Source organism: Corella eumyota, chromosome 7 (assembly GCF_963082875.1).
Source record: "Corella eumyota chromosome 7, kaCorEumy4.1, whole genome shotgun sequence".
Lineage (NCBI taxonomy): Eukaryota > Metazoa > Chordata > Ascidiacea > Phlebobranchia > Corellidae > Corella > Corella eumyota.
Genome location: NC_137496.1, coordinates 9588769 through 9732947, shown reverse-complemented (window position 1 = coordinate 9732947; position 144179 = coordinate 9588769). Strand labels below are relative to the sequence as shown.

General features: G+C 29.0%; 2 protein-coding genes and 1 long non-coding RNA gene across 5 annotated transcripts; all 3 read right to left on the bottom strand.

The window, feature by feature from the left end:
* Nucleotides 1-35007: 35007 nt before the first annotated feature.
* On the bottom strand, nt 35008-110898 carry LOC145759980 (putative E3 ubiquitin-protein ligase HERC1). 3 transcript variants are annotated; one of them, XM_082573838.1, is made up of 92 exons: nt 110558-110898; nt 109854-109988; nt 109121-109223; nt 107664-107848; nt 106830-107004; nt 106287-106360; nt 105663-105799; nt 104726-104849; nt 103604-103775; nt 101941-102080; nt 100927-101088; nt 100295-100410; nt 99809-99899; nt 98540-98684; nt 98256-98427; nt 96890-97015; nt 95721-95886; nt 94684-94809; nt 93928-94071; nt 93268-93393; nt 92257-92383; nt 91435-91570; nt 90603-90676; nt 90322-90495; nt 89751-89845; nt 89102-89174; nt 87873-88012; nt 87028-87142; nt 86572-86637; nt 85788-85922; nt 85402-85464; nt 84841-84922; nt 84552-84687; nt 83687-83826; nt 83090-83223; nt 82362-82593; nt 81114-81281; nt 80512-80669; nt 79576-79663; nt 79042-79156; nt 78546-78704; nt 77794-77912; nt 77164-77392; nt 76514-76712; nt 74971-75143; nt 73650-73799; nt 72675-72795; nt 72331-72418; nt 71371-71470; nt 70727-70849; nt 70464-70560; nt 70018-70081; nt 67276-67374; nt 66871-66975; nt 66644-66753; nt 66129-66230; nt 65711-65791; nt 65302-65360; nt 64723-64801; nt 63752-64001; nt 63360-63530; nt 62905-62995; nt 62226-62327; nt 60412-60529; nt 59380-59620; nt 58652-58845; nt 57707-57907; nt 54486-54644; nt 53817-53985; nt 52195-52343; nt 51460-51611; nt 50891-51007; nt 50529-50684; nt 49923-50048; nt 48905-49060; nt 47954-48145; nt 47180-47318; nt 46048-46229; nt 45340-45495; nt 44756-44981; nt 44070-44239; nt 43266-43553; nt 42613-42730; nt 41835-42064; nt 41099-41175; nt 40274-40413; nt 39850-39962; nt 38504-38656; nt 37704-37837; nt 36791-36962; nt 35760-35851; nt 35008-35378 (listed from the first exon to the last, which is right to left on the bottom strand). In XM_082573838.1, exons 1-92 carry the CDS (start codon nt 110825-110827, stop codon nt 35291-35293), a joined length of 12819 nt encoding a protein of 4272 aa, XP_082429964.1. In that variant the 5' UTR covers nt 110828-110898; the 3' UTR covers nt 35008-35290. The 3 variants fall into 3 exon arrangements, with proteins under 3 accessions (XP_082429964.1, XP_082429966.1, XP_082429967.1); XM_082573840.1 differs by having other exon boundaries at nt 66919-66975; XM_082573841.1 differs by lacking the exon at nt 85402-85464.
* A 2230-nt stretch (nt 110899-113128) lies between these two features.
* Nucleotides 113129-123388, bottom strand: LOC145760313 (uncharacterized). The gene is made up of 16 exons (XM_082574179.1): nt 123282-123388; nt 122295-122383; nt 122084-122243; nt 121089-121289; nt 120436-120549; nt 119934-119996; nt 118911-119057; nt 118252-118504; nt 117759-117890; nt 117276-117428; nt 116550-116700; nt 116021-116160; nt 115505-115688; nt 114606-114786; nt 114312-114526; nt 113129-113649 (listed from the first exon to the last, which is right to left on the bottom strand). The coding sequence occupies exons 1-16, from the start codon at nt 123386-123388 to the stop codon at nt 113360-113362; spliced, it is 2580 nt and encodes an 859-aa protein (XP_082430305.1). The 3' UTR covers nt 113129-113359.
* A 1225-nt stretch (nt 123389-124613) lies between these two features.
* On the bottom strand, nt 124614-126969 carry LOC145759851 (uncharacterized). The gene is made up of 3 exons (XR_014286544.1): nt 126675-126969; nt 126323-126442; nt 124614-125020 (listed from the first exon to the last, which is right to left on the bottom strand). It is a non-coding gene; the product is annotated as an uncharacterized LOC145759851 (long non-coding RNA).
* Nucleotides 126970-144179: the final 17210 nt, after the last annotated feature.

Sequence of the window (144179 nt, the reverse complement as noted above, 5' to 3'; positions counted from 1 at the left end):
ACAGTTCTATTTGTTTTCTCTGCATGGTTGAAAAATTAATTTAAAATTAAAATATTTGAAATTAAAATAGTTTTAAGGTTAGTAATCCTGAACTGTTTTTGCCAAGTTGACATTTAAAAGAAGGAAAATATGTGCCTTCCACTAATAAAACTCTTCCATTTTCTATTGGACCTAGGTTGTGTATTGGTGAAAATTTAGCCAGAATGAAATTTTTAATCTTCTTTGTCAGGTTTTTGCAAACGTTCGAGACTTCTTTCAAAGGAAGACTACCTAGCTTAGATGATGATATGAGTAGTGGACTCAAACACACATGACCCTACTGTGAATGTTTTTTACAATCAAGATAGTTTTATTATAATGTTTGTGAGGAAAAATTTAACATTAACTTTGAGCAAATGTTAATCTTATATATAAGCGACCAAAATTTAAAAACCTTATAACAACCTTTAAATTTGAATAAACAAACACCTATTAATAAGTATTTAGTGACAAAAATTAAAATTTTAATTCATTTTTGAGTTACCAATATCATGATATACAAATGGCCAAGATTTAAAAAATAAATAACAAATTTTAAATTTTAATAAATAAACACCTACTTATTAGTAATTAGTGATAATTAAATGTTGTAAATAGGAGAATGAAAACACAATCTGATAATAAACAACATACTAAAATTTCAAAACTGTAAAAGTTCAAAAACAAAAGTTATGTTAACTCAAAATTTACAGCTTATAAGACACTGGAAAAGATTAATAATAATTACATATATTTGATTTTTAATAAACAAACAAGCATTAAAATATTATATACATGCAAAAATTAATTTTTTAACCGAGTTTTAAGTTGTTAATATCAGGATATACATTAGACTAAATTTTAAATTCCTAAAGTTGATTTTTGATTTTTCATTAAATAAACAAGCATTTACAAATGATAAATAAACAAAAATTATTTTTAACTACCTATATTATAAAATACATTACATTAAATTTTAAATACTTAATGTCAAACTTTAAGTTTAAATAAATGAAGAATAATTTAAATATAATAAACAAACAAAAATAAAATTTTTTATCTATTTTTGAGCTACCTCTATCATGATATACAATAGACTAAAATTTAAAAAAGTAATAACAATCTTTAAATTTTAATAAATAAACACCCATAAATTATTAATCAGTGATAAAAATTAAAATTTTAATTCATTTTTGAGTTACTAATACTATGATATACAAATGGCCAACATTTAAAAAATAAATAATAACTTTAAATTTTATTAAATAAACACCTATTAATTAGTAATTAGTAAAAAAATTAAAATTTTAATTCATTTTTGAGTTACTAATATCATGATATACAAATGGCCAAGATTTAAAAAATAAATAACAATCTTAAGATTTCATTAAATAAACACCTATTATTAGTAATTAGTAAAAAAAATTAAAATTTTAATTCATTTTTGAGTTACTTATATTATGATATACAAATGGCCAACATTTAAAAAATAAATAACAATCTTTAAATTTTATTAAATAAACACCTATTAATTAGTAATTAGTGATAAAAATTAAAATTTTAATTCATTTTTGAGTTACCAATATCATGATATACAAATGGCCAAGATTTAAAAAATAAATAACAAACTTTAAATTTTAATAAATAAACACCTGTTAATTAGTAATTAGTGCAAAAAAATAACATTTTAATTCATTTTTGAATTTCTAATATCATGATATACAAATAGCCAAGATTTTAAAAATTAATAACAATCTTTAAATTTTATTAAATAAACACCTATTAATTAGTAATTAGTGATAAAAATCAAAATTTTAATTCATTTTTGAGTTACCAATATCATGATATACAAATGGCTAAGATTTAAAAAATAAATAACAAACTTTAAATTTTAATAAATAAACACCTATTAATTAGTAATTAGTGATAGTTAAATGTTGTAAATAGGAGAATAAAAACACAATCTGATAATAAACAACATACTAAAATTTCAAAACTGTTAATGTTCACAAACAAAAGTTATGTTAACTCAAAATTTACAGATTATAAGACACTGAAAAAGATTAATAACTAGATTTATTTGATAAATAAAATATGGTTCGAAAATATTTGATTATTTTTAACATAAATTTTTATAAATAAAAAAAGACATGCATAAACATTAACTAAGAATATTACAAACCTTTGATTTTTAATAAACAAACAAGCATTTATATATATAATACAAACAAAAACTAATATTTAACCCAGTTTTAAGTTGGTGATATTAGGATATAAATTATAGTAAATTTTAAATTCTTAAAATTGATTTTTATTAAATAAACAAGCATTTAAATATGATAAATAAACGAAAATTATTTTTCTAATATGTTTTTTAATTACTTATATTATAAAATACACCATACCAAATTTTTAATGCTTAATGTCGAACTTTAATTTTTAATGAACAAACCAGCATTTAAATATAAAAAACAAACAAGAATTATTTTTTAATTTTTTTTCGAATTATAAATATTATAAGATAAAACCGACCAAAATTTAAAAACCTAATAACAATCTTTAAATTTAAATAAACAAACACCTATTAATTAGTAATTAGTGACAAAAATTAAATTCGTTTTTGAGTTACTAATATCATGATATACAATTGACAAAAATTTAAAAATTAATAACAACCTTTAAATTTTAATCACTAAACACCCATAATTTATTAATTGGTGATAAAAATTAAAATTTTAATTCATTTTTGAGTTACTAGTATCATAATATACAAATGGCCAAGATTGAAAAAATAATTAACAATTTTTAAATTTTATTAAATAAACACCTATTAATTAGTAATTAGCAATAAAAATTAAAATTTTAATTCATTTTTGAGTTACCAATATCATGATATACAAATGGCCGAGATTTAAAAAATAAATAACAAACTTTAAATTTTATTAAATAAACACCTATTAATTAGTAATTAGTGATAAAATTCAAAATTTTAATTCATTTTTGAGTTACTGATATCATGATATACAATTGACCAAAATTTAAAAAATTAATAACAATCTTTAAATTTTAATAAATAAACACCTATTAATTAGTAATTAGTGATAAAAATTAAAATTTTAATTTATTTTTGAGTTAGTCATATCATAATATACAATTGACCAAAATTTAAAAAATTAATAACAATCTTTAAATTTTAATAAACAAACACCTATTAATTAGTAATTAGTGATAATTAAATGTCGTAAATAGGAGGTTTGCGATTCGTTAGGATAATAACAAACATACTAAAATTTTAGAACTTTTTGTTTTAAAGAACAAAAGTTATCGTCTTTCAAAATTCTGACTAGAAAGAATAAAAACAATAATAATAATAATAATAATAATAAATACACTGACAATAACAATATGTTTCGAAATCAAAGATTTCGAACCATAATAATAATAATAATAACTAGATTTATTTGATAAATAAAATATGGTTCGAAATTGTTTGATTTTTTTTATAAATATAATTTATTTAGTAGGTTTATTAATTAAATTATAAATTTAAATATGAACTTTTTTATATTTAAACCTAATTTTAACAAGCGAACACGCACTCATTGATATTGTAATATAAAAGTAAACTAAATTTAAAAGCAAAATACAGATCTTAATTTTTTAGTAATCAAACAAGTATTAAAATATAATAATAACAAAACAATTAAAACGAAAATTTTACACATTGTTTACTTATATTTTAACATTTTACTTAAATTTTCAACCAATATTTTTTACTTTAATGGACAGCAAAAAGGACGATTTTTGACGGCGACCAGAACGCTATTAAATTATTCAAGCGTTAAACTCACACTGATTCGTTATTTTATAAAAAAACTAAAATAATGATTAAACGATATTTAGCTAGAGTTAAATCTTCATTTTAAATAGCAACATACAAAATAATAATACCAACAACATATTAAAATTTCAGCAAATTTAATCTTTAAATTTTAATAATAAAATATATTAATTAGTAATTAGTGACATTTAAATGTCGTTAATAGGAGGTTTGCGATTCGTTGGGATAATAACAAACATACTAAAAATTTAGAACTTTTAGTTTTAAAGAACAAAAGTTATCGTCTTTCAAAATTTGTCAAATAAGAATAAAAACAATAATAATAATAATAATAATAATAATAATAATAAATATAATGACAATAACAATATGTTTCGAAATCTAAGATTTCGAACCATAATAAATATAATGACAATAACAATATGTTTCGAAATCTAAGATTTCGAACCATAATAAATACTAGATTTATTTGATAAATAAAATATGGTTCGAAATTATTTGATTATTTTTAACATAAATTTCTATAAATAAAAAAAGATATGCATAAACATTAACTAAGAATATAACATATCTTCGAATAAACAAACAAGCATTTATATATACTATACACACCAAAACTAATATTTAACGCAGTTTTAAGTTGTTTATATCAGGATATAGATTATACCAAATTTTAAATTCCTAAAATTGATTTTTTAATTAAAATAAATAAACAAGCATTTAAATATGATAAACAATTGAAACTTATTTTTCAAATATGTTTTTTAACTACTTATATTTTAAAATACATCATACCAAATTTTTAATGCTTAATATCGGACTTAAACTGTTAATCAACAAACAAGCATTTAAATATAATAAACAAACAAGAATTAATTTTTATTTCATTTTCAAGTTATAAATATTATAACATATAACTGACCAAAATTTAAAAACCTAATAACAATCATTAAATTTAAATAAACAAACACCTATTAATTAGTAATTAGTGTCAAAAATTAAAATTTTAATTTATTTTTGAGTTACTAATATCATATTATACAATTGACAAAAATTAAAAAAATTATCAACAACCTTTAAATTTAAATAAACAAACACTTATTAATTAGTATTTAGTGATTAAAAATTAAAATTTTAATTCAGTTTTGAGTTACTAATATCATGATATACAATTGACCAAGATTTGAAAAATTAATAACAGCCTTTAAATTTTAATAAAGAAACACCCTTTAATTAGTAATTAGTGATAAAAATTAAAATTTTAATTCATTTTTGAGTTACTGATATCATGATATACAATTGACCAAGATTTAAAAAATAAATAACAAACTTTAAATTTTAATAAATAAACGCTTATTAATTAGTAATTAGTCATAATTAAATGTTGTAAATAGGAGAATGAAAACATAATCTGATAATAAATAACATACTAAAATTTTAGATTTTTAAATTCTAAGGAACTAAAGATATCTTCTTTCAAAATTGGGACTAGAAAGAATAAAAATAATAATAAAAATAATAATAATAATAATAAGTATAATGACAATAACAATATGTTTCGAAATCTAAGATTTCGAACCATAATAATGACAATAACAATATGTTTCGAAATCTAAGATTTTGAACCATAATAATAAAAATACGGACAATAACAATGTGTTTCGAAATCTAAGATTTCGAAAGGGTTCAATAGTAAATTAAAATAAAAAAATAATTAAATTAAAAAATTGTTTTACAGTTAAATTAAAAAAAATGATTTAAAACAGATTTAAGTTTTAAAAACTATTTTTTTGTTATCTTAAAGTTAACTGAATTTTTAACATTCAGTTAAATACATAATTTAGCATTTTTTTAAAAACTAAAAAAGTTAAAAATTAAATAGATATTTATTTTTAAATTTAAGAAATTTAAATGATTGTTTGATGTGTTCGATAGTGTATCAAGTTTAAGAGCTTTAAAGTATTTGATTTAGTAAGGGAATCTGAATAAATACATCCCAAAAAATAAATATTTATGTAGTAATAACAATATATCAAAGTTGGTTAACTAATGATAATTTTTGTAAATTTTTAAGAAAACTTGAAATATTTAACTGTATTTAAATTTTTTGATTAAGACAAAAAATAATAACTTATTAAGAACAAAAATTTGTTACATACATTGTGATTCAATTTATATTTAAAAATGTAAAATATTAATTAACATGAAATATTATATAATCGAGGATAAAGCAATTTACATCTAAAACCATCCGAGCGTGATAAATAAAAACAGAAATCGGGGAGTTCCCCGAAGCGTCTTGAAGAAAATTGTAATTTCTTTTTTCTTTTTGATTAGGTTTTTTTCGCTTTGACGTAAATAGTTGGAAGGTTAACAAAAGAAGTTCATCAAGTGCAACCTAAAAATGACGAAGTTAAATTCATAGTTTTAACATGTTATTAATATTAACTGTTTACAAAAGTATTTCTTCGTGCCAAAGTGTCTTGTTATATCTCTAATATTGTTATATCTCTACTGACGATCACAAAACTTCATTTCTGCGTTTATCAAGTTTAAATAAATTTAATTTGTTGATTACTTTTAGGTTTTAGGCTAATTTGCTTTAACTTTTAAAATGTGTTTGGCTTAAACAATCATAGTAAAATTTTATTTTTAAAGTACTTCAAAATAGTTGGATGTCGTTACTTTAACTTGAGATTATATTTATGTTAAAACACTCAAAAGAACACCTAAGATAAAAAAAAATTTTAAAAATATTGAACAGAACAAAAATTTCATCATTTTTATATTACGTATACAGTTTATATTCATATATCGCGTGTAATTTAAGTTTTCAAATTACGTTATATAATATTTTACTAAATATATTTTTTGTTTTACAGGCAGTATTGATCATTACAACACATAACAACATCAGTTGTTCAACTTTATAAAATCATTTTTGTTTAATAAAATTGATCATAATATTTTTTTTATTATCGAAAGTCTCTTGCAAACATATGTATATAAATAAGTAACGCTTATATATCGAGTCCGGTAGCTCAACGCGTAATGCCATACGTTGTAAGTTCGAAACCCAGTTTCTCTATTTAAAATAATTTTTTTTTGATTTTTTTTTCACGCATAGCTATAGTCACGACCTGTAATATGAAAAAAATTTATGTTATGAATACGCAAAGAAAAAAGTGCTCAAATTTTTGTTCTTTTGATTTTTTGAAAAACTTTTTTTATCATGAATCTTAGTAACGTCATTACAATTCTAATTAACCCATAAAATTTTAAGTTTTGCGACAAAAAATTTTTTTTGGTGGAGCCAATGATCATACAACCTTTGTATGATCATTGGTCGAGCTAAGTAAACAGTTTTGATAGGTCAAAAGATCACGCGAACGATTCTATTTACGTGAAATAAAAAAATGCTCTTATTTTTGTTTTTTTAATTGTTTTCGAAAATTTCTTGGGTTAAATTAGGTCACGTGATATTTTTGGCCAATAATATTGCATACAAATTAGAAAAAAAACTTTTGAATCAAAAAATAATTGTTCTGTTAGAACCGTTGGTCTTATTATAATGTTTAAATAATATTTTCGAAAATATTAATATTCATAAAAGTTATGACACTTTTATTAAAAATTGACAAAATCTCAAAACTTAAAATTTTATATTTAATTAGACGCGCATTGACCTAACTAACATTCAAGATAAAACATTTTGCGAATATTTTTAGTAAAACAAAAGTTCGAGGTAATTTTTATTTTGGGTTTAATAAGCTCACGTGATATTTTTGGCCAATGATATTGCATAAAAATGTAAAAAAAAAAAAAAAAATTTAAATCGAAAAATAATTGTTCTGTTAGAACTGCACAGGTCCAATTACCGTGTTTACAAAATATTTTTCGAAAATATTAATAGTCATAAAAGTTATGAAACTTTTATTAAAAATTTATGAAATCTCAAAACCTAAAATGTTGTATTTTATTAGACGCGCATTGGCCTAACTAACATTTAAAATAAAACATTTCGCGAAAATTTTCAGTAAAACAAAATTTTGAGGTAATTTTTATTTTGGTTTTCATTAGGTCACGTGATATTTTTGGCCAATGATATTGCATACAAATTAAAAATAAAAAATTTTAAATCAAAAAATAATTGTTGTGTTATAACCGCACAGGTCCAATTACCGTGTTTCCAAAATATTTTTCAAAAATATTAATATTCATAAAAGTTATGAAACTTTTATTAAAAATTTATAAAATCTCAAAATCTGAAATTTTATATTTAATTAGGCGTGCATTGGCTTAACTAACATTCAAGATAAAACATTTCGCGAAAATTTTCAGTAAAACAAAAGTTTGAGGTAATTTTTATTTTGGGTTTAATTAGGTCACGTGATATTTTGGCCAATGATATTGCATACAAATTTTTTGAAAAAAAATAAAAAATTTTAAATCGAAAAATAATTGTTGTGTTAGAACCGCACAGGTCCAATTACCGTGTTTACAAAAAACTTTACGAAAATATTAATATTCATAAAAGTTATGAAACTTTTATTAAAAATTTATGAAATTTCAAAACCTAAGATTTTGTATTTTATTACACGCGCATTGGCCTATCTAACATTCAAGATAAAACATTTTGCAAACATTCTGAGTAAAACAAAAGTTTAAGATAATTTTTATTTTGGGTTTAATTAGGTCACGTGATATTTTTGGCCAATGAGATTGCATACAAAATTTTTGAAAAAAAATAAAAAATATTAAATCGAAAATAATTGTTGTGTTAGAACCGCACAGGTCCAATTGCCGTGTTTACAAAATATTTTTCAAAAATATTAATATTCATAAAAGTTATGAAACTTTTATTAAAAATTTATAAAATCTCAAAACCTAAAATTTTGTATTTAATTAGACGCGCATTGGCCTAACTAACATTCAAGATAAAACATTTTGCGAAAATTTTCAGTAAAACAAAAGTTTGAGGTAATTTTTATTTTGGGTTTAATTAGGTCACGTGATATTTTTGGCCAATGAGATTGCATACAAAATTTTTGAAAAAAAATAAAAAATATTGAATCGAAAATAATTGTTGTGTTAGAACCGCACAGGTCCAATTGCCGTGTTTACAAAATATTTTACGAAAATATTAATATTCATAAAAGTTATGAAACTTTTATTAAAAATTTATGAAATCTCAAAACCTAAAATTTTGTATTTTATTAGACGCGCATTGGCCTAACTAACATTCAAGATAAAACATTTCGCGAAAATTTTTAGTAAAACAAAAGTTTGAGGTAATTTTTATTTTGGGTTTAATTAGGTCACGTGATATTTTTGGCCAATGATATTGCATACAAATTTAAAAAAAAAAAATTTTAAATCGATAAATAATTGTTGTGTTAGAACCGCACAGGTCCAATTACCGTGTTTACAAAACATTTTTCGAAAATATTAATATTCATAAAAATTATGAAATTCTTATTAAAAATTTATGAAATCTCAAAACCTAAAATTTTGTATTTTATTAGACGCGCATTGGCCTAACTAACATTCAAGATAAAACATTTCGCGAAAATTTTCAGTAAAACAAAAGTTTGAGGTAATTTTTATTTTGGGTTTAATTAGGTCACGTGATATTTTTGGCCAATAATATTGCATACAAATTCAAAAAAATAAATAAAAAATTTTAAATCAAAAAATAATTGTTGTGTTGGACCGCACAGTTCCAATTACCGTGTTTACAAAATATTTTTCGAAAATATTAATATTCATAAAAGTTATGAAACTTTTATTAAAAATTTATGAAATCTCAAAACCTAAAATTTTGTATTTTATTTGACGCACATTGGCCTAACTTACATTCAAGATAAAACATTTCGCGAAAATTTTCAGTAAAACAAAAGTTTGAGGTAATTTTTATTTTGGTTTTAATTAGGTCACGTGATATTTTTGGCCAATGACATTGCACACAAATTTAAAAAAAAAATAAAAAATTTTAAATCGAAAAAAAAATTGATGTGTTAGATTTGCAAAGAACCAATTACCGTGTTTACAAAATATTTTTCGAAAATATTAATATTCATAAAAGTTATGAAACTTTAATTAAAAATTTATGAAATCTCAAAATCTGAAATTTTATATTTAATTGGACGCGCATTGGCCTAACTAACATTCAAGATAAAAAATTTTGCAAAAATTTTGAGTAGAACAAAAGTTTGAGATAATTTTTATTTTGGGTTTAATTAGGTCACGTGTTAGTTTTGGCCAATGATATTGCATACAAATTTTTTGAAAAAAAATAAAAAATTTTAAATCGAAAAATAATTGTTGTGTTAGAACCGCACAGGTCCGATTACCGTGTTTACATAATATTTTCAAAAATATTAATATTTATAAAAGTTATAAAACTTTTATTAAAAATTTATGAAATCTTAATACCTAAAATTTTGTATTTTAGTAGACGCGCATTGGCCTAACTAACATTTAAGATAAAACATTTCGCGAAAATTTTTAGTAATACAAAAGTTTGAGGTAATTTTTATTTTGGTTTTCATTAGGTCACGTGATATTTTTGGCCAATGATATTGCATACAAATTTTTTGAAAAAAAATAAAAAATTTTAAATCGAAAAATAATTGTTGTGTTGGACCGCACAGTTCCAATTACCGTGTTTACAAAATATTTTTCGAAAATATTAATATTCATAAAAGTTATGAAACTTTTATTAAAAATTTATGAAATCTCAAAACCTAAAATTTTGTATTTTATTTGACGCACATTGGCCTAACTTACATTCAAGATAAAACATTTCGCGAAAATTTTCAGTAAAACAAAAGTTTGAGGTAATTTATATTTTGGTTTTAATTAGGTCACGTGATATTTTTGGCTAATGACATTGCACACAAATTAAAAAAAAAAATTAAAAATTTTAAATCGAAAAAAAAATTGATGTGTTAGATTCGCATAGATCCAATTACCGTGTTTACAAAATATTTTTCGAAAATATTAATATTCATAAAAGTTATGAAACTTTTATTAAAAATTTATGAAATCTCAAAATCTGAAATTTTATATTTAATTGGACGCGCATTGGCCTAACTAACATTCAAGATAAAACATTTTGCAAAAATTTTGAGTAGAACAAAAGTTTGAGGTAATTTTTATTTTGGGTTTAATTAGGTCACGTGATATTTTTGGCCAATGATATTGCATACACATTTTTTGAAAAAAAATAAAAAATTTTAAATCGAAAAATAATTGTTGTGTTAGAACTGCATAGGTCAAATTACCGTGTTTACAAAATATTTTTCGAAAATATTAATATTCATAAAAGTTATAAAACTTTTATTAAAAATTTATGAAATCTCAAAACCTAAAATTTTGTATTTTATTAGACGCGCATTGGCCTAACTAACAATAAAGAAAAAATATTTTGCGAAAATTTTCAGTAAAACAAAAGTTTGAGGTAATTTTTATTTTGGGTTTAATTAGGTCACGTGATATTTTTGGCCAATGATATTGCATACACATTTTTTAAAAAAAAATAAAAAATTTTAAATCGATAAATAATTGTTGTGTTAGAACTGCATAGGTCAAATTACCGTGTTTACAAAATATTTTTCGAAAATATTAATATTCATAAAAGTTATGAAACTTTTATTAAAAATTTATGAAATCTCAAAACCTAAAATTTTGTATTTTATTAGACGCGCATTGGCCTAACTAACATTCAAGATAAAACATTTCGCGAAAATTTTCAGTAAAACAAAAGTTTGAGGTAATTTTTATTTTGGGTTTAATTAGGTCACGTGATATTTTTGGCCAATAATATTGCATACAAATTTTTTAAAAAAAAATTAAAAATTTTAAATCGAAAAACAATTGTTGTGTTAGAAATGAACAGGTCCAATTACCGTGTTTACAAAATTTTTTTCGAAAATATTAATATTCATAAAAGTTATGAAACTTTTATTAAAAATTTATGAAATCTCAAAACCTAAAATTTTGTATTTTATTAGACGCGCATTGGCCTATCTAACATTCAAGATAAAACATTTCGCGAAAATTTTCAGTAAAACAAAAGTTTGAGGTAATTTTTATTTTGGGTTTAATTAGGTCACGTGATATTTTTGGCCAATAATATTGCATACAAATTTTTTAAAAAAAAATTAAAAATTTTAAATCGAAAAACAATTGTTGTGTTAGAAATGAACAGGTCCAATTACCGTGTTTACAAAATTTTTTTCGAAAATATTAATATTCATAAAAGTTATGACACTTTTATTAAAAATTTATGAAATCTCAAAACCTAAAATTTTGTATTTTATTAGACGCGCATTGGCTTAACTAACATTCAAGATAAAACATTTTGCAAAAATTTTGAGTAGAACAAAAGTTTGAGATAATTTTTATTTTGGTTTTAATTAGGTCACGTGATATTTTTGGCCAATGATATTGCATACAAATTTATTGAAAAAAAATTAAAAATTTTAAATCGAAATATAATTGTTGTGTTAGAACCGCACAGGTCCAATTACCGTGTTCACATAATATTTTTCGAAAATATTAATATTCATAAAAGTTATGACACTTTTATTAAAAATTTATGAAATCTCAAAACCTAAAATTTTGTATTTTATTAGACGCGCATTGGCCTAACTAACATTCAAGATAAAACATTTCGCGAAAATTTTCAATAAAACAAAAGTTTGAGGTAATTTTTATTTTGGGTTTAATTAGGTCACGTGATATTTTTGGCCAATGATATTGCATACAAATTTTTTGAAAAAAAATTAAAAATTTTAAATCGAAAAATAATTGTTGTGTTAGAACCGCACAGGTCCAATTACCGTGTTTACAAAATATTTTTCAAAAATATTAATATTCATAAAAGTTATGAAACTTTTATTAAAAATTTATGAAATCTCAAAACCTAAAATTTTGTATTTTATTAGACGCGCATTTGTCTAACTAACATTCAAGATAAAACATTTAGCGAAAATTTTCAGTAAAACAAAAGTTTAAGGTAATTTTTATTTTGAGTTCAATTAGGTCACGTGATATTTTTGGCCAATGATATTGCATACAAATTTTTTGAAAAAAAATTAAAAATTTTAAATCGAAAAACAATTGTTGTGTTAGAACCGCACAGGTCCAATTACCGTGTTTACAAACTATTTTTTGAAAATAATAATATTCGTAAAAGTTATGACACTTTTATTAAAAATTTATGAAATTTCAAAACCTAAAATTTTGTATTTTATTAGACGCGCATTGGCCTAACTAACATTCAAGATAAAACATTTCGCGAAAATTTTCAGTAAAACAAAAGTTTGAGGTAATTTTTATTTTGGGTTTAATTAGGTCACGTGATATTTTTGGCCAATGATATTGCATACAAATTTTTTTTTTTAAAATAACAAATTTTAAATCGAAAAGTAATTGTTGTGTTAGAACCGCACAGGTCCAATTACCGTGTTTACAAAATATTTTTCGAAAATATTAATATTCATAAAAGTTATGAAACTTTTATTAAAAATTTATGAAATCTCAAAATCTGAAATTTTATATTTAATTAGGCGCACATTGGCCTAACTAACATTTAAGATAAAACATTTTGCAAAAATTTTGAGTAGAACAAAAGTTTGAGATAATTTTTATTTTGGGTTTAATTAGGTCACGTGATATTTTTGGCCAATGATATTGCATACAAATTTTTGGAAAAAATAAAAAATTTTAAATCGAAAAATAATTGTTGTGTTAGAACCGCACAGGTCCAATTACCGTGTTTACTAAATATTTTTCGAAAATATTAATATTCATAAAAGTTATGAAACTTTTATTAAAAATTTATGAAATCTTAAAACCTAAAATTTTGTATTTTATTAGACGCGCATTGGCCTAACTAACATTCAAGATAAAACATTTCGCGAAAATTTTCAGTAAAACAAAAGTTTGAGGTAATTTTTATTTTGGTTTTCATTAGGTCACGTGATATTTTTGGCCAATGATATTGCATACAATTTTTTTTTAAAAAATAAAAAATTTTAAATCGAAAAATAATTGTTGTGTTAGAACCGCACAGGTCCAATTACCGTGTTTACATAATATTTTTCAAAAATATTAATATTCATAAAAGTTATGACACTTTTATTAAAAATTTATGAAATCTCAAAACCTAAAATTTTGTATTTTATTAGACGCGCATTTGTCTAACTAACATTCAAGATAAAACATTTTGCGAAAATTTTCAGTAAAACAAAAGTTTAAGGTAATTTTTCTTTTGGGTTCAATTAGGTCACGTGATATTTTTGGCCAATGATATTGCATACAAATTTTTTGAAAAAAAATAAAAAATTTTAAATCGAAAAACAATTGTTGTGTTAGAACCGCACAGGTCCAATTACCGTGTTTACAAAATATTTTTCGAAAATATTAATATTCATAAAAGTTATGAAACTTTTATTAAAAATTTATGAAATCTCAAAACCTAAAATTTTGTATTTTATTTGACGCACATTGGCCTAACTTACATTCAAGATAAAACATTTCGCGAAAATTTTCAGTAAAACAAAAGTTTGAGGTAATTTATATTTTGGTTTTAATTAGGTCACGTGATATTTTTGGCTAATGACATTGCACACAAATTAAAAAAAAAAATTAAAAATTTTAAATCGAAAAAAAAATTGATGTGTTAGATTCGCATAGATCCAATTACCGTGTTTACAAAATATTTTTCGAAAATATTAATATTCATAAAAGTTATGAAACTTTTATTAAAAATTTATGAAATCTCAAAATCTGAAATTTTATATTTAATTGGACGCGCATTGGCCTAACTAACATTCAAGATAAAACATTTTGCAAAAATTTTGAGTAGAACAAAAGTTTGAGGTAATTTTTATTTTGGGTTTAATTAGGTCACGTGATATTTTTGGCCAATGATATTGCATACACATTTTTTGAAAAAAAATAAAAAATTTTAAATCGAAAAATAATTGTTGTGTTAGAACTGCATAGGTCAAATTACCGTGTTTACAAAATATTTTTCGAAAATATTAATATTCATAAAAGTTATAAAACTTTTATTAAAAATTTATGAAATCTCAAAACCTAAAATTTTGTATTTTATTAGACGCGCATTGGCCTAACTAACAATAAAGAAAAAATATTTTGCGAAAATTTTCAGTAAAACAAAAGTTTGAGGTAATTTTTATTTTGGGTTTAATTAGGTCACGTGATATTTTTGGCCAATGATATTGCATACACATTTTTTAAAAAAAAATAAAAAATTTTAAATCGATAAATAATTGTTGTGTTAGAACTGCATAGGTCAAATTACCGTGTTTACAAAATATTTTTCGAAAATATTAATATTCATAAAAGTTATGAAACTTTTATTAAAAATTTATGAAATCTCAAAACCTAAAATTTTGTATTTTATTAGACGCGCATTGGCCTAACTAACATTCAAGATAAAACATTTCGCGAAAATTTTCAGTAAAACAAAAGTTTGAGGTAATTTTTATTTTGGGTTTAATTAGGTCACGTGATATTTTTGGCCAATAATATTGCATACAAATTTTTTAAAAAAAAATTAAAAATTTTAAATCGAAAAACAATTGTTGTGTTAGAAATGAACAGGTCCAATTACCGTGTTTACAAAATTTTTTTCGAAAATATTAATATTCATAAAAGTTATGAAACTTTTATTAAAAATTTATGAAATCTCAAAACCTAAAATTTTGTATTTTATTAGACGCGCATTGGCCTATCTAACATTCAAGATAAAACATTTCGCGAAAATTTTCAGTAAAACAAAAGTTTGAGGTAATTTTTATTTTGGGTTTAATTAGGTCACGTGATATTTTTGGCCAATAATATTGCATACAAATTTTTTAAAAAAAAATTAAAAATTTTAAATCGAAAAACAATTGTTGTGTTAGAAATGAACAGGTCCAATTACCGTGTTTACAAAATTTTTTTCGAAAATATTAATATTCATAAAAGTTATGACACTTTTATTAAAAATTTATGAAATCTCAAAACCTAAAATTTTGTATTTTATTAGACGCGCATTGGCTTAACTAACATTCAAGATAAAACATTTTGCAAAAATTTTGAGTAGAACAAAAGTTTGAGATAATTTTTATTTTGGTTTTAATTAGGTCACGTGATATTTTTGGCCAATGATATTGCATACAAATTTATTGAAAAAAAATTAAAAATTTTAAATCGAAATATAATTGTTGTGTTAGAACCGCACAGGTCCAATTACCGTGTTCACATAATATTTTTCGAAAATATTAATATTCATAAAAGTTATGACACTTTTATTAAAAATTTATGAAATCTCAAAACCTAAAATTTTGTATTTTATTAGACGCGCATTGGCCTAACTAACATTCAAGATAAAACATTTCGCGAAAATTTTCAATAAAACAAAAGTTTGAGGTAATTTTTATTTTGGGTTTAATTAGGTCACGTGATATTTTTGGCCAATGATATTGCATACAAATTTTTTGAAAAAAAATTAAAAATTTTAAATCGAAAAATAATTGTTGTGTTAGAACCGCACAGGTCCAATTACCGTGTTTACAAAATATTTTTCAAAAATATTAATATTCATAAAAGTTATGAAACTTTTATTAAAAATTTATGAAATCTCAAAACCTAAAATTTTGTATTTTATTAGACGCGCATTTGTCTAACTAACATTCAAGATAAAACATTTAGCGAAAATTTTCAGTAAAACAAAAGTTTAAGGTAATTTTTATTTTGAGTTCAATTAGGTCACGTGATATTTTTGGCCAATGATATTGCATACAAATTTTTTGAAAAAAAATTAAAAATTTTAAATCGAAAAACAATTGTTGTGTTAGAACCGCACAGGTCCAATTACCGTGTTTACAAACTATTTTTTGAAAATAATAATATTCGTAAAAGTTATGACACTTTTATTAAAAATTTATGAAATTTCAAAACCTAAAATTTTGTATTTTATTAGACGCGCATTGGCCTAACTAACATTCAAGATAAAACATTTCGCGAAAATTTTCAGTAAAACAAAAGTTTGAGGTAATTTTTATTTTGGGTTTAATTAGGTCACGTGATATTTTTGGCCAATGATATTGCATACAAATTTTTTTTTTTAAAATAACAAATTTTAAATCGAAAAGTAATTGTTGTGTTAGAACCGCACAGGTCCAATTACCGTGTTTACAAAATATTTTTCGAAAATATTAATATTCATAAAAGTTATGAAACTTTTATTAAAAATTTATGAAATCTCAAAATCTGAAATTTTATATTTAATTAGGCGCACATTGGCCTAACTAACATTTAAGATAAAACATTTTGCAAAAATTTTGAGTAGAACAAAAGTTTGAGATAATTTTTATTTTGGGTTTAATTAGGTCACGTGATATTTTTGGCCAATGATATTGCATACAAATTTTTGGAAAAAATAAAAAATTTTAAATCGAAAAATAATTGTTGTGTTAGAACCGCACAGGTCCAATTACCGTGTTTACTAAATATTTTTCGAAAATATTAATATTCATAAAAGTTATGAAACTTTTATTAAAAATTTATGAAATCTTAAAACCTAAAATTTTGTATTTTATTAGACGCGCATTGGCCTAACTAACATTCAAGATAAAACATTTCGCGAAAATTTTCAGTAAAACAAAAGTTTGAGGTAATTTTTATTTTGGTTTTCATTAGGTCACGTGATATTTTTGGCCAATGATATTGCATACAATTTTTTTTTAAAAAATAAAAAATTTTAAATCGAAAAATAATTGTTGTGTTAGAACCGCACAGGTCCAATTACCGTGTTTACATAATATTTTTCAAAAATATTAATATTCATAAAAGTTATGACACTTTTATTAAAAATTTATGAAATCTCAAAACCTAAAATTTTGTATTTTATTAGACGCGCATTTGTCTAACTAACATTCAAGATAAAACATTTTGCGAAAATTTTCAGTAAAACAAAAGTTTAAGGTAATTTTTCTTTTGGGTTCAATTAGGTCACGTGATATTTTTGGCCAATGATATTGCATACAAATTTTTTGAAAAAAAATAAAAAATTTTAAATCGAAAAACAATTGTTGTGTTAGAACCGCACAGGTCCAATTACCGTGTTTACAAACTATTTTTCAAAAATATTAATATTCGTAAAAGTTATGACACTTTTATTAAAAATTTATGAAATTTCAAAACCTAAAATTTTGTATTTTATTAGACGCGCATTGGCCTAACTAACATTCAAGATAAAACATTTAGCGAAAATTTTCAGTAAAACAAAAGTTTGAGGTAATTTTTATTTTGGGTTTAATTAGGTCGAAACGTCGCGCGAACAATTCAATGTACGCGAAATAAAAAATGTTTTTTTGTTCTTTTAATTATTTTCAAAAATTTCTTTATCTTAAGCATTAGTTATACCAAAACAGTTCTAAAAAAATTTAAAAAACAATGTCATAAATTTGTCATAACTCTCAGAAATATTATTGTTTGCTAAAAAATTTTTGCAAGCACGGCTGTTAGAACAATGCGGTTTTATTGGTATAGGTATCTTTTAATTTAAAAAAAAAAAAAAATTTTAAAACTTTTTTACTAGTGTGCTAGGTCACGTGATTATATGACCGGCCCTATGTACGCAAAATACAAAAAATTGCTAATTTGATTATTTTGAGGAGTCTAAGTTGGGAACCAAACCTGGGAACTCAGTACTGAGAGTTGTGGGACTTTCGCACTGAGCTAACTGCCACGACCTATCAATGATGCAAATTTGTATACATAGTTTAAGTAAGCACTTGTAATAAAAAAAAAAGTTATTTTATAAAAAAAACAAAAATAATGATTAAACGATATTTAGCTAGAGTTAAATCTTCATTTTAAATAGCAACATACAAAATAATAATAACAACAACATATTAAAATTTCAGAAAATTTAATCTTTAAAGAGTTGTGGGACTTTTGCACTGAGCTAACTGCCACGACCTATCAATGATGCAAATTTGTATACATAGTTTAAGTAAGCACTTGTAATAAAAAAAAAAGTTATTTTATAAAAAAAACAAAAATAATGATTAAACGATATTTAGCTAGAGTTAAATCTTCATTTTAAATAGCAACATACAAAATAATAATACCAACAACATATTAAAATTTCAGAAAATTTAATCTTTAAATTTTAATAATAAAATATATTAATTAGTAATTAGTGATAATTAAATGTCGTTAATAGGAGGTTTGCGATTCGTTGGGATAATAACAAACATACTGAAAATTTAGAATTTTTAATTTTAAAGAACAGAAGTTATCGTCCCTCAAAATTCGGTCAAATAAGAATAAAAACAATAATAACTAGATTTATTTGATAAATAAAATATGGTTCGAAATCGTTTGATTTTTTTTTATAAATATAATTTATTTAGTAGGTTTATTAATTAAATTATAAATTTAAATATGATTTTTTTTATATTTAAACCTAATTTTAACAAACGAACACGCATTCATTGATATTGTAATAGAAAAGTAAACTAAATTTAAAAGCAAAATACCAATCTTAATTTTTTAGTAATCAAACGAGTATTAAAATATAATAATAACAAAACAATTAAAAAAAAAATTTTACAAATTTTTGACTTATACTTTAACATTTTACTTAAATTTTCAACCAATATTTTTTACTTTAATAGACAGCGAAAAGGACGATTTTTGACGGCGACCAGAACGCTATTAAATTATTCAAGCGTTAAACTCACACTGATTTATTATTTTATAAAAAAACTAAAATAATGATTAAACGATATTTAGCTGGAGTTAAATCTTCATTTTAAATAGCAACATACAAAATAATAATACCAACAACATATTAAAATTTCAGCAAATTTAATCTTTAAATTTTAATAATAAAATATATTAATTAGTAATTAGTGATAATTAAATGTCGTTAATAGGAGGTTTGCGATTCGTTGGGATAATAACAAACATACTAAAAATTTAGAACTTTTAGTTTTAAAGAACAAATGTTATCGTCTTTCAAAATTCGTCAAATAAGAATAAAAACAATAATAATAATAACTAGATTTATTTGATAAATAAAATATGGTTCGAAATTGTTTGATTCTTTTTAATGAATATAATTTATTTAGTAGGTTTATTAATTAAATTATAAATTTAAATATGAACTTTTTTATATTTAAACCTAATTTTAACAAGCGAACACGCACTCATTGATATTGTAATATAAAAGTAAATTAAACAGCAACATACAAAATAATAATAATAATAGCAACAACATATTAAAATTTTAGAAAATTTAACATTTAAATTTTAATAATAAAATATATTAATTAGTAATTAGTGATAATTAAATGTCGTAAATAGGAGGTTTGCGATTCGTTGGGATAATAACAAACATACTAAAAATTTAGAACTTTTAGATTTAAAGAACAAAAGTTATCGTCTTTCAAAATTCTGACTAGAAAGAATAAAAACAATAATAATAAATACACTGACAATAACAATATGTTTCGAAATCTAAGATTTCGAACCATAATAAATACTAGATTTATTTGATAAATAAAATATGGTTCGAAATCGTTTGATTCTTTTTATAAATATAATTTATTTAGTAGGTTTATTAAATAAATTATAAATTTAAATACTAGAACAATAGAAATAAAACTAGTCCAGACCCGCGACCTTAAAATTAAGTTAGACCCTAGAACAATAGAAATAAAACTAGTCCAGTCTTGCGACCCTAAAAATAAGAAAAGATAAAACTTATTAAACAAAGAAAAAATAAAGCATAACCAACGCGATAAAAATTCATTAAACCAACACAAAATTCCAATTTATGTATTAAACTTTATAATATAATTATCGAATAAATGTTCTTTGCACAATATTATGGAGATTTTATAAAATTTATCATTTGTATCATGATTTTAAATCAATAAAAATGTAACAACCAAATATTGATTTGATTTTTAATAAAAAACAAGCAATTAATATTTATTATAAACAACCAAAAATTAATTTTTATACCGTTTTTGAGTAGAAACTTTTACACACATTTAACTTAGATTTTCATATTTTACTTATACTTTCAACCAATACTTTTTACTTCAACTCAGACAGCGAAAAAGACGATATTTGACGGCGACCAGAACGCTATTAAATCATTCAAGCGTTAAACTCACTCTGATCCATTATTTTATAAATAAACCCAAATTAATTAAACGATAATTAGCTAAAATTAAATATTTATTTTAAACAGCAACATACAAAATAATAATAATAATAGCAACAACATATTAAAATTTCAGAAAATTTAACATTTAAATTTTAATAATAAAATATATTAATTAGTAATTAGTGATAATTAAATGTCGTAAATAGGAGGTTTGCGATTCGTTGGGATAATAACAAACATACTAAAAATTTAAAACTTTTAGATTTAAAGAACAAAAGTTATCGTCTTTCAAAATTCTGACTAGAAAGAATAAAAACAATAATAATAATAATAAATACACTGACAATAACAATATGTTTCGAAATCTAAGATTTCGAACCATAATAATAATAAACACCTATTAATTAGTAATTAGTGATAAAAATTAAATTTTAATTCATTTTTGAGTTACCAATATCATGATATACAATTGACCAAGATTTAAAAAATTAATAACAACCTTTAAATTTTAATAAATAAACACTTATTAATTAGTAATTAGTGATAAATAAATGTTGTAAATAGAAGAATGAAAACATAATCTGATAATAAACAACATACTAAAATTTCAGACTTTTAAATTCTAAGGAACTAAAGATATCTTCGTTCAAAATTGGGTTAATAACAACCTTTAAATTATAATAAATAAACACCTATTAATTAGTAATTAGTGATAAAAATTAAAATTTTAATTCATTTTTGAGTTACCAATATCATGATATACAATTGACCAAGATTTAAAAAATTAATAACAACCTTTAAATTTTAATAAATAAACACTAATTAATTAGTAATTAGTGATAATTAAATGTTGTAAATAGGAGAATGAAAACATAATCTGATAATAAACAACATACTAAAATTTCAGATTTTTAAATTCTAAGGAACTAAAGATATCTTCTTTCAAAATTGGGACTAGAAAGAATAAAAATAATAATAATAACTAGATTTATTTGATAAATAAAATATGGTTCGAAATTGTTTGATTCTTTTTTTATAAATATATTTTATTTAGTAGGTTTATTAAATAAATTATAAATTTAAATATTAACTTTTTTTAATTTAAACCTAATTTTAACAAACGAACACGCATTCATTGATATTGTAATATAAAAGTAAACTAAATTTAAAAGCAAAATACCGTTTTTAATTTTTGGTAATCAAACGAGTATTAAAATATAATAATAACAAAACAATTAAAAAAAAAATTTTACACATTTTCTACTTATACTTAAACATTTTACTTAAATTTTCAACCAATATATTTTACTTTAATGGACAGCGAAAAGGACGATTTTTGACGGCGACCAGAACGCTATTAAATTATTCAAGCGTTAAACTCACACTGATTCGTTATTTTATAAAAAAACTAAAATAATGATTAAATGATATTTAGCTAGAGTTAAATCTTCATTTTAAATAGCAACATACAAAATAATAATACCAACAATATATTAAAATTTCAGAAAATTTAATCTTTAAATTTTAATAATAAAATATATTAATTAGTAATTAGTGACATTTAAATGTCGTAAATAGGAGGTTTGCGATTCGTTGGGATAATAACAAACATACTAAAAATTTAGAACTTTTACTTTTAAAGAACAAAAGTTATCGTCTTTCAAAATTTGTCAAATAAGAATAAAAACAATAATAACTAGATTTATTTGATAAATAAAATATGGTTCGAAAATATTTGATTATTTTTAACATAAATTTTTATAAATAAAAAAAGACATGCATAAACATTAACTAAGAATATTACAAACCTTTGATTTTTAATAAACAAACAAGCATTTATATATATAATACAAACAAAAACTAATATTTAACCCAGTTTTAAGTTGGTGATATTAGGATATAAATTATAGTAAATTTTAAATTCTTAAAATTGATTTTTATTAAATAAACAAGCATTTAAATATGATAAATAAACGAAAATTATTTTTCTAATATGTTTTTTAATTACTTATATTATAAAATACACCATACCAAATTTTTAATGCTTAATGTCGAACTTTAATTTTTAATGAACAAACCAGCATTTAAATATAAAAAACAAACAAGAATTATTTTTTAATTTTTTTTCGAATTATAAATATTATAAGATAAAACCGACCAAAATTTAAAAACCTAATAACAATCTTTAAATTTAAATAAACAAACACCTATTAATTAGTAATTAGTGACAAAAATTAAATTCGTTTTTGAGTTACTAATATCATGATATACAATTGACAAAAATTTAAAAATTAATAACAACCTTTAAATTTTAATCACTAAACACCCATAATTTATTAATTGGTGATAAAAATTAAAATTTTAATTCATTTTTGAGTTACTAGTATCATGATATACAAATGGCCAAGATTGAAAAAATAATTAACAATTTTTAAATTTTATTAAATAAACACCTATTAATTAGTAATTAGCAATAAAAATTAAAATTTTAATTCATTTTTGAGTTACCAATATCATGATATACAAATGGCCGAGATTTAAAAAATAAATAACAAACTTTAAATTTTATTAAATAAACACCTATTAATTAGTAATTAGTGATAAAATTCAAAATTTTAATTCATTTTTGAGTTACTGATATCATGATATACAATTGACCAAAATTTAAAAAATTAATAACAATCTTTAAATTTTAATAAATAAACACCTATTAATTAGTAATTAGTGATAAAAATTAAAATTTTAATTTATTTTTGAGTTAGTCATATCATAATATACAATTGACCAAAATTTAAAAAATTAATAACAATCTTTAAATTTTAATAAACAAACACCTATTAATTAGTAATTAGTGATAATTAAATGTCGTAAATAGGAGGTTTGCGATTCGTTGGGATAATAACAAACATACTAAAATTTTAGAACTTTTTGTTTTAAAGAACAAAAGTTATCGTCTTTCAAAATTCTGACTAGAAAGAATAAAAACAATAATAATAATAACTAGATTTATTTGATAAATAAAATATGGTTCGAAATTTTTTGATTATTTTTAACATAAATTTTTATAATTAAATAAAGATATGCGTAAACATTAACTAAGAATATTACATATCTTCGAATAAACAAGCAAGCATTTATATATACTATACACACAAAAACTAATATTTAACGCAGTTTCAAGTTGTTTATATCAGGATATAGATTATACCAAATTTTAAATTCCTAAAATTGATTTTTGATTTAAATTAAATAAACAAGCATTTAAATATGATAAACAATTGAAACTTATTTTTCAAATATGTTTTTCAACTACTTATATTTTAAAATACATTATACCAAATTTTTAATGCTTAATATCGGATTTTAACTTTTAATCAACAAACAAGCATTTAAATATAATAAACAAACAAGAATTAATTTTTATTTCATTTTCAAGTTATAAATATTATAACATATAACTCACCAAAAATTAAAAATCTAATAACAATCATTAAATTTAAATAAACAAACACCTATTTATTAGTAATTAGTGTCAAAAATTAAAATTTTAATTTATTTTTGAGTTACTAATATCATAATATACAATTGACAAAAATTTAAAAAATTAACAACAACCTTTAAATTTTAATAAACAAACACCTATTAATTAGTAATTAGTGATTAAAAATTAAAATTTTAATTCAGTTTTGAGTTACTAATATCATGATATACTATTGACCAAGATTTGAAAAATTAATAACAACCTTTAAATTTTAATAAAGAAACACCTATTAATTAGTAATTAGTGATAAAAATTAAAATTTTAATTCATTTTTGAGTTACTGATATCATGATATACAATTGACAAAAATTTAAAAAATTAATAACAAACTTTAAATTTTAATAAATAAACACCTATTATTAAGTAATTAGTGATAAAAATTAAAATTTTAATTTATTTTTGAGTTAGTAATATCATAATATACAATTGACCAAGATTTAAAAAGTTAGTAACAACCTTTAAATTTTAATAAACAAACACCTATTAATTAGTAATTAGTGATAATTAAATGTCGTAAATAGGAGGTTTGCGATTCGTTGGGATAATAACAAACATACTAAAAATTTAGAACTTTTAGTTTTAAAGAACAAAAGTTATCGTCTTTCAAAATTCTGACTAGAAAGAATAAAAACAATAATAATAATAATAACTAGATTTATTTGATAAATAAAATATGGTTCGAAAATATTTGATTATTTTTAACATAAATTTTTATAAATAAAAAAAAAGATGCATAAACATTAACTAAGAATATTACAAACCTTTGATTTTTAATAAACAAACAAGCATTTATATATATAATACAAACAAAAACTAATATTTAACCCAGTTTTAAGTTGGTGATATTAGGATATAAATTATAGTAAATTTTAAATTCTTAAAATTGATTTTTATTAAATAAACAAGCATTTAAATATAATAAATAAACGAAAATTATTTTTCTAATATGTTTTTTAATTACTTATATTATAAAATACATCAAACCAAATTTTTAATGCTTAATGTCGAACTTTAATTTTTAATGAACAAACCAGCATTTAAATATAAAAAATAAACAAGAATTCTTTTTTAATTTATTTTCGAATCATAAATATTATAAGATAAAACCGACCAAAATTTATAAACCTAATAACAATCTTTAAATTTAAATAAACAAACACCTATTAATTAGTAATTAGTGACAAAAATTAAATTCGTTTTTGAGTTACTAATATCATGATATACAATTGACAAAAATTTAAAAAATTAATAACAGCTTTTAAATTTTAATAAACAAACACCTATTATTAAGTAATTAGTGATAAAAATTAAAATTTTAATTTATTTTTGTGTTAGTAATATCATAATATACAATTGACCAAGATTTAAAAAATTAATAACAACCTTTAAATTTTAATAAACAAATACCTATTAATTAGTAATTAGTGATAATTAAATGTCGTAAATAGGAGGTTTGCGATTCGTTGGGATAATAACAAACATACTAAAAATTTAGAACTTTTAGTTTTAAAGAACAAAAGTTATCGTCTTTCAAAATTCTGACTAGAAAGAATAAAAACAATAATAATAATAATAATAATAAATACACTGACAATAACAATATGTTTCGAAATCTAAGATTTCGAACCATAACTAGAACAATGGAAATAAAACTAGTCCAGACCCGCGACCTTAAAATTAAGTTAGACCCTAGAACAATAGAAATAAAACTAGTCCAGTCCCGCGACCCTAAAAATAAGAAAAGATAAAACTTATTAAACAAAGAAAAAATAGAGCATAACCAACGCGATAAAAATTCATTAAACCAACACAAAATTCCAATTTATGTATTAAACTTTATAATATAATTATCGAATAAATGTTCTTTACACAATATTATGGAGATTTTATAAAATTTATCATTTGTATCATGATTTTAAATCAATAAAAATGTAACAACCAAATATTGATTTGATTTTTAATAAAAAACAAGCAATTAATATTTATTATAAACAACCAAAAATTAATTTTTATACCGTTTTTGAGTAGAAACTTTTACACACATTTAACTTAGATTTTTATATTTTACTTATACTTTCAACCAATACTTTTTACTTCAACTCAGACAGCGAAAAAGACGATATTTGACGGCGACCAGAACGCTATTAAATCATTCAAGCGTTAAACTCACTCTGATCCATTATTTTATAAATAAACCCAAAATAATTAAACGATAATTAGCTAAAGTTAAATATTTATTTTAAACAGCAACATACAAAATAATAATAATAATAGCAACAACATATTAAAATTTCAGAAAATTTAACATTTAAATTTTAATAATAAAATATATTAATTAGTAATTAGTGATAATTAAATGTCGTAAATAGGAGGTTTGCGATTCGTTGGGATAATAACAAACATACTAAAATTTTAGAACTTTTAGTTTTAAAGAACAAAAGTTATCGTCTTTCAAAATTCTGACTAGAAAGAATAAAAACAATAATAATAATAATAACTAGATTTATTTGATAAATAAAATATGGTTCGAAATTATTTGATTATTTTTAACATAAATTTCTATAAATAAAAAAAGATATGCATAAACATTAACTAAGAATATTACATATATTTGAATAAACAAACAAGCATTTATATATACTATACACACAAAACTAATATTTAACGCAGTTTTAAGTTGTTTATATCAGGATATAGATTATACCAAATTTTAAATTCCTAAAATTGATTTTTGATTTAAATTAAATAAACAAGCATTTAAATATGATAAACAATTGAAACTTATTTTTCAAATATGTTTTTCAACTACTTATATTTTAAAATACATTATACCAAATTTTTAATGCTTAATATCGGACTTTAACTTTTAATCAACAAACAAGCATTTAAATATAATAAACAAAAAGAATTAATTTTTTTTTCATTTTCAAGTTATAAATATTATAACATATAACTGACCAAAATTTAAAAATCTAAAAACAATCATTAAATTTAAATAAACAAACACCTATTATTAGTAATTAGTGTCAAAAATTAAAATTTTAATTTATTTTTGAGTTACTAATATCATAATATACAATTGACAAAAATTTAAAAAATTAACAACAACCTTTAAATTTTAATAAACAAACACCTATTAATTAGTAATTAGTAATAATTAAATGTCGTAAATAGGAGGTTTGCGATTCGTTGGGATAATAACAAACATACTAAAAATTTAGAACTTTTAGTTTTAAAGAACAAAAGTTATCGTCTTTCAAAATTCTGACTAGAAAGAATAAAAACAATAATAATAATAATAATAATAATAATAAATACACTGACAATAACAATATGTTTCGAAATCTAAGATTTCGAACCATAATAATAATAAATACACTGACAATAACAATATGTTTCGAAATCTAAGATTTCGAACCATAATAATAATAATAATAATAATAAATACACTGACAATAACAATATGTTTCGAAATCTAAGATTTCGAACCATAATAATAATAATAAATATAATGACAATAACAATATGTTTCGAAATCTAAGATTTCGAACCATAATAATAAGTATAATGACAATAACAATATGTTTCGAAATCTAAGATTTCGAACCATAATAATAAATACACTGACAATAACAATATGTTTCGAAATCTAAGATTTCGAACCATAATATTAAATATAATGACAATAACAATATGTTTCGAAATCTAAGATTTCGAACCATAATAATAAATATAATGACAATAACAATATGTTTCGAAATCTAAGATTTCGAACCATGATAAATCTTGAGATGTTTTCAATTTACAGAACACAGGACCAAGTACCATGCAACAACATTACGAAAATATTAAACCAAATTCTGACTACTCAACTATTAAAGACAATCCTTATGATAATGTGTAGCAAGTTATAATATTTCTGCTTAATATTTTATCTTGTATAGGTTCATTTGCAATATATAAAAGCACTTTTTTTTGTTATTTAGTATTTTAATTACCTTTAAATCTATATTTTTGTGGCAATTATTTTAGTTTATTTATATTTTGTTATATATAAATTAATTATAAATAATTTTATTTTATTTTCAAATCTCAGCTAATCAAGTTTACGTTTACCTACATATTTTAATTAAAAACACTGTGTTATGATCTGGATAAATTTAGGTCAGTTTTATATTAAAATATTAATACCTCAAAAATGGATTGAAAATATATTTTTTGTTTGTTTATTAAAAATTAAAGTTCAATGTTAAGAATTAAAAATTTGGTATAATGTATTTTATAATACAAGTAGTTAAAAAACAAATTAAAAAATAATTTTTGTTTGTTTATCATATTTAAATGCTTGTTTATTAATTAAAAATAAAATATAAATTTTTGGAATTTGAGTTCGAGTTAGAATAACTTTTGTTCTAATATATTAAAAGTTTTAAAACTTAGATTACTATCTTTAATAAAAGCTACTTCAATATCATTACATTAAATATTATATTTACGGTTATAAACCTCACTGTTTTAAGTTTTTCTTAAGTTGGTAAATAACCAAAAACAATTATATAGCAAGATCATTAACTTAGTACCTAGTATATTAAACCTAATTCTTTATGAAGGTTTAAGATGCAAACACACGGAGAAGATGTTAGCTAAAGTACAAAGGACGCGAAAAAGCTCTCAACCAACGGAGAAGAAAGATAAATATGTGAGATTAAATGATCAATTTAAAGAGAGAAAAGTCCCTGCATCCAGGATTGGCAGGATTGCAACTTTTGGAGGTATTTTGTAAAATTGTTTTTTTTATTTTAGTAAAATGCTAATTTTTTGGGTCACTCGATAGTTTACAATCCTTTCAAGGGACTGGTTTTAATGCCTCATTTGCTTCACAATTTTAATTGTTTAATGAATATAATGTTTGATTAATTGAGGTTTTTGTAGGTTCACCTGCTGAGTTAGCTGTTGGAACTGTTACAATTATGGCAAAATGTTTTTAGTTTTGCTTGTAAAATTTTAACGCTTTTAAGGTTAGTGGGTTACTGTTTAAATTACATTCGTTTTTGTAAGTTTAATAGTATATAATTTAAATTCAAACAATTATGCAATTAATTTAAAAAATTTTAAGATAACTTTTGGTTTAATTTTAATATTTGCTTTACTTTTTATATAAAAAGACTGCCTAATAGTAGTTTTTTATATACTTGGTGTAACTACCATTGTTAAGATTGTGCTATGTAGTGGTGAGGTCAGTGATGTTGCTATTGGCAACGTTGTTGTGTGCAATCATGTGGGATGCAACAAATTCAAATTTTTATTTCACGGCAACACTGGGCTTTTGATTCCTTATAAGGTAGATGTCGTTAGTGTTATTACAATATCTGATAAATAATTTGTTGATTGGTTTTAGCTATAACACAATTAAAGTAAATCAATTTTAAGCGGTTTGTTTGTTTCGTGGAACTTTAGTTAGATTTATGTTGGGGTATTTATTCTAATAATTGGATCTGTAGCAGTTTGTGGTTTTATTTGAATCTTGAAAATTTTTATAAGTATTTTCATGATTAGGTTTATTTTTAGATAGTTAATAGTATGTTGATGAACTTGACAGAATTTTATTTGTTGTTGTTTTTTTTTTGTTTTTGACAAACCTGGTTAAACTTGTACAAAAAATTGATTTTTCCAGCAAAATATTTAATAAAATTAAATCATAACTTAAGTGAATATGACCTAAGGGCATCAACTTTAAATAATAAACAAAACCACAAAGAGCAAGCTAGGTGTAACTTAAGTTCAACAAATTTTTTTTATATTTTTAGATTGCCTTTTCTTATGTGTTTTAACATTTATAAGCACTACTGACCCCCTTTCATTTGAACCTCTTACATTGGAGTTCAGATGTTAGGTGTTCAAATGAAAATGGTTTAAATAAAGGGGTTTAAATAAAAGTGATTTAGATGAAGGTGTTCAAATGTAAGGAGTTCCATTTTGAAGGGTTAAAATAAAAGGAGGTTAAAGATAAGGGGTTAGATAAAGTGGTTCAGATGTAAGGGGTTCAAATGTTTGGGGCTCAGATGTAAGGGATTCAACTGTTAGGGGTTTAAATGAAAGGGGTTCAAGTGTAGGGGTTTAAATAAAGGGGTTAAAATGTCATGAAACTATTTCTTTATTCTCAATAAAAGAAAGTCAACGTACAAGAGTGTTTGGCAAGGGCTGTAAAACTACAAGTGATTTAAGTTAATAACTTAAACAAAAATTTAAAATTGCAAGAATTTAATAAATAAAACTTAATCTTAAATAAACTTAAATTTAACAATATATCATTTGTAATAAAAAATAAAACTCAACTAAAACTAGCTTGTTAATGTTTAATTTGACTTGGTTTAGAATAAAATAGATTGGTGTTAAAATGAGTTTAAAAATAATATTGATTTTGTGTTTGTGGTTGTGCTTAGCTGCATCTGTAAAAACAAAAGTTTGTTTAACCATGATCCCCAATGGCCCCGCTTTTATGAGGTCAGCAGAGCAAGGGAGGCCGGGCAAGCTTGGGCCAGCTGGCAAAAAGGGTGAGCAAGGTTTGGGGGGTGAGATTGGCCCCATAGGTCCCAAGGGTGAAATGGGGTCAATGGGGGAGCCTGGCCCGAAAGGTGAGCAAGGGGTGATTGGCCTCATGGGCGTAATTGGTCCAATAGGGAGTCCTGGCCCAAAAGGTGTGCCAGGAAGGGGTTTGAATGGACCCATAGGTCCCAGGGGTAAAATTGGACCAATAGGAGGGCCTGGTCCTAGGGGTAAGCAAGGTTTGGGGGGTAAGATTGGACCCATAGGTCCAAAGGGGTCAGTTGGGGCTACTGGAGAGTGTTCTTGCGATGGGGAAATCGTGTTGGAGATAGAAAAGATCCTTTCCAAAATAAAAGGTATTTTAACTACTCAATTAAAAACATAACATTGTTTTTATATAGAGTGGTATTTTTAAAGTTATTATTGTATTATTTTAGTTTTAATTGAAAATAATATTTATCCCAAGGAAATGAGATTCATTAGACTTTATCTATATTGTCCACTAATCTCCATTATATTTTAAACAAAAAATCAGTTTATAATTTATATTAAACGCTGTCGGTAAAAAATAAGGTTTAAACTTCCTGTTAATATGTTGATTACCTGTAATATAATATTTTGTTTTATTAATTGTTATATTTATAAAATTTTGGTATACAACCACTCTTAAATGGTAAAAATTTAATGGTCCTTGCAAATTTTTTAAGCTTTCAAAAACTTGGAAAATCCCACCTATTTAATACTAGATAGTTTAAATTATTTTTTTACCAGTAGATTAAATTTTTTGCAGTTTTTACATTGTAAAATTTAATAACAAAAATCCCAACTAATAGTTTAAATAAACAACATTTGTATCTTAATAAAAAACATAATTCAACTTGACCTTTCTGCTTTAAAAGAGATTTAAAAATCAAAAAGTCACATGCTGTTTTAAATAAAAGCTGGCATAATAAATAATTTGGTTAATTTTGTTTTATTAAGAATCTAAAAAAAAATAATTGTTTATATATATTTATAGTTAGTGCATGTGGGCTTGGATTAAAAGATGGCAGAATACCGGATAGTGACATCACAGCTAGTTCTTATTCTAGCGCCACCCCACCACATTTTGCCAGGTTGGATGCTCATACCTATGGTTGGATACCTAAACAAAGTGAGTTGTTGGAATTATTTTCTATCTTATAATAAAGTTTTACAACTTCTGTAATTTGTGGAAAATAAACATTAACTTTGTTCTACTTTAATTAATAGTCAGAGTTTGGGAATGGATTCAAATTGATCTCAAGACATCAACTCAAGTGACAGGAGTTGTGACACAAGGTGATTACTATGGTCCTGCTTGGATCACCAGCTTTAAGATATCTTATGGGCCCAGTTCATCAAATATGCAGTTTATTCAAAATAATGAAAATGATGTGGTGAGCTTAAATTTTCGTTGTTTTTAACATCAATTTAAATGGAAAGCGATTAACAACCCGCGACAATTCAAGGTTTAAAAGTTAAATATTGATAATTATTATTTTAAATAAGAGCTACTTTAATGTCATTGCGTTAAATATTATACTTGACAGCTATATACCTCACTGTTTTAAGTCAAGCTGGTAAAAACACAAAATAAAATATGGTTTGAAATTATTTGATTATTTTTAGCATAAATTTTTATAAATAAAAAAAAATATGCATACACCTTAACTAAGAACATAACATATCTTTGATTTTTAATAAACAAACAATCATTTAAATATATTATACAAATAAAATTAATTTTTCAACCCAGTTTTTTGTTGTTAATATCATGATATACATTATACTAAATTTTAAATTCCTAAAATTGATTTTTGATTTTTAATAAATAAACAAGCATTTAAATAAAATAAACAACCAAAAATTATCTTTTAAACATGTATTTTGATTACTAATATCATAAAATACATTATATTAAATTTTGAATGCTTAATATCAAACTTTAATTTTTAATAAACAAACAAGAATTTAAATATAATAAACAAACAAAAATTAAATTTTTAATCTATTTTCGAAGTATTAATATTATGATATATAACTGACCAAAATTTGAAAACTTAATAACGATCTCTAAATTTTAATAAACAAACACCTATTAATTACTAATTAATAATATTTAAATTATCAAAATAGGAGGATTGAAACACAATATGATAATAAACAACATACTAAAATTTAAAAAATTAATATACACAAAATCAAAAGTTATTCGATTTCAAAATTCGGATTAGTAAGAATAAAAATAAATATACGGACAATAACAATATGTTTCGAAATCTAAGATTTCGAACCATAATAATAATAAATATACGGACAATAACAATATGTTTCGAAATCTAAGATTTCGAACCATAATTAGGACCTGTTTATATGGCGTGCAACTTTGGACCTGTCGTGTAAACAGACCTTCATATCGCAAAATCCTTTAATATTTTGGTGTTTATCAAATTAAACCTTTTTTTTAAAGGTATTTCTTAGTAACGGAGATAGAAATGGTTACAAGTTAAACAATTTTCCTCAATCTATAAGTGCTCGCTATGTTCGATTGTATCCACAAACCTGGCATAACTATCTCAATCTTCGCATGGAGCTTTTATCCTGCTTGTAATCATATAATTCTATTTGCAAAATTTTTTGTTTTCTTAATTGTTGATTATGATCACCCTATAGCTAAGTTATGTATTATTTATACTTATAAACTAATTTGTATTCTTAAAATTATTATTAAAACTGATTTTAATGAAAAATCTAATAATAAATAAAAACCTGTAAATATAATTGGATGTTACAAGTAGAAACCAAACTAAAAGTCACCAAATTTATTAAAAGAATTTATTAGAACTATAATTACTGTAATAGTTGGGCTTATTAAATCTGTTAATAAACAAAATGTAACTAAATTCATAGTTGTAATATTCTTGAACCTAGGTCACGTGATATTTTTGGCCATTGCTATTGCATATAAATTTAAAAAAAAAATAAAAAAATTTTAAATCGAAAAATAATTGTTCTGTTAGAACTGCACAGGTCCATTTAACGTTTTTACAAAACTTTTTTTGAAAATATTAATATTCATAAAAATTATGACACTTTTATTAAAAATTAATAAAATCTCAAAACTTAAAATTTTATATTTTATTAGACGCGCATTGGCCTAACTAACATTCAAGATAATAAAACATTTAGCAAAAAATTTCAGTAGAACAAATTTAAATTTTTGTTTTAATTAGATCACGTGACATTTTTGGCCAATGATAATGTATACAAATTTAAAAAAAAATTGAAACCGAAAAATAAGTGTTCTGTTAAAACCGCACTGGTTCAATAAACGTGTTTACAAAGTATTTTTCAAAAATATTAATATTTAAATCTGTTCTGACACTTTTATTAAAAATCAAGGACTGGCCTAACTAACATACAAAATTAAACAAAAAACTGTTAAAGTCACAGTTTTTCGACCAACGCTTTAGGCCACCAAATGAGTCTGATGACAACTACATATATTAGGGTACATCAAATGTAAGGTTACACTTTTATTATATGTTCTTTTAACTAAAATGACATTAGTAGGATTCAATCTTCAAGATTAAGTGAATTAACACCTTTTTTATTTAGAATGGTTCGTGGGATCTGAACCACAAATCCTGAAGTCAAAAACAAAAAAAAAATTAATCATTTTAAAGACCTTTTTTTCATTCAATAAATATTCCAAATATTTTAAATGTAGGCAGTGAAGATCAAAGAATAAACTAAGTGTTGCCAATCCAAGTGTACGAACCAATATACCATGCTGCTTATAATGTTTAACTATTTTACATTTGATTTAAATAAAATAGACCTTTTTTTATTATATAAGCAAATTTCACCAACTTAAAAATCTAAAATAAATATAGTAAATAAAATAAAGTCTAAATAATAATGTATACATTTTCCTATAACGTGCAATTTAAGTATAATAAAAAACACCCTAAATTCAAAAACAATACTGAGTAAATAATACAAGTTCAACATGTTATTATACGCATAAAAAAAATTAATATTATTTTCCAAAAAAATAACAAAAAAACGTTTTTTTTTTAAACTAAATTTAGATTAATTTCTAAAAAATTAATTAAATTTCAGTGTCTTCTTCGTCGTCAGTATTACGTAACAACATGTAATTGTCCATATCTATAGAACGACAATGCCGTATTGCGTACCTATATAAAAATTTAAATTTTATTATATTATTATAAAAAATATTAAAAACTGCTATTTGTGTGATTTTGCGTTAGTTAAAACACTTGGCTTTAAACGTGAGGTTCTGGGTTTAATCCCCACTGCTTACATGCTGTAAAACACTTAAATAAGGTGCTTTAAATAGTATGACTTTTTACAGAGCCAAAATACGATAGCAGATTAATTATTGGGCAATTATAATCAATAATATCCCAAACTGACATAGTCAATTCTAGACTGGGTTGGGGTAAACCCAAATGTAAAGGAAAAATTTTCCAAAAATATACAAATTTTATGAAATATTTGTATAAATAAAAAGTTTTTAAAAATATTTAAAAAATTGATTCACTAACGGTAATTACCTCAACCTTTCAGCCATAACTTGCTGACTAGAATAAGGAGGAAGTCGGAGCTGGAAAAAACAAGTCTGGCTAGTTGGTAGACTATCGACAGGCTAAAAATATTAATAATACATTTCTTTAATAAAAACAGTAAACGGTTCAAAGTAGCATCAAAAAAAACAAAAAAGGCTAAAATTTAAAAATAAAAGAAATGCGAAAACCAAGAAAAAGGTAAGGCAAGATATATTTTTATTCTTGATGTGGAAAGGTCGAATGCACAACTTAAACATAGAGTAACATCAGTTACTCCAACCCAGTCTTGAGTTGCCTGTGGCAGTTTGGAATATTATAGAGATTATAATTGCTCGATAATTATGCTGCTGATTAAGTGCAGACTCAGCAGGAGTTCATACCGTTTATAGTGCCTTATTCATGGGCGCTACAGCATGAGAGCAGTGGGGATTGTACCCACGACCTCATGTGGTGTAGCAAGTGTTTCTTACCACTACACCATGCTGCCGGTTTTTAACACTAACTTATTATTCAGGGCTAAATTAACTAGTTTTTAAATTTCTATTTCAGCATTTTTAGGTTATTGACCGGCAACGTGGTTTGTTGTCAGAACACTTGTCTTCACGACATAAGGTCCTAGGTTTAATTTTCACTCTCTAATGTGGTAGCGCCCTTTAGTAAGGCACTATGAACAGTATTAACTCCTGCCTTGCCAAAAAAAAACCTGCAGATTAATTATCAGGAAATTATAATAAATAGATTTTAGCCAAAGGCAATAGATTTCTGCCAAAGGCAATTCAAGACTGGGTAGGAGTAATTGATGTTACTCTTTGTTTAGGACGCACATTCGACCTATCCAGATCGAGTTTAAATAAATACATAAAAAAAATTTGATATTAATATATATATTGTTCTTGATACTTTTACAGTTACCACATTTTATTACATTAACAAATTTAAAAAAGCGCAAAATACACATGATCTCATATTTAAATTAAAAAATAAAATCTAATTAAAAAAATTATTGTAAAACAACTAACCCGGTCAATCTTCATAACTTGAAATCGTTGAGGCATGTCAGCGGCGCAAGCAGGTAGTCTTGATCTTCCGGAAACAAATTTGAGAAACAAGACTCTTTCCTCGTTATCCAGATCCTCCAAAGTCTTCCACAACCAACTAATCAACTCCGAATCTTCATTTGTCTCCCTACATCTGCACAATTATTTACATTGTTTTAAAAATGCCAGCAGTGTGGTGTAGTAGTTAGAACACTTGGCTTCGCTACATTAGGTACTGGGTTTGATCCAAATGCTCTTATGCTGTAGCGCCCTTGAGTAAGTTGCTATAAACAGCATAAACTCCTGATGAGCCAGCACTTAATCAGCAGCTCAATTATTAGACAACTATTATCTATAATATTCCAAACTGCAAAAGTCAACTTAAGACTGGGCCAGAGAAACTGGTGTTACTCTTATGTTTAGGTCATAAAATTGACCAGCCCAAAGAATAAATTAATGTGGAAAAAATATCACCTTAAAGTAATAGGTTTTATATTTTATTAAGAAAGGGTGTGCTGTTAAGCTATCTGTAAACGCTGGCCTTAAACACCAATAGCGTGGGTCAAACTTGAAACCTTTTGTGTGTTCAAGCTATCTGTAAACTTTGGGCTCAAAAGCGAAAAAAAACAGTGAGAATCAAACCTAACCAACTTGAATATCACAAAAACAATTCCACGGAAAAATGCTATTTTGCCAAAAAACACTATTCCCCCATTATACCCCAACCCTCTGGGAAATCCCCTTTAAATTTTTCAAAATAATTTTGACCCAAATTTTTAGTAAAATTTTTTTTTTTAGTAAAAAATTGTTTAGTAAAAAATTTTAGTTTTTGTAAACAAGTCTATTTAGTTAAATGGTTTTAGGTTATATGGGCAAATACAGGTTAAGTTTTTACCTCATGTTAGTTTTTAAGACATTAAAATCCACGTCTGGAACTCCACAAACTAGTTGTTCCAATCTTGATGAAGTCAACAAAGTTAAAAGTGGAAGTGCAATAATTCTCGACATTCCCTCTCTTACCCATGCGACCTAAACACAATTTCACATTTTATATATATATATATATATTTTTTATATTTTTTTACATTTATTTATCCTTATTGTGGGAAGGTTGACTTCATGATCTAAACAATAAACATAGAGTAACATAAGTTACCCTGACCCAGTCTTAAGTTGCATTTGGCAGTTTTGTATTCTATAGATTTATAATTTCCTGATAGTGGTAACTAAAAGTTGCTGATTAAGTGTTAACTTAGCAGAAGTTATACTGTTTATAGTGCCTTACTCATGAGCACTACACCATGGAAGCAGTTAGAATCAAACCTAGTACCATAAGTAGTGAAGCCAAATGTTCTGACCACTACATCACGCTGCTAATGTAGCTGTGTGTAGTGGTTAGAACACTTAACTTTATTACCTATGGTACCAGGTCTGATTCCAACTGCTTCTATGTTGTAGCATCCTTAAGGTAAGGCTCCATAAATAGTATAAACTTCTGCTGAGCCAAATACCAATTGGCAGATTATTTATCAGCTAATTACACTTAAAAAAGATTTATTTACATCATTGAACAAAAAACAAATTATTTTGGTTGTTGAGAAATTAATATGAATCAAAAAAAAAATTAACCCCCATTTTACCCCATTATTTTCTGAGAATACCTTTTAATTTCAAAAAATTAAAAATAACAAAAACCTGTTTGTTAAATTCATGAAGTCGAAATTGTAAAGCTTGTTCAGCGTAAAGTTTTCTGTTGTGGAATGTAAGAGGGATGCTGTCTCCTCCTAAAACAATTGACCTAAAATTTCCGTCCCACCCTTGTGCTTTGAAGTTCTCCAAAGGAATTATCTAAAAAAATCGTAAATTATATTTTCTTCACAAAATTCAGAAAATTATTAAATTTGGTTATCATGTAAAATTTTAAGTTTGGTTCCCCTTTAAATAAAGTTTAAAACAGCTCCCCTTTAATTAAAGTTAAATTAGTTCCTTTTTAAATAAAGTTAAATCAGTTACCCTTTAACTAAAGTTAAATTAGTTTCCCTTTAAATAAAGTTAAATTCAGTTCCCCTTTAAATAAAGTTAAATTAGTTCCTTTTTAAATAAAGTTAAATCAGTTACTCTTTAAATAAAGTTTAAAACAGCTCCCCTTTAATTAAAGTTAAATTAGTTCCTTTTTAAATAAAGTTAAATCAGTTACCCTTTAACTAAAGTTAAATTAGTTCCCCTTTAAATAAAGTTAAATTAGTTCCCTTTTAAATAAAGTTAAATTAGTTCTCCTTTAAATAAAGTTAAAATTAGTTCCACTTTAAATAAAGTTAAATTAGTTACCCTTTAAATAAAGTTAAATTAGTTCCCCTTTAAATAATAAAGTTAAATTAGTTCCCCTTTAAATAAAGTTAAATTAGTTTTCCTTTAAATAAAGTTAAATCAATTCCCCTTTAAATATATTAAATTCAGTCCCCCTTTAAATATATTGAATTCAGTTACCCTTTAAAAAAATTAAAATTCAATTCTCCTTTAAATAAAGTTTAAATCGGTTTGCTTTAAATAAAGTTTAAATCGGTTTGCTTTTAAATAAAGTTTAAATCGGTTTGCTTTAAATAAAGTTTAAAACAGTTCCCCTTTAAATAAAGTTAAATTAGTTTCCCTTTAAATAAAGTTAAAACAGTTCCCCTTTAAATAAAGTTAAATCAGTTCCCCTTTAAAAAATATTAAATTCAGTTCCCCTTTAAATAAAGTTAAATTAGTTTTCCTTCAAAATTTTAATTTCAGTTTCCCTTTAAAAAAATTAAAATTCAGTTCCCCTTAAATAAAGTTAAATCGGTTCCCCTTTAAAAATATTAAATTCAGTTCCCCTTTAAAAATATTACATTCAGTTTCCCTTTAAAAATATTAAATTCAGTTTCCCTTTAAAAATATTAAATTCAGTTCCCCTTAAAAAATATTAAATGCAGTTCCCCTTTAAATAAAGTTAAATCGGTTTCCCTTTAAAAATATTAAATTCAGTTACCCTTTAAAAATATGCGCTTTACAAAACTTACATCACTAAAATTATGTTGATCAACACCAGATTCGTCGATTGTACGAATCGCATGCAACATTTGAACAAACAGTTCATCACATTCTTCTATATCTTGCACCGTCATATTTAGTCCTAAAAAATTTAACAATTTTTTAAAAAAATGTAGTTGATAAAGATAAAAATTTGAAAATGGGCTTCACTACTTGAAGTTTGGGGTTCGAACCCCACTGCTTTCATGTTACAGCACCCTTTAGTAAGGTGCCATAAATGGTATCAACTAATGCTAAGCCAATATTTAATTACCAGTTTAATTACAAGGCAATCTTTTAATCAATAATATCCTAAACTGCAAAAGTCAACTCGAGACTGGGTCAGGGTAACAAATGTTACTCTATGTTTAGGTCATAAAGTTAACCTTTAGTTTAAAATAAATTAAAATTTACCTGCAATTAGTTTCCATATAAAAGGTGCTAAGTGAAGATCCAGAGGTTTTTTGGTGCGAATCGCAACGCCGAATAATATTCCCAAAAATTTGTAAGATTCTGACATCGATTCAGAGTTGATTGAAGGGTTAAAAACAAACCTCAAAAAATATAATAAATAATTAACATTACTTGTACTTGACAGTTTTAAAAAAAAACTAGGATTCCAAAATACAAAAAAAATATAACAAAGACAAAAAAATACGAAAAAAAATAAGCAAGGGCCGTTAAGTACAAGAGAGAATTAGGAAGGACCGTAAAGGACAAGTACTTCAAAAATAATTTAAATTCTATATTTTACAAAACCATTTTTTATAAATTCTAGTTGAATGTTCATTTTAAATGTGGTAATATGATTGAAATTTACAACTTATATAGGCCTTTAAAATTTACACGCAAACCACAAACAGCAGTTTTATTTATTTCGAAGGCTTCTGAATTTTACCCTATACTTAAATTTTACATTTTTTTTTGTATATATCTTTATCCTTGATGTAGGAAAGTCGAATGCACGACTTAAACATAGTGTTACATCAGTTACCCTGACGCAGTCTCGAGTTGCCTGTGGCAGTTTGGGATATTATAGATTATAATTGCCTGATAATTATACTGCTGATTAGGTGCTGGCTCAGCAGGAGTTCATACCGTTTATAGCCCTTACTCAAGGGCGCTACAGCATGAGATCAGTGGGGATTGAACCTACGATCTCAAGTGTGGTGTAGCAAGTGTTCTTACCACTACACCACGCTGCATTGTTTTACATTATAATTTCTTTATATTATCTACCTGTCTTGATATTGCCCAGTTTCTGCTGTAGAATTTGGGGTTTGAATAACAAGATTAAGCGTTCCATTTTCCAGTTCCTAAATAAAAAAACATAAAATAAATTGAAATCTTTGCAACTCTAAACTAATATTTGCACATAATAATTTACCCATGCACCACAAATGGCAGTTTTTTTATTCAGTATATCATCAACTATATTAAATACAAAAATTAATGCATTTATTTAAAAAATTGGCAGAATATTAAATATATTTTATGTTCTACAAAACCAAAAATTTTAAACAAATTTTAAAAATATTTAGAGCAAATTTTTTGTTTAAAATTAAAGGCGTTTTTTTATATATATATTATATAGAATACCTGGCTTTACTATATAAATTTTATGGTTTAATACCAAATGTTTTTATTTTTGGTTAAAGTTACACTACTAATATTTGAGTTCGAAATGAATGAATATTAATTAAATAGTATTTAATATTGATTTTGTTTTTATAATGTTAACTTAGTTTGATAATAAAGACGACAGCGTGTCACTACATGAGGTCATGGGTTCAAACCCCATTACTCTTATGCTATAGCGCCCTTGAGTAAGGTGCTATAAACTCCTGCTGTGCCAGCATGTAATCAGGCGCTAATTTATCAGATAATTATAATCAATAATATCTTAAACTGCCAAAGGCAACTCGAGACTTCAAATAATGTTAGTGAAACATTAAGAAAATTTAATTAAATGAACCTGGCACATTTCCGTGACAGTGTCATCAAAAACTCCACCAGCGTCATCTGCTCCTTCTCCTACCAACTTTACCTTCCAGGCTCTTGCTGGAAGACATAAATCTGCCGGATTTTGCCTCAAAATTTGATGCGAAATTTGGGTAAAAATTGGCGAGTATTTTTTCCCGCGAACGTACAACCGACGCACTGTTATTTGTGGGCCATAGTTTTTGCCTTGTACCATGGTCTTACCTATAAATTACAAAAATAAATTAAAAATTTTATTAAAAATTTACCTAGAAAAACCTTGGTGTAGTGGTCAGAACACTTCCTACACTGCACGAGGTCCTTGGGTTTGATCCCCAGTGCTTTCATGCTGTAGCGCCCTTAAGTAAGGCGCTATAAACATTTTAAACTCTTGCTGAGCCAGTACTTAATCAGCAGCATAATTATCGGGCAATTATATTTTATATTACCTTAAACTGTCACAGGCAACTTAAGATTGGGTCAGGGTAACGGTTGTTACTCTATGTTAAGGTCACGCCTTTGACCTTCTTACATCGAGGATAAATTTATATATACAAAAATAACTGTATAACATTTTAGGAAAAAAACATTACGTGGTAAAGCCAAGTGTTCTAATCACTATAATATTTTACAAGTAATATCCAAAACTGTCAAAAAAAACTCTAAAACTAGCAAAACCGTAAAGTAAAATAGAACTAAATTTGCTGTTAAAATTTTAAGAAACTATAATTATTTATTTTTAACTCTTTTGTGAAAAAAAATTTTAAACATACCCAAAGCCCGGACCATTGGTAAATTTGCCACTCTGGAAAATAGCAAACTTCTTACAGAATCGTTCATTAAACCAACTCTTCCAGCAGTAAAATCATTGAGATATACCAACTCATTTTGCTGTTTCAAAACAAGATTTTATTAAAATTAACCGGCAGCGTGGTGTAGTGGTTAAGAACACTTGCTACACCACATGAGGTCGTGGGTTTAATTCCCACTTCTTCCATGTTGTAGCACCCTTGAGTAAGGCGCTGTAAATGGTATAAACTCTTGCTGAGCCAGCACTTAATCAGCAGCTTAATTACCAGGCAATTATAATCTATATAATATCCCAAACTGCTAAAGGCAACTCGAGACTGAGTCAGAGTATATGATATTACTTTATGTTAGGTCAAAAAAAAACATTCTCAAGTTGACTTTGGTAGTTTGAAATATTATTGATTATAATTGCCCAAAATTATTCTGTCAACTAATTTTTGGCTTAGCAGGAGTTCTTACCATTTATATCACCTTACCTAAGAGCACTACAGCATGAAACCCGCTGAAATCAAACCTAAAACCTCATGTAGTAAGAGCAAGTGTATATAATACACATTAAAAATGTAAAACTAAGGATTTTATAGTTTAAATATGTCATACAAATAATAAAATTTACCAAAGTTGGCTTCAAGTTAATTAGGGTCCATGAGTTTGTGACTAGCTCCGAAAACTGTTGAAGAACCAACATCCGATCACGAAGCTCGTCAATCGAATGATCAGCGAGAAGTTCAAACTGTGTCGGGATTTGCTCTGGCAATCCGAGAGATCGAAAGCTCTCCAAGTGAGGCTCGGCAGTCCAAACTGCAGAGTGTGATCTTCCGGCTGAAATTTGACGAATATTTTTCCCGGACAACGAATCGATTAAAGTTGGTTTCTGTACAGCGCTAGTATTCCCAAGCCCAAGCTAAAAAAGTTATAATAGTTTAAAATTAAATTTCTTTTTTGTATATATTTTTATCCTCGATGTGGGAAAGTCAAATGCGCGACTTAAACATAGAGTAACATCAGTTACCCCTCCCAGTCTCGAGATGCCTGTGGCAGTTTGGGATATTATAAATTATAATTGCCCGATAATTAAGCTGCTGATTAAGTGCTGGCTCAGCGGGAGTTCATACCGTTTATAGCACCTCACTCAAGGAGGTTATAGCATAAGAGCACTGGGGATTGAACCCACTGCTGCATATAGTGTAGCAAGTGTTCTAGTACTACACCATGAGTACTACACCACACTGCCAAATATATTTTTATACCCTATTTAGTATGCTATAGTAAGAAAAATTACAATAAAACTACCAAAAACATTTTACCAAAATAAATTTTTGACTTAAAAAAAACAAAAAAATTGTAAAAATTTTTTGACAAAACTAAAAAAAAAATTTGGCTAAATAAAATCGAAAAAATTTTAGCCAAAAAAGTTTACCTGTCCATCTGTGTTTGAGCCCCAAGTAAAAACAAGTTGTTCAGAGGTTAATGCAATCACATGTTCAGCTCCAACAGCTACATCATCAATAAAATATGAGGATAAAGCAGCAACCACTTGGGGGCGATGATTGGGGGAGTTTCTGTTTTCCGAAATGCCACAAACTCGATCTGTGTCAAAATTCAAAAAAAAAATTTTTAAATTTAAATTATAGAAAAATTACTAAATAAAAATTCCCTTTCTTAACCCCTTAAAGGGTCGAATAAGGGGTTTAATTACAAAAGACTTAAATGTTAAAAAAAGGGTTACAAATAATAAAGCTTTAAATGTAAGGTTTCATATGTAGTGGTTAAATCTTTATAATAATGATTAATTTAACCTTCAAAATAAAGGCTTAAACTTAATAAATCATTATACCGTAACTTTTTATAATCTCTACCTGAGGTCTTTGGTTCAATCCCTGCTGCTTTCATGCTGGAGCACCCTTAAGTAGGGCGCTATAAACGGTATGAACTACTGCTGAGCCATTACTTAATCATCAGCTTAATTATCAGGAAATTATATTCAATAATATCCTAAACTGTTAAAGTCAACTTGAGACTGGGTCAGAGTAACTGATGTTACTCTATGTTTTGTACGCGAATTTAACCTTTCCACATCGAGGATAAATAAATCTTCAAAATTACCTTGGCCAAACATAAAAAGTCTTCCATCCAGAGCAAGAACGGCCGAGCACTGGGACCCGCACGCAATTTTCTTTAACCCCAATCCACAAAGATCCTCGATTCGTGCGGGGGTTGATTTTGAAGTGGTTGACCCAAGCCCCAGCTTGCCGTAATCTCCGTCCCCAAACCCCCATATTGTGAACCCGTCTTGGGAGAGCGCAAGCGTATGATTTAATCCACATGCAACCTACATGTAATTAGAATTTGAAATCTTGTAGATATTCAAAAGTTTTTAAATTTTGTAATCAAATTATTAAGGTACTTGGTTCAATCCCCACTAGTTCTACACTGTAGCGCCTAAGTAAGATGCTTTAAAGAGATAAAACTACTACTGAGCCACAAAAACAATAGCAGGTTACCTAGTGGGCGATTATAATAAATAATATCCTAAACTGCCAAAGTCAACTTAGGACTAGGTCGGGGTTACAAATATTCCTCTATGTTTAGACAGGAAAATCAGCCTTCCAACTTTGAAGATAAATAAATATTAAAAAGTATTCAAAATATTCCATTATTTTAATTTGAAAACCACAAAAAATTTAAACCTGGCCAACATACGATCCCTCCAAAGCTAAAACTCTTTCCGGCAACTTTTTATTCGCAGTTGTACCATGACCTAATCTCCCATAATCTCCATAACCAAATGTTAATAATTTGCCATCTGATGTCACTACTGCTGAGTGTTTAAACCCACATGCCACCTAAAAATAATTTAAATTTATGTAAAATTAATTCAATTGTTAAATAAGTAGTATAACAGACACTCGGATTTTGAGAAAATTAAAAATAAAGGAAAGGAAAATGAAGGAACAAAAAATGAAGGAATGGAAAATGAAAGAACTGAAAAATGAAGGAATGGAAAATAAAGGAACAATAAATCAAGAAACTGGGAAATAAAGGAACGGAAAATGAAGGAACATAAAATGAAAAAAACAGAAAATGAAGAAATGGAAAATAAAGGAACCGGAAAATAAAGAAACCGGAAAACGAAGAAACGAAAAATGAAGAAATAAAAAGTTAGGAAACCGAAAAATTAAGGAACGGAATTTGAAAGAGTAAAAATAAAGGAACGGAAAATGAAGGAACCGAAAAATAAAGAAACGGAAAATAAAGGAAATGGAAAATAAAGAAACCAGAAAATTAAGGAAATGGAAATAAAGGAACGGAAAATAAAGAAATCGGTCTTTAAATCAAAAAACAACATATACAAAAATGGTTATTATATACACAAAATAAAAAATAAATTAAATTACTTGTACAACTTCTTCTCCCCTAAGTGCCTCAATTTGTCGGGGTCTTCTCTGTCGATCACTATTTCCATGACCCAGTTTTCCATAATCCCCATCACCCCATGAAAACACCTCCCCCGACTCCATCAGAGCTAGTGTGTGTCCATCACTTCCAACGGACGTTGACATCGCCTTTACTACAAATCCTAAATTGGTAATTGTTATAAAAATTAGGCTGGTAGTGTGATATACTAGTTGTGACATCGGACCTCAGACCAAAAGGTATTGGGTTTGAGCCGCACCAATGCCACACTATTTGCCCTTTAGCCCGGCATTTATGAATAGCTTAACCATATTTTAAATATTTTAAAAATTTCATATTTTAAAAATTTCCGATAAAAATATAAAAACCTATCACCTTAAGGTAAACAAAATAAAAATTTGTTATAAGAATCAAGTGATGTGATTGTATTAGTATAAATATTTTGGCTTTAAAAGCTAAAGGTTAAGCTTTAACTTTATCTACTGCATATGTACGACGAAAAATAAAATTTTGTATTTTTTATCCTTGATGTGAAAAGGCCGACTTTACACTTAAATATGGAGTAACATTTGTTACCTACCACAGGGAACAAAATAACTGGTTGCTGTTCACTAAAAGCAAATCGTTTTTTAAAATTAACCAATCATTTTTTACAAATATATTTTAAAAAAAGCGAATCAATCAAAAATGGTTTAGACAATAATAAAACACGTGTATATTTATGTTTTTTTACAAAGCTATTTTATAACAACATTATCCTGCCTAAATGTAGGTTACTATAGGGTTTTTAATAACAATAATAATCTCACAATGCGTAAATTTACTTTTGCAGTTTGTTAAGTCGTTGCGCAATGAAGTTAAACTTTAGTAATATAGTAGTAGTTTATTTTAAAAATGCAACGCAGGGCAACAAATGTTATCACAAAACGAAGATCATGACTTAGTTCTAATCATTGCCCCCCCCCCAAAAAAATCCCTCCCCCCAAAAAAAAAATCCCTCCCCCCCAAAAAAAAAATCCCTCCCCCCCAAAAAAAATCCCTCCCCCCCAAAAAAAAATCCCTCCCCCCCGAAAAAAAAATTCCTCCCCCCCAAAAAAAACAAATATAAATAACCTTGTAAGCTTGAAATAATTGTAAGTTGATTTAAATCATCTGAATTGCCTTGACCCAACCTTCCATAACTACCCTCTCCACAGGACATTATATTTCCCGTATTTGTTACAATAAACGTGCAATTTTGTCCACATAGAATCTACAAAAATAACAATATATAAGTTTATTCTTTGGGATTGGTTTTAACAGTTTGGCAGAACTTAGTTTTTTTGATATGTTTATTTATCCTCAATGTGAAAGGTTGACTTTACAACCTAAACATAGAGTAATAATAGTTACCTGACCCAGTCTTGAGTTAACTTTGGTAGTTTGAATATTTTTTTTTTTTTTTTTTTTGTATATATCTTTATCCTCGATGTGGGAAAGTCGAATGCGCGACTTAAACATAGAGTAACATAAGTTACCCTAACCCAGTCTTGAGTTGTCCTTGCCAGTTTGGGATAATATTGATTATTATTGCCCGATAATTAATCTGCTGATTGGTTTATGGCTCAGCAAAAGTTTATACAATTTATAACACCTTACTCGTGGCCTATGCAGCATAAAAGCAGTGGGAATCAAACCTTGGATCCTAGGTAGAAAAATTGTTACCCTGACCTACGCTAAATTATTAAATATAATTGCCCGATAATTAATCTACTGATTGTTTTTTTTAGCTTGGCAGAAGTTTGTATTAGTTATGGTGCCTTACTAAATGGTAATATAACATAGAAGCAGTTAGGATTGATTTATCAACATTAAAAAAAGAATTTGCAATTAAAAAAATAAACTGACTGTTTGAGCTTGACTAAATGATGTTTCGATTACTGGAATCAAAGGATTTGGACCAGCGGCTGCAAGCTGACCATGTCTGTCTGCACCAAACAAATAAGCATCACAGCGCCCGCCTGCCTGCCAGTCGTCAGGCCGTTGTTCAAACCAAGTAACAAGCTGCTCATCGCAACCAACTGACCACAACGAGTTGTCCTAAATTATAAATTTTATTTTAAATTTTTTTAAATTTAGTCAATAAAATATACTTTTTTCACATTTATTTATACCTCGATGTGGGTAGGTTAACTTCAAAACCTGAACATAAAGTAACATTTGTTACCCGGACCCAGTCTTAAGTTGCCTTTGCCAGTTTGGGATATTATAGATAATTGCCCAATAATTAATCTGCTGAATATGTGTTGACTTAGCAGGAGTTTATACCAGTTAAAGTGCCTAGCTCAAGAGCATTACAGCATGAGAGCAGTGGGGAACGAACCAAGGACATCATGTATTTAAGCCATTTACACAACAAAAAAAATTGTTTCTTTTACCAACCACTTAACTAGGATAGTACATTTTTGATATACTCATTTGGCACATATATGCACAAAAATTGTATAAAGGGTAACACAATGCACTTTGTTATACTTAAAATTTTGTCTAGATTCTGAAAGTTAAATATTGACAAAAAAGGTATCATGGTTGGAACACTTGGTTTTACTATGCAGGGTCCAGGGTTCAATTCCAAGTGCTTTCATGTTGCCTTGAGTAATGCATTGGAAGTAAAAAAATGCATGCTAAATCGAAAATAAATCAGCAGATTAATTACCAGGCAATAATAATCAATATTATCCCAAACTGGCAAAGACAACTCAAGACTGGGTTAGGGTAACAAATGTTACTCTATGTTTAAGTTGTAAAAATGGCCTTTTTACATAGAGAATAAAAAAAAGAATTTTAACAATGATTTACCAATGGATTGACAGTGGTGGCTGTTGAGCTCAATACTTCACTAAACAGAGAAGGAAGTTTTGTTCTTGCAGAAAAAGCTTGAATTGATTTACAACAAACATCAAGGTTTGATAGCCATTGCCATTCTCCAATACCATGCTCATGTTGACTAGTCAACTAAAAAAATAAAAAGTAATTTTTTTTTTGCATATATCTTTATCTTCGATGTGGGAAAGTCGAAGGCGCGACTTAAACATAGTAACAACTGTTACTCCAACCCAGTCTCGAGTTGCCTTCAGCAGTTTGGGATAATATAGATTATAATTGACCAGTAAATATGCTGCTGATTAAGTGCTGGCTCAGCAGGAGTTCATACCGTTTATAGCGCCTTACTCAAGGGCGCTACAGTATGAGACCAGTGGGGATTAAAGCCACAACCTCATGGTGGTGTAGCAAGTGTTCTTACCACTACACCATGCTGCCGGTTATTGTAAAATTTTGGTATATTTAAGGGTTGGATTAAAAAGGTATTCTTTTAAAGAACGCCAATTAGTAATTAAAATTTCATTTTTAAATAATTTCTGTTTTTTTTTTAGTATCCTTGATGATAGAAGATCAATTTTACAGCCTTAGCATAAAGTAACATTTATTACTCTGACCCAGTCTCAAGTTGACTTTGGCAGTTTGAAGTATTATTGAGTATTTTTGCCTGATAATCTGTCTGCTAATTGTTTTTTTAGCTTAGCAGAAGTACGCACAGTTTATAATGCTTTATTCAAGGGGGTTACAGTATGGTAGTAGTTGGAATCAAACCTAGGGCCTCATGCAGTCTTAAGTTTAAATATTTTTAAATATATTTGCCTGATAATTTGTCTGCCAATTGGTTTTTGGTTTAGCAGGAGTTTAAACAGTTTATAGTACCTTACTTAAGTGCGGTTCAGCATGGAAGTAGTGGGGATCGAACCCACAACCTCATGTAGTAAAACCAAGTGTTCAATACCAACCCAAAAAGTTGAATATCAATTAAAAAAAATTTTACCTTATGGTGAGGTGGAATTGATTTTGATGAACAAATAATACTAGTTAGTTTTAATCCAATACATAATGAACACAAATCTTGTAAATATGAACTAAATTGTAGTTGGTCTCCAGTCATAACATGGGGCTAAAACAAAATTTTTTAAATTTTTTTTTTCACTAAAATGTTTTTTTTATATTTATTATTCTTAGATTTGGAAAGGTCGACTTCAGAGCCTAAACATAGAGTAACATTTGTTACCCTGACACAGTCTTTTTTTGTATACATCTTTATCCTCGATGTGGGAAGGTCAAATGCGCGACCTAAACATAGAGTAACATTTGTTACTCCGACCCAGTCTTGAGTTGCCTGTGGCAGTTTGGAATATTATATAGATTATAGTTCCCCGATAATTATGCTGCTGATTAAGTGCTGACTCAGCAGGAGTTCATACCGTTTATAATGCTTTACTCAAGGGCGCTACAGCATGAGAGCAGTGGGGATTGAACCCAGTACCTCATGTAGTGTAGGAAGTGTTTTGACCACTAAACCATGCTGCCAGTATAAAGTTCAGTTTTTGAAACTAACTAACTAACAAAAACTACAATTAGTAAAAAAATATTGTACCTTTTCGTAGTTATATTGTTGTTTTAACAAAACAGGCAAAACAAACAAAAACTTTGCAAGGCAACTTTTGTTGACAAAATAAATTCCAAATTCATAATTCAAAACATAACTGGCTTTGGATATTATTAATTTATCCTCTACAGCTTTTGCAGGCAACTAAAAAAATAGAAAATTTGATTAATTGTGCTTTTGAATACCCACATAAAAAGGGTAAGTTCCGCATAGGCAAGGGGTTAAATCAACTACAATAATTTTGACCCATCTAAATTTTTTGTTTTTTTTTGGGACGATTTCAAATTTTTTAAGTTTTTAAAAGTTAAAAAAAAATTTCACATTTTTGTTATGTAAAAATTAAAACATACTGAAATTAATTCTAAATCTTTAGAGTTAAGAAATGAAACAGATAATAATTCGTCGTTGATCCAAACTATACTGGTGACTTTTCCATGTCCTTGTTGCTTAAACAACAACGTTCCCTCCTAATAAAGTAAAAAAAAATTTGAAAAACAATTTAATAAAAAAAAAATTTGAAAAAAAAGGGATTTTAATTTTATATAAAAAATAACTCAGTTAGTTATCTTATGCTGTAGCTCCCTTAAGTAAGGCGCTATAAACGGTATAAACTTCCGCTGAGCCAGCACTTAATCAGCAGCATAATTACCGGGCAATTATAATCCCTATAATATCCCAAACTGCTAAAAGGCAACTTGAGACTGGGTCTCGGTAACAAATGTCACTCGATTTAGGTCGCTCATTCGACCTTTCCACATCGAAGATAAAGATATATAAAAACAAAACATATATATATATAAATGTATTTTTAAAAATTCTAAAAGTAATGACAAAATTAGAAAAAGGCAAAAAAAAAGAAAAAAATTGTTAAGACAACAAGACTCTAAAATACACAAAATTAAATAAAAATTTTACTTACAAGTAAAGACCACACACATACAGTTCCCTGAACATCCCCAGTTGCCAATAGCAACCCAGTGGTATTAAATATCGTGGTAGTTATGACATCACAATGATATTTTAAATCGAAAATTGATTGATGGTTTAGAGCTGCCGTCCTCAGGTTGTGTTCTTAAAAGTAATTTAATTGGTTTTTATTTCAATCAAAAGTTTGAAATGCAGAAAGTTTAAAATTATGTAAAATATTAAAAATAAAAACCTAAAATAATATATTTTTTGCAGACCTTTGGACAAATAATTTTTTTTTCCAATTTTTCCTGAAAGTAAGTTAGTTTAAACAAAATCAATTTCTGCTGAGCCAGCACTTAATTATTTAATTATTGGGCAAATATAATCTAAAAAATCCAAACTTTCAAACAGTATAAACTCATGCTAACTCAACACTTAATCAGCAGATTAATTATCAGGCAATTATAATTTATAGTATTCTTAACTGCCAAAGTTAACTTAAGACTGAGTCAGGGTAACAAATGTTACTCTATGTTTAGGTCGTGAATTCAACCTTCTCACATAAAGGTTAAATTAATATGGAAAAAAAATGCTTACAATTTACTTATAATTGTCCACTTGCAACATGAATACTCACAACTCATTTTAAAAACTACCCACTTATATAAGTAAGCCTTTCAAAAATATTAAGTAAAATGTAAAAAAAAAAATTAATTTTTTAATATTTCTTAAGTAAAATTTTTACCAGATATGTTTGAGGTACTTCGGCAAAGTCGAACGTTCTGGTTCGTTTTTGATTGAAAAGTTTCCGAATTTGTTTCTTTTAATTCCTTTAAATTTCTGTCTACGACTTGGGGTATTCCCCAAACTGATACACTTCCACCACCACATCCACTAAAATTTTTTGAATCTTTTAATTATTGAATTTAGATTTACAAAACGTATTATGCGTCTAAATGTTACAAAATGTATTATGCGTCTAAATGTTACAAAATGTATTATGAGTCTAAATGTTACAAAATGTATTATGCGTCTAAATGTTACAAAATGTATTATGCGTCTAAATGTTACAAAATGTATTATGCGTCTAAATGTTACAAAATGTATTATGCGTCTAAATGTTACAAAATGTATTATGCGTCTAAATGTTACAAAATGTATTATGCGTCTAAATGTTACAAAATGTATTATGCGTCTAAATGTTACAAAATGTATTATGCGTCTAAATGTTACAAAATGTATTATGCGTCTAAATGTTACAAAATGTATTATGCGTTTAATTGTACAAAATGTATTATGCGTCTAAATGTTACAAAATGTATTATGCGTTTAATTGTACAAAATGTATTATGCGTCTAAATGTTACAAAATGTATTATGCGTCTAAATGTTACAAAATGTATTATGCGTCTAAATGTTACAAAATGTATTATGCGTCTAAATGTTACAAAATGTATTATGCGTTTAATTGTACAAAATGTATTATGCGTCTAAATGTTACAAAATGTATTATGCGTTTAATTGTACAAAATGTATTATGCGTCTAAATGTTACAAAATGTATTATGCGTCTAAATGTTACAAAATGTATTATGCGTCTAAATGTTACAAAATGTATTATGCGTCTAAATGTTACAAAATGTATTATGCGTTTAATTGTACAAAATGTATTATGCGTCTAAATGTTACAAAATGTATTATGCGTTTAATTGTACAAAATGTATTATGCGTCTAAATGTTACAAAATGTATTATGCGTCTAAATGTTACAAAATGTATTATGCGTCTAAATGTTACAAAATGTATTATGCGTCTAAATATTAAAAAATATATCTGCACATACTATCGAGAACCATTTAACAAAATAAATATATTCCCAAAACAAAAATTTCAAAACGACTTTTTACCAAAATTAATGTAAAAATTTTTCCAAAATTTTAGGGCATTTTTCAGAGAAAGATTAGGGTAGAAAAGGGTTAATAAAAAATATGACTTTTTAAGTAAAATGACACTTTCAGGCATATGGTTACCAGTAAAATGTTCATTCAATAATTTTTGGTAACATTTTTTTTATTTATTTATCCTTGATGTGAAAAGGTTGATTTCACAACCTTAATATAGAGTAACATTAGTTACCCGACCCAGTTTCAAGTTGTCTTTAGCAGTTTAAAATATTATTAGTTATAATTGCCCAATATTTATAAGCTGCTGATTAAGTATTGCCACAGCAAAACTACAGTCCCTTATCAAATCGTGCCATAGCATAAAAGCAGTGGGGATCAAACCCAAGACCTTATGTTGTTAAACTAAGTGTTTTGACCACTACACAAAGATGCTGGCTAGCATGTCATTAACTAAAAAAAAACTTACATGGAAATCATCAAGAACGGCGAAAGTTGATGTCCCGGCAAAGAACACCATGAAACCACTGAAGCGTAACTCGTTAACTGACAACAAAAATCATCTTTCCAAATATCCGAATAATGTTTCCAAATTTTTATATTTTTTTCTTTAGTGCCAAGAACAGCAAGTAATTCTCCTACAGATAAAAAATAAAATGTTAAAAAATTAGTGTTTTAAAAAATTAGGCAAAAAAAATAATAAGTATTTTAACTTTAAAAACTTTAAAAAATAGGTGTTTTAACATAAAAAAATAAAAAAAGGTGTTTTAACTGTAAAATCATTAAAAAAATAGGTGTTTTAACATTAAACATTGGGTTTTAAACAGTAAAAAATTAAAAATAGGTGGTTTAACGTAAAAAATGTTAAAAAATAGGTATTTTAACAGTAAAAACTTTAAAAAATAGGTGTTTTAGCATAAAAAATATTAAAAAATAGGTGTTTTAACAGTAAAAACGTTAAAAAATACGTGTTTTAAAAGAAAAAATATTTTATTTCCGTGCTAGTAAATTGGCCCTTCGTACTTTTAAGTTTTAATAAATGTATATTTTTACAAGGGTGTGAAAAAGTAGTTAGAAAAATTTTTTTATTTAAAATATCTTCATCGGTACTTTAAAAAACAATCGTAAAAAATAATACCTGTAATATCCCATTCCAAACTAAGAATTGGTGAATCACAAGCATCAATTGTTGCCAAATAATTTTCCTTGTCTCTCATTGTGATTATAACCTTGCCATCAGCAAAGCCAACAGCAAAAAAATTGTCTTCAGACAGCCAGGAGATAACAGAAACACTTGCTATAACAATAACATGTTGATTAAAATAATGCAATACAACTAAGGCCTAAAATTTAAAACATAAAAGGTAAAGTTAAGCAAAGAGTTTATGCTGTAGCACATCATGTCTTTATTACAAAAGGTCCTGGGTTTGATCCCCACTGCTTACATGCTGTAGCAACCTTTAGTAAGGTGCTTTAAATCGTATTTAGTAAGGTGCTTTGAAATGGTTTAAAATTTAAGTTTTAGAGAACTTCAGACTTGGCAGCTTTTTTTTATTGCTAAAAACACCATTTTACAGAAAAACCAAATGCTTAAAAACACCATTTTACAGAAAACCAACTGCCTTAAAATGACATTATTCATAAAATCAAATGCCTGTAAACACCATTTTATAGAAAACCAAATTCCCATAAACACCATCTTGAAAACACCATTTACCAAAAAACTATATGCTTATAACACCATTTAACAAAAATGATATGCTCAAAAACACCATTTAAGAAAAAACCATATGCTATAAACATCATTTAACGAAAACAACTATATCCTCAAAAACACCATTTAACAAAAAACCATACGCTATAAACATCATTTAACGAAAAAACTATTTGCATAAAAACACCATTTAACAAAAAATCTATATGCTTAAAACACTACTTAACAAAAAACTATATGCTATAAAACACTATTTAACAAAAAAACTATATGCTTAAAAACACCATTTAACAAAAAAACATATGCTATAAACATCATTTTACGAAAAAAACTATATCCTCAAAAACACTAGTTAACCAAAAACCATATGCTATAAAACACCAATTAACAAAAAACTATATGCTATAAAACAGCATTTAACAAAAAACTATATGCTATAAAACACTATTTAACAAAAAAACTATATGCTATAAAACACCATTTAACAAAAAACTATATGCTATAAAACAGCATTTAACAAAAAACTATATGCTATAAAACACCAATTAACAAAAAACTATATGCTATAAAACAGCATTTAACAAAAAACTATATGCTATAAAACACTATTTAACAAAAAAACTATATGCTATAAAACACCATTTAACAAAAAACTATATGCTATAAAACAGCATTTAACAAAAAACTATATGCTATAAAACACTATTTAACAAAAAAACTATATGCTATAAAACAGCATTTAACAAAAAACTATATGCTATAAAACACTATTTAACAAAAAAACTATATGCTATAAAACACCAATTAATAAAAAACTATAAGCTATAAAACAGCATTTAACAAAAAACTATATGCTATAAAACAGCATTTAACAAAAAACTATATGCTATAAAACACTATTTAACAAAAAAACTATATGCTATAAAACACCATTTAACAAAAAACTATATGCTATAAAACAGCATTTAACATAAAAACTATATGCTATAAAACAGCATTTAACATAAAAACTATATGCTATAAAACACCATTTAACAAAAAACTATATGCTATAAAACACCATTTAACAAAAAACTATATGCTATAAAACAGCATTTAACAAAAAACTATATGCTATAAAACACCAATTAACAAAAAACTATATGCTATAAAACAGCATTTAACAAAAAACTATATGCTATAAAACACTATTTAACAAAAAAACTATATGCTATAAAACACCATTTAACAAAAAACTATATGCTATAAAACAGCATTTAACAAAAAACTATATGCTATAAAACACCAATTAATAAAAAACTATATGCTATAAACCAGCATTTAACAAAAAACTATATGCTATAAAACAGCATTTAACAAAAAACTATATGCTATAAAACACTATTTAACAAAAAAACTATATGCTATAAAACACCATTTAACAAAAAACTATATGCTATAAAACAGCATTTAACATAAAAACTATATGCTATAAAACAGCATTTAACATAAAAACTATATGCTATAAAACACCATTTAACAAAAAACTATATGCTATAAAACAGCATTTAACAAAAAACTATATGCTATAAAACACCAATTAATAAAAAACTATATGCTATAAACCAGCATTTAACAAAAAACTATATGCTATAAAACACTATTTAACAAAAAAACTATATGCTATAAAACACCATTTAACAAAAAACTATATGCTATAAAACAGCATTTAACATAAAAACTATATGCTATAAAACAGCATTTAACATAAAAACTATATGCTATAAAACACCATTTAACAAAAAACTATATGCTATAAAACAGCATTTAACAAAAAACTATATGCTATAAAACACCAATTAATAAAAAACTATATGCTATAAACCAGCATTTAACAAAAAACTATATGCTATAAAACAGCATTTAACAAAAAACTATATGCTATAAAACACTATTTAACAAAAAAACTATATGCTATAAAACACCATTTAACAAAAAACTATATGCTATAAAACAGCATTTAACAAAAAAACTATATGCTATAAAACAGCATTTAACATAAAAACTATATGCTATAAAACAGCATTTAACATAAAAACTATATGCTATAAAACAGCATTTAACAAAAAACTATATGCTATAAAACACCAATTAATAAAAAACTATATGCTATAAACCAGCATTTAACAAAAAACTATATGCTATAAAACAGCATTTAACAAAAAACTATATGCTATAAAACACTATTTAACAAAAAAACTATATGCTATAAAACACCATTTAACAAAAAACTATATGCTATAAAACAGCATTTAACATAAAAACTATATGCTATAAAACAGCATTTAACATAAAAACTATATGCTATAAAACAGCATTTAACATAAAAACTATATGCTATAAAACAGCATTTAACAAAAAAACTATATGCTATAAAACAGCATTTAACAAAAAACTATATGCTATAAAACAGCATTTAACATAAAAACTATATGCTATAAAACAGCATTTAACATAAAAACTATATGCTATAAAACACTATTTAACATAAAAACTATATTGTTGTTTTTAAAATTTTTTGGCTTTCAGAAATATAAGAGGATACCAAAACTATATTAATTTTAAAACCTTTTTACATAAAAATACAACTCTTTACATAAACTTACAATTTTTTCTAGAACAGTGAGTCAACTCAACTCGATGAAAAGTTGAAAGATCAAAAACATCCAAAACGGCAACAGAACCGTCTTCTCTGCCAATCAAAAGAGAGTCCAATCCAGTTCCGGGAATCCCCACAATTGAGCCTTCACGGGGCCATGTCATACTCGTCACACGATGGGGTTGTACATCGATGTGAGCATTACTGCCTAAAAAATAAATTTAATTTAGTTTGGTAGTGTGACGAACCGGTCATGGCGTCGGACTACGAGCCAAAAGGTTTCGGGTTCAAGCCGCACCAACATCACACTATTCGCCCTTGAGCCCGGTGTTTAAAGATAGCTCAAAACACGTCATAACAGCACACCCTTCCCCAATAAAAAAATATAAAACCTATCACCTTAAGGTGATATGGAAAAAAAAAAATAGATTTAATTTTTTTTAAATTTGTCCAGTAGTGATGCAAAACAGTCATGGCTCTGTAATATTATTTGCCTTTGAGCCCAACGTTTAAAGGTAACTTCATCACTTTACAATGGTACACTCTTTCAAAAAATGTAAAATCTATCAATTAAAGGTAATCAGAAAAAAATGTCTTGTAGTGTGGTATACCAGTCATAGTGTCGGATTAAATCTTGCGCTTGGCATTCACAGATATCTTAACCATGCCACAACAGCACACCCTCTTTTAATAAAAATACAAACCAATCCGGTAGTGTGGCAACCCAGTAATAGCATTAGCCTATGGGCCGAGAAGTTTTGGGTTTGAAATGCACCAGCGCCCTTGGGCTCGGCATTTATGGATAGCTCAATCACGTCCCAAACTGCCCCCCTACCCAAATAAAAATATCATACCAACTACGAATTTTTACAAAAATACAAAATCGAAATACCACAGACAATTTTACTCCCTTATATTTTTAAAGTTTTTCATTTTTCTTTTATTAGTTTACCTGTAATAGGAAAAATATTGACAACACTTTCCATTGAAGCTGCTACCAACTTTCCATTAAAATTCCAACATAAATTTTCTACCAAAGAAGAATTTTCTTGGTCGTGGAAACCTTCAAACTTGCTTGTGCGTTGAAGTTGTAACCCAAGTGGATCACCGGTGGTCGACCAAAATCTCACAACTCGGTCATTACCCCTGTTGGATAAAAACATAATTTTTTGGGGGATAATATTGTTGTGGTACCTATTTTAAGTAAGGTGCTATAGACGATATAAACCCTTTGCTGAGTCAAAAAAACAATCAGCAGATTAATTAAAAGGCAAATATATTTAGCAATGTTTAAAACAGTAAAAGGTAGCATGGTCTTTTGGTTAAAACACTTGGCTTTACTACATGAGGCACAGGGCTCAATTCCCACTGCTTTTATGCTGTAGCGCCTTAGAGTAAGGTGATATAAACAATACGATCTCTTGTTGAGCCAAAATCAATCAGTAGAATAGTTATTTAGCAAATATAATTATTAGTATCCCAAAATGCTAAAGTCAACTTGAGACTGGATCAGAGTAACAAATGTTACTCTATGTTAAGGCCATAAGGTTGAAAACTAAATTTTAAAAGCAACGGGAATCAAACCCAGAACCTCAACTTTCTAAACCACTACTCTACATCTACCAACCTAAGTTGCCATTTGAGAAAGCAGGGTTGCTAATAAAAAATTCTTAAACTTACAGTGTTGCCAATAATTTTTGTTGTATGTTCCATATTTGTGTATACACATCGCCATCGTGTGCTCGAATTTTCGAAGTCGGACATTCCATTTTACCAAGGTTATCTAACTTATGTGTAGTGTTAATTGATAAGTAGAATGTTAGTGCTCGGATTAGAGTTTGTAGGGCCCAGGATTTTGTTGTAGTAGTGTTGTTGTTGCTTAGACAACATGCAGACAAAGCGTCAAAAAATAAACTTAAATCTGTCAAAAAAATGACAATATAGTTATTTTACATGAAATTAATGTTTTTTGATAGAAAAATTAAATTTTAAATAATTTTTTTTATATATCTTTATCCTCGATGTGGGAAGGTGGAATGTGCGACCCAAACAACACTTGTTACCCCGACCCAGTCCCGAGTTGCCTGTGGCAGTTTTGGGTATTATAGATTATAATTGCCCGATATTTAAGCTGCTGATTAAGTATTGGCTCAGCAGGAGTTTACACAAGTTATAGCGCCTTACTCAAGTGCGCTACAGCATGAGAGCAGTGGGGATGGAACCTATGACCTCATGTGGTGTAGCAAGTGTTCTTACCACTACACCTTGCTGCTGGTGTAACGTTAGATGGTTACTATTTTATTTATTTTCACTAATATTCTAATGTAATTTGTAATCAATTTTTTAACATATTGTCAATTTTTTTATATTTATTGAAGGTAGACTTTACGACCTAAACATAGAGTAACAGTTATTGCCCCAACCTAGTCTCAAGTTGACTTTGGAAGTTTGGGATACTAATAATTATAATTAACCGATAATAAAACTGTTATTTAGTTTTAGGCTCAGCAGGACTTTTTACCATTTATAACGCTTCACTTAAAGGTACAGCACTACAGCATTGAAGCAGTGGGGATTGAACACAAGGCCTCATGTAGTGAAGCCAAGTGTTCTAACCACAACACTACGCTGACAAATAAACCTTTTGTGTAATTTTTTAGTTAACTTTCTATACCATTTTCCATTTGCTTTTCCAAATTAAAACATATTTACCTTTATTTTCAGAAGCTGAATCAACCGGACATTGAGCCAATAATGTGCCACAAGATTTTGTTATCATAAAACTGTCTTCATTTTCACATTTAACTCCACAACTTTTTAGCAACAAGTTCTGTTAAAAAAACATTTGATTCTAACAATAGTTTAGGTTTTAAAATAAGTTTATAGTTACAAAAATTAAAATTGAATTTTAGAATAGTATGTATCTATATATTATGCAGCTTTTCTTTTTAACAGTACAAAATAAATAAACTGCTGTTTGTTGAGTAGTGTATTTAAATATATGGTTTTCTGTAAAATGGTGTTTTTAAGCATTTGGTTTTCTGTTAAATGTTTTTTTTTAAGCATATGGTTTTTTGTAAAATAGTGTTTTTAAGGATATGGTTTTCTGTTGAATGGTGTTTTTAAGCATTTGGTTTTCTGTTAAATGTTTTTTTAAGCATTTGGTTTTCTGTAAAATGGTGTTTTTGAGCATTTGGTTTTCTGTAAAATGATGTTTTTAAGCATTTGGTTTTCTGTTGAATGGTGTTTTTAAGCATGTGGTTTTCTGTAAAATGGTGTTTTTGGTCATTTGGTTTTCTGTAAAATGGTGTTTTTAAGGATTTGGTTTTCTGTAAAATGGTGTTTTCAAGCATATGGTTTTCTGTAAAATGGTGTTTTAAGCATATGGTTTTCTGTAAAATGATGTTTTTAAGCATTTGGTTTTCTGTAAAATGGTGTTTTCAAGCATATGGTTTTCCGTAAAATGGTGTTTTAAGCACATGGTTTTCTGTAAAATGGTGTTTTTAAGCATTTGGCTTTCTGTAAAATAGTGTTTTTAAGGATTTGGTTTTCTGTAAAATGGTGTTTTCAAGCATATGGTTTTCTGTAAAATGGTGTTTTAAGCATATGGTTTTCTGTAAAATGGTGTTTTTAAGCATTTGGTTTTCTGTAAAATGGTGTTTTCAAGCATATGGTTTTCCGTAAAATGGTGTTTTAAGCACATGGTTTTCTGTAAAATGGTGTTTTTAAGCATTTGGCTTTCTGTAAAATAGTGTTTTTAAGGATTTGGTTTTCTGTAAAATGGTGTTTTTAAGTATTTGGTTTTCTGTCAAATGGTCTTTTTAAGCGTATGGTTTTCTGTCACATGGTGTTTTTGGTCATTTGGTTTTCTGTCAAATGGTGTTTTTAAGCATTTGGTTTTCTGTCATATAGTGTTTTTTAAGCATATGGTTTTCAGTCAAATGGTGTTTTAAAGCATATGTTTTTTTGTCAAATGGTGTTTTCAAGCCTATGGTTTTCTGTCAAATAATGTTTTTAAGCATAATTTTTTCTGTCAAGTGGTGATTTTAAGCATATGATTTTTGTCAAATGATGTTTTTGGTCCTTTGGTTTTCTGTCAAATGGTGTTTTTTAAGCATATGGTTCTCCCTTAAATGGTGTTTTTAAGCATTTATTTTCTGTCAAATGGTGTTTTTAAGCATATGGTTTTTTGTCAAAAGGTTTATTGTAGTCCAAGTTTTTTTTTATGCATGGTTAAATTTTGCCCTTGAGTAAGGCGCTTTAAACGGTATAAGCTCGTGCTGTGCCAGCACTTAATCAGCAGCATAATTACCGGGCAATTATAATCTATAATATCCCAAACTGCCACAGGCAACTCGAGACTGGGTTGGAGTAACTGATGTTACTTTATGATTAAGTCACACATTCGACTTTCCCACATCGACGATAAAGATACATAAAAAAAAAGATAACAAAATTTGCTGATTAACTTAAATGATAAGCTAAAATTAACAAAAAAAATAAAAAATAATTTAAAAAAAACTTACTTTACAACAGGAATGAACTAGGTGTTTGTAGATTTCAGTGTTATTTGAAGCCAGCATATTAATAATATCACTCACATATTTTACATATTCATTCTTATCTCCCTACAAATATAACAAAAACAATTAACAAAAAAAAATTAATTTAAAAATTTTCAACTTATAGGCTCACAAAAAAAGTAAAACTGCTATTTGTGGTGTGCGGGTAAATTATTGTAACGAAAAATATTAGTTGTGAGTTGCAACTACATTTTGAATTAAAATGCTTACTGATTTTGACTTATAATATAAGTTATACATGTTGTTTACTTTTAGCTTAAAAAATCTAACAAAAGGAAAAATTTATACAATATTTTAAATTTCTTTCTTAAAGGTGTCAGCAATAGCAAATTAAACATTTATTTAAAAAAACTGGCAGCCTAGGGTTATAATTAAAACCGTTGGATTTGCAACAGAAGGTCCTATGTTTGATCCCCATTGCTTCCGCGAATGAAAATACTAAACTAATACGCGAATGAAAATACTAAACTTTTTAATAAGTTTACACGAATTGTGGCCAATAGATAATAAAGGTATCACAAGCTATTTAAACTAGATAACTGTATTACAATATAATATAACGTTAGCAATAAAAATCAAACTACTAATGTAACCATAAGCAACAAAATTTAGACAAAAATACCTTCTCTTGAAGTGCTGAATTCTTGTTAATTGTATGATTGTCTTCGTTTAAAAATCCGCCAACAGCTAGCTCCATCAACTTCAAAAGAACCCTAAAAATAATTTCTTTATTTAAAAAAAATTATAATTAAAAACGTTCCAAACTGCAAAAGGCAACATGGGGTACTAGAAGGTACATTTAGCTCTACTACATGAGGCCCTGAGTTTAATTCTTACTGCTTCCATTCTGTGGCTTCCTTGAGTAAGGTGCTATATAAGTTAAAATATATTGCCAAGCCAAAAAAAAACAATCAGAAAATTAATTTTCAGGCAAATATAACAACAATATTTCAAGCTATCAAAGTCAACTTGAGACTGGGGTCAATGTAACAAATGTTACTTTATGTTTAGGCAGTAAAGTCAACCTTCCCACATCAATAATAAAAAAACTCTATAAAATTAAACATAAATACATACTTTATATCATGTAATCCCAATGATTTTAGAGCACTTATATGATTATTATAAGAAATTTGACCAACAGCTAAAATCATCAGAAGTCTGGCTATTATGTTTCTTGAAACTAAAAGACTGGTATCTTGATAGATTTGTACGGCAGCATCTATTCTTTCTGTGCTAGTAGTTAATCTAAATTAAAAATGTCAGAAAAAATATTAAAAATTTTGCAGAAAAATTTTTTTTAAATTGTAGACTAAAAATTAAAAAAAAATCAAAGAAAAAAATATAGAAAAAATATCAAAAAAATGGAGGAAAAATTCTTTAAAAGCTCCTAGAATTAAAAAGTAACTAAAAAATCTTTTAACATAGCTAAAAAACAGATATTCCCAATATAATAAAAATTTTAAAACCTTATTAAAGAATCAAGCAAATTTATTGAAAAATTATCCTGGTTATCCACTTCACTTTTATTCGTAGTTGACCTTTCAACATGACCTTGAATCAACCCCGCCCCAAGTGGGTCTGACTCTTGGAAGGTCATAACAGGGGTCACAGGGTCATTATAGGTTGTGTTTGAGTTCAAGGTGTCGCAAGAGTTAAACAGAATAGAATATAATGACATAAGGTCATGATTTGACAATGCCTCGTTAACCAAATTTTCTACAAAAAAAAAATTACAAAGTTTAAATGTTCATAACTTATAACTTCTATAATTTTTCACAATAATTGCAAATATATATATAAAGAAGCTTAGTGGACTGTATATTTATGTATATAAACTGCTGTTTGTGGTGCACAGGTAAATATTATCACTGGCAAATATTAGTTGAGAGTTGCGACCAAATATTAACAAATAAAGTGCGCCTCTTAAGATGAAAAATTTGAGAAGAAATATTCAATATATAATATAGCTTAGTAGACATTATATTTGTAAATACATACAAATAGTATTAATGTATGTGATAAAACTGCCATTTGTTGTACAGAAGTAAATTATTGCAGGCAAATAATAGTTAAAAGTTGTTTTTTGTTTACATCTTTATTCTCAATGTGGGAAAGTCGAATGCGCGACTTAAACATAGAATAACATCAGTTACTCCGAACCAGTCTTGAGTTGCCTGTGGCAGTTTGGGATATTATAGATTATAATTGCCCAGTAATTATGCTGCTGATTAAGTGCTGGCTCAGCAGGAGTTCGTAACGTTTATAGTGCCTTACTTAAGAGTGCTACAGCATGAGATTAGTTGGGATTAAACCCACAACCTCATGAGTGGTGTAGCAAGTGTTCTTACCACTACACCACGCTGCCGGTTACAATTATATTACAACGATTAAAATCTCGATCATAGAGTGGGCTAGTATAAAAAAAGTAGTTTATTACCTTTTTTCTTTAATGGTTGGGAATTAGTTTGTTTTGATTGGTTTCGGTTTTCGTCACAAGTTTGAGAATTATTCGTGACCTGAAAAATTTTAAACAATATTAACAAAAAAATTAAGAAAAATAATACTTAGTTCTGTAGCAAATGTTAGCTGTTTTCTCACAACTATTCTTAAGTAGCTAATGGTCTTACAATTTTATGTTTTTTTTTAAAGTTTGGTATCTTTGCTACTATTTTTTAGTTTAAGAACAACAGTAATAAAAAAGGGTCTTAGGTTTGATCCCCACTGCTTTTATGCTGTAGAGCTTGTAAGTAAAATGCTTTAAACAGTTCAAACTCCTGCTAAGTCAAAAACCAATCAGCAGCTTAATTATCGGGCAATTATAATCAATAATATCCCAAACTGCTAAAATTAACTTGAGACTAGGTCAGAGAAAAAATGTTACTTTATAAAGTTAAAATTATCTACAAATTCATAAAAACTTAGTAATAATTAGATACAGTACATTTAATTACTCTTTTTAAATTAAACAAACAATTAAGATTAAATATTAGAAAAATTTTAACAAATTTTTAATTACATTTGTTGAATCATTATCCACTTCTGGTTCAGTCAAAGAATTAAAATCAATATTTTCATCTAAAAATATTTTGAAAAAACAAATATGTTTTACTATAAGAAAAAAAAATGTATTTATTTAAAAAATCATATTCCTGAAAACCTAATTTAACAGACAATAATACATTTTCTAATAACCCCCACTACCCTAACCCTTTTTTGAGAAATGCCATTTAATTTCTAAAAAAAATTTTAACCAAATTTTCTCAAAAAATTTTTGTTTTTTAGACAAAAATTTTTTAACATAGTTTCAAACATTAGTCAACAGAAGAAATACACATCCTTACAACTGTTTAAAAAATCTTGTAGTTCTTAAGATAAGTTTAGTCCAAAACCTTTAAAAAAAGTAGTTTAACATTTAATGGACTAACCCCAATCATGGTTATAAGGATTGTCTATCATCCACGATGCCAGAAACCCGATATCATAATTTTCATTTTCTCTCTGGTTCGCTGTAAAAAAAAAGAAAAAAGAAAAGCCCTGTTTGTGATGACGTTGTAAGTACTAGCTTGTATACATTCACTACGCTACTTAGTACTTTCTACGTTACACAAAAAATATGGAAACCTGTTTTTTTTATGTTAATCATTTTCCAGTATTTTTGAAAATTAAATTGTAAGTACCACAGATATTTTTTAAAGGTTATAAAGTCAGTTTGTAATTCATTGTCAACCATACTAACATGCTATATACATCACTTACAAAATTGAAAAACTCTGTAATATAGCATTTTAAATAATTTTTGTTTCTAATATATAGCCCTTAATTTTGAAAAAAATATATAAAAACCTGTTTCGTTGACAGCATGAACAATATGTTGCGTCCAAAAACCCATTTCAAGTAATTGTTGCATAACAGTAGTTGGTATAATTGGTTGATTACCATTCGAAGCTAAAATACAATATATATTAAATATCAGAATTATGAAATAATAAAAACCTGCAATTACTAGCACACCATAAATGGTAGTTTTTTTTTTATTTTGTAGGCCTATAAATTAAACAAACATATATATACATAGTCAACCAAGCTCAAAATTTTTTACTCCATCCCAGTCTCGAGTTGCCTGTGGCAGTTTGGGATAATATAGATTATAATTGCCCGATAATTATGCTGCTAGCTCAGCAGGAGTTTATGTTGTTTATAGCACCTTACTCAAGAGCAGTACAGCATGAGAGCAGTGGGGATTGAACCCACGACCTCATGGTGGTGTAGCAAGTGTTCTTACCACTACACCACACTGCCGGTGAATAAAAACTAACTAAAAAACTAACTAGTGTATTAAATACAAAACAAACAATTACTTGATTCTGAAGCAAGGGTTGTAACTGAAGAAGAAGAAGATTGACCACCAGATCGATTAGTGGGTGGAGGACTTCCCGATCTTCTGAAAGATTGATTTCGAGGAGCAAGTCTAAAAAATCAACAACAAAAAAATTTAACAAATCGAAAAAAAAATTTGTTTTAAATTTTAAATATTTAAAGCGACCAAAAAAAAATAAAACAACAAAAATAGGGCCAAAAATGTTACCGGCGTCTAAGCCTGTTTAAATTGTTGACTGAAGTTCTGGGTACAGACCTAGCATAATCCGGAAGAACTCTCCGCTCTGTAGGATTCAATCTTTGCTCTTCATTTCTTTAAATTTTTTTTAATTCAAAAATTTTTTTGGAATTTTTTAAGAATATTTTCTAATATTTATTTAAATATTATTTCTATAGTTTTTTTTAATAAAAATTTTATACCTAAAAATATTTTTTTAACTAAAAATAATTTTATTAATAATTTTTTTTTAAATATTTATTATTTTTGTTGACTCTAGCAGTTCGGAATATTATTAATGAGAATAGCTTTATTCTGCCAAATAAATTTTGGCTTAGTGTTCTAACCACTACACTATATTGCCTTCAATTCGTTAAAAATATTAACGTTTTGAACCTATTAGATCTAGAATTTTCAGTTTGTCTTCTGCTATGTTGTCCCCTATAAACTGGCCCAATAGAAGGATGTATACCCATCATTTCGAACTGCATACCACTAAAATTTTGAAATTTAGCTAATTTTTTACAACAACAAAAAAGACACTGCTGATATGTCATGCTAAGAAACAGACAAAAGGCTGTAATAAATAACCGGCAGCGTGGTGTAATGGTAAGTACTCTTGCTACACCACACATGAGGTCGTGAGTTCAATCCCCACTGATCTCATGCTGTAGCACCCTTAAATAAGGTGCTATAAACGGTACAAACTCCTGCTGAGCCAGCACTTAATCAGCGGTATAATTATCGGGCAATTATAATCTATAATATCCCAAACTGCTAAAGGCAACTCGAGACTGGGTCGGAGTAACAGATGTTACTCTATGTTTAAGTCGCGTATTCGACTTTCCCACATCGAGGATAAAGATATATACAAAAAAAAAGTGTAATAATTGTCAGGGATACATTAAAAGGGGTTCAAATCTAAGGGGCTTAGATTAAAGGGTTTAAATAAAAAAAGGGGTTTAAATGAAGGGGTTTAAATGAAAGTGGTTTAAATAAAGGGGTTTAAATGTAAGGGGTTTTTAAATAAAGAATTTAAGTAGTAAGAGGGTTAAATGTAGGGGTTTAAATGTACAGGGTTTAAATGAAAGTGGTTTAAATGAAGGGGTTTAAATGTAAGGGGTTTAAATGAAAAATTTAAGTAGTAAGAGAATTAAATGTAGGGGTTTAAATGTACAGGGTTTAAATGAAAGTGGTTTAAATGAAGGGGTTTAAATGTACAGGGTTTAAATGTACAGGGTTTAAATGAAAGTGGTTTAAATGAAGGGGTTTAAATGTAAGGGGTTTAAATGTAAGGGGTTTAAATGTAAGGGGTTTAAATGTAAGGGGTTTAAAGTAGAGGGTTTAAATGTAAGGGGTTTAAATAAAGAGGTTTATATGTAAGGGGTTTTTAAATAAAGAATTTAAGTTGTAAGAGGGTTAAATGTAGAGGTTCAAATGTATGGGGTTTAAATGTAGGGGTTCAAATGTACGGGGTTTAAATGAAAGTGGTTTAAATGAAGGGGTTTAAATGTAAGGGGTTTAAATGTAAGGGGTTTAAATGTAAGGGGTTTAAATGTAAGGGGTTTAAATGTAGAAGGTTTAAATGTAAGGGGTTTAAATGTACAGGGTTTAAATGAAAGTGGTTTAAATGAAGGGGTTTAAATGTAAGGGGTTTAAATGTAAGGGGTTTAAATGTAAGGGGTTTAAATGTAAGGGGTTTAAATGTAAGGGGTTTAAATAAAAGAGGTTTAAATATAAGTGGTTAAAATGTAAGGGGTTTAAATGTATGGGGTTTAAATAAAAAGGGTTTAAATGAAGGGGTTCAAATGTAAGGGGTTTAAATAAAAAGGGTTTAAATGAAGGGGTTTAAATGTAAGGGGTTTTTAAATAAAGAATTTAAGTTGTAAGAGAGTTTAAATGTAAGGGTTCAAATGTAAGGGGTTTTTAAATAAATAATTTAAGTTGTAAGAGGGTTAAATGTAGGGGTTCAAATGTACGGGGTTTAAATGAAAGTGGTTTAAATGAAGGGGTTTAAATGAAGGGGTTTAAATGTAAGAGGTTTTTAAATAAAGAATTTAAGTTGTAAGAGAGTTTAAATGTAAGGGTTCAAATGTAAGGGGTTTTTAAATAAATAATTTAAGTTGTAAGAGGGTTAAATGTAGGGGTTCAAATGTACGGGGTTTAAATGAAAGTGGTTTAAATGAAGGGGTTTAAATGTAAGGGGTTCAAATGTACAAGATTTAAATGTAAGGGGTTAAAATGTACGAGGTTTAAATGTAAGAGGTTTAAATGTAAGGGGTTAAAATATAAAAGGTTTAAATGTAAGGGGTTTAAATTTAAGGGGTTTAAATATAATAGGTTTAAATGTAAAGGGTTTAAATGTACAGGGTTTAAATGTAAAAGGTTTAAATGATAGGGGTTAAAATGTAAGAGGTTTAAATGTAAGGGGGTTAAAATGTAAAAAGATTAAATGTAAGGGGTTTAAATGTAAAAGGTTTAAATATAAGGGGTTATGTAAGAGGTTAAAATGTAAGGGATTTAAATGTAAGGGGTTTTTAAACAAAAAATTTTAAGCGGGTTTAAATAAGTTGTAAGCGGGTTTAAATAAAAGATGTTTAAACTAAAGAGTTTTGGCAAAAGAATTAAAAATAAATGGGTTTAAAATATAGGGTTAAAATAAAGAGGTTTAAAATATAGGGTTAAAATAAAGGGGTTTAAAATATTGGGGTAAAATAAAGGGGTTCAAAATAAAGAGTTAACTTAAAGGGGTTTAAAATATTGGGGTAAATTAAAGGGGTTTAAAATATAGGGTTAAAATAAAGGGGTTTAGAAGATAGGGTTAAGATAAAGAGGTTCAAAATATAGGGTTAAAACAAAGGGGTTTAAAATATAGGGTTCTAATAATAGGGGGTTTGAAAAAGGGGGTTAAATAAAGAGGTTCAAATAAAAGGATTTTGTTGTAAAGAGTTTTATTGTAAGGAAATAAGGTATAAGGGGTAAAATATTTAAACAGATAAATTAATAGATAGGCCTATATTAACGGAAAATTTTAACATTTTAGCAAAAAAAAATTAACAAAATTAAATCTATAATATCATTATCTTAAAGTGATGTTAGTTAGGAAGATTATGACACAACAATTAAAACCCAACTTACGTAAATGCTGCCGTAGAATTATTTGATTCTTCTAAAACATTTGTTTCATTGGAAAGTAGTTGAACTAAAATAATACACAAAAAATTTTTTAGCAAATGTTAAAATGTAAAAACACTTTGTTTTACTACATAAGATCATGGGTTTATTCCCCACTGCTCCCATGCTGTAGTGCCCTTTAATAAGGTGCTATAAACGGTATGAACTTCTGCCAAGCCAACACTTAATCAGCATTTAAATTATTGAGCAATTATATTCTATAATATCCCAAACTGTCAAAGGCAACTTAAGACTGGGTCGGAGTAACTGATGTTACTCTATGTTTGGGTCGTGAAGTCGTCCTTCCCACATTGAAAATAATTGAATACAAAAAACATATTTATTTGCTTTCATTTTGTTAACCAATAATATATACATGTATATAATTTTTACTTAAATTGTTTTTTTACCGTTTTTATTGCCTGAAGTTGCTGACAATATTTGCTCTGAATAAATTGACATAAAATCTAAATTCAGTTTGAGACTGAAGTAAGCATTGGTACTCATCTAAAAAAATTATTAAATAAAGTTTAAATCCCCGAAACTATTGCGCAATTTTTTTTTTATATTAAGAAAAGTTTAAACTATTTCATTTTGTATTACTTAAGTTTAGAAAATTAAAATAGTCAGTAAAAATACGAATTTAAATTTTTTTTAAAAAATGGTCTGGTACCTTTAATAAAACTGAAAATTTTCGTTTTAATTCGGATTGATTTTCGTGGCCCTTTTTCTGTACTGAATGTTTGACAATTTTCGACATTGCTTCCTTCACAATTTCTGAAAGTTTTTCAGTTTTCTATAAAATATAAACAGTATATTACATTCACCTGGCAGCGTGGTGTAGTGGTAAGAACACTTGTTACAACACATATGAGGTCGTGGGTTCAATCCCCACTGATCTCATGCTGTAGCGCCCTTGAGTAAGGCACTATAAATGGTATGAACTCCTGCTGAGCCAGCACTTAATCAGCAGTATAATTAATGAGCAATTATAATCTATAATATCCCAAACTGCCACAGGCAACTCGACACTGGGTCGGAGTAACTTATGTTACTCTATGTTTAAGTCGCACATTTGACTTTCCCACATCGAGGATAAAGATATATACAAAAAAAAACACAAAAAAAACACTTGGCTTCACTACATAAGGTCCTGGGTCTTAGGTTTGATCCCAACTGCAAAGTTAACTCTAGACTGAGTCAGGGTAACAAACGTTACTCTTAGTTTGGGATGTAAAGTTATTCTTCCCACATCGAGGATAAATAAATTAAAAAACTTGGCGATGTAGTTAGTTATAAAAAACAATGTATAAGTACCTGATCCTTGTCTTGTGTTTGTGGAATAATTTTTTGATTCTTTTTTTCTTTTTTCTCATCTTTAGTCTCAGTTTTTGGTAATACCAACAACTTTATATATCTAAATGAAGATATCAAAATTAAATATACTGCGAAAAACTACAATATCCATTAAATTTTTAAACAATTCTTGAATAGTGAAAAATACGAATAATTATTTAAATAAAAAAATAAAATTCGATAGTTACACAATCAAAAAAAAAATTTTAACAAAAAGTTTTACAAAATTATTTTACAAATGAATTTGCCTTAATTAAGGTATATTAATATAAAGTGTGTGGCATTGGTGTGGTTTAAACCTGAAACCTTTTTGCTTGTAATCATATACCATTGCCATTTTTAAAATGAATTTAATGTTTTTATTAAAATCTATACAAAATGTAACCTAATTATTTATTTACATGCAAAAAAATCTAAAACTTGTAGTGTGGGGGCCAAATATATTATATCAAAACATGCATTTTAATGATATATATATAATGAAGCTTGTATATATACATACATACATATATTTATATTCAATTTATAAAACTACAAATAAAAAAAAAACTCCTATTTGTGGTGCTCGAGTAAATTTAGGCCTGTTCACACAACAAGGTAATGTTGCGTTACATAACTTTACGGATTCTAGAAATTAACAAATACAAAATAACTAATAAAAGTATACCGCTTACAAAATCTTGTGTAAATTTCGCTTCAGCTACAAAACTTTACGAAATCTTACAAAACTTACGCAAACTTTCGTACGTGTGAACCACTCTGTTCATTTTAAATGGTTGCAAAATCTTACACTACGTTGCGTTGCGTACGACGTGTGAACGGGCCTTTATTGTGATTAAGTATTAGTTAAGAGTTGCAACCGTTTAAGACAATTAGTATGTAAAAACAAAACCTTTATTTTATAAAAAAGTTAGTAAGAACCTGCTTGATGTAAAGATGTTCTCAAGACTGAATAAAGCAAAAACTTTTATAAATTCTTTCGTCATTTTGTACCACTCAATTTCCTCTGCTTTAAAATTGAACAAAAAAAAATTTACGCAAATTTAAAAAAATTTATTTAGTTCTTTATTAAAAAATTATCAAAAATCTCCCCCCCCCCAAAAAAAATTAGAAAAAATTTCTAAATAAAAAAAAACTAATTTACAAAAAAAATTGTTTTTTTAAATCTACAATGTTTATATTGCAAAGTTTGTTTACCTATAGAAAAATAAATATAAATTTAAATATTTAAAGCAAAAATTTTAAATTTTTTTTTAAAGAGCTACCATCTTCTGAATTTGATAAAATGTCATCATCATTAACATCCGAAGAGCCGGGATAATCTTCATCAATTTTCACAGCAATTTCTTCATCTAACTCCAATTCTATTTCACTTTTTGAAGGGCTCTATATAAAATATATTAAGCCTTAATTAGCAAAAAAAATTAATAGTGTTTTTTAGCAAGTTTTTATATTTTAGACATTAAGTTTTAAGAAAATTTCATTTTTTTCTGTCCTAGTATTATTTAATATTAGACTGGCAGCTTGGTGTAGTGGTTAGAATACTTGGCTTTACTGTATGAAGTCTAGGGATTGGTTCCCACTGCTTTCTAGTTGTTGCGCTTTTAAATAATACTAATTCCGCTTAACAAAAGACTTATTGTCAGTTTGATTATCAGACCGTTGTAATCGATAATGTCGAGAGGGTGGTGTAATGGTAAGAACACTTGCTACACCACACATAAGGTCATGGGTTCAATCCCCATTGATCTTATGCCAAAGCACCCTTGAGTAAGGTGCTATAAATGGTATGAACTCCTGCTGAGCCAGCACTTAATCAGCAGCATAATTATCAGGCAATTATAATCTATAATATCCCAAACTGCCACAGGCAACTCGGGACGAGTGTTTAAGTCGCGCATTCGACTTTCCCACATTAAGGATAAAGATATATATACAAAAAATGTCCCAAACTGCAAAAGACAACTTGAGACTGAGTCGGAGTAACTAATATTACTTTATGTTTAGGTTCAGCCTTTCCACAAAATAAAATAGGTATTAAAAAAATGTAATCATATACAGGAAAGCTTTGTACTGTAGACTATATAGTTATTTCACAGTATAAATTGGCAGGGAAAAATATTAGTTGGTAAATTGAAACCATATTACAGCAACCAAAATGTCAACATTAGTACAGACAATTAATTAGTATTTTTTTAATGACCAAAAATATTTTTAATTTATTAAAAAAAAATAATTACTTCTTGATTAAAATCATGGAAGTCAAAGATTCCAGCCAACCGACATAAAGCTTTTAACGTAGCTGGCTTCAAAAGTGGAAAATTTTCTGTTGTAAATTTTAAAGTTGATTCTGGCTCAAGATCAAATGGATTGCAATAGGATGTCTCAACCTTAAAGAAAATCAAATATATTATAGATTAAGTGGACAACATAGTAAATATATGTGTAATTTAACGTCCCTTAAAAAACTGCCATTTGTGGTGCGCAAGTAGATTATTGCTAGCAAATATTTTTTTTTCCGTATATATCTTTATCCTCGATGTGGAAAAGTCGAATGCGCGACTTAAACATAGAGTAACATCAGTAACTCCGACCCAGTCTCAAGTTGCCTGTGGCGGTTTGAGATATTATAGATTATAATTGCCCAGTAATTATGCTGCTGATTTTGTGCTGGCTCAGCAGGAGTTCGTACCGTTTATAGCGCCTTACTCAAGGGCGCTACAGCATAAGATCAGTGGGGATTGAACCCACGACCTCATGTGTGGTGTAGCAAGTGTTCTTACCACTACACCACGCTGCCGGTTAATATTAGTAAAGAGTTGCAACCAAATTACAGCAATTAAAATGCTGCTTATAGGGCAGGCTGCTTATAGGGTATTAACTAGGTAATAAAGAGTTTAATGAACAGTATAAACATGTATGTACAACTTAAAGCCCTTTAAAAATCTCGTTTGTGGTGTGTGTGTAAATAATATGGGCTAATATTATGTATTAAAATTTTTATATAAATAATTTACTATTATTCAGTATACCATTCTATAAAATTTTTAAACTGATTTTTTTTTAAAATAAACACAAATTTATGATTTTAAAAAAAAAATGTAATAATAAAGAGCCAAAAATATTTAAAAAAAATAAAAAAAAACTTATTACAATATAAAAAAAAACTTAAAGAGATGGTTCGGTTGCTGAGTTTCTTTTTTAATTATGTTGAAAATTTTCCAACTTAAAAAAAAGTGAACAAATGGCTCAGAAAGGGAAATTTAAGGTTATTTTTCTATGTCTGCCAGTATACAAATTTACGACAATGACGTCGTACGTCACGTGACTCGCGAGCGTTGGGACTTTCCCTATTTACAATATTTACCTTCAAATCCCGATATCTCAAAAACTACTTGACCAATTTTTAAAATAATGGTATCCTCATGCAAGTTGAAAAAATGCCAACATAATTAAAAAAGAAACTCTGCGACCGAACCATCTCTTTAATAAATTTTAAATTTTTTATAATGTATACAGGGTTTACAAAAAAAAAATTTAAAAATTTAAAAAAAAATTTACCTCACTATTCCCCTCCCACTGAACTTTAACTTTCAAGTCCTTATTTGTACCAAGAATTACTCCACACTTGTTGGCGCTATTGCATCTTCCGCCTACTCTTAACCCATTGTCTACCCCTCCCGCTAGAAGAATTAAAGTTGGGAATACCTGCCACAAGAGGTCCTCATTTTGCTCTGTAAAATAATTTAAGATTTTTCTGTAAATTAGTCTGGTATACTGGTCAGTCTAGTAGTGTGGTCTACTGGTCAGTCTGGTAGAGTAGAATACTGGTCAGTCTGGTAGTGTGATATACTGGTCAGTTCGGTGGTGTAGTATACTGGTCAGTCTGGTAGTGTGATATACTGGTCAGTTCGGTGGTGTGGTTTACTGGTCAGTCTGGTAGTGTGATATACTGGTCAGTCTGGTAGTGTGATATACTGGTCAGTCTGGTAGTGTGGTATACTGGTCAGTCTGGTAGTGTGGTATACTAGTCAGTCTGGTAGTGTGGTATACTGGTCAGTCTGGTAGTGTGGTATACTGGTCAGTCTGGTAGTGTGATATACTGGTCAGTCTGGTAGTTTGGTATACTGGTCAGTCTGGTAGTGTGGTATACTAGTCAGTCTGGTAGTGTGGTATGCTGGTCAGTCTAGTAGTGTGGTATGCTGGTCAGTCTGGTAGTGTGGTATACTGGTCAGTTTGGTAGTGTGGTATACTGGTCAGTCTGGTAGTGTGGTATACTAGTCAGTCTGGTAGTGTGGTATACTGGTCAGTCTGGTAGTGTGGTATACTGGTCAGTCTGGTAGTGTGGCATACTGGTCAGTCTGGTAGTGTGGTATACTGGTCAGTCTGGTAGTGTGGTATACTGGTCAGTCTAGTAGTTTGGTATACTGGTCAGTCTGGTAGTTTGGTATACTGGTCAGTCTGGTAGTGTGGTATACTAGTCAGTCTGGTAGTGTGGTATACTGGTCAGTCTGGTAGTGTGGTATACTAGTCAGTTTGGTAGTGTGGTATACTGGTCGGTCTGGTTGTGTGGTTTACTGGTCAGTCTGGTAGTGTGATATACTCGTCAGTCTGGTAGTGTGGTTTACTGGTCAGTCTGGTAGTGTGGTATAATGGTCAGTCTGGTAGTGTAGTATACTGGTCAGTCTGGTAGTGTGGTTTACTGGTCAGTCTGGTAGTGCGGTATAATGGTCAGTCTAGTAGTGTAGTATACTGGTCAGTCTGGTAGTGTGGTTTACTGGTTAGTCTGGTAATGTAGCTTACTGGTCAGTCTGGTAGTATAAAATACTGGTTAGTCTAGAAGTGGGGTTTACTGGTCATGGCATCAAATAACCAAAAAGTTTAAGGTTTAAGACTTACCAATGCCAATCCATTCGCTCTTGAGTTTGCAAATAGCTTAAACCAAATTAATAAAAACCTTTTACATAAAACATTATGGAAAATATGGATTTGCTTAAAATTTTTTTTACCAATTTCTAAATTTAGCAAACTTTTTAAAAAAATACTCTTTATTTATTTAAAATTATTTTAATGTATACATGTTTTAGTATTTTATTTTATTTACCAAAATCTTTATTTTTATGTAAAATATCCGGTATTTTATCTAAGGATTGCAAAATATTTTCCATTATAACCACACACCATTTTGAATCGGGCAAAATGTAAAGCGAACACATCAGCTGATTGCACGCCTGAGCGAGCGCGCCATGGTCGGTTGCACACATGGGGTCCCCGGTTGTTAAACATTCTCCAGAACCCAAGTTCTAAAAAATAATAGATTTTTTTTTTAGATAAAATAAAAAAAATTTGAAATTTTATAATTTTAAATACTAAAATTTGCTGTTTAATAAGGCTAAGTAGACAATCTTTTAAATAAAAAAGGCCTTTAAATAGGTTGCCAAAATAAAAAAAACTACTATTTGTGGTGGGGCAGTAAATTATCCAAGGCAAATATAAGTTGTATGTTACAACAATTACCTAGCAGCCCATTGGGCGGGCAATAGAACAGACAATAAGTATAAATGTACCCCAATTTAAAAAGCTTTAAAATAAAAATAGTGACATTTGTGGAGAGCAATTAAATTATTAAAAGCAAGTATTGGATAAAGGTTGCGACCATACGATTATTTAATTTACAAAAAAAAAATCAAAAATTACTAACAATTACAAAAAAAATCGATTAACATAAAAATAATTTAATTTTTAAAATTTTACCTGAAAATTTGAAATTTTAACTTCTTCGCCAACACTACTACTGTAAAACATAATGCACGGAAAAAGCTCAAAATTCGTGTCCACATCTCTAAAAGCAACTTGAGTTGGTTGGTTGTTTAACCCAAAACTTAAAGTATGATCAGCACAGTTTAAGATGCATTTGATTGTATCTCCTTTACTGTAACTTGGGAATTGCTGAATACATTCCCCAGCGTGATACAAATTGCCACTATAAAAAAAAAAATATTTTAATAATTTAATATTTTAATTTTGACAAACAACATTAATAAGTTGTTTGAATATATCGTTAAACTACATGATGTTCTGGGTTCAATTCCCACTGCTTTATACCATAGATACCTTAAGAAGACCTATTGGTACAAACTTCTAACTTCTGCTGAGCCAACACTTAATCAGCAGTTTAATTATTGGGTTATTATAATCTATAATATCCTTAACTGCCACAGGCAACTCGAGACTGGGTCGGTAACTGTTGTTACTCTATGTTTAGGTCGCCCATTCGACCTTTCCATATTGAGGATAAAGATATATACAAAAAAATATGTATATGGCCCATTAAGACTAAAAAATAACCCATTAAGACTAAAAGATAAACTTAGATAAAGTTACCTGTATGCTCTATATAACCACATATCCGAGGTTGTTCGATGACAATAATCTTGCACAGGATAACGGGAAACTCCGACACATGTTCCTTCATTGCCCGGATTCTCATTTACAATCTCGAACTTAAATAAAAATTTTAGAAAATTTATATAAACCTATGCCCAAAAACCAACATTAAAAAAAAATTCACCAAAGTTTTACTAAATTTTTTTTTAGAAATTTAAGGGAATTTATAAATAAGGCCCGTTTACACCGGGCGCATGCGCCGCGTCTCGTTGTTCGCAAGCGAGTGGCTCTAGAAGCGACATATGCAAATTTTGCGTGTCAATTATACGCAAAAAAGACCATAAAAAGGCAACCTAATTTTGAAATATAAAGTTATATACATTAACAAACTTATATATACACTAAATAAGATTAATTACGAGTATATTTTATACTAAAATACCTAAATTAAGATATATTTTGACTGTAGGTGCACCTAAAAAAAGTAAAATATTGTAAATTATTAAAATTTACTGAAATTGAGGTAAAAGGGTAGTTTTAAAACAAAAAAATTATTTTATATGGGAAACGTATATGAGCGCGACCCGTTCGCATCTGGTGTAAACAATCGCCTAATCAAAAAGAGAGTTTCTAAATTTCGCGTTGCGCACTGCGCGTCCTGTGTTAACAAGCCTTAAGAGTTGGAGTAAAAGTGGGTTAATAGAAAACTCTCCCATTTTATATTTTAATAAATTTTACAAAAAATTTACCTGCCATTGGTAGCAACCTTGAGACAGGCTTTGCTTGGTTAAGCCGTAACCTTTTCCGCCACTAGAGTGAACAAGAGAGTTAGCCTCGGAAACCGAAGTACAAATACATTTGTCGTTGTTGAACTCGATAAAAAAATCGTCTCCAATGTCAGAAAATCCCTAAATTAAAAAAAAAAAATTTTAAAGATTTTTTTTTTGTATATATCTTTATCCTCAAACTACTAATGTTACTCCGATCCAGTCTCGAGTTGCCTTTGGTAGTTTGGGATATTATAGATTATAATTGCCCAATAATTATACTGCTGATTAAGTGCTGGCTCAGCAGGAGTTCATACTGTTATAGCACCTTACTCAAGGGCGCTACAGCATAAGATTTTTATATATTTATTAATATGTGTGCATATTTATATTTATATTTTAACAAAAATTGGTATATTTTTATAAGTTTATCAAATGCAATTTAAAAGATTAATTATTTTAGATGTATATATTTAACCTCTTTTTCTTTTAATTTTTCAAAGCATTTTTTTCGCTCCAATGATGGCAAGGCAAGCCAGTGATATGATGACATAAATTGAAATAAATACTTGATGACAGATGACATCATTTCACTAAAAAATATTAAAATAAAATTAAAAATTTTTTTTTAGCTTAGGGTCGCAAGTGGACAACATAAAACTATAAAATTAAGTTTTGGGGGGGCTTCTACCCTATCTAGAATTATTTTTTTACCCTTTAAAAGAAAATTACAACTTTTACTTTCTTAACAACAAAACTTTCCTAAAAACTTTTAAAACAATGGTTGACAAATGTAACCCCCTAACAACCCCCTAAAGAATTATGTGGCAAATTTAAACTTCTATAAAACCCCCTTTAAAAGTATATAACAAATTTAACATTAACGACTTTAAAAAACATTAAAAAAGTATATGGCAAAAAAAAAACTTTAAAACTGGCAGATTTGAATAGATATCAGTATTTAAATATCAAAATAAAATTTAAGTAAAAAAATGATAAATAATAAACTGACCCAGAGCTGAAGGTTAAGCTTGGTAGGATGATTTGAAGCAGATGGAAAGACAGAAGTCGGGTTTTTAAACTCCGCACAACTGGAATTCCTGCGATTACATTTTAATACAGTTTAATTTAAATTTTTTTTTAATAATTCTAAAATCACAAAATGTGGGTTTATATATTTTTCAGAAAAGCCTATTTTTTAAAAACAAGTTGTTTATTTGAAAAGGAGTAATTTTTTAAATCGATTTACAAATTAAAGCGGAAATTTAAAAAAAAAATCATTTTCCAGAAAAGAATCCTGAACCAAATAAAAATTTGACCAGAATAATGTCTTACTGTATATACAAATAAAAAACTGCCATTTGTGGTGCACGGTTAAATTACCACAGCAAATATTGGTTGGGTGTTGCGACCATATTAGACAACAAGGGAAGGGAGCTATCAACTTGTTCATATAATAAAGTTAAATAGATGATGTGTATTTAATTTATAAGCCTACATAATAAATTAACTGCCATTTTTTTTTTTGTATATATCTTTATCCTCGATGTGGGAAAGTCGAATGCGCGACTTAAACGAAGAATAACATCAGTTACTCCGACCCAGTCTCGAGTTGCCTGTGGCAGTTTGGGATATTATATATTAAAATTCCTGGGTAATTATGCTGCTGATTAAGTGCTGGCTCAGCAGGAGTTCATACCGTTTGTAGCGCCTTACTCAAGGGCGCTACATTATGAGAGCAGTGGGGATTGAACCCACAACCTCATGTGTGGTGTAGCAAGTGTTCTTACCACTACACCACACTGCCGGTATTTGTGGTGCACAAGTAAATAATTGCGGACAAATATTAGTCGAAAATTGAGACATAATTTCGACAATAAAAATATAATCTGTAGAATGGGCAATCGACTAGTATATAAAAATTTAAAAAATAAAAAAAAATTTCTACCGTTTAAATCAAGTTGTCCAACTATGCCTAAAAGATCGCTGACCCATGACCAGTTCGTTAATTGTTTGCAGATGGTTTTGTGAGAAAGTAAATGTTGAACAAAAGAAAGATTTTCTCCTAATTCAGATTCTTTCTCTCTCCTTTGTCTTCCTTGGATTCTTTAAATAATAAGAAAAAAGTAAAAAAATGAGAAAAAAAGAGAAAGTGAAATAAAAAATGAAAAAAAGAGGATTAAAAAAATGAGATAAAAAAGAGAAAAGCATGAACAAAAAAGGGAAAAATAAGATAAAAAAAGAAAAAGCACAAAAAAAGAAAAATAAGATATAAAAAAAGAAAAAATACTAAAAAAATAACAATAAAAAACAAATATTAGAAAAATATAGTTTTACTTATTAGTGCCAAAAAATATATTTTCAATATCAAATAAAAAGTAAGTTTAAAAGATAATAATGATAAATTTTTACATTTGCTAAAAAATTGCATTTAAAAAGTTCTTTAAAATATCAATTTTTTGAATTTAAAAAAAGTTTCAAATTAAAAAAAAAAACAATTTAAAAATAATAATTTTTAAATGTAATAAAAAAAAATTTTTTTTTTCAAACCCGATTTTTTGTTCAATATTTTCCAAGCTCCAGGGATCACAGAAAACTTTATCAGGATCCATTATTACATCACAACCACCCAATTGTCGAAAAGAATCAGAAATTAAACAGCGAAGTACTTCAACAATCGAAATAATTACATCCAATTCCATGTCAGCGCTGTACATACTAAAATTCAAACAACATCAAAAATTAGTTTATTTTACTTTTATTTTTGTGATTATTTATCCTCCATGTAGAAAGGTCAACTTCACGACCTAAACATAGAGTAACATTCGTTACCCCGACCCAGTCTCAAGTTGATTTTGATAGTTTGGAATAATATTAATATTAATTGTCTGATAACTAAACTGCCAATTAGTTTGGCTCAGCAGGAGTTTATACTGTTTTTATCCCTTTACTTAAAAGCACTTTAGCATGGAAGCAATGGGAATCAAACCCAAAATCTCTTGTTGTGAAATCAAAGGTTTTAAGCAGTTTTTTTTTATTAAAACAGTATAGATGTTTTTATTTTTATGTATATCTTCATGCTTGATGTGGAAAGGTCAAATGCGCAAACAAAACATAGAGTAACATTAGCTACTCCGACTCAGTCTCGAGTTGCCTTTAGCAGTTTGGGATAATATATAGATTATAATTGCCCGATAATTATGCTGCTAATTAATTGCTGGCTCAGCAAAATTTTATACTGTTTATAGCGCCCATTGAAGAAACAATACATTTTGATTGCTTAAGTGACATATTATTATGTAAAAACATGTCTAAATATATAATAAACTGTTTAAATAATTGTATACTTTTTTTTTTAGTTTCGTTAATAAGTAAAAATAAAATTAACCGGCAGCGTGGTGTAGTGATAAAATCACTTGCTACACCACACATGAGGTCATGGGTTCAATCCCCACTGATCTCATGCTGTAGTGCCCTTGAGTAAAGCACAATAAACGGTTTGTACTCCTGCTGAGCCAGCACTTAATCAGCAGCATAATTATCGAGCAATTATAATCTATAATATCCCAAACTGCCACAGGCAACTCGAGACTGGATCTGGGTAACAGTTGTTACTCTACGTTTAAGTCGCGCATTCGACTTTCGAGGACAAAGATATATACAAAAAAATAAAAATAAAACACCCAAGAAAACCTTTAAAAGTATCATAAGGTCAATAATCTTTAACGTAGCAAGTGCAATTTCAGATAAAATTAAAAAAAAATTTAAATTCTTAAGCAAGTAAGAAAACAAGTTTACCTGGCAGATATTGCTAAGCTGTGAAAAAAGTTATTCGCAACTGATCTTGTTATTGACAGAATCTTTTCATAAGTTTTTGAAGTCAATAATTCATTTTTAAATGCTTTTAAATTACAAAGAGATTTGATTGCTTCAAGATTATCAGGATTTAAGTCGATTAACTCGGTTTGTTGATATTGTAACGAAGCAAGTGCAAAGATTGATGTTAAAAGTAGACGCAAATTAGACCAATCTAAAAAAATATTTTAATTTTATTTTTACATATTCATTTACCCTTATCAAGGTCTACCTTATGTTCTAAACATAAAGTAACATTTGCTACCCTAACCCAGTCTCGAGTTGATTTTAGCCTTGTTTTTGCATACATCTTTATCCTCGATGTGAAAAAGTTGGATGCGCGACTTAAACATAAAGTAACATCAGTTACTCCAACTCAGTCTCAAGTTACCTTTACCAGTTTGGGGTAATATAGATTATAATTGCCCTATAATTAAGCTGCTGATTAAGTGCTGGCTCAACAGAAGTTCACACTGTTTATAGCGCCTTACTCAAGAGGGCTACAGCATGAGACCAGTGAGGATTGAACCCACAACATCATGATGATGTAGCAAGTGTTCTAACCACTACACCATGCTGTCAGCATTTAAATCGCAAAAAAAAAACTACAAAACTAAATATTATTTGTACAAATTTCTTTACATAAAATGTTTTTATAAATAAATATATACCTAAAGCTTGATAAGTTGAAAACTGACACAAATGGTTAAACATAATTGTCCTTATCTCAGCCAAATTTCGGTTTATTTCTGTTTTCGTTGTACTGGACGCAGATGTGATTGCATTATCGTCAGTAGAAAGAATACTTTAAAAATATTAACAAAATAAAACACTAGTAGCATAGTAAAGTTGTTAAAACATTTGGCTTTACAACATGAGGTCCTAGGTTCGATTTCCATTGCTTTAGGTGTAGTGGTAAGAACACTTGCTACACCACACATGAGGTCGTGGGTATAATCCCCACTGAGCTCATGCTGTAGGTTCCTTGAGTAAGGCGCTATAAACGGTATGAATTTCTGCTGAGCCAGCGCTTAATCAGCAGCATAATTATCAGGCAATTATAATTTATAATATCCCAAACTGCCACAGGCAACTCGAGACTGGGTCGGAGTAACTGATGTTACTCTATGTTTAAGTCGCGCATTCGACTTTCCCACATCGAGGATAAAGATATATACAAAAAAAAATTAAGTAAGGTATAAAAATTAATTATTACACAATAATAAACAATTTTTTTTTATTTTTGTAAAATTAATTTTTTGGTTTACCCAATTTGTAGATGATCTCTTGTTAGAGGCTGAATCACAGAGAGACCAAAACACCCGACAAGCATTTGAAAATAAACTGAAGGTAACATATCCTTGATTTTTAACAAACTTAACATTTTTTCAACCGTAGTTTTTCTAGTCTAAAAAATAAAATTTTTAATTTTTATCTTCGAAAAAAAACTGTTTAAAAATTTTTTGTTTCAATTTTAAACTGTTACTTTTTTATATTTATTTATTTTTAATGTGGAAAGGTCAACTTTATGACCCAAACATAGAATAACATCTGTAACCTCAAATATTACAGATTTGTTGATTAAAATGATATATTACAGAGTTTTGCAATTTTGTAAGTGATGTATATAGCATGTTAGTATGGTTGACACTGAATCACAAAATGGCTTTAAAACTTTTAAAAATGTCTGTGGTACTTACAATTTAGTTTCAAAAATACTGGAATATGATTAACATAAAAAAACAGGTTCCCATATTTTATTGTGTGACGTAAAAAGTAGTGTAGTCAATGTATATACGCTAGTACTTTCCACGTCATCATAAACAGGACTTCCCTTCACTTTTTTTAATTAATTTTTTTTTTTTTTTGAAGTTGCATAACTTAAAAAATAGGTGAAATTAATAAAAGTTAAAATTATTTTTGTGTTCAGTTACACCAACTTTATTAATTTTTGAGAAAAAAAATATCGCTAATATATGACTTTAAGTGCATGACTGCATGATTTTTAAATGTTTATAGTGCCTTACAAAAAAATGCTACAGCATAGAAGCAGTGGGGATTGAACTTAGGACCTTATGTGGTCAAACCAGATGTTCTAACCACTACACCATGCAGATGGTTAATGTTTTTTACCTTAGCCCTTTCTTGTTGAATCTGCATAGCTTTGGCTAAAGTTTCAATTTTGACATTGTCCGTGACATCATCAGTTGATGACATCACAAGAGAATTTGAGGTGAAACAGCAGAATTCAAGAACAGATAAGCACATCCTAAAAAATAAACACCTTTTTTTTAAAAAAAAAAAAAGTTTTTTGGAAAAATTTTTAAAGTTTATGAATTCAAAAGTATTCTAAAATTTTAAATTTTTTAAATTGTAAAAATTTTGTATTTTTTTAGATTTTATAAATGTGTAAAACACTTACAATCCATGTTGTTGGTTCTCATTCAATTCAACACTTTGTTCCATTGCACTTTGCTGAGATCGACTTATTGACGGGACTTCAACTAAAATCAATTATTTTTTTATATATTTTTTTATCCTCAATGTAAAAGGGTCGACTTAACAGCCTAAACATCGAGTAACATCTGTTACCCTAACCTAGTCTTAAGGTAATTTGAACAGCTTTAAATACAGACATACAAAATATCTTAATTTTTACAGCATCTACATATTTTACATTAAATATCCTTGGTGTAAAAAGGTGACTTTCTGGCCCAAACATAGAGTAACATTTATTGCCCCAACCCAGTCTCGAGTTGCCTTTAACAGTTTAAAATAGTATTGATTAATTGTAAATTAATTTTTGGTAAAGGTACCATTTATTGCAGTTTACACAAGGGTCTATAAATTCCTAGTTTTTGTTTTATAAGCGATGTAGTTAGTCTTTTATATAAAAATAAAAAAGTAAATGTTGATATACCTAAATACAAACATTCAAAAATACTTTGAAATTGTTAAAGTTTAAGATATATACACAACAAACCTGTCATAGCTTCTTCTGAAACAGAAGCTTGCAAAGTTTTTAAATTTAAATGCGAGTTTTCACCTAAAAAAATTAACTTTCTTAATTAAGTATAAAATGTTTTGAAGTAAAAGCTTTACTAAAGTATGTTGAAGCATAGACCTAATGCTTTTCCACATATATGTTGTAAACGGTATAAACTCCTACCGAGCCAAAAAACAATCAGCAGCTTATTTATTGGGCAATTATAATTAATAATATTTCAAACTCCCAAAGTTAACTTAAGGCTGGGTCGGGGTAACAAACATTACTCTATATCTAGAAAGTTTAGTCGTCCTTTTCACATCAAGAATAGACAAACATAAAAAAATGCCACTTTAAAACAAAAAATGTTTAATCAAAATTACCTTCTTGATAATTTTCATGATAATAATCATTATTTGGATCGTAATTCTTTAAAGCTGGTGTGATGCCCACTAATAAGAATGCTGATTTTTCAATTAAAGAAAAGCATAGCTCAGTGTAGAAGTCTTTTTCTTTCTCTGAAACCCAAAAAATTTAATTAAGTCCAAAAAAAGAAATATTGTAACATGGTGATGTAGTGGTAAGAACACTGGCTGCATAAGGTGTTTGGTTCGATCCCCACTGCTTCCATGTTATAACATCCATAAGTAAACCAACATAGAATGTATAAACTCTTGGTAAGCTAAAATATACCATTAACAAATAAAAGTTTCAGAAAATAATTGCTTTTGCAGGATTTAATACCATTTATGGCACCTTACTTTTTTTTTGTATATATCTTTATCCTCGATGTGGGATGGTCAAATGCGCGACTTAAACATAGAGTAACATCAGTTACTCCGACCAAGTCTCGAGTTGCCTGTGGCAGTTTGGGATATTATATAGTTTATAATTAACCGATGTTTAAGCTGCTGATTAAGTGTTGGCTCAGCAGGAGTTTATACCATTTATATCACTTTACTCAAGGGCGCTACAGCATGAGATCAGTAGAGATTGAACCCACAACCTCATGGTGGTGTAGCAAGTGTTCTTATCACTACACCACGCTGCCGGTTCAAAACTTGAAGGCACTAAAGCATGAAAAATATGAAGATTGACCTAATGCACTGAAGCCAAGTGTTTAGACCACCACAACATGCTGCTGGCTTTACAAGTGATTTTACTAACCTTCTTTTTGATTTGCCTTTTTTGTTTCAGATTTTAAATTTTTCTCTTTTCTAAAAAACCTAAATTCTAAAAAAAAATTGTTTTTTTTTTAGTGTATATCTTTATCCTCGATGAGAAAAAAAGTCGAATGCGCAACCTAAACATAGAGTAACATCAGTTACACCCCCCCAGTCTTGAGTTGCCTGTGGCAGTTTGAGATACTATAGATTATAATTGCCCGGTAATTATGCTGCTGATTTAATTCTGGCTTAGCAGGAATTCGTACCGTTTATAGCGCCTTACTCAAGGGCGCTACAGCATGAAGGCAGTGGGGATTGAATCCACAACCTCATGTGTGGTGTAGCAAGTGTTCTTACCAATACACCACGCTGTCGGTTTGATAGCCTGTTACAAAACCATATTTCTTCTAGAAAAAAACAAAATAAAAAATAATTTTTAAGCTATTAATTAAAATACTTTTTTCGGTTTCTTGTGATTTGCTGGTTGACGGAATATTGTCAGATTGTAAAATTTCACTTTGTTCTTTTGTAGACAATTTGTTTACTCGAAGTGAAAGTAAATGGGTTCGCACCTGACAAAAAATAAAAATAAACCAAGTTAATAAGATATACCGGCAGCATGGTGTAGTAGTCAGAACACTTTTTACACTACATCTGGTCCTGAGTTTAAACCCCACTGCTCTCATGCTGTAGTGCCCTTGAGTAAAGCACTATAAATGATACAAACTACTGCTGAGCCAACCATTAATCAGCAGCGTAATTATTAAACTATTTAAAATCTATAATATCTCAAATTGCCACAGGCAACTCGAGATTGGGTCAAGGTAATTCATGTTACTCTATGTTTAGGTTGCGCATTCGACCTTTCCAAATCAAGGATAAAAATACCAAGAAAAACATACATACACTTAAAATTAATATGTTTATTTTGTGCCACTTTTAAAATGCATATTAAACTAATTACTAGAGTAAAATGCTAATTCTTAATAGAATTTTTAATGTATTTAAACATTTTTTTGTATATATCTTTATCCTAAATGTGTGAAGGTTGATGCATAACCTAAATATAGAGTAAACAACAGTTACTCTGACCCAGTCTCGAGTTGCCTGTAGCAGTTTGGAATACTGTATAGATTATAATTGCCCGATAACTGAGCTGCTGATTAAGTGCTGGCTCAGCAGAAGTTTATACCATTTATAGCGCCTTACTCAAGGCTGCTTCAGCATGAGATCACTGAGGATCGAACCTAAAACATTGTAATCAGTCTTTAAAAGTTAGCAAAAAAGGGTTTAAAAATTCACCTTAAAAACTGCTCTGTAAAGAGGTTGCAAATTAACACAGTGGGGATTAAGCCCAGTTTGTCTAAGAAGGGATGCAAAGAATACACGAGAGGTTATTTCTAAAAGATCGTCTTCTCTTCCTGTATCCAAACCATTCCATTCTACAAATTAAAAATTGTCATAAATATATTAACATCAATCTTTTTTTTTGCATATCACCTAAAGTAATAAGAACACTTGCTACACCACACATGAGGTCCTGGGTTCAATCCCCACTGATCTCATGCTGTAGCACCCTTGAGTAAGGCGCTATAAACGGTATGAACTCCTGCTGAGCCAGCACTTAATCAGTAGTATAATTAACAGGAAATTATAATCTATAATATCCCAAACTGCCACAGGCAACTTGAGACTGGGTCGGAGTAACTTATGTTACTCTATGTTTAAGTCGCGCATTCAACTTTCCAACATCGAGGATAAATATATATACAAAAAAAAAATGTTTATTGGAAAGGGTGTGCTGTTGTGATGTGCTTGGGCTATATAAACGAAGCGCTTAGGGACGAATACCTGAAACCTTTCGGCTTGTAGTACGGTTCCTGCTATACCACTCTTCGTTTTTTTTATGAGTGTGTTTTATTATTATAAAAAGATATGCCCATGTCACAATATTAAGTTATCCATAACTGCCTAAGTTAAGAAGGGGATATTGTGGCATTGATGGGGCTTGAACCCAAAACCCTTCGGCTTGTGGTCTTGCTGCCATAACCGGTATACAACATTACCAACCAATGTCAATCTTTTTTTTTCCATATCACCAAGGTAATAGGTTCTATATTTTTTATCAGATAGGGGTGTGATATTGTGACATGTTTTAAGCTATCCGTAAACGCCGGGCTCAAGGGCGAATAGTGTGACGTTGGTGCAGCTCAAACCCAAAATCTTACGGCACGTAGTTCGATGCCATGACCAGTTAACCAACCAATGTCAATCTTCATATAACAAAGCTAGCTAATCGTACAACATATATTTGTATTTTGTTAAATTTAAAGGCATGCGACAAAAAAAACTGCCATTTGTGGTGCTCGAGCAAATTTTTCTGGTACCACATTACAATAAGGAATTTAATAGACTAAAAAATTTATATTCCAAAAAATAGTAAAGTTAATAATTTAATCAAAAGACTGTAAAAAACACATTATCCTAAACTAAGTAACATTAATTTATTAATAAACACAGTTTACAAATACCTCTGTTTCTGGCATAGTCGATCATATTATTCCATAATTGATTTGATTCTGTATTATTAGCTCCAACTGCCAACTATTAAATGTAAAATTTAATCTTTATTTTTATTCAAAACCTTAACTTCCTAACTTAAGCTTGAGTTGACTTAAACAGTTTTAAATGTATAATGGGGCTTAGTGGATGATATTTTAACCTTTTTTTATTTATATCTTTATCATCGATGTGGGAAGGTCAAATGCGTGACCTAAACATAGAGTAACATCAGTTACTCTGACCCAGTTTTGAGTTGCCTTTAGCAGTTTGGGATATTATGGATTATAATTGCCCGATAATTATGCTGCTGATTAAGTGCTGGCTCAGCAGCAGTTTATACAGTTTATAGCGCCTTACTCAAGGGCGCTACAGCATGAGATCACTAGGGATTAAACCCAGGACCTCATGTAGTGTAGGAACATATATATGTACAAAAGTACAAAATCAACAAAACTGGCGATTGTTGTACATAGGTATATAATCATACGCAAATATTAGTTGACAGTTGAGACCATATTACAACAAATAAAATGCCAATCATAGAGCGGTTTTCAGGTAATTTAACTATTTTCTAATATTAATTTTTTTTAGTTTTTAGAAATTTTAATAGTAAAATACCTGAATTAGGGTAAGAAGATTGCCACTAAATGTTGTAGATATATTGTCCATGTTCTCACTGTTAATCATTTCAAGTAAAACATTCGTTCGCATCACTTTAAAATTAAATTTTGTTTTAAAAAAAATAAAAGATTTATTAGACATTTAACAAAAAATTAAATAAAAAAAACAAACTTTGATAGCAGTGAGGATTAAACCCCGAAACTCATGCAGCGTGGTGTAGTGGTAAGAAAACTTGGTACACCATACATGAGGTCATGGGTTTAATTCCTACTGCTCTCATGCTGTACACCCATGAGTAAGGGGTTATAAACAGTATAAACTCATGCTGAGTCAGCACTTAATCAGCAGCTTAATTATTGGGCAATTATAATATATATAATATCCCAAAACTGATGTTACTCGAGACTGGGTCAGAGTAACTGATGTTACTTTTTGTTTAAGTCAGGCATTTGACCCTTCCACATCAAGGATAAAAATATATCCCCCAAAAAAAGTGTTCTAACCACTACACCATGCTGCACAGCTAATTTTTTTAATTTGTATTAAAATATTCAATTTCAAACTTTACCTGATATTTCATAACTTTGATGCAGACCATTTTCTAAAACTTTATTATTCAAAAATTCTGAACAAATTTTTTCTTCTGGACTTTCGAAAAATTGATAAGTAGCATTTAATATTCGACCAATCAGAAATGAGCAAGATCGCTCCAAATCGACGAAGCATGACCAGTCTTCATTGACTACAAACCCAAAATTAAAAAAAAAATTTTTTTTTTACTATTATAAAAATTTTTTTTGGAAAAATTTAATAACTTTAATTAAACGAAAAAATTTAAATTCTGTTTACCATTTTGTAGCGTAGTTTGATAAGCAAGTGGCCAAATCATTTCGTTTGAATCTAAATCCACTGAAGAAATAAATCTAAATATATTAACATTATTAAATTAAACAACCTATAAATTGGACATGCATATATTTTGCACTAAGCTTTATTATAAATACTAGTCAATAGCCTAAACTACAGTCGATATTTTAATTGTAGCAATATGGTTAGAATGCACAACTTATATTTGCCTGCAATAATTTACCCGTGCACCACAAATGGCAGTTTTATTTATTTTGTAGACCTATAAGTTGGACACAAAAATATAATGTCCACTACGCTTTATTATATATATATATATATATATGACAAAAAATTACATTTTAAAAGGTTTTAGGTTTGATCCACACCAATGTCACACTATTCGCCCTTGAGCCTGGCGTTTACAGATATCTTAAAACTGTATCAAAAGCTTTCCCAATAATATGCCGGCAGCATGGTGTAGTTGTAAGAACACTTGTAACACCACTGTGAGGTCGTGGGTTTAATCCCCACTGTTCTTATACTGTAGCGCCCTTGAGTAAGGCGCTATAAACGGTATGAACTTCTGCTAAGTTAGCACCTAATCAGCAGCTTTTAATTATCAGGCAATAATCATCTATAATATCTCAATCTGCCACAGGCAACTCGAAACTGGGTCGAAGTAACTAATGTTACTTTATGATTAGGTCGTACATTCGACCTTTCCACATCGAGAATAAAGATATATACAAAAAAAAAATATATATATATATATAGAAAAACCTATTACTTTAAAAAAATATAAAAAAAAATAAATATTTTCATATTTTGTTACCTGTTAAATTGATCCAAAGCGGGTAACAATAAAGTAAGAGATTGTAGAAATGGTGAAATAATTGGAAGCTTCAACAAATGCAAAGAATTGATGGTAAACGATAGCAATTCACCACATGAAGATGACTTTAAAATTTCTAAAAATAAAGAAATACATTTTGAATTAATATAAATATAAGATCTTTTTTTTTTTTTTTTTTTATCTTTTTTTTTTTCCATATCACCTTAAGGTGATAGGTTTTATATTTTTTATTGGGGAAGGGTGTGCTATTATGACGTGTTTTGAGCTATCCGTAAACGCCGGGCTCAAGGGCGAATAGTGTAACGTTGGTGCGGCTCGGCTCGAACCCGAAACCTTTCGGCTCGTAGTCCGACGCCATGACCGGCTGTTAATCTATATATAATAGAACTTTTATATTTATATGTATGTCCAATACATAGCCCACTTATGGAATAAAAAAAAATGCCGTTTGTGGTGTGTTAGTAAATTATTCCAAAAAAATATTAGTTGAAAGTTGCGATCACATTTACTTTTTTTTTGTATATATCTTTATCCTCGATGTGGGAAAGTCGAATGCACGACTTAAACATAGAGTAACATAAGTTACTCCAACCCAGTCTCGAGTTGCCTGTTTAAGTACTGGCTCAGCAGGAGTTCATACCGTTTATAGCGCCTTACTTAAGGGCGCTACAGCATGAGATCAGTGGGAATTGAAACCAGGACTTCATGTGTGGTGTAGCTAGTGTTCTTACCACTACACCACGCTGCTGGTTAAATTGTCTGTATTCAATATACTTTTTTTTCATTTACATTTTTAGTTACCTTTAAAATTATTGTCATCAGTAAAATGTGGTTTAAAAATAGTGACTGTAAAATTGATTTCAGTAAGGGATTGTTGTAAAAGTTTTTGAACAGAATTATTTAAAAGTTCCACAGCTTTGTCTTGAATCTAAAAAAATTTAAACTATGAAAATTATTCTTTTTTTAATTTTATCCTTTTTATTTATATTTTGGTGGAAAATTTAGAAAAGAAAAAATGAAAAAAAGGAAAATGAAGGAATTGAAAAATGAAGAAATGAAAAATAAAGAAATGGAAAAATGAAAGAATAAAAAATGAAGAAATCATAAAATTTCTGCATTTTATTTTTTTTAATTCCTGTTTTTTTTGGTAAAAGAAATTACAAAAGCATGCCATAGTACTTTAAAAACTGACATCAGTGATAAGGTCTTAGATTTGATTACCACTGCTTCCATGCTGTAACGCCCTTAAGTAAGGCGCTATAAATGGCATGAGCTCCTGCTAATCAAAAACCAACCAGCAGATTAAAAAAATCAAAAACTGAAATTACCTTTTTTTAATTGAAAATTGGGTTCACGTTAACTGTCCGTAACTCAACAAAAAAAAGGTTACTTACTCAAAACCAGTGAATTTAGGAGTTACGTAATATTTATGAGATAGCTCTCTCGCAATGTAGCCTATGCGAATAAATAATAAACATTAGCTATAAATTACTACATTTTAGTATCATTTAATTAAACTGTAATATAGCCTAATTAAACAGTTATAAGTTTGATTATGTCCCAAATTAGGCAATACGCAGACATCATCTTAGTCTTCAAATATATATACCCTTACCCCAACCCTATCTAAGTTTAAAACGAAAAAGGCGTTGCGTAGGAGAGTTACTTACAAGCTACGAGTAAATTTGAGAGGTCTGTAGTGTTTATCAGTTTTGTCTGGGTACGGACAGTTAACGTGAACCGAAAATTGTAACAAACAAAAATGTTATTTTTAATTTAAAAAAAACAGTTAAAGATTTTAAGTATAATTACCACATTTTTTTCGAAGCAGTGTGAAAATAAATGTAATATTAATGCAGAAAGTAACTTTTGGATTTCAATCATTTCTGTAATATTATCTAACGCAGTTTTTTCGTTTAGATTTTTTAACTTGGTCACCTAAAAAACATTAAATTAAATTTAAAACTAAAATAAAATATTTGGAATCTTTGTACCTCTAAACTTTAAAAAATTTCTTTTGTTTATGCGGGAAAGCCGACTAAATAGTCTAAACCTAGAGTAACATTTGTTACCCCAACCCAGTCTTAAGTTGACTTTGCCAGTTAAAACTTCTACTAATTATAATTTCTTGTTAATTAATCTGCTAAATTAGTTTTTTGCTTGGCAGAAGTTTATACAGTTAAAAGCTTTTGGATTTTGGTGACCATGCCATAACATACTTAAAATCTTTATGTAAACATTATTACTTTTGGCATGTTTTAAATCATTAAATTGATTTTGTCATTTTTTCCCGTCGCATTGTTGTAATATTAATTGTATATCGTATTTATTATTTACTTTTATCAATGTGCGACAAAACAAAATAAAAAATAAATAAAAAAAAGCACTTTACCCAAGAGTGCTACAGCATGGGAGCAAACAAGATTTTTCACAATATAAAAAAAATTATCAAAAAATATTTTTAGTTCCTACTGTGTTAAGATGAACATTGTCCAGTAAGACTAGCAACAATCGGTTAGAGAGCTCTGATTGGTTGAAATTGGGGTCAAAGTTTAAAATTGCTGAAACATGATCACTGTTCTGAAGACTAGATAGCACGACATTCAGCAACATTTTCTACAAAATTTAAATTAAGTCATTTTATGGTTACACTTAATATAATAGGGTTCAGCAGTAAAGTGTAGTGGTTAGAATACATTGTTTTTTTATATATCTTTATCCTTGATGTGGGAAAGTCGAATGTGCGACTTAAACATATAGTAATATCAGTTACTCTGACCCAGTCTCGAGTTGCGTGTGGCAGTTTGGGATATTACATAGATTATAATTGTCTGATAATTATGCAGCTGATTAAGTGCTGGCTCAGCAGAAGTTTATACCATTTATAGCACCATACTCAAGGGTGCTACAGCATAAGACCAGTGGGGATTAAAACCCACAACCTCATCGTGGTGTAGCAAGTGTACCTACCACTACACCACGCTGCCGGTCTTTTTACTACTACTTAAAGTCTATTGTTCGATTCCTACTGCTTCTTTGCTGTAGCAGCCTTAAGTTATAGACTGGATCAGGGTAATGAATGTTATTTTATATTTATGATGTAAAGTCGTCCTTACCACATTGAGGATAAATAAACACAAATACGATTAAAACGAAATAACGAAAATTAAAATTTAATTACCATAAAAAAACACTTTTTAATGTCTATTCCACAAAATCAAAAGTTACCTGTCCATATGTTAATTTGCTGGTATTTTTAAAAAGTTTCGGTAAAAATTGAAGTAAAATTAAAACTCGTTCGTTAATAGAAGGGAGTAGTAATGAAGCTCCGACATGGATACAATTTTCAACCTCCTTTAACAACAAAATTTGGAATTTTTAGAACGTGATAACTTACAAGTAGTTTGGTGATTCCAAAAAAATGTAATAATTAAAATTTTTTAAATTAGAACACAGTTTTTTTCATTGTTGTAATAATTTTTAAATTTTTTCGAATTTATTTTATTAAAAGTAATAAAAAAATTTAAAAAAAAACACAGAAGTCCTGCCAATACAGCATTAAATTTGATAGACTTTTATGACATAGTGTAATTCCAAAAACACTTGGCTTAACTACATAAGGTCCTTGGTTTGATTTCCACTGCTTACATTTTACAGAATTTGAAAAAAAGACATTATAAACAATACATGCTTGTTCTAGGCCCAAAAAAACAATTAGCAGATTAATTAACTAGAAATTATAATAAATAATATCCCAAACTATCAAAGGCAATCAAGACTGAGTTGGGATAACAAATGTTACTCTATGTTTAGGTCGTAAAGTCGTCCTTCCCACATTGAGGATAAATAAATACAAAAAAATAATATATAACTATATAAAAAAGTAACATAACGAGTCAATATATAACAACTTTTTTTTTTGTATATATCTTTATCCTCTATGTGGAAAAGTCTAATGCGCAACTTAAACATAGAGTAACATCAGTTACTCCACCCAGTCTCGAGTTGCCTGTGGCAGTTTGGGATATTATAGATTATAATTGCCCGATAATTATGCTGCTGGTTGAGTGCTGGCTTAGCAGGAGTTCATACCGTTTATAGCGCCTTACTCAAGGGCGCTACAGCATGAGATCAGTGGGGATTGAACCCACGACCTCATGTGTGGTGTAGCAAGTGTTTTTACCACTACACCACGCTGTCGGAACTATACCACGCTGCCGGTTTTTTAACATGCATTTGTAAACAACAAAAACTTATTCCTATACTTTTTTAATAACTGTTGGAGCATCTTGGTCTAAAATAGCAAAGAGAATTTCTCGTAGCCTATCTTGTTCAACACCAAATATTTGCGAGGATAAATTTCCTGTAGCAGCTAACTTAAGATGGCTTGAAAGCAACTCCAACATCATCAGAACAAATTTGTATTGCTCACTAGAACAAGAAAACAATGTTTATAATACTTTATTAACCGTGTTACAACAATGGGATCATGTTAACTGTCCGTACCCAGACAATACTGATAAACACTACGTACCTCCCAAATTTACTTGTAGCTTGTACGTAATTCCCCTATGCAACGCCTTTTTTGTTTTGCCAACCCTATCTAAGTTTATTGTGTTTTATCATCTGAGTCTTTAAATATATATACCCTTACCCCAACCCTATCTAAGTTTGTTGTTAAAAAACATTGTACCTTTACAATGTGCGAACGTTAATTTATAGCTGTTTATTATTTATTCGCATAGGCTACAGTGCGAGAGAGCTATCTCGTAAATATTACATAACTCCTAAATTCACTGGTTTTAAGAACGTAACTTTTTTTTGTTGAATTACGGACAGTTAACATGAACCCAATAATGTAGTGTATAATATGGGTATAGTGTTTACATTTTTTCCAACAGGTTTTAAACAAAAGTATTTACAATTTTTCCAATAGGTTTTAAATTTTTCAATTAAAAAAATATATATATATACCCTTCATGGAACAAATAAATTGTTTTTTTTAAATTAGCGAATCGTATTTACAAATATATCAAAAATAGCGAATAAAAAAACACTTGTGTATACTTATGTATTTCTATTTCAAATCGGTTTCGAACAAATTTAATTACATCAACAAAAATCAAGTAAATGTTGGTAACTATAGAGCATTTAATACCAATAATTTTTAAAGATCTTACAATGCGTAAATTTCACTGCCTAAGTTCGTTAGTTGTTGCGCGATGTAGTTAAACTTCAGTAAGAAGTATAGAAGTAGTTAATTTAAAAAATGCGACGCAAGGCGTCAAGTGTTATAAAAAAAAACAAAAATCATGATCGATTTTTAAACGTTAATTCAGACCCTGCCTTTTATATTTTAAAAGCTACCACATTTTATATAAAAACAGCATAGTGAAATTAATAAAAAAAAAAAAAATAATTAAAATCTTCTAACCTGCTATTCGCAAATGAAGAACCAGTTGAGTCAACTGAACAATATTTCGAAAGAAAATAATTTAGTTTTGAAAATGTTTTTTCGCAAAGATCAACACAGTAAGCTTTTTGCCAAGCTATCACATGTCTGAATAAAACAATAATTATTTATTTTTAAATTTATTTATTCATGATGTAAAAAGGTCGACTTCACAGCCTAAACATAGAACGATATTTGTTACCCTGACCCTGTCTTGAGTGGCCTTTGACAGTTTGGGATATTATTGTTTATAATTGCCTGATAAAAAATAAACTAACTAGTTTATGAAAAAATCTTATATGCAAAATATTAATTATATAGCCTGGACAATTAGTAAAACTGTAAAATATTAAAGTTTTTAGAGTAAAATAACAAAATTTATCAGTAAAATAATACAATTTACAAGTAGAATGCTGAAATTCCACAAAAAATAATAAAATTTATCAGTTAATTACAAAAATTTACTATTAATATACTAAAATTGACAAAAAAATACTAAAATTGACAGAAAATACTAAAATTTCCTATTAAACTACTAAAACGCCAATAAAATACTAAAATTTACCAGTAACATATATACTAAAATACTAACAAAATTCAAAATTTATCAGTAACATCTTAAAATAACAACAAAATTCTAAAATTTACCAGAAAAATACTAAAATGCCAAAAAAATACCAAAATTTACCAGTAACATACTAAAATACCATCAAAATTCCAAAATTTACCAGTAAAAAAAGTAAAATGCCAAAAAAATACCAAAATTTACCAGTAACATACTAAAATACCAACAAAATTCTAAAAATTACCAGTAAAATACTAAAATAACAACAAAATAGTAAAATTTACCAGAAAAACATAAAAAAACCAACAAAATACTAAAATTTACCAGTAAAATACTAAAAAATAAACAAAATACTAAAATTTACCAGTAACATACTAAAATGCCAACAAAATTCTAAAATTTACCAGAAAAATACTAAAAAATAAACAAAATACTAAAATTTACCAGTAACATACTAAAATGCCAACAAAATTCTAAAATTTACCAGTAAAATACTAAAAAATAAACAAAATACTAAAATTTACCAGTAACATACTAACATACCAACAAAATTCTAAAATTTACCAGAAAAATACTAAAATGCCAACAAAATTCCAAAATTTGTCAATAATATACTAAAATGCCAACAAAATACTAAATTTTTCAGTAATATACTAAAATGCCATCAAAATACTAAAATACTAACAAAATACTAAAAAATAACCAGTAAAATGCTAAAATGCCCAAAAAAATTATAACTATAAAAATTTACCAATAAAATACAAAATAAATTGTTTAAAATACCTGTCAAGTGGAAGAGCAGTCCAGGCAACGCTATGAGATGTTCCAGCTGAGATTTGTTGAACGTTTAAACCCGATAAAGTTGTTATTTTGGTGGGGGTTGATATCGGACTGGTGGTATGACCTAACCCACATTGACCCATAGCATTATTACCCCAAGAAAAAACTTCATTGGCTGTCAATCAAAAAAAAATGAATTAAATACCAAAAATTTCTAAAACTAATCAAAAAAATTATGAAGGGTAAAAATTTAAAAATAAAATAAAAATTAACAAAAAAAATATTACTATGTGAAAGTGCAAGACAGTGTCCATCTCCCGAACACAAATCCACCATTTTAGTAAAAGCTAGTTCTTCGATTAAACTCGGTTTCATTTGGGTAACATCTGCTGAACCACACCCCAAACAGGCCCCACAACCCCATGAATATATCTACAAAAAATTTAATAATACGTTAACAGGTTAAATACAAATTTAAATTAATAAATTAACAGATCTTTTTTTTGTATAAATCTTTAGGTTGATTTGACAATCTAAACATAGAGTAACAACTGTTATCCCAACCCAGTCTCAAGTTACCTTTGGCAGTTTAAGATAATATGGATTATAATTGCATGATAATTATGCTGCTGATTAAGTGCTGGCTTAGCAAAAGTTCATACTGTTTATAGCGCCTTACTCAAGGATAATACAGCATGAGAGCAATAGGGATCGAACCCATGACCTCATGTAGCATTGGAAATGTTACCTGATACCTACACATTGTAAAAAAAAGTTAATGATATATTACCGATAACAAATTTTTATAAAAATGTTGAAGCAATGTTTAGCTCTGTTACTCCATTAACAATGAAACATTTTTATTAACCCCCTTTACTACAACTCTCCTTTAGAAAATACTCTTTAATTTTTAAACAAAGTTGACTTTTTTGGTAATAGTCGTTCCGAAATTTTAGTTTAAGAAAATATGTTTATTAAGTAAAATGTATTGTTTCAAAAAAAAGACGACAAATCTTAGTTAGAAATCATCTAACCCCTAATAAAAACAACTAATCGATAACCCGCCCTACAGTCAGATTTTTAACTGTCATAATATAGTCACAACTCTCAAGAAATATTTTTCGGCAAATTTACTGCCACACCACAAATGGCAGTTTTGTTTATTTATTTAGTTATTTATTTTTTTTGTATATATCTTTATCCTTACTCTATCCAGTCTCGAGTTGCCTGTGGCAGTTTGAGATGTTATAGAGACTGTAATTGCCCTATAATTATACTGCTGATTAAGTGCTGGCTCGACAGGAGTATATACCGTTTATAGCGCCTTACTCAAGGGCGCTACAGCATGATATCAGTGGGGATTGAAGCCACGACCTCATGTGTGGTGAACCAAGTGTTCTTACTTTTTGTAGGCCTATAAAATAAGCCTACATATATATGTATATATTGTCAACCAATTTCAATGATATATAAATTACAAACAACCAAAAAATTATGCAAATATAATTAATTATTTCAATTTTTTTCTTTTATCCGAAAAAATATTTTTATTTTACCTGGCCAGCATTAGTAAGCGCTAAAGAATATTGGCTTCCCGCGCAAAGTTTTCTCACTAAAATTCCACTCAACTCTTCAATAACTTGAGGCCTGTTAGATTTAAAAGTTAAATATATAAGGTACAATTTTCAATTTATAATTTTTTTAAATATTAAAATTATCGACAGCGTGGTGTAGTGGTAAGAACACTTGCTACACCACCATTAGGTCGTTGGTTCAATCCCCACTGCTCTCATGCTGTAGTGCTCTTAAGTAAGGCTATAAAGGGTATAAACTCCTGCTAAGCCAACACTTCATCAGCAGTGTAATTACCGGTCAATTACATTCTATAATATTCTAAACTGCTAATGACAATTTGAGACTGGATCGGAGTAACTGATGTTACTCTCTCTATATTTAGGTCGCACACTCGACTTTCCCACATTAAGGATAAAAGATTATACAAAAAAATGCAACCCTAAAGATCTTTTTTTTAATTTACAAACCTATAAACTCTAGCTGTGTCTCCATGACCTAACTTTCCATTATCACCTGCGCCAAAACTCCAAACAGTAGCACGATCTTGTGATAACACTAAAGTATGAGAACTTCCACACACCACCTAAAAAATAAAATTATTTCATGTAAAAAGAGTAAGTATAAAAAAACAGTTAAAGCCATTTTATTATATTTTAAATAATTGGTAAATAGTTAAAATAAATTGGTAAGTCGATTTAATTAGAAATTATGTTTTGGACTAAAATTGTGTAAAACGAACAAAATTAAAAATTGGCTATTTAAATAATTTTTTTGGTATATTATTTAACTTCGATGTGGTAAGGTCGAATGCACAACCTAAACATAGAGCAACATTTGTTACCTTGGCCCAGTTTTGAGTTGCCTTTTAGCAGTTTGGGATTTTATAGATTGTAATTGCCCAAGAATTGAATGTCAATTTTTTGGGGGGTGCCGTAGAAGTATATTTTATTTATAAAGCCTTAATCAAGAGTGCTACAACATGAATACAGTTAGGATTAAACCCAGGACCTCGTGTTGTAAAGCCAAGTGTTTTAACCACTGCACCATGCTGCTATACCTTACAATACCTTCAATAATAAAAATCTTTAAAAAATCTTACAGCCAAGGCATTGGTGATTTCTTTTACAAGGGTAGGCACGTTTTTGCTAGTGTTGTCTCCTAATCCCAATCTACCGTAATCTCCTTCTCCCCATGTGAATACTTGACCATCTTTTGTTACGCATGCAGAGTGGCGATAACCAGCAGATATACAAGTCACAACCTAACAAAATTTGACTTCATGAAAAAAACTTTTTTTTGATTAAAGTCATATATTAGCGATATTTTTATACTCAAAAATTAATAAAGTTGGTGTCACTGAACACAAAAATAATTTTACCTTTAAATGATTTCACCTACTTTTTGAGTTGTACAACTTTTAAAAAAAAATTTAAATTAATTAAAAAAAAAGAAAAGGGAAGCCCTGTTTGTGATGACGTAGTAAGTACTAGCTTGTATACATTCACTATGCTACTTAGTACTTTCTACGTCACACAAAAAATATGGTAACCTGGTTTTTTATGTTAATCATTTTCCAGTATTTTTGAAAATTAAATTGTAGGTACTACAGACATTTTTTTAAGGTTTTAAAGGCATTTTATCATTATTTGTCAACCATACTAACATGCTATATACATCACTTACAAAATTACAAAACTCTGTAACACATTTTAACATATTTATTTTTTAAACTCAAAAAATTTTGTTTGATCGAATTCTTTAAAAAAGTATTTTTTTAATTTTTAACTAAATTTTTTTTTTAATCAATTGTTTTTAATTTAGTAAAATCAATATTGTTGAAATTTTTATTGACAAAATTGAACAAACAAACTCATTTATTTAAGCTTAAATTGCATTAAGTTAAAAATTTTTATTAAAATATTAAGTAATTTAAAATCAATTTTTTTTTTTTCTTTTTTTAAATCAAATTTTAACCATTTTTTTCAATTTTTTAGAATTTTCTTATAAAATTAAAGGACCAAAATTATTTTGATTAAGTTAAAATCCAGTTAATTTATAAACTAAAACAAAAAATTAAAAAAAAAAATCAATATAATTTATTTAAAAAACTAACCCTTTGTAGAAGGGGTCCCTCAATAATTTTAGGGGATTTTTGGGTTAAACTTGACCCATGACCCAATTTTCCATAATCCCCGTCACCCCAAGAATAAATATTTCCTTCCGAGCTCAATGCAAAAGAATGACCATCGGAACCTAAAAAATAAATATAAACTTCTATTTTACTGCCAATGAGACATTTTTTTAATAATATTCTTTTAAGCTAAACCTTTCGGCTCACGTTAACTGTTTGTAACTCAACAAAAAAAAGTTACGTTCTCAAAACCAGTGAATTTAGAAGTTACGTAATATTTACGAGATAGCTCTCTCGCAATGTAGCCTATGCGAATATAGTAGTACGCTTGTTGATAAACAATAGTCGTCAAACAAGATTGTTTTAAGTTTGCGACTTAACTGAACACCGACAGTTGTTTTGCAGACATCATCTTAGTCTTCAAATAAAAATACCCTTACCCCAACCCTATCTAAGTTTTTTAATTAGCAGACAGGCCCCCAACGAAGTGTGTTGTTATATAGCGGACACATCCGCACATTGTAAAGGTACAATGTTTTTTAACAACAAACTTAGATAGGGTTGGGGTAAGGGTATATATATTTGAAGATTCAGATGATAAAACACAACAATCTTAGTGCGTAGGAGAGTTACGTACAAGCTATAAGTAAATTTGGGAGGTACGTAGTGTTTATCAGTTTTGTCTGGGTACGGACAGTTAACGTAAACCAACCTTTCTTTAGGAAATTCTCTTAAATTTACCAAAACAATGTTGACATTTCGTTAAATTTGGTTTATGAATTGTTCTATATAAAAACATGATTTTTAGTAATATAAACGAATATTAAGATAAACAATACTGTAATGATAACAACTATTGCTTATTTGAATAACATTTCAAGTTATTTAATTTTTAAATTTAACATATGCTGAGGACCTTAGCAATTAAACTAGGTCTTACTTTATTAAAATAGTTTTAAAAAAATGCATAAAACCAGGGTTAATACCTAAAACTGTTAAAAAGTTTAATTTTGAATATTTTAATTTTTTTTAATTAATAACATAATTTATTTTTGTTCACAATTTTAAGAACTTGTGTACTTGATTTTCAAATTAAATTATTACCTTTGGTTTTTTTCATATACTCTAAATTTATATATATATATACCGGCAGAGTGATATATATACCGGCAGAGTGATGTAGTACTGGCAGCATGGTGTAGTGGTAAGAACACTTGCTACACCACACATGAGGTCGTGGGTCCAATCCCCACTGATCTAATGCTGTAATGCCCTTGAGTAAGGCGCTATAAACTCTTGCTGAGCCAGCACTTGATCAGCAGCATAATTACAGTGGAATTATAATCTATAATATCTCAAACTGCCACAGGCAACTTAAGACTGGGTCAGAGTAACTGATGTTACTCTATGTTTAAGTCGCGCATTCGACTTTTCCACATCGAGAACAAAGATATATACAAAAAAAATATATATATTTGAATCCTAACTATATAATAAATATCTATCTAATAAAAAAAGAATTAGAATTTCATAATCGCAAAATTTGTTAAATATAGTTTCTGATACTTTTACGATTCTCACATCTCTTATTTTTCTTATCCTAAAATTGTTTAAAAACTGTGAGGTAAATAATTTATTTTCCTACCTTTGGAAGATGAAATTTTGCGAACAACCTGATTGGCTCCAAACTTAACTTCCTTTAAAGCTGATTGGTTGTTTGAATCACCCAAACCCAATCGACCGTAACTGCCCTTTCCACATGAGTGCACATGGCCGGACGATAAAATAACGAAAGTACAGTATTGGCCAGCTTCAACCTTTTAAAATGTGATTTAGTTTGAAAAAAAAGATTCTAGTTAACAAGATATTTTAAATTACTTTTACTTAACCGTACTTAGAAAATCACTTTTTTTTTACTTACTTAACGGTACTTAGAAAATCACTTTTTTTTTACTTACTTAACGGTACTTAGAAAATTAGGACCGTAGTAAGCAAAAGAGTTAACACAACCATTAAATATAAAGCGCCTTGCCTTACTCAAAGCGCCTTGCCTTACTCAAAGCGCCTTGCCTTACTCAAAGCGCCTTGCCTTTAAAGCGCCTTGCCTTACTCAAGAGAGAAAATTAGCTAGGACTGTAAAGTACGAAAGAGAATTAGCTAGGATCGTAAAATATGAAAAAAAAATTAGCTAGGACCGTAAAATATATGAAAATGAAAATTAGCTAGGACTGTAAAGTACAAGAGAGAATTAGCAAGGACTGTAAAGTATAAGAAAGAATTAGCTAGGCCTGTAAAATATAAGAAAGAAAATTAACTAGAATCGTGAAATATGAGAATGAAAATTAGCTAGGACCGTAAAATATGAGAAAGAAAATACGCTAAGACTGTAAAATATGAGAAAAAAAATAAGCTAGGACCGTAAAATATAAGAAAGAAAATTAGCTAGGACTGTAAAATATGAGAAAGAAAATTAGCTAGGACTGTAAAATATGAGAAAGAAAATTAGCTAGGACTGTAAAGTACGAGAGAAAATTAGTTAGGACCGTAAAGTACAAGAGAGAATAAGCTAGGCAAGTAAATTTAAGCCAGAGTTTATAGGTTTGTAAATTAATAATTTTAAAATACAGCACATGGAATATATAAATAACATTGATTGAATAAATTGCATGAATTAAATGATTGCAAAAAAATAGCAGAAAAAGTATTAAAATATATTAAAAAAATAAAGTATATTAAAAAATAGCAGAAAAAGTATTAAAATATTTACCAGTTGTGCATTTGCAAAACTCTCCACTTTTTTGGGCTGTAGAATCTTTTCCGAGCCACATTCAGCAAGCTGGTGTGAGGAATTACTACCCCATGCAAAAACATCTGAAGTGATATTTTCAACTCTGCGAAAATTTAATTTTTTTATATATTTTTTATACATATTTGATAGCTTGCCCTATAGTCATCATGTCAATTGTCATATTTTAGTCAAAACCCTTAACTAATATTTGCCCAAGATAATTTACCTGCGCACCACAAATAGCAGTTTTATTTATTTTTTAAGGCCTATAAATTGGACACATATTTATGTATATAAATAAAAATCGGTCACTAAGCTTTATTATATATAGATATCCCAATGCAAAAAGGCCGACTTTACAACCTAAACATAGAGTAACATTTTTTTTTGTATATATCTTTATTCTCGATGTGGAAAAGTCGAATGTGCGACTTAAACATAGAGCAACATTAGTTACTCCGACCCAGTCTCGAGTTGCCTGTGGCAGTTTGGGATATTATAGATTATAACTGCCCGTTAATTTAACTGCTAATTAAGTGCTGGCTTAGCAGAAGTTCATACCGTTTAAAGCGCCTTGCCTTACTCAAGGGCTCTACAGCATTAGAGCAGTGGGGATTGAACCCACGACCTCGCTATGGTGTAGCAAGTGTTCTTACCACTACACCACGCTTCCGGTTTTGTAGCTTTGACCTAGACTTAAGGTGACCTAACTGTTTTTATACATTATAAACTTAATGAAATTGTACGATATGTAATTTGTTATAATATTTATTGCTCAAAAAAAAAATTATTTATGCATTAAATAAATAATTTTTTTGTTAAAAACCTCATGCCAAAATTTTATGTTTTGAAAATTTTGATGCTGAGAAAATATATACAGTTTAAATCCAACACAATTTTAAAGTTTATTTTTTACCTTTCTGCACCTATGTCTGTACAGGACTTCACATAATCTCTGGATAGATTTACCAACTTTTGCATTAGTAACATCGCTGTTTCGTTTATTAACTGAAATTCTTTTCCTAAATTTTCGCTTACATCTTTCGTTTTATTCTAAAAAGATTAAAAAATGCCCTTTTTTATTAAATTAGAAAAAAAATATGCTCAAAAATTGTATTTTAATAAAATTATAGTCAAGTCAAATTCGCAATAACCCCTCCAAACAAAATTTATTAAAATTTAGAAAATAATATTCTTAAAAATCTAATAAATTAAAACTATTGCCAAAAATCAGATTTAAAAAACAAGAATTTAACAACTTTAGATTTTCTCGTAATGAAAATATTTAAACCGCTCACCACAAATGGCAGTTTTTTTTAATTTTTGGCCTATAAATTAAATATAATTTGTCCATTAACCTCTATTACTGATTACCAAAAAATTTGTCAAAAACTAATTTTTTTCAACCAATTAACTAATTCTTGTTCTACATCCATTTTTTCTTTTTTACATTTTTTTGGGGGTTTATTTTTACCCATAAAAATACCCAAAAAAAATTAAAAAACATGTTAATTTGTTAAAAAAATTAACTATTACTTACATCAGATTGTGAGCACATTTGTAAAACATGTTGTACTAGTTTGTTAGAAACAATAGCTCCACGATGATCTTGTGCTAATAAAAATATCAAAAAACTATATAAATTTAAAATTTAATTTAAAAACTAATAAACAACAAAATCTGTTTTAAATATATTTATTCACAATGTAGAAAGACTGACTTCACGGCCTGAACATAGAGTAACATTTGTTATCCCGACCCAGTCTTAAGTTGCCTTCGGCAGTTTAAAATTAAAGATTATAATTGCTCGATAATTGAGCTGCTGATTAATTGCTGGCTTAGCAGAAGTTTATACCGTTTATAGAGCCTACTCAAAAGAGCTACAGCATGAGAGCAGTGAAGATTAAACCTAGGACCTAATGTAGTGAAGCTATGTTTTCTGACCACTACACAACTCTGCCCTATTAATTATAATTGTCAAATAATTAATCTGCCAATCAATTTTTGGCTCTGCAAGAAGTTCACTTATATTTTTAAACAAATTAAATTAAAATATTTTAATTTAAAATGTATATAGATATACCGTTACACAAAGAGCTTTGGTTGATTTGAGATAGTGACATATCAACCCAGTCCAACATATGTTTAAGAGAACCACGTTGACAAGCCAGTAACAGTAAAAGTTCGCAAGAAATTTGACGAGCGGATGGATTGGCTCCGGAATCGAATTTAACTAGGCTCACAAGAAAGTCACAAACCTAAATAAGATAATAAGTTAAAATTGTAACAGAACGACAAAGTAAATGGATCCCATGGATTGTTTATTTTTACATTTATTTATCCTCGATGTGGAAAGGTCAAATTTATGATGTAAACATAATCAGTTACCCTGACCTAATCTTAAGTTGAATTTGGCAGTATGGAATAGTAAATATTATATTAGGTCGATAATTATTCTACTAATTAAGTGTTGGCTCAGCAGGAGTTCACACCGCTTAAAGCGCTTTACTTAATGATGCTACTGCATAAGAGCAGTAGGGATCAAACCCATGACCTTATGTAGTAAATATAATTGTCCAAACAACATATTTTTCAGACAACAAAAACAAAAAATCGGAAGCGTGGTTTGGTGGTAAGAACACTTGCTACACCATTATGAGGTCGTGGGGTTCAATTCCCACTGATCTCATGCTGTAGCACCCTTGAGTAAGGCACTATAAACGGTATGAACCCCGATGAGCCAGCACTTAATCAGCAGCATAATTATTGGGCAATTATAATCTTCCTTAAATCCCAAACTGCTAAAGGCAACTCGAGACTAGGTGGGAGTAACTGATGTTTACTCTATGTTAAGGTCACGCACCGATCCTCTTACATTGAAGATAAATATATAAAAAAAATAATAATAATAAATTACTTGTTGCAAACAGTCAAGACCCATGCTAGAAATCCTGCTATCATCTGCTAGAGATAATGGAGGAAGATTGAAGACAACATCATACGCTGTCTGGAGAACATCCGAGCAAATGGAGGAAGCCAAGGAGGGTTGCTCCCAGCTGTGTCGGATTAGGGTAAAAAGAAGGCGAAGACCGGTTCTGACTCCTGAAAAAAAAAATTTTTTTTGTATTTTTTTTTCTTTGAGGTTATAGGTTTTATGTTTTTGTAAGATGTGCTGTTGGATATGTTTTTAACCTTTTGTGGCATTTGCAAGACTTGAACCCAAAACCATTGGACTAGTAGTACGGTGCCATGACCAATATATTACACTACCAAACTTTTTTATATCGCTTTGAAGTGATAGATTTTGTATTTTTATTGAAAAAGAATGTGCTGTTGTAACATGTTGGAGCTATTTGTAAATGCCGGGCTCAGGGCTTAAATTCGAAACCAATGGGCCTGTAATTTGATGCCATGACTGGTATATCACATTACCGAATCTTTTTTTAATTTTTGAATGCCAGTAATGGTAACAATTTATATATATATCATGAAGTTTAAATCGATATATTTGTATGTTCAAGTTAAAGACCCTCAAAAATAAAACTGCCATTTGTGGTGCAAGGTAAATTAGTTCAGTCAAATATCAGATAAGTGATATTATGGTTACTGGCCAACTGCCTAAAAAGTGTACGAACAATATGGCTTAGTTTAACTGTTAATGGCTTAAACAGTCAACGTAGATTTATTAATTTGACACAACTAATTGATTTATCAGATAAGAATTTTATTTACTAATATACAACTCTAATTTTAACCAACTGAAATTTTAGCTGTATTTTTAATTGCCCACCATACAGACTGCATTTTAATTGTTGTAATATAGTCGCAACTAATATACGCCTGTAGTAATTTAACAGCACCACAAATGGCAGTTTGTGTATATTATAAAGGTCTATAGATTAAGCATGCATAGAGATATTGTTTTTTTATCAATGATGAATAAAGTATATATATTCAGTTGACTACTGAACTTGTTTATTTTTGGTCAAAAATTATGTTAGTAAACTAATTATTAAAACACGAATCAACTATTTTAATCATTAAAAATTTAACATTTTCTATTTTGTTATTTTATGTATTTTTTTGTATATATTTATTCTTGATGTAGGTAAGTCAACTTCACAGGCTTAACATAGAATAACATTTGTTACCCTAACCCAGTCCCAAATTGACTAAGGCAGCTTGAGATATTGTTAAATATAATTGTCTGATAATTAATCTGCCAATTGTTTTTTTGAAGCAGCAAAAGTTCATACTATTCTTAGTGCCACACTTGCAATATAAAAGCAATGGAAATCAAACCCAGGACCTTGTGTAGTAAAGCAAATCTTTTAACCACTACACTATACTCCAGAGTTGCAAAAAAATACATACCCATTTCAATAAGTGCTTCAGAACCCCCCATTTTATTAAGCTCCACATTTTTAAAAGACTTTCCATTGTTATCTGTGGTTGCAACATCTTTAGTATTTTCAACCTATAAAAAAAAAATTTTGAATGAAAATATTTTTTTTGTATATTTATCCATAATGTGAAAAAGACAATCTCCATAGTCTAAACATGGAGTGGTATTTGTTACACAGACCCAGTTTTAAATTTACTTTGTAGTTTTCAATATTATTGCCAAATAATATTAAATATCTGCTAATTGGTTTTTAGCTCAGCAGAAGCTCAAACCATTTATCCAGCCTTACTTAAAATTATTTACACCATGGAAGCAGTAAGAATCAAACCCAAAATCTAAATGAGTTTAACTACCGCCAGCGTGGTATAGTATTACACTTGCTACACCACCATGATGTCATTGGTTCAATCCCCACTGCTCTAATGCTGTAGCGCCTTTGAGTAAGGCGCTATAAACAGTATAAACTCCTGCTGGCCCAGCACTTAATCAGCAGCATAATTATTGGGCAATTATAATCTATATAATATCCTAAACTTCTAAAGGCAACACGAGACTGGGTCAGCATAACTGATGTTACTCTATGTTTAGGTTGCGCATTCGCCTTTTCACATTAAGAATAAAGATATATACAAAAAAAATAAAAAAACCAGCTGCACAACATTGCCAAAAAATTTGTTTATGTTTAGTTCTAGATTTTTTTACCAATAATCTTTTTTCATCCTTGCGCTGATGAGACTTGGTGGCACAAGCATAAAATAGTCTTTGCAAAATTGTAAGTCGCTTCTTGAAAAAAAATCCAAAAATTGAATCCTCACAGCTAGAACAACTTAAACTCATCTAAAAATAAATCAAAAGTATTGTTACCATTAATCTATTGACAAAATAAAACATATTTCTATTTTTTGTATTTATTTATATTTGATGTAATAAGGTTGACTTCATCGCCTAAACGTAGAGTAACATTTGTTACCCTGACCCAGTCTTAAGTTGACTTTTGTAGTTTAAAATAGTATAATATAGATGACAAATGCCCGATAATTAGTACGCCAATGGGTTTTGAGATTAGCAGAAGACATGAAGTCTTGAGTTCAATCCCCACTGCTCTACTACTGTAGCACCCCTGAGTAGGGCGCTATAAAGGGTATAAACTTCTGCTAAGCCAACACCTAATCAGCATCTCAATTATCACACAATTATAAATCTATAATATCCCAAATTGCAAAAAGTAACTTGAGACTGGGTCAGAATATCATATGTTACTTTATGTTTAAGTCTTAAAATTAACCACCTAAAATTGAGGATAAATAAATATATAAAAAAATTCTCATATGGTGAAACCAAGTGTTTTAACCACTACAACACGCTGCCGACCAAAACTGTCTTATCTAAAATAATAGTAAACAAACCTGCTTTTTTTGCAAAGATTTTAAGTAATGTTCCTGTTCAGCAACGGTAGGGCACCCCGACTGAAAGTTCAGCAAACTAATTTCTGGATCAACAGAATCATCGGAATTTGAAACATAAATAATTTCCTTGTGATGTAATAATTGCTCGTACAGCTGGTTCACCCCATTTCGTGTAAATATTAACTTTAAGCTATCTTCTTTAAGTTGAATGTAATCCCAATTTGAGTTTAAATAATCCAGCCATTGCAGCTTGGTTGATAAGTTGTCCATATCGTTAGTTTTTTTTAATTTTTTTGTAAACAAACAAGACAGAAATCAGCATTTTAACAAACAAAAATGGCTTGAATCTGAATTCAAAAAAAATTTAATAATATTAAAAAATGAAAGGTACCAAATCATACATAAATGGTAACAAAAATCCCAGAATGCGCGAAAAGAAATTTTATATTTTTCACACTTTTTTCTTGTATAATTTTACTGTCGGTTATTCCGACCCAGTTTCAAGTTGCCTTTAGCAGTTTAAAATATTATAGATTATAATTGCCCGATAATTATGCTGCTAATTAAGTGCTGGCTTAGCAGAAGTTTATCCCGTTTATAGTGCCTCACTCAAGGGTGCTCAGCATGAGCGCAGTTAGGATAACCTCATGTGGCCGTTTTTTTTACTTCATATTGTCCTTCGACTTTTATAGTCGATTTTAAATCAACAATTAAGGTAAATGCATGTCATAAATTGTTGTTAACATTTTTATTAATTCCGTATTCCTGTATTTTCAACTTTAGTATTATTCTAAAAATTAACAAATTGCAATAAGAATAAAAAGTTGGTAAAAAAATTTTTTAACACAAAGCGTGATTTGCTACAGTACATAAGGTGCTAGGTTCAATCCCAGCTGCTTTCATGCTGTAGTCCCTTGAGTAAGCTGCTATAATCGATTTGAACTACTGCTGAGTTAGCACTTAATTAGCAGCTTAACTATTTGGGCAATAATAATCTATAATATCCCAAACTGCCACAGGCCACTCGAGACTGGGTTGGGATAATTGATGTTATTTTTTTTTTTTTTTTTTGGTTTTTCGCACATTGATAAAAGTAAATAATAAATACGATATACAATTAATATTACAACAATGCAACTGGAAAAAATGACAAAATCAATTTAATGATTTAAAACATGCTGGCATGGTCACCAAACCCAAGTTAATGGTTAGGTTGTAAAGTCGACCTTTCTACATCGAAAATAAAGAAATATTTTAATTGCACATAAACTAAACCATCTGACATTGAAAAATGTGTTTTCGATTTCTTAAATAATGAAATTTATAATCCAAACATTAATAAGAAGATTTTTTTAATTCTTTCTAAAATACTTGACTTCTTACACTACCACCCATAACTAAGCTATAAAATAACCCACAGGTACAGTACAACAGTGCTTTGCCTTTTTACTAATTGCCTGACCGCACCTTGCCTTGATGATGCAAATTATTACGCATTAAGTTAAAGGTATATTATTGTTGCTGTAGCCAGTCGTTCGTTTTGTTTTTGTTTTGCAAAAAAAACAGTTCGGTACTTTGGGCTCCTTCGGTTGCGGTCGGTCCCATTTTATTGGAACCGGAAAAAAATATTTTTTGTTTTTCCAGGTCTTATTAATGGCAACTGTCGTAAAATTTTAGTAGAAAAAAAGCCCGGCGTTCACGTATAGCTAAAACGCAAAATGTTTAGTTAAGCTGATTAAAATTTAAATATTTTCGATTTTAAAAACTTAAATAGTCTCAAAAATAAAATTACTTTATAAACATAAATTCTAAAATTAAAAAAAAACAATATAATTTGATTAAAAGGATTATTTATAATTTCCCTTTGGCAACTATAAATTTTAACACCCTAATAACTAAGCTTTTGAGCCTAAAGGGAGTTTATGCCAATTATAGCACCTTACTTAAGAACCCTACAGCATGAGGCAGTGGTGATCGAACCCAGAACCTCATGTTTTGAGGCAAAGATTCGATCCCCGCTTTCCTTATGCTAAAGCACCTTTGAGTAAAGCGGGATCGTATGTAGGGTTTTTTTATTATGAACGCTATCTAAAAAATTTTGCAGTTAGCAAAAAATTAAGAATTTTATATTCTTGTATTACCTAACCCATAAGCACCAAAGCACCAGTATTGAAACAAAGTGTTTTAATCACTACACCCTTTATCTTATAATTAAGTGCCCCCCTACTTATCTACGGGGTAATGAAATAATTAGTTGCTACCGGTTGTTTTGTCTGATTATATTTATTATTTTAGTTTAATAATAGCTAAGCTTAAACAATTTTTCTTCCATATTTTTAAATTCATTTTTTAAGTGTGGTTTTTAAGAAATTATTTAATTCTAAAAATCTTTTAAAACACACAGAATATTAAGTACCAAAATATTTAACACAAAATTCAATAAAAATTGCTAAAATATATAAAAAGACCATAATCATATTACTTTTACAAATATTTCTGCACCCAAGTACAAATTTGTATAATATATGTCCAATTTATAGGCCTACAAAATATATAAAAATGTTGTTTGTGGTGTGCAGGTTTTTCATCGCAGTCACATATAAGTTGAGAGTTGTGACCATATTACAACAGTTTAAATTTCGACTATAGGGTGGGATCTCCTAGTATTTATAAACACATATACAACATTAGAAATAAATTAAACAAAAATATCTCATTAATATTATTACTGAAGAAAAAATGACAACAATATAAATATATATACAAACATCACACCACATCCAACACTTTGCATTTACACTTTCAAAGTTTGGTTTCATTTGTGTTGTTCCTTGGATTTGACCTTTCTTGATTGTTATTTTGTTTATTCGTTCTAGCAAAAATCAATTTGATTCTGGCCCAAGCTTTGTCTAGCACATTTGAGTACAAAAGTGGGTTAAGTGAGCTGTTAATTGGATAGAGAATAATAGCAGAAAACGCATAAGCAGAATCAGAAATGTAAACTCCTGAGATTTTTAAGAAAGCCATAATACAAATAGGAACCCAACAACAAAAATCTGTGAACACCAATCTCATAATCTTCTTTTGCATGACTAAAAATAAATATAAATTTCGTTAGTGAATACTATTTAAATATTGTGTAATAAATGCACAGTATTATTTTTTGTATATATCTTTATTCTTGATGTGAAAAGTCAACTTTAACTGGCTGCGTGGTGTAGTGGTAAGAACACTTGCTATACCAAACATGAGGTCGTGGGTTCAATCCCCACTAATCTCACGCTGTAGCGCCCTTGAGTAAGGCGCTATAAACGGTATGAACTCCTGCTGAGCCAGCACTCAATCAGCAGTATAATTATCGCTCAATTATAATCTAAAATATCCCAAGCTGCCACAGGCAACTCGAGACTGGGTCAGAGTAACTGATGTTACCCTATGTTTAAGTCGCACATTTGACTTTCCCACATTGAGAATAAAGATATATACAAAAAAAAACTTTACAACCTAAACATAGATTAACAAACGTTACTCCAACTCAGTCTCGAGTTGCCTTTGGCAGTTAAAATATTATTGATTGTAATTGAGCAATAATTAAGCTGCTGATTAAGTGCTAGCTCAGCAGGAGCTCATAACGTTTATAGCGCCTTACTCAAGGGCGCTACAGCATAAGATCAGTGGGGATTGAACCCATCACCTTATGCATGGAGTAGCAAGTGTTCTTACCACTACACAACGCTGCCGGTATATTACTTACTTCTTTTTTTTAATTCCCTTTGAGCAATAGCATTATCATTTGTAAGTTGTAGGTTCCTGCTTCCTTGTGAATGTTTGTAAATTACAACATAAGCAACAAAAATGTAAAAAAAGGTTGCAAAGTTGAAAGTCATAACAGCAATGGAAAACTGCCAAGAAAGATCTTGTTTAGTTACAAAAATCTTCGGCATACACACACTTTGAGAGCTATAATATCTAAAAAAAAAAATTAATAATAATTTTAAATGTTTTTTTTTTCCAGAATTATTACATGTTTTTTTTTTGTAAAACCTACCCAAAATACTTTGATATTTGTAAGGATAAATCTGGAAACCTCTTTATTTGAATGTCTTGTAATTCTGACCATGTTTTTGCAAACTTAATTTGATCAATAATCAAAGGCGATAAGTTTAAATATTCTTCAGTTACATTTGCAGGGTAAATTTTAGTTCGAAGAATAAGAAAGTTTTGATAATCTAAATCAATTACATTAATGTTACAAAAAGTTGATATTTTAACTAAAAAATGAACTTTAAACTAAGTTAGGGTTCACACTGTCAGCTTGGTGTAGTGGTCAGTACAATTTCTTGGGTTTAATTCCCAGTGATCTCATGCTGTAGCGTTCTTAAGAAAGGTGCCATTAACGAAATAAAATCCTGCCGAGCCAGCACTTAATCAGCAGCTTAATAATAAGGTAATCTATAATATTCTAATGTGCCACAAAGAATTTAAGACAGGGTCGGGGTAAATGATGTTACTTTATTTTTTATTTATTTTTTTTGTATAAAAATTTATCCTCGATGTGGGAAAGTCGAATGTGCAACTTAAACATAAAGTAACATAAGTTACTCCGACCCAGTCTCGAGTTGCCTGTGGCAGTTTGGGATATTATAGATTATAATTGGCCGATAGTTATACTGCTGATTAAGTGCTGGCTCAGCAGGAGTTTATACCGTTTATAGCGCCTTACTCAAGGACGCTACAGCATGAGATCAGTGGGCATTGAACCCATCACCTCATGTGTGGTGTAGCAAGTGTTCTAATCACAACACCACGCTACCGGTTAAAGTTTAGGTCGCACATTCGACCTTTCCATATCGAAGATGAAGATATATACAAAAAAACATTAGGAATAAATTTGAAAAATTTTATATTTAAAAATAAATAAAAAAACAAAAATGTTTTAAACTTGACCTTTAAACCCAACTTCAGTTGAGTTAAAGAAAGGACTTTTAGTACGGAAATTAACTTCTGGAGTAAACATGGTTTGAAAGGCATTCGCAAGTGGTATAAATGCAAGCACAGCAGAAAAACACCAAGTCAACAAAACTGCAACAACTACATGTCTTGTTTTAGGAAAATGCAGAGATGCAAAAGGCTAAAAAAATGTTTTTTTTAGTCTGATAATTTCAATTTATTGCCTGCATGGTGTTGTAGTGGTCAGAACACTTGCTACAGTACATGAAGTCTGGGGTTCGATCCCCACTGTCCTCATGCTGTAGACGACAGTATGAACTCCTGCTAAGCCGACACTTAATCAGCAGCTTAATTATCAAGCAATTATTATCTATAATATTAAACTGCCAAAGTCGACTCGAGACTGGGTCTGGGTAACTGAGGCTACACTAGGTTTAGGTAGGTCGAAAGTCGACCTTTCCACATCTAGGATAGAGATATATAAAAAGAACTTCCCCTTTTGTTACGATTTACCTTTAAAATACAAAAAAGACGATAGGATGTCAATAAAGCCATTGTAACTACTGAAGTCTCGCTTGACAACACAATAAGAGTACCCAAGACAGTACACAAGGTGCTAGATCTCCATATTCGACTATATGCACAATATCGATCTAAAGAATTATAAAACTTGCTTTAAAATAAGTAAAGTTGTAAAAAAATTCTGTTTAACTAAGTAATATATGATTTTTTGTTTATTTTCTTGTATATATCTTTATCCTCGATGTGGGAAAGTCGAATGCGCAACTTAAACATAGAGTAACATAAATTACTCCGACCCAGTCTCGAGTTGCCTGTGGCAGTTTGGGATATTATAGACTATAATTGTCCAATAATTATACTGCTGATTAAGTGCTGGCTCAGCAGGAGTTTATACCGTTTATAGCGCCTTACTCAAGGGCGTTACAGCATGATATCAGTGGGGATTAAACCCACGACCTCATGTGTGGTGTAGCAAGTATTCTTACCACTACACCACGCTGCCGGTTATTCACCTACATACCTTGATAATACACCCCAACAATGGCGAGACATACTAAATATAATCCCATAAGAAAATCAGCAACTGCCAAGTTTATAACAAATATTTCGTTTGCAGATATAGATTTAGATGCTTCATTTCTTATACTCTTTATGATTTCGCCAATTACAGCCTAAATTTTTTTTATATGTATTTATTCTTAATGTGGAAAGGTTTACTTTGTGACCTAAACATAGAGTAACATCAGTCCCCCAGACCCAGTCTTGAGGTGCCTTTGGCAGTTTGGGATAATATAAATTATAATTGCCTTGCCTGCTGATTAAGTATTTGGTTACCAGAAGTTCATACTCTTTATAAAGCCCTACTCAAGACCATGAGAGCAACTGGGATTGAACCCAGGGCCTGATGTAGTAAAGGCAAGTGTTCTAACCAATGCATTAAGCTGCCGGTTGCACAATGCCGCATTAACATTATAACATATGGCCGGGGTTTGGTGACCATGCCATAACATACTTAAAATCTTTTTGTAAACATTAATACTTTTGGCATGTTTTAAATCATTAAATTGATTTTTAAATCATTAAAGTTATTTTTTCCCGTCGCATTGTTGTAATATTAATTGTTTATCGTATTTATTATTTACTTTTATCAATGCGCGAAAAACCAAAAAAAAAATAAAAAAAATGTGGCATTAGGAATAAAAAAATCAGTAAAAATTAAAAAGTATTCTTGTTCAAAAGGTTTTACCAAATTTCCACAGATAGCAAAAATTCCCATAAACCAAATTCCAAAATATCTTAAAATATTATTTCCGATAAGATTTTGTGTTGATGAAATGATATCTTGTTTTGAAGGGCATTCATCTGTTCCATCTTTACAGTCAAAAACACCGTTCCCTACCTGTTTAATTACAACTTATTATTTAATCAACATAACTAGAAAAAGTGGGTTTTGAAGACAGATTGGAAGACTGACGTAAACTACCGGCAGCATGGTGTAGTGGTCAGAACGGGGACCAGAAGCTTCGGCCGTGAAAAGCTTCGGCCAGAAGGTTCAGCCTGCAAAAAACGCTGGGCGGTCGGTGACGAAATTGCCGCGTAAAATGTCAGTTTAAGACCATATTTTACTCCACGCTGCCGGTTAAGAAGTTGACCTTCCCACATCGAGAATTAAGATATATATATAATCAAAAAAAAGATTTACTCAATAAATTTAAGTTATTAAACTAACTTTTTGTCTTGGTACAAACAATGGAATTTTATTTTCACAATAAAATCTGCCATCATTGGTGCAACTTATTTCATCAGATTGATTAACACAGTTTATTATTCCATCGCAAACTTCTTGTTGACTAATAGACACCTACAAAAAAAATGTCTTATACCATGAGGTCTCAGAATTTCGACATATTTGATCATATAAAATCACTGGCAGCCTGGTGTAGTGGTCAGAGCATTTACACCACTACATTTTTTAAGGTCTTAGGTTCAATCCCCAATGCTTTCATGCTGTAGCGCCCTTCTACTAAGGCAGAATAAACCTGATGAACTCCAACTGAGCTAGCACTTAATCAGCAGCAAAATTATCAGCCAATTATATTTTATAATATTCCAAACTGCCATACCAACTTGAGACTGGGTGAGAGCAACGGTAGTTAATCTATGTTAAGGTCGTGAAGTCGACCTTTCCACATCAAATATAATTTATACAAAAAAAGGCTTACCCTTCCATTATTTGTCTGACAAAAAAAACGTTTTCTCTCATGGCACAATTTTAAATTTTCATCATCTGATGGATGATAGTAACCAAAATCTTTTAAACCCAAGTAATTCGCAAATTTATTTCCAAACTCTATTTTTCCATTGCAACATTTTGCTAAACGGTATTTCTGAAGGACCACGCAACAATTAGTTTGATTGTATGTAATTGAAGATATATTACAATACTTAATATTATCAGGATGGAAACCAAAGTCACTAAAAAAATGTTTTTTATATTTTTATTCTCGATGTGGAAAAGTCGAATGCGCGACTTAAACATAGAGTATCATTAGTAACTCCGACCCAGTCTTAAGTTGCCTGTGGCAGTTTGGGATAATATAGATTATAATTGCCTGATTATTATGCTGCTAATTAAATGCTGGCTCAGCAGGAGTTCATACCGTTTATAGCGCCTTACTCAAGGGCGCTACAGCATAAGATCTCTGGGAATTAAACCCACAACCTCATGTGTGATGTAGCAAGTGTTCTTACCACTACACCACGCTGCCGATGCACTACACCACACAAGATAAAATCAGATTTTAAAAATATAACATTATTTTTGTACATTATTTATAGGATAAAAAATAAAAGTGTAGTTTTATAACGACCATAATTTTACCCGAACGAATCATCTATAGAGCACTGATTTAAATGTTGTATATTTCTATAACATTGGGGACTGCATTCGTCATCATAGGGAGCGCAATTTGGAAAACCATCGCAGAATGTACCAATTTCAACGACACATTTAGAGTTACTTTCACACCTACAACCAAATTGTTTTATTTTACTTTTTTTTGTATATATATTTATCCTTGATGTGGAAAAGTCGATTGCGCGACTTAAACATAGAGTAACATAAGTTACTCCGACCCAGTCTCAAGTTGCCTGTGGTAGTTTGGGATATTATAGAGACTATAAATGCCCGGTAATTATGCTGCTGATTAAGTGCTGGCTTGGCAGGGGTTTATACTGTTTATAGCGCCTTACTCAAGGGCGCTACAGCATGAGATCAGTGAGGATTGGACCCACGACCTCATGTGTGGTGTAACAAGTGTTCTTACCGTTACACCACGCTGCCGGTTGAAATTGTTTTATTTTACCTTTTTAATGAATAATTCTTGTTTTTATCTTAAGTTTGACTTTACTAATTTTTTTAAAATATATCTTTATCCTTAATGTGGAAAGATCGACTTCACAACCTAAACATAGAGTAACATTAGTTACCCCAAACTAGTCATGAATTGCCTTTGGCAGTTTTGGATATTATAGATTATAATTGTCTGATAATTTAATGCTGGCTTAGCATGAGAACATTGGGGATAGAACCCAGGACCTTATGTAATGTAGTAGTGTTCTAACTAATACACCACCTGCTGTTTTTTTTACCTTTTAATAAAAAATCCGTGGTAAAAACACTTGCCAAACCACCATGAGGTCGTTGGTTCAATCCCCACTGCTTAAGTAAGGCGTTATAAATGGTTTAAACTCCTGCTGAGCCAGCACTTAATCAGCAGCATAGTTACCCAAACTTTCCACATCGAGAATAAATGTATATACAACAAAAAAAGAAGAAAAGATAGTTTAAGTCTCAAAATTCACAAATTTATTAAATTTGCTAAACACTTAATAAAAACTCCACCTGCACTTTTGTCCTTGTTTTGAAGCTTCAGTACACAATATCGGAGAATGGCAAAACTGAGGACTAAACATAGCATAAAAAGTAATCAAATTAAAAAAAAACTAAAAGTTTTGAAACAAATAGATATTATAATGTTTTGTATCTTACATGTGGTTTATACAATCATGTTTTTTGTTTTTATATAAATTTGTCCTTGATGTGGGAAGGCTGACTTCACAGCTTAGACATAAAGTAACATTAGTTACCCCGTCCAAGTCTTAAGTTGCCTTATACAAGGGCACTACACTATAAAAGCAGCGGGGATCGAGCCCATATATAAACTCCTCCTGAGCCAACACTTAATTAGTAGCTTAATTATCGGGCAATAATATCCCAAACTGGCAAAACTTAACTCAAGACTGAGTCAGGGTAACGATGTTACTGTATGTTTAGGTCGTGAAGTCGACCTTTCCACATCAGGGATAAAGATATATTAAAAAAATACTGTAAAAAAATAAATTACTTTTCATCCATTTGATTTTCACAATCCACATACCCATTACAAACACTTGTTTTGTTCACACAAGTTGTATTATCACATACGATTTCCCCAGCTTTACAGATGTTGTTTTTTATACTGTAAAAAATAACAAAAATATTAAAATACTTTCAGTCAGGTTTTAAATGCAACATGATGTTCTGGGTTCACAAATGTTAAAAATTTTGAATTTCTTTTCGTAAAATTGGTTATGTGATATTGCCAGAATATATCCAGCACCATGGGGTTGTGGTAGGAACACTTGCTACACCATTTATTAGGTCGTGGGTTCAATCCCCACTGATCTCATGCTGTAGCGCTTTTGAGTAAGGCGCTATAAACGGTATGAACTCCTGCTGAGACAGCACTTAATCAGCAGCATAATTACTGGGCAATTATAATCTATATAATATCCCAAACTGCCACAGGCAACTCGAGACTGAGTCGGAGTAACTGATGCTACTCTATGTTTAAGTCGCGCATTTGACTTTCCTACATCAAAAATAATAATATATACAAAAAGAAATATATATATTTATAACAATTGAACATTAATATGGGTATTAAAGTTTTATATAGTTTAAAATTTTTTAAACAGAATTCTAAACCTTTTACATAAAATTTTAACTACATAATACCTGGTAGATGTTGATGTAAACGATGTGATATGTTTGCATAATTCTGTGAACATTTTCGGTTGATTTTGGCAAAGACATTCATCCGATAAATCTGGACAATCGATTTTTCCATCACAAACACTTTTCTTTTTGATTAAAGTGGAATCAAAGCATTTCCAACAAGCAGTTTCGTTTAACACCAAACTTTTTATTTGAACAAAGCTAAAAGATACCTACATTAAACGAAAAATATACCGGCAGCGTGGTGTAGTGGTAAGAACACTTGCTACACCACACATAAAATTGTGGGTTCAATCCCAACTGATCTTATGCTGTAGCACCCTTGAGTAAGGCACAATAAACGGTATGAACTCCTGCTGAGCCAGCACTTAATCAGCAGTATAATTATCAAGCAATTGTAATCTACAATATTCGAAACTGCCACAGGCAACTCGAGACTAGGTCGGAGTAACTGATGTTACTCTTTGTGAAAGTCGCACATTCGACTTTCCAACATCGAGGATAAAAATATATACAAAAAAAAGCAAATAATTTTTTCACAATAAATTGCACAATTTACAATTTGGTAAGAAGCCCTTTCTACAACCATTGCAACACAAATTTAAAAAATTATGATTTTTTAAACCATGATATTGAAAATATTATTTTTACTTCTTTTTTATATAAAATTATCCTCGATGTGGAAAGGTTAACTTCGCGACCTAAACATAGAGTAACAATTGTTACTTCGAACCCAGTCTTGAGTAGTCTTTGGCAATTTGGGATATTATAGATTATAATCGCCCGATATTCATGCTGCTGATTAAGTGCTGGCTTAGCAGGAGATCGTACCGTTTCTAGCGCCTTACTTAAGGGCCCAACAGCAAAAGATCAGTGGGGATCAAACCCAGGACCTCATGTAGTGTAGAAAGTAGTCTGATCACTACACCATGCTGCCAAATAATTGTTACCATTACTGACATGCTAAAAACATAAGTAATAAAAATTATATTTACCTAGTGTTTACATTTTCTTCTTTGTTAAAACACAAATCTTCTCCGTTTTGACAGTCGGCAATAAAATCATACAACAGAATTTGGGGTAAGAAGTATGGGTAGTTACTTGAGCATTGAAACCCTCGATCATAGGAACTTATACAACATGTTCGATCAAAGCCTTTGTATATTTGGTTTCGCAAACAAATTGTTTTGTTTGGGCCTCTCTTACAGAAAAATGCATCAGATCGATATGGACATTCAAAAAATAATTCTGGGTGAAGATTTGAATATTCATCAAGGGTTTCATAATCAGAAAACCTGTATTAAAATTAAAAGGGTGTAATACAAATTACCGTTCTAGATTATTGTGCATATTTTGGTACTGAAGTAACGTCTGTTTTTTGCTTTTTTTATTCATGAATTTGATTTTGAAATTTTTCCTTTATTAATTTTTTTTGTATATATCTTTATCCTCGATATAAGAAGGTCGAATGTGCAACCTAAACATAGAGTAACATTAGTTACTCCGACCCAGTCTCGAGTTGCCTGTGACAGTTTGGGATATTATAAATATTAGTTGCCGGTAATTATGCTGCTGATTAAGTGTTGGCTCAGCAGGAGTTTGTACCGTTTATAGCGCTTCACTCAAGAGCGCTACAGATTGAGATTAGTGGGAATTTAACTCACAACCCCAAGGTGGTTTAGCAAGTGTTCTTACCGCCACACCACGCTGCTGTGTGCTACACCACGCTGCCAAAATTTCATTAATGCGTGAAAAATTTTAATATAAAAAAGTTTTTTTTTTGTATATATGTTTATCCTCGACGTGGGAAGTCGAATGCGCAACCTAAACACATAGCAACGTAACATTTGTTAATCTGACCCAATCTCGAATTGCCTTTAGCAGTTTGGGATATTATATAGAATATAATTTCCCGATAATTATGCTGCTGATTAAGTGCTGGCTCAGCAGTAGTTTATACCGTTTATAGCGTCTTACTCAAGGGCGCTACAGAATAGAAGCAGTGGGAATTTAACCCACAACCCGGTGGTGGTGTAGAAAGTGTTCTTACAACTACATCACGCTGCCGTGTGCTACACCGCGCTGCCCAAATTTCGTTAATGCGTAAAAAGTTAAATATAAAAGCGGATTAAAAATAAAAAATTTTGAATATTAACTTTTTATAAAATTGAAACTCAACCATTAAATTCATACTTCGAAAAGTCAAATTTACTATAATCAAAGTCAAAATAACCATAGTAATCACTTCCATAAACTTTCCATCCAAGTGTCAAAAGAGCAATAACCAAGTAGTAGTTCATTTTTAAACTTTAACATAACAAAAAATTCAAATTTAATTTTAAACCTTATAGTTTAGGTACAATTTTTGTTTTCAAAATAAGCAAGCAACTCTAAAGCAACTTTTTCTAACTCCCTAGACACTTGCACATATTGTCATTATATCTATGTTATGGTTTATTTATGTAATAAATTATACGATTACTGCACTACCTGTATATTAACATATTAAATAAATCATTTGTCAAAAATGACTTGAATTGAATATAGACTATATATGTAACATAGGCTTATTTATTTAAATTAAATGTTGCTTGTGATATATTGTCAACATCCTGTTTAAGTAAAGTGCATTGACAAAAATTAAATATTACACTAACAAATAACATTTTAAAACAATTTTTAATTATTTTTATTTAAATGTATTTAACAATTTCTTTAAAAACGATTTTTATTAATTTAAAGTAAAGGTACAGCAAATCGTCACACGAATCCATACATGTTTAAACTAAAAACAGTCTAAATTAAGTTTAAAATAAACTAAATTAATAATATGAAAATTTAAAATCCTTTTATGTAATGGCTTTTAAAGAACGTTATTAACACTACCCAACCGTAGTCGGCTTATCATAACAACTTTTTTTTACATAGCCGGCAGCGTAATGTAGTGGTTAGAACACTTTTTACACTACATGAGGTCGTGGGTTCGATCCCCAGTGATTCCATGCTGTAGCGCCATTTACACCTGCTGAGCTAGCACCTGATCAGCAGCTTAATTATCGGGTAATTTTATTCTATAATATAGCAAACTGCCACAGGCAACTCGAAACTGGGTCGGACGAACTGATGTTGGCAGCGTGGTGTAGTGGTAAGAACACTTGCTACACCACACATGAGGTCGTGGGTTCAATCCCCACTGATTTCATGCTGTAGCGCCCTTTAGTAAGGCGCTATAAACGGTATAAACTCCTGCTGAGCCAGCACTTAAGCACCAGTATAATTATCAGGCAATTATAATTCATAATATCCTAAACTGCCAAAGGCAACTCGAGACTGGGTCGGAGTAACTGATGTTACTCTATGTTGAAGTCGCACATTCGACCTTCCCACATCGAGGATAAAGATACATACAAAAAATTACATATATATATATATATATATATATATATATAACTTTTGACTAAATCGTTATAAAAGGGGCTCTACGACAGTCAATATGTAAAAGTAAAAATGTACCTACAATTTTTACAAATTTATTTTTATTGTAATAATAAATAAAGAATTTATAAACTTCAATTAAAAATTATTAAATTAAAAAACACATAAATTATGTTTTGTGATTTAAAACAAATTAACAAATTCTAACTACAGAATTTTATTAAAACAAGATAAAAATAACGAAAAAAATTACACTTAAAAATCATATATAGATAAAAAAAACACTTAACATTTTTAAAATGTTATTCTGATGCTATTTTCTGCAAAGGGGCGATAAAGATTTTTCTGTATGTGAATTTACAGAATTTTTTGAAGATATTAAGTTGTCGCAAGTTGTATTTTCTATTGAGATAGAATTATTGTCAACTTGGTCGTTGGTCATTTCTTGGGGACCAAATTTTTCTTTTTTTGCTTCAAGAAAGGCAATTAGACGTAATCTAAAAATAACAAACAGAAACATGTAAATATTTTAAACTGATGTTTAAACCATAAACATTAAACCAAATAAATATTTACCCAAAAAATTGTATGCTTAAATATGCTAGTTTACTGACAATAAGTCATTTTTTTGTATATATATTTATCCTCGATGTGGAAAAGTCGAATGCGCGATTTAACATCAGATTTAACAGCAGTTTGGGATATTATAGATTATAATTGCCCGATAATTATGCTGCAGATTAAGTGCTGGCTCAGCAGGAGTTCATACCGTTTAAAGCGCCTTGCCTTACTCAAGGGCGCTACAGCATGAAATCAGTGGGGATCGAAACCACGACCTCATGTGGTGTAGCAAGTGATCTTACCACTACACCACGCTGCCGGTGTTATTTTTATAATAACCCCATATAGCCTGAACTTTTAGTGGAAAATACCTTTTAATTGATCATATACCTTTTAAATGACTGCCATTAATACGCGAAAAACCGAAATAAAATTAAAAAAATGAAATAACCGGAAAAAAAGTAAACCAAAAATTCGAAAAAAAATCTTTTTCGAAATTTTGTTTTTCGAAAATATGTCTATTCTGTAAAATGTTTTCGGTAATTTTGAAAGGTTGGAATATATACATAAACATACATATATATATGCCATTATATTGGCCGTTTCTGGCTGGTAAATTCTCAAAATTAACAGCATAGCCATAATTTGTAAAATTTTTTTAAATACGGCCTTTTTTTTAAATATACCTAATTAAAAATACTTTAAAAGTAAAAAATGTCTTATATAATATGGCTAAATATTGCCTTTTATGTTAAGTTTGTTTTCTGCAAATAAATTTTTAAAAAAAGTACAACAAACGGATCAGAGAGGACAAAATAATGTCATTTTCCTATGGTGCCAACATATGATCTTATGACGATGACGTCGGGCGTCACGTGACTCGCGAAAGTTGGGACTTTCCCTATTTACAATATTTACCTTCAAATCCTGATATCTCAAAAACTACGTGACCAATTTTTAAAATAATGGTATCCTCAAGCAAGTTGGAAAAATTACAACATAATTAAAAAAAGAAACTCTACGACCGAACCATCTCTTTAACAAAATTTTAAAAAGATCAAAATTTACAGTTTGCTTTATGTTAATACATATAAGTTTAAAACTAAGTTGTATTAGCATGAGGTTACTTCAAGTTTAATAAAAAGTATATAAAACAAGAAACTTTGATTTAGTAAAACCATTTATTCTGTTGCTTTTTGTATGTTTACAATGCATAATAGAAAATTTTATAAGCTTACTGAAGCCTTAGGTCCAGATGATTCTTCACTAAATTCTTCTTTTTGCATTAAAGTATCAGTTATCTCAGTTTCATCCAACTTTGCAACCTCAGAAGTAACTGGAACATCTTTGTTTGAATCCTAAATTATAATTAAACTTGGTTTAAAATCTTATTTTCTTGTAAGTTTGTAATTACAAATAAATTATAATAGCTATCATAACTTAGTTTAAATTATTTAATTAGGTTATTTTAAATTTCACAAAATAACAAAACTCTTTATTGCAAGAATAAAATAAAACTATGTTTTCAAAGAATGTAGTTGTTAAATGTTACTCACATTCATAGTTAAACAAGCTGGGTTTTTGCCCTACCTTTCTTGTTATTTAATTATTGCTTCAATCAGTTAGAAATGTTGTTTTTTGCCCAAAAAATAGTTTAGTTGTACATTAACATCCTTTTTTAAACCATAATTAAATATCTAGTATATATCTTATAAAAAATCACTCCTGTACAAAACAAATGTCTGGTTAAAATTTTAGTAACTAAACATTATCTCAAGTATTTAATAAAAGGGAAAAATTTCTTAGGTCGAATCTTCTTACGACTATTGAACACAAAATTTCATTAATTTTATGCTAAAAGGTGGAAATATTTGGAGCCCTATGAGCATTGTCCGCCCTAGAAACCAGTCTGGAAAGTAGGGCAGTTTTCGACGAGATCTTGTGCGTGCAAGTTTAAAAAAATGCGTGACCGCGCGTGCACGAGTACCAAAATTTCCGGTCTATGCATGCACACGTGATTTATGTTAGCATGCTTTAGGCGTCAGTACTGCACATGCACATTTTTTTTAAGAAACCAGGCATGAAAAACGTTAAATCTTGACGTGCATTTTTTTAATGAAAAAAAAATTGTGCATGCACAGTGCCCTACTTTTCAGACTGGCCTAGAAATAAGTGGAAATTTTTTACTTGAAATTTTGTCTAGAATATAGTCTATGACTATTAAATGCAAAACATTCTATTATCGACTATACATTGGAATTTTTCCACTTACATTTATGTTTTATGGCTGAACTTACATAAATATAAAATATTGTTGCAATTAGTTTGATTAAAAAAAAAAATTGTGAAAACGTTTGCGACTATCAACTCGCATCGTGTTTGCCAGTCTGGAAAGTAGGACAGTTTTCGCCCGAGATCTCGTGCATGCAAGCGTAAAAAAAATGCATGACCGCGCGTGCACACGTACCAAAATTTCCGGTCTAGGCGTGCACGCGTGACTTAGGTTAGCGTGTTTTAGGCGTTAGTACTGCGCGTGCACATTTTTTTTAAAAAACCAGGCGTGCAAAACGATAATTCCAGGCGTGCATTTTTTTTAATAAAAAAAATATCGTGCGTACACAGTGCCGTACTTTCCAGACTGGATTAAGGTAAATGCATGTCATAAATTGTTGTTAACATTTTTATTAATTCCGTATTCCTGTATTTTGAACTTTAGTATTATTCTAAAAATTAACAAATTGCAATAAGAATAAAAAGTAGGTAAAAAAATTGTTGTAACACAAAGCGTGATTTGCTACAGTACATAAGGTCCTAGGTTCAATCCTACCTGCTCTCATGCTGTAGCGCCCTTGAGTAAGCTGCTATAATCTGATAATCGATTTGAACTACTGCTACCCATAACTAACTACTACCCATAACTAAGCTATAAAATAACCCACAGGTACAGTACAACAGTGCTTTGCCTTTTTACTAATTGCCTGACCGCGCCTTGCCTTGATGATGCAAATTATTACGCATTAAGTTAAAGGTATATTATTGTTGCTGTAGCCAGTCGTTCGTTTTGTTTTTGTTTGCCAGCCTTGCCTGAAATAAATTTTTTGATCTTTAGTTTTTTTTAATTAAAAAACATAAAAGTTTTGCTGTTTTAACTTTTTTTGTAATATAATTAAATCTTGTAAGTATTTGTCCTTAAATAAGTAAGTTTAATTCGGTCCTTAAATAAGTTTTTGTCCTTAAATAAGTAAGTTTAATTCGGTATTTTTAAGTAAGGTTAGGCCTATTCAATTTACGTATAGCTTTTTTTCAATAGTCGTTTTGTAGTTTAAAAAATTGTTTATTTAACTTATTTGTACCTGGTTTAGCCTCATAAGACTCATACTGTAGTCAAACGCCCCTTTGTTATTTTTGCAACAATCTCTGCATATGTATGGCTTGGAATTTTTTAGAGACAGACGCTTAAATTCCGCCGGTTTTAATTTTTCGCACGAAGCGTGAAACCAGTTTATGCAAATTTCGCATAAAATGCCATCAAATTGGCAACTATTCTTGCACGTTGGACAAAGCCATTTTTTCATCGTTTTCTTTAATTTATTCATTATTGATCTAATGCTTTAAATAATAAAATTAGTTATGCTTTTAAGTCGGGTGCTTTATATTAAATTGCGCAATCCATTTCTTTTAAAATAAACTAAAGTTTTAAATCTGGTACTAGATAATTTTCTGTAAACCTAGATCTAACTTTCTATCAGTTTGTGACAAGCAAACTGATTTATTTATGTTTTTTTAATTCATTTTTTGTCAGGTTGTAAATTATTTAATTCCCAACCTCCCTTAAGCCAGTAAAACAGAATAACAAGATAATTTATCATCCGAAAAAAATTTTACCAGAAAGTCACCGCTTTTATTATGCCGTCATAATGTTGCAAAGATTGCAAAATTTTATAACAATAAAAATATATTTTCGTTTTATAACAATAAAAATATATTTTGATAATGTTTTAAGCATTAGTTGTACGTATAACACACCCTCTACCCCCCGGTCGCTAAGAAAATATCCAAATAATGGTGTTTTAAGCATCAGTTGTACGTATAACACACCCTCTACCCCCCCGTCGCTAAGAAAATATCCAAATAATGGTGTTTTAAGCATTAGTTGTACGTATAACACATCCTCTACCCCCTGGTCACCAAGAAAATATCCAAATAATGGTGTTTTAAGCATTAGTTGTACGTATAACACACCCTCTACCCCCCGGTCGCCAAAAAAATATCCAAATAATGATGTTTTAAGCATTAGTTGTACGTATAACACACCCTCTACCCCCGGTCGCCAAGGAAATAGACAATTAATGGTGTTTTAAGCATTAGTTATACGTATAACACACCCTCTACCCCCGGTCGCTAAGAAAATATCCAAATAATGGTGTTTTAAGCATTAGTTGTACGTATAACACACCCTCTACCCCCCGGTCGCTAAGAAAATATCCAAATAATGGTGTTTTAAGCATTAGTTGTACGTATAACACATCCTTTACCCCCCGGTCGCCTAGAAAATAGCTAAATATTGATAAAATAGGCATTATTTCATCGTAATATACATCTTCTATCTCCCGGTCGTCGCCGGTCGCTCCCGGGCTGTTTTTAGTAGGACCGTGCAAAAAAAACAGTTCCGGTACTTTGGGCTCCTTCAGTTGCGGTCGGTCCCATTTTATTGAAACCGGAAAAAAAATCTTTTTTGTTTTTCTAGGTCTTATTAATGGCAACTGTCGTAAAATTTTAGTAGAAATAAAGCCCGGCGTTCACGTATAGCTAAAACGCAAAATGTTTAGTTAAGCTGATTAAAATTTAAATATTTTCGATTTTAAAAACTTAAATAGTCTCAAAAAATAAAATTACTTTATAAACATAAATTCTAAAATTAAAAAAAACAATATAATTTGATTAAAAGGATCATTCATACTTTCCCTTTGGCAACTATAAATTTTAACACCCTAATAACTAAGCTTTTGAGCCCAAAGGGAGTTTATGCCAATTATAGCACCTTACTTAAGAACGCTGCAGCATGAGAAGAGCAGTGTTGATCGAACCCAGAACCTCATGTTGTGAGGCAAAGATTCGATCCCCGCTTTCCTTATGCTAAAGCACTCTCGAGTAAAGCAGGATCGTATGTAGGGTTTTTTATTATGAACGCTATCTAAAAAATTTTGCAGTTAGCAAAAAATTAAGAATTTTATATTCTTGTATTACCTAACCCATAAGCACCAAAGCACCAGTATTGAAACAAAGTGTTTTAATCACTACACCCTTTATCTTATAATTAAGTGCCCCCCTACTTATCTACAGGGTAATGCAATAATTAGTTGCTACCGGTTGTTCTGTCCGAATATATTTATTATTTTAGTTTAATGATAGCAAAGCTTGGACAATTTTGCTTCCATATTTTTAAATTCATTTTTTAAGTATGGTTTCAAGACATTATTTAATCCTAAAAATCTTTTAAAATTGGGATTTACTTATAAGTTTGATTATACATAAAAACAACTTTAAAATGCAAGACTTAAAATCCTATAAAAAACAACTAAAAATGCAAAGCACAAAATTTTTGTTATAGTGAGATTTAAAGCAACTAAAATAAATCGCTACTTGTAAAACACAAAAGCGACAATAATTACTATAAAAGAATGAAGAAAAATGTAAAATTTATCTAAAGCATAGTTGATTACAAAAAATTATTTGAAAAATAGATACAAATTTATAAAAATATAAAATAAGTCAAAAAATAAGTACTGTTTGGGTATAGAAGATAACGAACTAAAAAATACTGCAAAATAATGACCCAAAAACAAAGAAATTTAATGGGTAATTATCTTTTTAAAACTATGAACAATATTTATGACACCTTTATTGTGTTTTAAAACGTTTAGAAGTTTTTTTTACATTAAAACAATAAATGTTTCACAAAAACTAGCACTTAAGTTCCTTTTAAAAAAATTGTACGTTTATCTACAAAGTGTACAAACGATAAGTTTTAACTAAGATATACCAAACCCCAATCCATCCCCCGTTGATAAGTTTAATGTCAATTTCCCTTTCTGTTGATCTAAAAATTTTGTTTTTAAAAAAGGATTTAAATAAAATTATTTAAACAATCCATATTTTTTAAAATAAAATTATGTTGTTCTCTTAAGCACATTACAAAATGCAACAACATACATAAAGATTAGCATGTTTATTTAACAAAAACATTAAAGTGCTAGATTATTATTATTAAAAGCTTTTTTTATGTTACCTTGATGTGAAAGTATGCTTGATACTAAGCCATCGTTGTTGCCCTCTAGCGGACCCTCGCTCGCCTGTGCTCCTTCCACAAATTTCGTGCGGTGGCGCTGTGGAGCAGAAACACCTAAATCACGACAAATGTTTAAAGTTAATTTTTGTAAAACAATATTGTGTAAATGGGTCGTGTTTTTTGACCCATTCGTAAAGTGGGTTGAACCAGAACCATTTTTTAACCAGTACGCTATACTACCGTATATGCTAACATTATTAATATTACAAAGACATTAAGCTAGCCCACTAGCCCACTTTCAAAGGCCTAATGTAATAAGGGGTCATCTCTTACCATACAAGCAAGCCCCTTACAACGTACCGAATTTCCAACTAATTAACCAGCCTTCAACAATAGTTTAATTATTAACTTTCTTAATAGTATGAGGCTTGACATGCAAAATAATAAACAATGAGAATATGTTATTGAATTGTCTGTTTTCTAAAAATGGCAATACCATTAAGTAGACTTTATATTAAATTAGAACATCTTCAAATATACACATTGAAACTTAGTGGATGATATTTTTTTTGTATATATTTTTATCCTCGATAAGGAAAAGTCAAATGCGCGACTTAGACATAGAGTAACATCAGTTACTCCGACCCAGTCTCAAGTTGCCTGTGCAGTTTAGGATATTATAGAATATAATTGCCCGATAATTATGCTGCTGATTAAGTGCTGGCTTAGCAGGAGTTCATACCGTTTATATCGCCTTACTCATGGGCGCTACAGCATGAGATCAGTGGGGATTGAACTGTAGGGACTGAGGTCAAAAAAATCTAATCATAAAAGTATTGACTCCTAAGGGTGCTCTTATCCGAATATAAATGCATTGATGTATAAAGTATAAGTCTCTAAAGTCTAAAACAGGGTTTAAGACCCGTTAAAATGGTCAAAAATAGCAAACTGAATCTACAGACAACATCTATTTATTAATCAAGCACGTACATCACATAATTATCCCAAAAGTTACATTACACATATACAAAAAATGGTATTACACGTACACACTACAAAATCTGGTTTCTAGGTTACTTACCTAGCGATAAACATAATTGCCAGTACATTACACACACAAAAAACGTTTACCGTATATCGACTACATCCTTTATTATGGTATTTTACTGTTAACTAATTCTAGATATAAAACTTGGCAAAGTAAAAGTAGGTAGGTGCTTTAGGAACCAAAAAATATACTAACTGTCAGAAAATAAAATCGCACAAGAAAAACACAAAAACCGACAACTGTCAATCCACATTTTTACATCAAAAGGGTTACACTATTTTTTATTTTATTTTTTTTTGTATATATTTTTTTTTTGGTTTAAGACTCGTTAAAAATGGTCAAAAATAGCAAAATGAATCTACAGACAACATCTATTTGTTAATCAAGCACGTACATCACATAATTATCCCGAAAGTTACATTACACATATTATACAAAAAATGGTATTACACATACACACTACAAAATCTGGTTTCTAGGTTACTTACCTAGCGATAAACATAATTACGAGTACATTACACACACAAAAAACGTTTTCCGTATATCGACTACATCCTTTATTATGGTATTCTACTGTTAACTAATTCTAGATATAAAACTTGGCAAAGTAAAAATAGGTAGGTGTTTTAGAAACCAAAAAATATACTAACTGTCAGAAAATAAAATCGCGCAAGAAAAAAACAAAAACGGACAACTGTCAATCCACATTTTTACATCAAAAGGGTTACACTATTTTTTATTTTTTTATTTATTTTTTTGTATATATCTTTATCCTCGATGTGGGAAAATCGAATTTGCGACTTAAACACAGAGTAACATAAGTTACTCTGACCCAGTCTCGAATTGCCTGTGGCAGTTTGGGATATTATAGAGATTATAATTGCCCGGTAATTATGCTGCTGATTAAGTGCTGGCTCAGCAGAAGTTCATACCGTTTATAGCGCCTTACTCAAGCCTTACTCAAGGGCGCTACAGCATGAGATCAGTGGAGATTGAACCCACGACCTCATGTGTGGTGTATCAAGTGTTCTTACCACTACACCACGCTGCCGTCTTATATTAACCCTTATTCTATGAAATTTATAGAATAATACAGTACGACTGAACAGGAAATTAGGCACAGCTTCCACTGGCTCTACATAACAAATAGCGACAATGTTTACAAGGGCACGCGAAAAATACACAATTGGACCATGTTCAATATAATAACGATTAAATTTAGAGCGTCTAACTGCCTTATGGGCGTTAAACTTGTCCTTGAATAAAGGGGTTAATTTGTTTGTCCCCTTTATAACCTGTATATATTTAAATATACATAAATACAGTCTCTATGAGTTTTTTCATATCAATAAGTCTTTTGTACGGTGTTTAAACCGCACGGGATGGTAGCGAGTTTGCACTGTTTCGGTTCGCGCGAAAGTAAAGTTATTATTGCGCCTGTGAAAATGGGTTTCTTACGTATTTCTTTTGTTTGTTGAATCAATATCAGTTGATTCTGGTTAATAATGTTCTGTTTTTGGTACCCCAGTGGCCAACGCTGTAATTTATTGTCCAAGGCCACCAACAGGTCATACGGTTTTCTCGTCGTTCGGTGTGAACTGGCAACAAGTCTGGTTTGAGGCTAGGAAAGCCTTGGCATTAGAATTGATGGAGATGCTAAGCGCTTTCCTACAGAACCCACGACCTCATTGTGGTGTGGCAAGTGTTCTTACCACTACACTACGCTGCCGGTATTTTATAAACACATATATACAATATAAAAAATAAATTAAAAAATATTAATTCATTAATTGAAATTTTGAATAAAAAATGACAACAACATAAATATATATACAAATACCACATCCAACACTTTGTATATTTACACTTTTAAAGTTTGGTTTCATTTGTGTTGTTCCTTGGATTTGACCTTTCTTGATTGTTATTTTGTTTATTCGTTCTAGCAAAAATCGATTTGATTCTGGCCCAAGCTTTATCTAGCACATTGGAGTACAAAAGTGGGTTGAGTGAGCTGTTAATCGGATAGAGAATAATAGCAGAAAACGCATAAGCAGAATCAGAAATGTAAACTCCTGAGATTTTTAAGAAAGCCATAATACAAATAGGAACCCAACAACAAAAATCTGTGAACACCAATCTCATAATCTTCTTTTGCATGACTAAAAATAAATATAAATTTCGTTAGTGAATACTATTTAAATATTGTGTAATAAATGCACAGTATTATTTCTTGTATATAACTTTATTCTTGATGTGAAAAGTTAACTTTAACTGGCTGCGTGGTGTAGTGGTAAGAACACTTGCTATACCACACATGAGGTCGTGGGTTCAATCCCCACTAATCTCACGCTGTAGCGCCCTTGAGTAAGGCGCTATAAACATTAGTTACTCCGACCCAGTCTCAAGTTGCCTGTTGCAGTTTGGGGTATTATATAGATTATAATTGGCCGATAATATGCTGCTAATTAAGTGCTGGCTTAGCAGGAGTTTATACCTTTTATAGCGCCTTACTCAAGGACGCTACAGCATGAGATCAGTGGGCATTGAACCCATCACCTCATGTGTGGTGTAGCAAGTGTTCTAATCACAACACCACGCTACCGGTTAAAGTTTAGGTCGCACATTCGACCTTTCCATATCGAAGATGAAGATATATACAAAAAAAACATTAAGAATAAATTTGAAAAATTTTATATTTAAAAATAAATAAAAAAACAAAAATGTTTTAAACTTGACCTTTAAAGTCAACTTCAGTTGAGTTAAAAAAAGGACTTTTAGTACGGAAATTAACTTCTGGAGTAAACATGGTTTGAAAGGCATTTGCAAGAGGCATAAATGCAAGCACAGCAGAAAAACACCAAGTCAACAAAACTGCAACAACTACATGTCTTGTTTTAGGAAAATGCAGAGATGCAAAAGGCTAAAACAATGTTTTTTTCAGTCTGATAATTTCAATTTATTGCCTGCATGGTGTTGTAGTGGTCAGAACACTTGCTACAGTACATGAAGTCTGGGATTCGATCCCCACTGTCCTCATGCTGTAGACGACAGTATGAGCCCCTGCTAAACCGACACTTAATCAGCAGTTTAATTATCAAGCAATTATTATCTATAATATTAAACTGCCAAAGTCGACTCGAGACTGGGTCAGGGTAACTGACGCTACTCTAGGTTTAGGTAGGTCGAAAGTCGACCTTTCCACATTTAGGATAGAGATATATAAAAAGAACTTAACCTTTTGTTACGATTTACCTTTAAAATACAAAAAAGACAATAGGATGTCAATAAAGCCATTGTAACTACTGAAGTCTCGCTTGACAACACAATAAGAGTACCCAAGACAGTACACAAGGTGCTAGATCTCCATATTCGACTATATGCACAATATCGATCTAAAAAATTATAAAACTTGCTTTAAAATAAGTAAAGTTGTAAAAAAATTCTGTTTAAATAAGTAATATATGATTTTTTTGTTTATTTTCTTGTATATATCTTTATCTTCGATGTGGGAAAGTCGAATGCGCAACTTAAACATAGAGTAACATAAATTACTCCGACCCAGTTTCGAGTTGCCTGTGGCAGTTTGGGATAATATATACTATAATTGTCCAATAATTATACTGCTGATTAAGTGCTGGCTCAGCAGGAGTTCATATCGTTTATAGCGCCTTACTCAAGGGCGCTACAGCATGATATCAGTGGGGATTAAACCCACGACCTCATGTGTGGTGAAGAAAGTGTTCTTACCACTACACCACGCTGCCGGTTATTCACCTACATACCTTGATAATACACCCCAACAATGGCGAGACATACTAAATATAATCCCATAAGAAAATCAGCAACTGCCAAGTTTATAACAAATATTTCGTTTGCAGATATAGATTTAGATGCTTCATTTCTTATACTTTTTATGATTCCGCCAATTACAGCCTAAATTTTTTTTATATGTATTTATTCTCAATGTGAAAAGGTTTACTTTATGACCTAAACATAGAGTAACATCAGTTACCCAGACCCAGTCTTGAGGTGCCTTTGGCAGTTTGGGATAATATAAATTATAATTGCCTGCTGATTAAGTATTTGGTTACCAGAAGTTCATACTCTTTATAAAGCCCTACTCAAGAGCATAAGAGCAACTGGGATTGAACCCAGGGCCTGATGTAGTGAAGGCAAGTGTTGCACAATACCGCATTAACATTACAACATATGGCTGGGGTTTGGTGACCATTTCATAATATACTATAAAATCTTATGTAAACATTATTACTTTTGGCATGTTTTAAATCATTAAATTGATTTTGTCATTTTTTCCCGTCGCATTGTTGTAATATAAATTGTTTATCGTATTTATTATTTACTTTTATCAATGCGCGAAAAACCAGAAAAAAAATGTGGCATTAGGAATAAACAAATCAGTAAAAATTAAAAAGTATTCTTGTTCAAAAGGTTTTACCAAATTTCCACAGATAGCAAAAATTCCCATAAACCAAATTCCAAAATATCTTAAAATATTATTTCCGATAAGATTTTGTGTTGATGAAATGAAATCTTGTTTTGAAGGGCATTCATCTGTTCCATCTGTACAGTCAAAAACATCGTTCCCTACCTGTTTAATTACAACTTATTATTTAATCAACATAACTAGAAAAAGTGGGTTTTAAAGACAGATTAGAAGACTGTCGTAAACTACCGGCAGCATGGTGTAGTAGTCAGAACGGGGACCAGAAGCTTCGGCTGTGAGAAGCTTCGGCCAGAAGGTTCAGCTTGCAAAAAACGCTGGGGGGTCGGTGACGAAATTGCCGCGTAAAATGACAGCTTAAGACCATATTTTACTCCACGCTGCCGGTTAAGAAGTTGACCTTCCCACATCGAGAATTAAGATATATATAATAAAAAAAAAGATTTACTCAATAAATTTAAGTTATTAAACTAACTTTTTGTCTTGGTACAAACAATGGAATTTTATTTTCACAATAAAATCTGCCATCATTGGTGCAACTTATTTCATCAGATTGATTAACACAGTTTAATATTCCATCGCAAACTTCTTGTTGACTAATAGACATCTACAAAAAAATGTCTTATACCATGAGGTCTCAGAATTTCGACATATTTGATCATATAAAATCACTGGCAGCGTGGTGTAGTGGTCAGAGCATTTACACCACTACATTTTTTAAGGTCTTAGGTTCAATCCCCAATGCTTTCATGCTGTAGCGCCCTTCTAGTAAGGCACAATAAACCTGGTGAACTCCAACTGAGCTAGCACTTAATCAGCAGCAAAATTATCAGCCAATTATATTTTATAATATTCCAAACTGCCATACCAACTTGAGACTGGGTGAGAGTAACGGTAGTTAATCTATGTTAAGGTCGTGAAGTCGACCTTTCCACATCAAATATAATTTATACAAAAAAAGGCTTACCCTTTTTTCATCATTTGTCTGACAAAAAAAACGTTTTCTATCATGGCACAATTTTATATTTTCATCATCCTTTAGATAATCGTCAACAAAATCTTTAGAAAGGACGGAAATCATATCTTTATACAAAGACTCTATTTTTCCATCGCAACATTTTGTTAAACTCTGTTTCTGAAGGTATACGCAACAATTAGTTTGATTGTATGTAATTGAAGATATATTACAAGACTTTGATTCGACATTGAAACTAAAAAAATATTTTTTTTATATTTTTATTCTCGATGTGGAAAAGTCGAATGCGCGACTTAAACATAGAGTATCATTAGTAACTCCGACCCAGTCTTAAGTTGCCTGTGGCAGTTTGGGATATTATAGATTATAATTGCCTGATAATTATGCTGCTGATTAAGTACTGGCTCAGCAGGAGTTCATACCGTTTATAGCGCCCTACTCAAGGGTGCTACTGCATAAAATCACTAGGGATCGAACCCACAACCTCATGTGTGATGTAGCAAGTGTTCTTACCACTACACCACGCTGCCGATGCACTACACCACACAAGATAAAATCGATTTTAAAAATATAATATTATTTTTGTACATTATTTATAGAATAAAAAATAAAAGTGTAGTTTTTTAACGACCATAATTTTACCTGAACTTATAATCTATAGGGCACTGATTTAAATGTTGTATATTTCTATAACATTGGGGACTGCATTCGTCATCCATACTTTCGCAATCTGGAAAACCATCGCAGAATGTACCAGTTTTAACGTCACAAGCATAGTAAGTTTTACACCTACAAACAAATTGTTTTATTTTACCTTTTTTTTGTATATATCTTTATCCTCGATGTGGGAAAGTCGATTGCGCAACTTAAACATAGAGTAACATAAGTTACTCCGACCCAGTCTCAAGTTGCCTGTGGCAGTTTGGGATATTATAGAGACTATAAATGCCCGGTAATTATGCTGCTGATTAAGTGCTGGCTTAGCAGGGGTCCATACCGTTTATAGCGCTTTACTCAAGGGCGCTACAGCATGAGATCAGTGGGGATTGAACCCACGACCCCATGTGTGGTGTAACAAGTGTTCTTACCGCTACACCACGCTGCCGGTTAAAATTGTTTTATTTTATCTTTTTAATGAATAATTCTTGTTTTCATCTTAAGTTTGACTTTATTAATTTTTTTTAAATATATCTTTATCCTTGATGTGGAAAGGTCGACTTCACAACCTAAACATAGAGTAACACTAGTTACCCCAACCTAGTCATGAATTGCCTTTGGCAGTTTGGGATATTATAGATTATAATTGTCTAATAATTTAGTGCTGGCTTAGCATGAGAACATTGGGGATAGAACCCAGGACCTTATGTAATGTAGTAGTGTTCTAACTAATACACCACCTGCTGTTTTTTTCTCCCTTTTAATAAAAAATCCGTGGTAAAAACACTTGCCAAACCACCATGAGGTCGTTGGTTCAATCCCCACTGCTTAAGTAAGGCGTTATAAATGGTTTAAACTCCTGCTGAGCCAGCACTTAATCAGCAGCATAGTTACCCAACCTTCCCACATCGAGGATAAAGATATATACAACAAAAAAAAGAAGAAAAGATTGTTTAAGTCCCAAAATTCACATTTTATTAAAATTGCTAAACACTTAATAAAAACTCCACCTGCACTTTTGTCCTTGTTTTGAAGCTTTAGTACACAATATCGGAGAATGGCAAAACTGGGGACTAAACATAGCATAAAAAGTAATCAAATTAAAAAAAAAACTAAAAATTTTAAAACAAATAGATATTATAATGTTTTGTATCTTACATGTGGTCTATACAATCATGTTTTTTGTTTTTATGTAAATTTGTCCTTGATGTGGGAAGGCTGACCTCACAGCTTAGACATAAAGTAACATTAGTTACCCCGTCCCAGTCTTAAGTTGCCTTATACAAGGGCACTACAGCATAAAAGCAGCGGGGATCGAGCCCAGATATAAACTCCTCCTGAGACAACACTTAATTAGTAGCTTAATTATCGGGCAATAATATCCCAAACTGGCAAAATTCAACTCAAGACTGAGTCAGGGCAACGATGTTACTGTATGTTTAGGTCGTGAAGTCGACTGTTCCACGTCAGGGATAAAGATATATTAAAAAAATACTGTAAAAAATAAATTACTTTTCATCCATTTGATTTTCACAATCTACATACCCATTACAAACACTTGTTTTGTTCACACAAGTTGTATTATCACATACGATTTCCCCAGCTTTACAGATGTTGTTTTTTATACTGTAAAAAATAACAAAAATACTAGATTTATTTGATAAATAAAATATGGTTCGAAATTATTTGATTATTTTTAACATAAATTTCTATAAATAAAAAAAGATATGCATAAACATTAACTAAGAATATTACATATCTTTGAATAAACAAACAAGCATTTATATATACTATACACACAAAACTAATATTTAACGCAGTTTTAAGTTGTTTATATCAGGATATAGATTATACCAAATTTTAAATTCCTAAAATTGATTTTTGATTTAAATTAAATAAACAAGCATTTAAATATGATAAACAATTGAAACTTATTTTTCAAATATGTTTTTCAACTACTTATATTTTAAAATACATTATACCAAACGTTTAATGCTTAATATCGGACTTTAACTTTTAATCAACAAACAAGCATTTAAATATAATAAACAAAAAGAATTAATTTTTATTTCATTTTCAAGTTATAAATAATATAACATATAACTGACCAAAATTTAAAAATCTAATAACAATCATTAAATTTAAATAAACAAAACACCTATTAGTGTCAAAAATTAAAATTTTAATTTATTTTTGAGTTACTAATATCATAATATACAATTGACAAAAATTTAAAAAATTAACAACAACCTTTAAATTTAAATAAACAAACACTTATTAATTAGTATTTAGTGATTAAAAATTAAAATTTTAATTCAGTTTTGAGTTACTAATATCATGATATACAATTGACCAAGATTTGAAAAATTAATAACAACCTTTAAATTTTAATAAACAAACACCTATTATTAAGTAATTAGTGATAAAAATTAAAATTTTAATTTATTTTTGAGTTAGTAATATCATAATATACAATTGACCAAGATTTAAAAAATTAATAACAACCTTTAAATTTTAATAAACAAACACCTATTAATTAGTAATTAGTGATAATTAAATGTCGTAAATAGGAGGTTTGCGATTCGTTGGGATAATAACAAACATACTAAAAATTTAGAACTTTTAGTTTTAAAGAACAAAAGTTATCGTCTTTCAAAATTCTGACTAGAAAGAATAAAAACAATAATAATAATAATAAATACACTGACAATAACAATATGTTTCGAAATCTAAGATTTCGAACCATAATTAAAATACTTTCAGTCAGGTTTTAAATACAACATGATGTTCTGGGTTCCCAAATGTTAAAAAATTTGAATTTATTTTTGTAAAATTGGTTATGCGATATTGCCAGAATATATCCAGCACCATGGGGTTGTGGTAGGGACACTTGCTACACCATTCATTAGGTCGTGGGTTCAATCCCCACTGATCTCATGCTGTAGCGCCTTTGAGTAAGGCGCTATAAACGGTATGAACTCCTTCTGAGACAGCACTTAATCAGCAGCATAATTACTGGGCAATTATAATCTATATAATATCCCAAACTGCTACAGGCAACTCAAGACTGGGTCGGAGTAAATGATGTTACTCTATGTTTAAGTCGCGCATTTGACTTTCCCACATCAAAAATAATAATATATACAAAAAGAAATATATATATTTATAACAATTGAACATAAATATGGGTATTAAAGTTTTATATAGTTTAAAAATTTTTAAACAGAATTCTAAACCTTTTACACAAAATTTTAACTACATAATACCTGGTAGATGTTGATGCAAACGATGTGATATGTTTGCATAATTCTGTGAACATTTTCGGTTGATTTTGGCAAAGACATTCATCCGATAAATCTGGACAATCGATTTTTCCATCACAAACACTTTTCTTTTTGATCAAAGTGGAATCAAAGCATTTCCAACAAGCAGTTTCGTTTAACACCAAACTTTTTATTTGAACAAAGCTTAAAAATACATACATTAAACGAAAAATATACCGGCAGCGTGGTGTAGTGGTAAGAACACTTGATACACCACACATGAAGTTGTGGGTCCAATACCCACTGCTCTTATGCTGTAGCACCCTTGAGTAAGGCGCTATAAACGGTATGAACTCCTGCTGAGCCAGCACTTAATCAGCAGTATAATTATCAGGCAATTGTAATTTATAATATTCTAAACTTCCACAGGCAACTCGAGACTGGGTCGGAGTAACTGATGTTACTCTATGTGAAAGTCGCACATAATTTTTACACAATAAATTGCACAATTTACAATTTGGTAAGAAGCCCTTTCTACAATCATTGCAACACAAATTCAAAAAATTATGATTTTTTAAACCATGAGATTGAAAATATTATTTTTACTTCTTTTTTATATAAAATTATCCTCGATGTGGAAAGGTTAACTTCGCGACCTAAACATAGAGTAACAACTGTTACTTCGAACCCAGTCTTGAGAAGTTTTTGGCAATTTGGGATATTATAGATTATAATTTCCTGATATTCATGCTGCTGATTAAGTGCTGGCTCAGCAGGAGATCGTACTGTTTATAGCTCCTTACTTAAGGGCGCAACAGCAAAAGATCAGTGGGGATCGAACCCAGGACCTCATGTAGTGTAGAAAGTAGTCTGATCACTACACCATGCTGCCAAATAATTGTTACCATTACTGACATGCTAAAAACATAAGTAATAAAAATTATATTTACCTAGTGTTTACATTTTCTTTTTTGTTAAAACACAAATCTTCTCCGTTTTGATAGTCGGCAATAAAATCATACAACAGAATTTGGGGTAAGAAGTATGGGTAATCACTTGAGCATTGAAACCCTCGATCATAGGAACTTATACAACATGTTGGAAATTTGCCATTGAATATTTGGTTTCGCAAACAAATTGTTTTGTTTGATCCGCTCTCACAGAACCTTTCATGAGATCGATATGGACATTCAAAAAATAATTCTGGGTGAAGATTTGAATATTCATCAAGGGTTTCATATAATCAGAAAACCTGTATTAAAAGTAAAAGAGTGTAATACAAATTACCGTTCTAGATTATTGTGCATATTTTTGTACTGAAGTAACATATGTTTTTTGCTTTTTTTATTCATGAATTTGATTTTGAAATTTTTCCTTTATTAATTTTTTTTTGTATATATCTTTATCCTCGATATAAGAAGGTCGAATGCGCAACCTAAACAAAGAGTAACATCAGTTACTCCGACCCAGTCTCGAGTTGCCTGTGACAGTTTGGGATATTATAAATATTAGTTGCCGATAATTATGTTGCTGATTAAGTGTTGGCTCAGCAGGAGTTCGTACCGTTTATAGCGCTTTACTCAAGAGCGCTACAGATTGAGATCAGTGGGAATTTAACTCACAACCCCAAGGTGGTGTAGCAATTGTTCTTACCCCTACACCACGCTGCCGTGTGCTACACCGCGCTGCCCAAATTTCGTAAATGCATAAAAAAGTAAATGTAGAAAAGCTAAATATAAAAGCGGATTAAAAATATAAAAATTTTGAGTATTAACTTTTTATAAAATTGAAACTCAACCATTAAATTCATACTTTGAACGGTCAAATTTACTATAATCATAGTCATACAAGGATTCATAATCATAGTCAAAATCATCTCCATAAACTTTCCATCCAAGTGTCAAAAGAGCAATAACCAAGTAGTAGTTCATTTTTAAACTCTAACATAACAAAAAATTTAAATTTAATTTTAAACCTTATAGTTTAGGTACAATTTTTGTTTTCAAAATAAGCAAGCAAGTCTAAAGCAACTTTTTCTAACTCCCTAGACACTTGCACATATTGTCATTATATCTATGTTATGGTTTATTTATGTAATAAATTATACTGTAGGGTTTTCTTAACGTTTTAATTAAATTAATAATATTAATAGTAGGATGGTGGTTTATGGTTTATTGAATTTTGGGTTGTGGTTTGTTAATTGTATGATTTGGGGTCACCACAGGTTTATCATAGCCTTTATTGCTAAAGTCTATGATAAACCTGACTATTTAATTAATAAATTGTTTAAGATTTAAGACTCCGTTTATCTTGAATTGCACCTAAGCTTTCTGTTTAATTTAACTTGATATTAACAAACTTTTAACTAAGGATTGCGAGTTATATTGTACATACAAATAA

Bases quoted from the DNA above. Each gene is read 5' to 3' on its own strand.
- LOC145759980 (XM_082573838.1), bottom strand. From the start codon at position 110,827: ATGGACAACTTATCAACCAAGCTGCAATGGCTGGATTATTTAAACTCA. The intron at 99,900-100,294 runs GTTTGTAAATTA...TAAATCTAACAG, and splicing joins GACACAGCTAGAGTTTATAG to GCCTCAAGTTATTGAAGAGT. The intron at 94,072-94,683 runs GTAACTTTTGAT...TAAATTTTGTAG, and splicing joins GCAAATTAACATATGGACAG to AAAATGTTGCTGAATGTCGT.
- LOC145760313 (XM_082574179.1), bottom strand. From the start codon at position 123,388: ATGAACTACTACTTGGTTATTGCTCTTTTGACACTTGGATGGAAAGTT. The intron at 119,997-120,435 runs GTAATTTATTTT...TGCTATGTTTAG, and splicing joins GAAAATCAAATGGATGAAAA to TCCTCAGTTTTGCCATTCTC. The intron at 114,787-115,504 runs GTCAAGTTTAAA...TAATTGATTTAG, and splicing joins AACTGAAGTTGGGTTTAAAG to ATTATCAAAACTTTCTTATT.